General features: G+C 42.9%; 1 protein-coding gene across 4 annotated transcripts; it reads left to right on the plus strand.

Annotated features, from left to right (window-relative positions):
• The first annotated feature begins 30,299 nt into the window (after nt 1–30,299).
• On the plus strand, nt 30,300–91,815 carry RNF44 (ring finger protein 44). Of its 4 annotated transcripts, none has more exons than XM_063292107.1 (11): nt 30,300–30,584; nt 71,714–71,892; nt 73,088–73,316; nt 75,771–75,938; nt 78,217–78,390; nt 80,034–80,198; nt 81,681–81,799; nt 82,020–82,107; nt 82,905–83,026; nt 83,127–83,226; nt 88,121–91,815. In XM_063292107.1, exons 2-11 carry the CDS (start codon nt 71,789–71,791, stop codon nt 88,181–88,183), a joined length of 1,332 nt encoding a protein of 443 aa, XP_063148177.1. In that variant the 5' UTR covers nt 30,300–30,584; nt 71,714–71,788; the 3' UTR covers nt 88,184–91,815. The 4 variants fall into 4 exon arrangements, with proteins under 4 accessions (XP_063148177.1, XP_063148178.1, XP_063148180.1 ...); XM_063292108.1 differs by lacking the exon at nt 30,300–30,584 and adding an exon at nt 56,459–56,753; XM_063292110.1 differs by lacking the exon at nt 30,300–30,584 and having other exon boundaries at nt 71,753–71,892; nt 73,185–73,316.
• The last annotated feature ends 12,362 nt before the right edge of the window (nt 91,816–104,177 follow it).

Below are 104,177 nucleotides of genomic sequence, written 5' to 3' on the forward strand. Positions count from 1 at the left end.
CCAGGGACAGCAGTCTGTCCCTTCCCTCGTGAACTGATGTGTGGGTGTGAGGAGAGAGAGCGAAGGAAAGAAAAGTGAATGCTCCAAAATACAGAGAATATGTGGCTTCACCCTGCCTTGGTTCTGACCTCACCCTTAGCTCCTGCTACCTTCACCACTGTCATGGGATGCAGCTCTCAGGAGATTACTGCTGACAAAAGGCTACTCTCAATGGACTCAAATGTCTACGGTCACCAAGACATTTTTCTGCCCATCACACTTCCCCTCCCTTTCTCCACCTTACACAAGAGCTCCCAAGCAGGAGATGAGTGACCAGCCTGCACGGTCATTTCAGCCATAGGCACCCAAAGTACTATATAGTCCATGGGTTACCTCTCTAGCTGCTTACAAAGTGCAAGTTGCTATTGCTGGGCAACACAACTCAGTCTTCAAACCTCCCCACCCTTTCCTCACGGCCCCTTTGGCATCTGCACCCTTTCCCAGACCGCTATTGTGCTCTCTTCCCCCCATTCCCAAATTATGGCCTGCTCTGCCAGTGCAGCACTTTCACACTTGCTGCCTTTGTCACTTGCTGTCCTTGGCCTCTTCCATCGTTGTGCCCTTAAGCCCTCATCTAAGTTCTGTAATGTGTCTGTAGAAACTAAGGGATGGCCTATAAAACTATCCTGGTTTTCTTTTTCTCCACCTCTGTTATGCTTTTTTTCAGCTGCGTGGCAATAGACTTTCAATAGGTCCTATTTTTCCTGTGGGTGGATCTACAGCATGCACCCACACACAGTACCTCTTGTCACAGCATGGTTCAAAACAAGGCAAGGTGACATCCTAGCTGTGGAACTGGCTGTGGGAAAACTATTACCTTACCCCAGACTCCTGACCGTGTTCCTGCCTAGTGGTTCCTCTCACCTGCTAGGGTGGAACTCTGTGAGCCCAGCATAGGCCAAAAACACCAGCAAACTGGCAAAGCAGGGTGTTAGTCCTTTCCTCCATTGCTGGCTTACTATGCTTTTGACTTCACACACTGCAGTAACTGACAAGCAAGAGGATTTGTCAAGCGGGGTCTTGTCCTGTTGTGTGGCGGAGGGGAGTAGCATAGTCTCCCCAGTGACCTACTTACAGGAACAAATGCAGATTGTACAGTTTCCATTCAGGCAGAAGATGAGTGAGGCCTGAGCAAATGAGGGGATCATTGAATGTATTTTCCTACTTCTAATCACTAGTATTCTAGCATGTTATTAGCTACACATCAAACAAAATAAGACTCCTTTGGAAGTTAACCATCTTATAAAATGTAGGGGTTTCCTTTTGCAAAACCCCAAGTATAAAATCAAGAACGATAAGAATAGAAAAGGCAGATAAGGTGGTTGTTCCCTACAAGTTGCAAACGGTGAAGACATAAATCATAATGAAATCAAAACATGTTAAATTTATAATGGCCAAAGTAAAAATGAGCCTTAGGCTACAATCCTGTGTCTGCTTATGTAGGTGAAAGCTCCGTTGAACATGCCTATTCTTGAGCTGACATGACTACTACATTGCCCTGCTAGTTACTTTAAGATGAGGAGTGAGCAAATGCAGTTTGGCGACTGAGTGTGGTTAACACTATGGGGTGTTTTGTTTTGTTTTGTTTAAATACAAAGGGCTATTCTCTTCGATGCAGTAACTCAGTGGGGAGGACCTTGGGCTTTTCCAGTATGCCTTTTCCTTTCCCTGACCATGAAATATTGGCAGAGGCTAACATCATCTGGAAGGCCTTTGTTGTAATAGCCAAGCTCATCTGACACAATTGCCAACCCGTATGATCTTTGTATCTTTATTATTTCTTTCTGAGCAGTTTTGTGATGTTTCTGTTTCTTATTCTGTCACTGTGGGAAAGAATGTGAGGTGAGAGAGCCATACATTGTTCTTCCTCTTGATTAACCTTTCATTTTCACCTTTGATGGGGTAGCTCACTGGCAGGAAATAGGAAATTGTCCTTCCTATCCTTACTGTTATTGCTCAGGCCTGGAAGATTGGCCATTTATTTATTTCGATACACTTCATGCCCACTTAGGCTGTAGCACAGTTGGGAAGACTGCTCTTTAAAAATCTGCAACCCCCCCCCCCCCCACTAACCACCTGTATTTGCTGTGACAAGTCACAGAGGGTGTTAAATCAGTGTTCTTTCCACTGGAAAGGGAGAATTTCTTTCAATTAAAAGGTGAGAATAGCTTTTAAAAACACCTTTTAAGTATTCATAAGTGTGAGAAAGAAGTCCAAAGCATTTACAAGAGTGAAAGGGCTCCAGAATTCCAGGGGTTGCTGAGAGATCCAAAGGGAAAACATGGCAGCCATGACAAAGCCTCATTAACAAGGGACACCTCTATATAACAGCCTGGCTGCCATCAGATGCAACGGCCATGTTTTGTCTTCCATTATTTCTCTGTTAGGGGACTTTCCTGAGTGTGTCTTTCTGCAGTGCACAGCCCCTTGGAGCAAGTGAAAAATGAAGTGATAAAGTGAAAAACTGCTTTGAAAGTGGGTGAAGTGGGTTAAGCAAGGAGCCTCCAGCAGGGTGAATGGAATTGAAAATAAAAGTGATGAAATGATCTGGGATGTGACTGAAGCTAGGAAATGCTGGAAGGAATGCTTAAACATTTCTATGGGGATATGTCAAGGAATGGAATTAAAACAAATGCCATAAATATTAGTGTCCACAAAAGAAATGATGAAAATAAATTCTTAAATACTATATAAATGTTGGCTGCAGGTGTACTGCAACTGAAGAAATGTTAAAATATGGATATGGTTTGTTAATAGCATATCTAACATGTGTGCGAAGACTACACCTGTGCCTGGTGATTGTTAAGGAAACAATAATGACATTCTTCCAAAGAAGTAAAATAGTAAGAACAAATTCAAAAACTACATGGGAGATTTTGTTAAATGCCTCCAAAAAGTGATAGAAAGAGTACAAGAAATGACAAGGTAGTGCAATGCAGCTGTATGTCAGGCAGGGGGTGTGCAGACCAAATTTTTGTTCTTCCACAGTCATGAGAAATGTTAGAAAAAAGGTGCATTGTATGTTTGTTGATTTATTTATTTATTATTCACATTTCTATCACCGCCCATCTCCCCCTAAAAGGGGGACTCTTTTTTTACAGAAAGAATACGAGAAAGTAAATATAAAGTTGACGGCTGGTTTTTGAATTTGATGAGCAGCCTATGGTGGAAGTAAAACATGCATGAAAATAAATGAAATATTTTGCAAATGACTCAGCACAGAGCAAGACATAAAACAAGAATATGCCATCTTCCTTTGATTGTTCAATGTATTTTGGGATGACTGTATAAAGAAAACATATAGTGATGTTAAAGATATAGCAGTTGGAGACATGCATGGACATGTACTTTTAAATGTAGATGATGCTTTGCCTTTGACTGAGAACCCAAATCATTTGCAGAAAATGTTGGATAGATTGTATTATGCAATGAGGAGTATGGATCTGAAAATAAATATTTCAAAGATGTGGCTGCATTTAATAGGGAAAATGGAGTGAATGATTGCAAGTTATACAGTAAATAAATGGTGAAAAAGTGAGAAAGTACAGGTAGTCCTTGTTTAATGACCACTTGTTCAGCGACAGTTCACACTTGCAGTGGCATTGAACGAGTGGTACTTATGACCAGTCCTCAAAGTTCCAGCTGTCACAGTGCCCCCATGGTCGCATGATCACAATTTGTGACCTTCCCTGCAGTTGGAAATGTTAACAAATCAGCATGCCTCAACTAGCATGTAAATTGTGTTTGTTCCCAGGATGCAACTCTCCATGCTTGTAGAGGAAGCTATTTGTTGCCACTGCCACTTCCTTTCTCTCTCTTCTTCTCCTTCCATTGGGAGCTAAGCATATGGCTGTGCGCTGCTCCATATCTCCGGGCACCATCCGGTGGGCCTGGAATTCCCATTTTCTTCCATGCAGCTCTTAGTAGCTGTAGGGCTAAGAGATCACCAAGTATAGGTAAAGAACAGAAGAAACAACAAACTTCATTTTCCACTGAAGATGAATGTAATTAGACCAAAGAATAAAGGCAGTAAGACTCTTTTTACTTATCTTAAACCTACTTTGTCTAAGCGTGTGATTCTTTATGCTTGGGAGGGCTGGTGTAAGATCAATAACCTGTGTTTCTCTGATGTGCTCATTAAAGCTATTTTAGATAACATTCTTTTTCTGTGCACAGCTTCTCTGCCATAAGAAGCTCTGCTCCATTAGGTGGTTCTAGCAGGCCACTAATGGCTTCACCTGCCAGCATCCCACAAGTAAAGTCAATACAGAAGCCAGCAGGAAGTCGGAAGTTGTGATCATGTGAGATCCTTGCTTAACGACAGCAGTGATTCGCTTAATGATGGTAACTGGGGACTGCTGGAACAACCACTGCTAAGCAGCATGGTCATGTGACATCGCACTTTACAATGGCATCACTTAAAAACGGAAATTCCAGTCCCAATTACCATCATTAAGTGAGGACTACCTGTAGATGAATTTATGTAACTTGGGACAATGTTTACTAAAGATGGGAAAATGAATGGAGAGATTTTAAGGTATGCAAATGCTGATGGAAAGGTAGTAGGTAGTACATGGAGCGACGGAAGGAATACTTACAGAAAGAAGTGAAAATGACTGTGTATAAAAATACTGTATGTTTCTGCCTCCTTTGTTATACAGAAGTGAAAGTCAGAGAAATATAAAAGTTGAATGTAGTGGGAATGGGGGACTTAAGGAGTGTGTGTGGTAAGAAATAGGCTCAAGAATGAATGGGTGCTGAATTAATATGGGTGGAATACAAAAGTGAGGGACTAGCATGAAAAAAATAGGTTGAGGTGGTTTGGTCATATAAAGAGAAGGAACAAGGACTGAATTACAGAACAGATGATGCATTGATTATGTGCTATCAAATTGTTTTTGACTCCTAGTGACCACAAAGATAGATTTTCTCCATGACTATCTATCCCTAACCTGGTCTTTCAGGTCTCCAAATGGTGCACTCATCACCACTGTAACTGAGTCCATCCACCTTACTGCTGGTTGTCCTTGACTTCTCTTTCCTTCCACCTTTCCCAGCATCAGGGTCTTTTCCATGAGCCTAATGTGTCTGAAGTAGGATAATTTGAGCCTGGTCATTTGTGCTTCTACTGTAGTGAGAATTCTGGGTTGATTTGTTTGATGATCCATTGGTTTGTTTCCTTGGCTGTCCACGGTATTCTCAGGAGTCTTCTCCAACACCTTCGTTCAAAAGCATCAATACTTTTCCTATCCTGCTTCTTCAAAGTCCAACTTTAGCTTCCTTGGAGTGTCACAGGGAATACCAATGCTTGCACGATTCTCATTTTTGTAAGTATAGAGATATCATAGCATTTGAATACAGGTCTTGATTTTTTTTGCAATCAATTCAATTGATTTTATTATGGTCACTGACCAGTATAAGATACAATTCTATAAAAATACGCACATTAGCCATTAGCCATAAAATATGAGCCATCTAAATTAAAATAATTTTAAATTTGAGTTTACAAGTTCCAATTAAGTGTTAAAATATGTTTGGATCACAAGTGAGCCCCTTAATCAAGTTTAAAAACAATCTTATTAATTTGCATTATCATGACTAATATTCTATCAGGTATAAGTGTCTATAAAAATATATGTAAAATATTAAAAGGAGTGATAAAAAGAATAAAATATCATATATAAAATGTGTTATATAGACCACAAAGTTATTACATTACATTTTTCCAATCATAATCTGACGTATCTTTATAGCAGCTGCGCAGAATCTGACTACTTGCGCCGTGACAGTTGGATATTCATCTTTAAGTAACATTTGCATACAATCTATATCTTTCCATCTAGGGCATTTACTAATCAAAGGTAATATTTGTTTACCCCTGAGCTCTTTATAAAAAGGACAACGGAGAAGCACATGGTCTGTAATTTCTATCTCTCCATTGTTACAAGGGCACCACCTTGCAGCTATTGGGATTTTTTTGTATCTGCCAAGACTGCAGAAGGGAGTGCATGGCTTCGAGCTAGGGAGAAAGCTTTCCACTGGCTAGGAATTTCAAGTTGAGAAAGGTAGTTAGCAGTATTGACAATATATTTATTATGCCCTGAAGATAGGAAATGAGGGGCCTTCTGTAAGTCCATTTGTCTCTCTATATCCTTTATCCTTTGCTTCAGGGTCAATTTTGCCTGTTCGTAATCCATCCGAAGAATTGAATCTGTAGAAAATCCTAGCTTTGTGAGGTTAAATTCAATGTCCTTTAACCAAGAGGGTTGGAAGTAAACTTGAAAAATGAGTGGTGCTAAACCTTGGGGATAATGCTTGAGTTTTAACCAAAGGTTCAGGGAGGCTAGACGCACTCTTGCCTCGACTTTTATCATGCCGACTTCCACTCGAAGTTGAGTGTTTGTTACACATTTGGGCATTTGGAGTACTGCTCTAATAAATTTGGACTGCACTCTTTCCAGAGGTGTAATGCTTGAAATTGGAGCACCAACGCAGGACCCATAAAGGAGCTGGGCTAATGACTTCGCCTGGAAGAGCTTAAGAGCTGCTGGAATATAGTGCCCGCCTTTGCTTCAGAAAAACTTTAGAATGGCATTGGCTGATCTTTGTCCAGAATCAGCTGCATACTCAAAGTGAGGCTTCCTAGATCCAGTGGCATGCACAACTACCCCTAGGTATTTGAAGCTTGTCACTTGCTCTATTCTGTGCCCATTTATATGCCAGGAGCGAAGTTTCGGCCTTTTAGCAAAGGTCATTATCTTTGTTTTCTGATAATTTATTTCTGATTATTAATACAATATTGGGCCAAGGATGTCAAAGCTCTCTTGAGACCTATAGGAGTCCTAGGTCTGTATGACCGCATCGTCTGCATACAGCAGCAGGGCAATACTTCGGTCCCCTAATTTAGGAGGATGAAAGTCTGGGTGACTTAGGCATCTTACCATATCATTAATGTAAAAGTTAAAAAGTAGGGGAGCCAAAATGCAACCCTGTTTCACCCCCTTTTGTACTTTAATCGGCTTGGACAGTGACCCAGATCTATTACACCTGACCTTCAAGGCCGTATCTGAGTGTAGGGCACATATTAGGTAGACAAGCCTGCTATCTATTGAGGCGGCTTCCAACTTCTCCCACAGCTTAGGCCTAGATATAGAATCAAAAGCTGCCTTTAAGTCTATGTAAGCAGCATACAATGATGTTATCTTGTTGGAACAATATTTTTCAATCAAGTGTTGAAGAATCAGACATTGTTCAATAGTTCCTCTGCCCTCTCTAAAGCCAGCCTGTTCGTCCGCTATAAGATTTCTCTGGTCCAGCCAGTCTTTGAGTTTTCCTTGCAAATGTCTAGCATATAACTTACTAATTATATTCAGTAGACTAAAAGGTTGGTAACTGGCAGGATCATTTGTCTTCCCTTTTTTAAAAATTGGGACTATAATAGCCAGGCCCCAATCCTCTAGGATTCTCCCCGTAGTATCAATATAGGTAAAAAGTGATGCTAAAATTGGGGACCACCATTCAACATTATTCTTTAATACTTCCGCTGAAATAAAATCCATTCCCAGAGCCCTCCCTTTTCTAAGTTGTCCAATCAGAAATTTGATTTCAGCCACCGAGACTGGGGGCCACTCGGTTAGACCTTCGTTCATTTGTGTCAACATTGCATTGTTAGGATCCTCATACATTTTCTGGAAATGGTATTCCCACACCTCTGGTGAAATGTGAGAGTCTAGAATAGTAGATGATCTGACAGTCTGATTGGATAATAGTTGCCAAAAAAGGGAGGCGTTCTTTAGTTTGGCAGCTTCAATAAGACGTTTCCACGTGGTTTTCATATCCTGCTTCTTCTTATCAGCCACCAGTCTCTTATACTGTTTTTTGCTAGCAAGGAGGTGTTCAAGAGATTTTGTATTTGCGCTGTTAATAGACTCTGTCTCGGATTTATATAAGTGATAAGCTGCAGTGAGGGCTTTCTTAGCTTCAATACATTCTTTGTCGAACCATGTCTTAGAGAAAGTCACAATCCTTTTGCTCTCAGGGTTAGTAATGCGAGTCAATACCGATTGTAATTTTTGTATTAAGTTTTTATACAAAATCAATGGGTCTTGTGAGGTATTGGGAGACATAAACAATGATTGAATTGTTTGTAAATCATCCTCTGCCAATGTCTCCTTCACCCTTTGATCAAGTTGTAAGGTCCATCTGGCATGACAACTTATTTGTCCTGCTGGTACAATGACAGGGGTAAAATATGTCTCTGGCCTCAGCTGACTAGTAGGTATCTTCAAATGTAGACATAAAGGAAGATGGTCATTTTCTAGATGTGGAAGCGCCTTAAAGGACTCCACTGAATGTAATGAGTTAATAGAGACTAGCATATAATCAATAGTACTTTTCCTAGTTCCAGCCATAAATGTATATTCTCCTGGGTGATCACTTTTCATGGAGCCATTTAGTATGTATAGATTAAACTTGTTTGCAAACTTGGCCAGACAAATCCCAGCATAATTAGATCTTTTATCTTTGAAGAGGCGTACAAGAGTGGCATCAGGTAAATTAGGAGCATGGGTTGGCGGGTACTGCTGAAATTTGGAGAACAGTGTTTGGTCATCAGGACCTAGCCTGGAGTTAAAATCCCCGAGTAGTACCAAGGCACTAGGATATTCCAAAAGGAGGTTATCCATGTATTGCTCTGGATCTGACCACATTGCCTCTATTTCGGCTCTTCTTTGTATTGGCGGGAAATACACATTAATAATTAATAAGGAAATATTTCCCAGATCTAAGAGTACAGCCATAGTTATTTGATTAAGTGGCTGAATGGATTTATGGCCTACTCTCAGAGCGGTAGAAATAAGAATTCCCAGTCCACCTTTCATCCGCCCTGGCCCTCTGCCAGCGGTTGCCTCCAACTTGTACGAATAATAGTCATTGAATACAAGACCATCGGCTGTCCAAGTTTCCTGAAGCAAAAGGTCATCCATATCTAACAAATGATCTAAATGGTTAAGGCCTTTGTTATGATACCATCCGGCTATATTCCACGAAATAATTTTCAGGGGATTTATCTTACACTGGTCTGCATACCGTCAGGCCATATGCGTTAATATCCTTGATCTAGACAAACCCTCTTTATGACCCAAATGGGTCCCATCCATATCCCCATCTTCTAAAGAGCCAAGGTTGGAAATTTCTAAGGGTTGCTCGTGAACTTGGGCCACTGTAATAATTTTTGCTTTAGTTGTTTCCATTTGCTTCTGTGTGATGTTAATACTTGTAGTGAGAGCAAAATGCTCTATCTCAGATATTACATCTGGATTTTGTAGTTCATGGTTCTCATTGACAGCTTTCTGCCTACAGCTAGTTTGCTCTCTCTTTTCAGTGCATTCATATTGTTGTCCCAAGTGAGGATTTTCTTCTTGCATTGTTTGAGGTGTTAAGTTTAATAGAGGGTTCGCTGTGTGGCAAGTTGCCATTAAAGCTCCTTTTAAGTCATTTAATTTCTTAAGTGTATCAACTTGTCTATTATCTGGTGGAACGCTGGATAAGTTAATTAAGTTCCGTTCTAAAGGAACAGGAGGCAACTGAGTTGTTATTGGGTGGAGAAAATGTTTACTATTATTGTTCCTTGGCATAGTCTCCATTAATGAGGTGTCTTTGGATTTATCTGCAGGAGTATTTCTACTATGAGTTAAATTTCTAACACTCTCTTGATTATGCTGAATTATAAGGGGACTAACTTCCTCTGAATGAAAAACTTGAATTGGGAATATTGAGAAAGTATTCAAAAAAGGTTTCATTTTTAGAAGCATACTTGGAATCACAGAAAGACCAAAAGCCAAGAGAATCCGTCTAAAGCTGCCTCTGGCTGGTAGCCAGTCTATCTTTTGTAAATCCACAAATCGTTTCTCACATCATAGTAACTGACTTACTGATTGCAGTATAGCTCTTTTCGACTCCCATTTGCCTCCATGAATTCTATTAGTTTGTATTTGAAGGGCTATCTTATTGGGTTGTAAGTAACATTTACCTAATACAGGTTTTTTACCCTTTTCACCCATTTCTATACAGATGTTTGTCATTTTCTTATCTTCCCTTTTAGCTCCTAATATAGGGTTAACTTCAGAGGCTGAAACTTCCTTTCCTCCGCAGCCTGACCGAGAGGAGCGGTGCAGGTGTAAGCCCTTAGCTTTATCAGAGGCCTCAGTTTGATTTGCAAGACTCGTGCCAAATTCAACCAGGGAGTCTCTTAAAGAATCAACTTGAGTTTTGATCGTAATCAGTAAATCAAAGATTGAGAGAACTGTCTGTGCTGTCAATAGACTGTGTCCGGTTATAAATTCCAACGAGTTTTGGACTTCCAAGCTTTTATGATCAAGGAGTCCTTCCTTATTTAATTGTTCAGCAGCTGTGCAGACAGCAACAGCCTCTGGGGAAGAAGCATTTTCTATCAATGATGAAGAAAACTCCAACAATTGCTGACTCTCTAAATCAGCCTGGAAGTCCCACTCCAAAGAATCCTTTCTATTCAATATGTAAGTTGGGAAATCATAGTTTACTGATGAGGTTCACTTACTTGTAACAAATCTGTCCACCTTCTGTTGTTTCAGCGGTTTAGAAGAGGGTTGCGTTGCCGAGGGAGTCCTTTGTCTCTTCCTCCTTTTCCCCATATCAAGCGATGTGGTATAAATAAAATATAAATAAGCAAGGGAGGCTCCGTAGTAGGATAAAAAACTATCTGAAGTTGAATGGTGAGTTTAAAATGTGATAAAATAGAAATAAAAGGAACTTGTTAGAGGAGCTCATTACAAGACGTTGCAAGTGGGAGGCCACAGGTCCATCTCAGTCATCAGGTCTTGATTAGTGCAGTTAATTAATCCCATGAAATGGCTGCATTATTCGAATTTGCAATATTCAAAGTGATACTTCTGTGGAAAATATGGTAATTGGTTCCAGCTCAACAGAAATAGGCAATGAAAAATTTTAAACAAACTTTTATACATTTATTAATGAAGCAGTGCAGTAAAGGATAAAAGGAACATACTTTTAATTTAAATTTATGGTTAACAAAGTCAGAGTAGTTATAGAAAGCAAAATAAAAACAAAAAATCTACCATAGATTCAGGCATTGCACACCTTGTGCTATTTTAGTGTTGTTATGACCACGTTCATGTTGTTCAAATACATCAAAATTTTGCTCTAATGTAATAACAGCCTCTCCTTTTTAAAATTTGTACTGTTTTCCTCTGATGGAATGTCAGGGCCAGCCTCGCTTCGCAATAAGACACAGACTCACTTAATGGATATTAAGGATTTCTGGTTTATTGGAATGATAGCTGACAGAACGAAAAACGGGAACGGGGTAGGTAGTGTGGGGGTGCCCCTTTTATACCCTCCTGTATTGCCCCGGGCTTCCCCACCCCTCAATGCCCTGATCCCTCTTGATGGGACCCTTGATGGCTGCTTGGGCGTTTTCCCTGGTGTCCTCTTTGTCTCCCTGCAACGGTTGTGTCCTCCGGGGCTCCATGTGCTCCTTATCTTCACTCCTCTGACGTCTCTCCTTTCAGTTGTTTATGGGATCATGGGTTTGGGTGTCTTTGGGTGCTTGTGTTAATCCCTGGTTTGATTATCTTCTTCCTCCTTTTCCTTAATGATCATGATCCACGTTGTGAGGCTCTTTGTGCCTTGCAACGAGGTCATGACATGCTGCCCCCCCAAAGATGTTCTATGGTGCTGGTTTCTCCGGGTATGCCTCATGGAACTGTCTTGTTAGTTGTCTAGCCATGACGTGTCGTGCCTGGACCCACTCTGGGTGTGAGAAATGTTTCCATCTCACGAGGTATTGTAGTGTTCCTCTTTGCTTTCTTGAGTCCAGTATTTCTTTTACTTCAAAATGTTGTTGGTTGTCTATCATTATGGGTGGGGGTGGAGGTTCTTCCGTATGCCATTTGGATGTGCTCGTTGGCTTCAGTAGTGCACAATGAAACACTGGGTGGACCCGTCTCAAATTGTAAGGCAGTTCCAGTTTGAAAGTAACTGGGTTGATTACCTGTATGATTTTAAAAGGTCCAATGAATTTCGGTGCCAATTTCTTCGAGGGTTGCGAGGTTTTTATGAACTTAGTGGAGAGGTAGACCCTATCTCCCACTTTGTAGTTCGGTGCCTCTGCCCTGTGGTTGTCCGCATATTTTTTGTACGTTGTTTGTGCGTCTGCTAGGGCCATTTGGATGATTGGCCAGGTTGTTGCCAGCTGTGCCGCCCAATCGTCTGGTGAGCAGGGCAGGGTTTCAGGTTGCGGCAATTCTGGTATCGGTACAAAGTCCCTTCCATAGACCACCTTAAAAGGGGTGTGGCCAGTGCTCTGGTGTACCGCGTTATTATAGGCCACCTCTGCAAAAGGTAGTAGGTCTACCCAGTTGTCCTGTTGATAATTTATGAATGCCCTCAGGAACTGTTCAAGTGTTGAGTTTAGGATCTCTGTGGATCCGTCCGTGTTTGGATGCCACGCAGTGGACAGTGCTTGCTTGGTTCCGATTAGTTTTAAAAATTCCCGCCAAAACTTTGACGTGAATTGTGTGCCTCTGTCGGTCACCAACCTGTAGGGGGCACCGTGGATCCTGTATATGTGTGTTAGGAATAAACGTGCCAGCTGTTGTGCGGAGGGGATAGTCGCGCACGGGATGAAGTGTGCTTGTTTCGAGAAATAGTCTTTTACCACCCATATCACAGTTTTTCTTTGGCTGGGTGGGAGGTCCACAATGAAATCCATGGAGATTTCTTCCCATGGCCGGGAGGGGCTGGCTACCGCCTGTAGCAGCCCGTGGGGTTTCCCTCCTTTACGTTTGGTGGTGGCACATATGGGGCAGTTGCCTACGTAGTCTTTTACGTCCTTTCTGAGGTTTGGCCACCAAAATTGCCTCCTCGTTAGGTGGAGGGTTTTTACAAACCCAAAATGCCCTGCAGATTTGTCATCGTGCGCTCTGTGTAAGATTTCCCCCCGCAGTGATTCGGGCACGTACAAGGCTTTCTCTTTCCAGGCGATGTTGTCTTTGAAAGATACATGTTGTTGGTTATTCTGCAACCATGTATCTTGCTGTAGTGCTTGTGTGAGTCTTTGTTGCCAGTTCGGTGAAATTGAGCGTCGACTCCGATCGCTCCCCGCCGTTCGTGCTGGCGTGCGCTGATTCCTTGTCTGGCTCCGCGTGACAGCTGGGCAGCCGAGCTGTTTCTCGGTCCATACTGTTCCTACGATGTCAGAGGCTTGCGTGTCGTCCTGTGGCCGTCGGGAAAGGGCGTCTGCCAAGAAGTTTTTCTTGCCCGGTATGAATTTCAGCGTGAAATTGAACCGGCTGAAAAACTGAGCCCATCGCACCTGCTTCGGGCTGAGTCGTTTTGGTGTGCTGAGTGCCTCCAGGTTCTTGTGGTCCGTCCAGACCTCGAAGGGGCAGGAGGCCCCCTCCAGCAGATGTCGCCACGTTTCCAAGGCTGTCTTCACTGCAAACGCCTCCTTTTCCCATACGTGCCATCTCCGCTCCGTTTCGGAGAATTTGCGGGAAAGGTAGGCGCAGGGCTTTAGGTGGTTGTCGGAGTCCTTTTGGAGCAGGATGGCTCCGACGGAAAAGTCGGAGGCATCTGCCTGCACCACAAAAGGCTTGGTGGGGTCGGGGTGTTGTAACACTGGCTCAGCTGTGAAGAGGGTTTTCAGTCTCTCGAAAGCCGTTTGACAGTCAGCTGTCCAATTCAGTAGCGCCCCCGGGTTCCTCGATTTGCGCGTGTCCCCCAAGCCCTTAGTCTTTAGCAGGTTAGTTAGGGGCAAAATAGTCTCTGCCAGCCTGGGCGTGAACCCCCTGTAGAAATTAGTGAATCCCAGGAGGCTTTGCAGCTGTCTCCTCGTGCGTGGGCGTTCCCACGCCAGGATGGCTTGGACCTTGCTGGGGTCCATTTCTATCCCTTTAGCAGAAATCCTATACCCTAGGTAGTCAATTTGTTTTTTGTGAAACTCGCACTTGGAGAGCTTTACAAACAGCTCTGCCTTGCGAAGTTTCTTGAGCACATCCTTTACCAAGCGTTCGTGCTCACGTTCTGTTTCTGTGTAGATCAATACATCATCCAGGTAAACCAAAACCCCCTTAAAAAGGTGGTCACGCAGGACCTCATTAATTAACTGCATGAATACCCCCGGTGCTCCTGCCAATCCGAATGGGAGTACTTTATATTGAAACGCCCCCAATGGGCAATTGAAAGCAGTCTTCCACTCATCCCCCTCCCGTATCCGTATGCGGTAGTAGGCTTCCCTTATGTCCAGTTTGGAGAATACCTTACCCTTTACCAGGTGGGACAAAATGTCCTTTATTAAGGGTAAGGGGTATTTATTTGAAATGCTTGCTGCGTTTAATCCGCGGTAGTCTGTACAGAGCCGCAATGACCCGTCCTTTTTCTCGCGAAAGAGGACTGGCGCTCCCACTGGAGAGTTTGCTGGCTCGATAAAACCTCTCGCCAGATTTTTGTCTATGAAGTCCCTTAATGCAGCTAGCTCTCGCTGGGTCATAGCATATATTTTTGGTTTGGGTAGGGGTACCCCCGGGACCAGTTCAATGGTGCAGTCCGTCTTTCTGTGGGGGGGGAGTTTGTCCGCCTCTTTCTCACCGAAAACGTCGGCGAAATCCCCGTATTTGGTTGGCAGTCCCTCTGGCAGTGCTGTCTCTCTGTGTTCCGCAGTCATCGTCGCCCCCCCCATGGCTGCTCGGGGAACCCTGTTCCCTGAAGGTGCTTGGTAACGCCCGTCAGCAAACTTAATCTCTCTGGTTCTCCAGTTGATGACTGGGTTTTGCTGCACGAGCCATGGGATCCCCAGTATGAGTCGGGGTTGCCCCACCGGTGCCACGATGAAAGCCAATTTTTCCTCGTGGCTGCCGAGCCGTAGCGCGGTTTCTCCGGTGTATTGGGTGACCGGGCCCCCTCCCGCTGCAGATCCATCGAGCTGCGAGAACACCAGGTGGTGCTGAAGTGGATAGCAGCGGAGGTCGAGTGCGGCTGCCAGGTCAGGGTGCATGAGGCTTTTGGAGCAACCCGAATCAATGAGTGCCCAGACCTTTTCGGTTTTATTTCGATGGGTGAGGGTGACACGGACGTAGAGGGTGGGGCATTCCTCACTCACCCCTTTGTCGAAGCGCCTGTCAGTGTCCTCCACCTGTCCTTCGGCGCCCCTTAGGCCAGGTGGTTGTCGTTTCCCGCCGCCTCATCGGGGTTGCTTTCCTCCTCCTCTGAACTGTAGGGGCCGTGTCTGCGTCGGTACTCCCCCTTTGCTGCTGGTCGCTTTCTTGGCGCTGGGGTTGGTGCTGTTTGTGCCCTCCTTGGGCTCTCTCTGGGCGTCGTTTTGGGGCATGCGGCTGCTTTGTGATCTTCCCTTGCGCTGGTGCGTGGGGGTCTTGCTGTCTCCATCTGTTGCGTTTCCCTCCTTGCGTGGAGGAACGTGTCGTGAGCGTTCTCCGCTTCCGCTGCCAGCTGGATCCACCCCGTGAGGGAGCTGGGGTTGTCGCGGCCAAGCGCCCACCGGAGGACGTTTAAGTTGAGTCCGTGTTTGAACTTCTCAATCAGTGTCGATTGAGACCAAGTGTCCACTTTTCCGGCTAGGACTTGGAACTCCATGGCATACTCAGCCACGGAGCGTGGGCTTTGTCTAATTGTCTCTAGCGCCCTTTTTGCCTTTTCTTGCTCCAGGGGGTCCCTGAAGTGCCTTTCTAGTGCCTGCAGGAATTCAGTGCTGTCCTGCAGCGCCCGGGCGCCTGATTGGCACAATTGGACGTACCAATCGGCGGCCCGCTGTCATGTTCTCATTCTAATGTCTGGTTAACATTGTAACGTTTCACATGTCATTCTCTGTTCCCTATCCCTTCACCCGGGGTTTTTCCATTCTGTTGCCCTCCCTTGTTTTGAGGGCTTGGAATGCATGTTTGGGTTTGCGCTCCTGTTCAAGGTTACTTTCCCAGGCGCGTCTAACGGCATTCAGCACCTGGGAGGGGGAGCGTCCTGACGGGCGACGGGGCGGGACCTGCCCACAAGCAAGGCTTTTAAGTTTGTATTTGGCGCGCTTTTGCTCATTCTCAGCTTTCTTTGTATTTGCATACTATTCCTTTAATAAATCAGTTATCTTTAAGCCCGAGCTTGTGAGACTGAGTATATGGGTTTAGGCAATCATTACATAAAGCTGAGAATCATTTTATCCATTTTCCGCTAGCCCCATCCAATCATTGGATAAGAGGGAACGCTAGCGATGACAGAACCTCAACTTCGCGCGAGTGAGGGAAGCGAAGAAGAGCGGGAGGCGGTCAAAAGCCGGCCAGTGCTAACTTCGAGAGCGCAAAGAGCAGCCCGTCGGCAGTTGCGAGATATCCAATTGGACGAGCTGCTGATATCCATGCAGGAGAGTCTCAGGAGTGAACATAGAACTGTCATGGAAAGAGCACAGGGGAGGGGGTCTCCACAATTGACCTGGGAGCACGAAGTCCCCTTGTCACCGAAGGTGGTGGTAACCAACCAACCCTCGGAGGAGCCGGTCACTCCGGCCCGTATGAGGGCATTAGAAGATAAAATGGATTTAATAGTGACGATCCTCAAGGATCTACCCAAAGAGGATCTACCCGAAGAGGCAGAGCCCACCCTGGAGGATTGGGAGGAAGAGCCGTCACGGTACCCCAGGCATAGTACCATGGTGACCCGGGGGAGAAGCAAGACTCGATCAGCCCGTCAAGGGGGGGAGCGAGAGGCAAGACCTCCTAGGGATCGACCACCCATGGGGGCTCGGCGCACGCTGACATTAGCGGCACCGCCACAGCCAGCTGAGCCGGCAAGATCCTTCCCACCATTTGGAGTGAAGTTCGATGGGGATCCCACCACGCTCTCCTTCTTTATTACTAATGCCAAGCACTACATAGAAGATTGGGGTCGAAATTTTCGGTCTGAACATGGCAAGGTCAATTTCATTGCCAACAAGCTGAGAGGAAAGGCAGCGGATTGGTATGTGCAACTATGCCAAGCTGAGGCCACTGAGTTAGAGGACTTCGATGAATTCTTGTGGGCACTTAAAGAGCATTTCGAAGACCCCCTAGCTCAAGAAACGGCCAAAAATGACCTGCGGAAACTTTACCAAGGGTCCCTCTCAGTTGCCAAATATGCGTTGGAGTTTAAAGCTTTGGCAGGAAAAGTGGAAGACTGGTCTGAGCCAACAATCATCGAATTGTTCAAGCAGGGGCTTGAACCCGAAATCCTTCGATGGGCTCTGGGCAGAGATGATCCCAAAACGCTATATGGGTGGATTCAGTTGGCGGGAAGCGCAGAAAATGCCCTACGAACCTATGCCCATACCAAAGAGCTTAGACAAACCCGTCTCGCTAGAGGAGCGCGCACATCTGGACTTGCCAGCCGCCCCAAACCGAAACCCTGGGAAGAAGAGAGGGAGCAACGGTTCTCCAAGGGTCAGTGCCTCCGATGTGGGAAAGAAGGGCATCGAGCCACGTCGTGCCCGAGACGCCGTCCAGAGGAACGACAGACGAAACCCGCGATAAAGACGCCTGCTCCTGCTCCACCGCGAAAACTGAAGGCAGCCCTCGCGGAACTGGACCCCCCAGACCTACCCTTCGGAGAAGAGGAGGAAGAGTTGCAATTCGAGCAACCGGCGGGAAAAGCCTACCACCTGCCCTGAAGGGCGCCCTAGGGCAGGTGGAAGAAACCGGGCGTAACCATGATTCGGTGAGTGGAAACTTTCCCACACTGACTGTTAAAGTTAAACTGGGCTCACAAACCAAAACGGTGGAAGTGTGGGCCATGCTAGACTCGGGTTGCTCCCGTTCCCTAATGCACCCTGATGTCGTAGCGGCTCTAGAACTGCCCACGTTCCCTTTGCCAAGACCCATGATTTTCACCCAGTTGGATGGAACTATGGCGGGAGGGAAAGCAGTCAATCTTTCCACGGGACTGGTCGCCTTGCAGATGGGCTCCCATCAGGAAAAGCTGCCATTTGTGGTAGCTCCAGTGGGGGGTCCTCTGGTAATCTTGGGGATGCCTTGGTTTGTGCAACAAAACCCTTTCATCAACTGGCTGCATAGAACTGTGACGTTTGCAGATGGATTTTACAAAGTACCCGAAAAGGACCTATTGGAGGACATGGAGGGTGGAGGGGTAGCGTATACCACTGTGCAAACGCTTCAACCTCTTGAGGGGCTACCCAATCAGTACCAAGATTTTGCTGAAGTATTTGGGGAAAAGGAAGCAGATCGCTTGCCACCCCACCGAAAAACGGACTGTGCCATTGAGTTTTTACCAAATGTAAAATTGCCTCACCCAAAAATATACCCCATGTCTCCCAAAGAGCTTACCACGCTAAGGGAGTTCATTGACAAAAATCTGGCTAGGGGTTTCATTGAGCCGGCTAATTCCCCGGTAGGAGCTCCTGTCCTATTCAGGCCAAAAAAGGATGGGTCATTAAGGCTTTGTACCGATTTCCGCGGGCTCAATGCGGTCTCAATATTAAATAAATATCCTTTGCCCCTGATCAAAGATATGTTATCACATCTGGCCAGAGGCAAAATTTTCTCAAAACTGGATTTGAGAGAAGCTTACTTTCGCATTCGCATAAGAGAGGGGGATGAGTGGAAAACGGCGTTCAACTGTCCTCTTGGGGCTTTCCAATATAAAGTCTTACCATTCGGTTTATCTGGGGCACCCGGGGTTTTTATGCAGTTAATCAATGAGGTCTTGCATGACCACCTATTTAAGGGGGTACTGGTATATTTGGATGATGTATTGATTTATACTGAAACCATGTCAGAACATATCCACTTGGTGCGTCAGGTATTGACTAAATTGAAAAAAGCAGAGTTGTACGCAAAACTGTCAAAATGTGCGTTTCATCAGTCGCAAATTGATTACCTAGGCTACCGAATTTCAGCTCAGGGCATTGAAATGGACCCTGCAAAAGTAGAAGCTATTGTGGCATGGGAGCCTCCCCGTACCAGGAGACAATTACAAAGTTTCCTTGGATTCTCTAATTTCTATCGGGCATTCGCCCAAAATTTTGCAGAAATCGCCCTCCCCCTTACTGAACTGTTAAAAACCAAAGGACAGGGGGATACGCGACGTTCGAAGAACCCAGGCGCGCTCCTTAAATGGACTCCAGCCTGTCAGCAAGCATTCGAAACGCTCAAACAACTTTTTACCACAGAACCGATTTTACAGCATCCAAACCCCTCTAAACCCTTCGTTGTACAAGTCGATGCTTCTGATTTTTCCATAGGCGCAATTTTGTTACAATCTGACCAATCTGCCGCTTTAAAACCCTGTGCCTACCTCTCTCGCAAATTCACTGAAACAGAGAGACGATGGCACGTTTGGGAAAAGGAGGCTTTTGCTGTAAAAACGGCTTTAGAGACATGGCGACACCTATTGGAAGGTACTTCCAACCCTTTTGAGGTCTGGACTGATCATAAAAACCTGGAAGCTCTAAGCACCAGCCGAAAACTCAGTCCCAAACAGCTGCGCTGGGCTGAGTTCTTCAGCCGCTTTGACTTCACTCTTAAATTTATACCAGGAAAGAAAAACTTTTTGGCTGATGCACTCTCGCGCAGACCCCAAGATGCTGGCCCAGGGCCAACGGTCCAAGGCACCGTCTGGACCGACAAACAATTAAGTCTGGCAGCAGTGACTCGCAGCCAGACCCAAGCACAATCGACTCCGCCTCCAGCTGCTCAGCCTTCCAGCAGCCCGCCTCCCTTGTCAATTCCCTCCGATTTGCAACAACAGTTGCTCTCCCACCTTAAAACAGATACTTGGTTGCAAGCCAACAGACACATGTTAACTTTCACCGGTGATCTTGCCTGGCGCAACGATCGTCTCTATGTACCCGAAGCAATGCGAAAAACCATCCTCCAGCGCTGCCACGATGACAAGCTAGCGGGGCATTTCGGCTACGTAAAAACTTTGCACCTCGTTCGCCGCCAATTCTGGTGGCCAACTTTACTCAAAGACTTAAAGGAATATGTCACTGCGTGCCCTGTATGTGCGGCGATAAAGCGCAAACCAGGCAAGCCCCAGGGTCTCCTTCAACCCGTGGCCATGCCGTCTGTCCCTTGGCAGGATATCTCCATGGATTTTATCGTTGATCTACCCCCTAGTCAACGCAAAACTGTCATTTGGGTCGTCAAAGACTTTTTCTCCAAACAAGCCCACTTTATCCCATGCGCATCTATCCCCACCGCACAACAGCTGGCACGCCTCTTCCTCATCCACGTGTACCGCCTCCACGGTATCCCCGCCCGTTTGATGAGTGACAGAGGCACACAATTTACGTCACAATTTTGGCGGGCATTTTTGAAGCTTTTGGGTACGAAACAATCACTTTCTACTGCTTGGCATCCGGAGACGGACGGATCTACAGAGGCGGTTAATTCTACATTAGAACAATACCTCAGAGCTTTTGTTAACTACCAGCAAGACAACTGGGTCGACCTACTCCCATTTGCTGAGGTCGCTTACAACAATTCCATTCATCAAACCACTGGTCAAGTTCCCTTTAAAACAGTTTTTGGACGTGAATTCGTTCCGATTCCTGAACTTCCTCATCCTCAACCACTCCCAGCCACCCTCGCTGGCTGGGCAGACTCTCTCAAAGACTCATGGTCTAATATTCTACTCGCTCTCCACCATGCCCAAGCTACCTATAAACGCCATGCTGATGCGAAGCGTTCCCCAGAACCATCTTTTGCAGTTGGGGATAAAGTCTACTTATCAACTAAGTTTATCAAGTCCCCCCAACCCTCTAAAAAACTTGGTCCTAAATTTGTCGGTCCTTTTTCAATTGTTGCTCAGCTCAACCCTGTTACGTTTAAACTTGATTTACCTCACAACCTTAAACGTTTACATCCTGTTTTCCATTGTAGCTTACTCAAACCCTGCCTGTCATCGGACCGTTGGCATCCGCAACCCACCCCTCCACCTCCCCTCATGATTGACAACCAGCAGCACTTCGAGGTGGCATCTATTCTCGATTCCAGACGCCAGCGCTCTACTCTCCAATACCTCGTTCGCTGGAAACATTTCCCTCATCCTGAATGGGTTGCTGCTCCAGACGTGCATTCTCCTCGTCTCGTAGCCCAATTTCACTCTGCCTATCCTGACAAACCGGCTCCCTGATTTCTTTTGGGGGGGCAATATGTCATGTTCTCATTCTAATGTCTGGTTAACATTGTAACGTTTCACATGTCATTCTCTGTTCCCTATCCCTTCACCCGGGGTTTTTCCATTCTGTTGCCCTCCCTTGTTTTGAGGGCTTGGAATGCATGTTTGGGTTTGCGCTCCTGTTCAAGGTTACTTTCCCAGGCGCGTCTAACGGCATTCAGCACCTGGGAGGGGGAGCGTCCTGACGGGCGACGGGGCGGGACCTGCCCACAAGCAAGGCTTTTAAGTTTGTATTTGGCGCGCTTTTGCTCATTCTCAGCTTTCTTTGTATTTGCATACTATTCCTTTAATAAATCAGTTATCTTTAAGCCCGAGCTTGTGAGACTGAGTATATGGGTTTAGGCAATCATTACACCCGCCCTTTTAATTTTATGGCCAGGGCATTGATTTTTCCCCGCTCAGTTCTGAAGCAGGGACCCCATTCTTCGAGGTAGTACCTCGCGTTAGTCAAAAAAAAGGAAAGTTTCGAGGGGTCCCCATCGAACTTTATGCCAAAGTCTTTGGCGGGTGTCCTGGTCTGGCTCCTGGCCCCCTCTGCGTCGTGCCTCGGGCTCTGCGGGAGCTGCTGCGGGTCGGGGTGTCTCCGGTTCTCTTGCGGCATTGGTGCCTCTCTCTGGGTCTCCTCGCAAAGTCGTCGTCCCGTCGCTCGGGGGGGAGGGCGGGGTGTTCTCCCTCGGTCGGGCTCCTGGATCCAGGCTCCACCGTCGCCGTTGCCGCCCGCCGGGTCGTCCCTCCGCCTCTCAGCCTGGCGCATCTCCCGTCGTGGGGTGGGCTCCTGGGGCCGGACGCCGCCGCCGCCGAGGTTGTCCCGCCGTCTCACGTCCGGGCGCGCCTCCGCTCGTTGGGTGGCCTCCTGGGGTCGGGTCCCGCCGTGGTCGCCGCCGTCCGCTGGGTCTCCACCCCGTCTCGCCTCCCGGTGCGCCTCCGGTCGTCGGTTGGGCTCCTTGGGTCGGGTTCCGCCGTCACCGCCGCCCCGCTCGCCCTGCCGCCTTTCGTCCGGGGGTGCCTCTGCGCCGCCTCCGTCGCAGAGTCCCTGCGCCGCCGTCAGCTGTTGGAGCATCTGCCGCACCGCCTGCATCCCTTCCTCCAATGCGTCGAGCCTCTCCGCCGTCCCCGGCTTCCCGCCGAGGTTTTCGCCGCTCCGCTCGCCCTCGCCGTTGGCCGTGGTAGAGGACGGATCGTCCCTCGTTCCCGCCGCGGTGCCAGGCGCGCCCTCGCCTTCGAGCGCCCAAGGTGGCGGTTCGTCTCGCGCTTCCTCCGGGGTTGCCTGCGGGCTTGGAGAGGGTCCCCTCGTCTCGCCCCCGGTGCCTCGCGGGCTCCGGGGCGCCGGGGTGGGTCCCTCCCCCGCTGCTTCCCCCCAGCTGGGTCCCATACTTACCGGGGCGTTGCATCGCCCGGACCTCAGCTGCATCCCGCCCTGCGAGAGCGGGGCTTCGTCGCCGGGCGCCGAAGGGTTGCGCCTCCTCGGTTCCTGGTTCTCCATGCCTGGCTGGGTCCCTCACAAACTTGTTGGATAGGTACCAGGTGGAAAAAAAATTTTTGGGGGGTTCCCGTTTTTATGTCAGGGCCAGCCTCGCTTCGCAATAAGACACAGACTCACTTAATGGATATTAAGGATTTCTGGTTTATTGGAATGATAGCTGACAGAACGAAAAACGGGAACGGGGTAGGTAGTGTGGGGGTGCCCCTTTTATACCCTCCTGTATTGCCCCGGGCTTCCCCACCCCTCAATGCCCCGATCCCTCTTGATGGGACCCTTGATGGCTGCTTGGGCGTTTTCCCTGGTGTCCTCTTTGTCTCCCTGCAACGGTTGTGTCCTCCGGGGCTCCATGTGCTCCTTATCTTCACTCCTCTGACGTCTCTCCTTTCAGTTGTTTATGGGATCATGGGTGTGGGTGTCTTTGGGTGCTTGTGTTAATCCCTGGTTTGATTATCTTCTTCCTCCTTTTCCTTAATGATCATGATCCACGTTGTGAGGCTCTTTGTGCCTTGCAACGAGGTCATGACATGGAATCTTCCTTTTCTCCATTTTGCACACATGAAGATTAGCAGTGTCTAAAACCCCAACTGCAGCTGTGCATGCACGAGCTTCAATTGTGCATGAGCTAGCCTCACATTAACTGAATTTTGGGTCACATAAAATGCAATCTGGTATCAATTTACAATTCACACTAAATCAAACATCACATTATTTGAATTCACACTAATTGCAACCTACCTGCATCTTTTCCAAGGCCTTCATGGCTACTCTACCAAGTGCTAATCTGCAGCATATTTCTTCACTGCTTGTTCCTTTACTGCTGGTGGCTGATCCCAAAAGACAGAAGAACAGATACATAAAAGAATAATGAATGAGTCAAGGAGAAGAAGATTGAAAAGCCATGGTGGCCTAAAGTTGATTTGTTCCTCAAAAAGGGAGTGGTGAGAAGTTTAAAGAACAAAAGGCAATGTATGATTTAACGTGTGGATATTTTGAAAGCAAGGATGGTTAGAAAGGTACTGTATGGAGAAGTACAGTCAATAATGTTAAACTATTTGTTTTCCCTCTATCTATTGCTTATCTCAGAACGTACATCAGAATTAAAATACATTCTAATAAATTACAACAGAGAGCCAGTTTGGTGCAGTAGTGAAGGCACAGGGCTAGAAACCAGGAGACCGTGAGTTCTAGTCCCACCTTAGGCATGAAAGCCGGCTGGGTGACCTTGGGCCAGTCACACACTCTCAGCCCTGGGAAGCAGGCAATGGCAAACCACTTCCAAAAAACCTTGCCCAGAAAACTGCCGGGACTAGTTCAGGCAGTTGCCAGGAGTCAAAAACTGACTCAAAAAAACAAACAAGACTGTAAAGGGCAGTCACACAGCAAAATTCAATGAAAATCTTTTATAATAAATCCTCCTTTTGCAGGAGGGTGTGAATAGTCTCTAAGCATTTAAATAAAAACTGGCTTTAGGAGGCTGGCAAATGCTAATTCAAAGTATTTGTTAGTAAAGGCTGATTTTGCAGGGGATGACTATTGGAAGAAAAATACAGAGAACCGAGATTTTCCTAAATGAAGGGGTGATAAAGACAACAGGTAGGAGTTCTAAGCCAAGGTTTGCCCGGCTTTGGGGAGAGGAGATGTTGGGAAAAGGGTTAGCCTAAAAGAACTGAGAATGATTTTAAGGATGGGAGAGGAAGAAAAATGTTTGGGAATAAGCTGCAGAGGAGAGTTTGTGAATGGGGAGGATTTAAGAGAGACTCAGATCCAACTGACTTATTAGAAGAATTAGAAGGAGGAGGAGTTACTGCAAAAGTAAACCTATTCACTGGCTTAGGTGTGATGGAAATTGCCATATTTTCTTCTGAAGCAGAAAAAAAAAAAGACAAAGTGAGATTTTCACAGCTGAGCGGCAAAGATGAGGTCCTCCTTGGATTAAAAGAATTACTATTGACTTCCTTTCCTTCCTCCTGAGGATATAGTTAATTAAAATAAAAGAAAACCAAGTTTTCACTTCAGGATGGTCAGTCCAATTGTGGAAATCATTTTTAAGGTACCAGTTGGAAAGAAGGAAAAAATGGCTTTTACTTCTCCTGGGCTGGGGAAGGGAGAAGAATGAGGAGGTATATGCGGCAATTTCTGTGGCCAGAGGTCTTCAGTCTTACACAGGATTTACTTTCAGTCACTGAGATTTCAGGGATGTATTTATCTGGTTTACATTTTATCTTTCCTTCAAGAAGTGTATGTATAACTCCTGCCCCCATTTTTCCTCACAACACAACCCAGTGGGTAGGCTGGGCTGAATTGGCACTAGTGAGGTTCCATGGCTAAGGGTGGACTTGATTTCTCCCAGGTCCCAGTTCAACAGTTTAACCATTATTACATTGGTTTATTGTTGGCGATCCTCAACCAAAATTCTTAAAAGATTAGGTAGCATCAGTGATGTCCTTGATCCTGGTGTGACAGAACTTTTCTGATACCAGTTTTTATTTCTCCCCAACATTCAGGTTGGCATAATCTTGAGATAAGACATTTCTGCCAAAGGCAGCACTGTGGATGGCAAAACTTTCCTAATAATTAGGCTGGCTGGGACTCAAGCAGCTGATGCACATCTGGAGTTCAACCTTAACATAAAGCAAACCTTATACCAGCTTTTAGAAATCATTAAGTCCCAAAGAAATCTAAAAAAGGTCATACATACATACATACAAATAAGGATACCTTATAACACCACTATATAGGATATGCGTAACAGCCAAATTAGTTATGTACCGTACTATGAAAACAGTGGTAAGATTCACCCAACACATTTAACCAGATCTGTTAAAGACCCACAGCTGCATTTGCCACACATGCTAACCTTGGTTAGTGCTGATCTTGTCCAGTTTTCTGTGGCTTAATGGGTTCAATGTGTTGGAATTATTAGAGATCAACTCAACATTGTCTCATTAGCATAATGGAGTTGCTCTAGCAAATCGCATCTCTATTGTGCTTGTGGGATGTCACGTGGGTCACCTGATTTCCTCTTCCTCCTCCTCCTTGGGGATTAACAGTCTCCATTACCCTCGTGGGCAGACATGCAAGCATGAAGAGCTGCAAAATGCAGCTCTCCCCTTTTTTCACCATCCAGTGATGATTAAGTGCTTTCTGCTATGAACCTACCTGTATCTAGATCTACTGAATGGAAGTAAGCTATCTCTATTTTTCTTCATCTAACTACTATGGGAAGACTGAATTTATTTCTGAACATAATTAAGCTTAATGTGTAAGTTCTCTTTTGGTTCACACTTCTACTCTGCAAGATTGCTGTTAGCTGCTTGGAGTTATTTTATTAACGTTTAAAAACTCCATCACAATGAACCCAGTTAATTTTATGACTTACTACATTGTGCAAATCCCTAAAATGTGTTAATTCAGTAATCAGGTTCAGCATCTTCTGTAAGTACATAGTGCTGAGGAAACAGCTTCTTTCTCTTCATATTTCCTGGCTTTTATTATTCTGAAGATCAGTGCCTTAAATAATCATACATTATTTATGATTTTCTATAATCATACATTGAACAGCTTGAAAAGTTAGCAACTAGCAAACCAAATCAACTGTTCAGGGAAAGTCTTATACGTAACAGCCTTCTCAGAATGAAAATCCACATTTCTAAGAATTCTCATCCAAATCTGATTTTTTTTAAAGGTTGTATGCCACTTAAGACAGAATTCTGCTCTTTTTTGTGCACTGAGAGCACTATAGTCTAAGTAGAGACAGAACTGTAATTCAGAATTAATTTTTCCATTATCCCATGCTGCTGCATACTTTATCTGATTAAAATCGCTTATTCATATGGAAGAGATATCCCTAGCATCTTGCACTTCTAGATTTGGTGATTTTTCTAGCATACACTTGACAAGTCTTTCTTTCGATTTCCAAAGAGCTCAGTTTCTTCCTGGGATTATTTCTTTAAGGTCTGAGATCTAAAGCTTTATCCAAGATGTATAGTCTGAAGTAGTTATATACTGTAGATAGTTCAGATAACTTCCACAGGTATTAAACTCATAGAGTAGGACAGCCAGCATGCTGACTGGGGAATTCTGGGAGTTGAAGTCCACACTTCTTAAAGTTGCCAAATTTGAAAAACACTGCACTAAGGCTTCTGTACAGTTCCTCCATGCAGACAAGAAGACAGAGTCATTTGCTGAGTGGGCAGCTATAGAAATCAAATAAATAAATAAATGCAAATATATGTACTGTGTGTAAAAGATCTACTATACATGTGTGGCTGGGTTCATACTAAGTCACTGTTTCCTTAAACTGTAGTGCTGAACACATTATAGTGGCCTGGTTCACATGAAGTACTAAGCCACATCCATGATTTACAAATCAAAGTGGTTGGATTTATACATTGTGCAAAGCTAAAATTAAACAAATTAGATTATAGCTGGGTTCATGTTTTGGCTTACTATTGTAGCTTATTCCTGATTAGGCAAAACATAGCTAAACATGATAAATGAACCTATCCAGACCCTGTTGGAACTTAGGAATCACACATTTGAGTGGATGCCCCACTATAGCACAGGTTTATTGTACGTTTGATTACCAACTGGAAAGCATTAAAATCACAGGAGCCCTTCCAGAAAAAAATGTGGCAACTCTTGCATATAGCATGTGGATATGAGCTTATTATTCCATTCTTTCTTACTCTGAGAGCCAGTTTGGTGCAGTGGTTAAGGCATCAGGCTAGAAACTGGGAGACCATGGGTTCTAGTCCTGCCTTAAGCACAAAGCCAGCTGGGTGACCTTGGGCCAGCCACTTTCTCTCAGCCCTAGGAAAAAGGCAATAACAACCTACCTCTGAAAAATACTGCCAACAAAACTTCATGGACTTGTCTAGGCAATTGCCAGGAGTCAAAACTGACTCAAAAGCACAAAACAAAAACACCTCAATCTGTGCCCTCAGGTGCGCTGGGAATATGTTGCAAACTCGTTCATGTGTAACTTGAACCAAATACATATCTGATCGAATTACATTTCCTGGACAGAAGAAAAAGAATGGTGAGATGAACAGATACAGGAGATTGTCAAATACAGCTTTACCTCGGAGAAGTACAATTGGACAGTGGAGAAATGTAGGGCTGCTGTGCCTTGGATTTTACCCCTCTCTTGTTCCTTATGAGAATGTATTTTCTACCCTCCTTAAAGCCCTTATGCCTTACACAGATATTAGTACCAGTTTCACCAACATAATACAGGAGTTAAAGGCTTAGAAAGGTACGATCTATACCTCTGTCTTCTCTCTCTCTTCTATGCAGCATGGTCAATGTTGGTAGTAGGACAGCCAAATAGGACTAATCATGATAAGTTAACTAGTAGAGACTGACTACAAATAATGGTATGCACAAGTTATGGGACAAGCTATCATGATCACAAGTAGATTTTCACTGCAATCTCCAAGAGCCTATTGCTAAATTTCCACCATATGTTCACTATACTAGTCACCCAGAAGATGTGAACCTCTGCATGGGATAGCTGCAGTTCATGGAGTCTTATTAGTCCTCAAAAGTGTAATGGAAACAACAGGGATATATTCATATGACCTCATTTCTAGTACCTGAGAGGTTTTAGGGATGTCAACACTTACTTGGAGTTCAGTTTGGTCAGAATAGCTTTTCTGTTATTAAGTTTATTTATATACAAGTTTAGACTAGATTAGCATTAACTTTAATATCATGCTGTATCATGATTTATTAAATCAATAAAACATGATTGACCGGATTCACATAACACACAAAGCTAGGAACCTTAATTTACAAGACACAATAGCTGAGCCTAGAGTGAGCAACATTGTGTGGAGCAGGGGAGTAAGAAATATTAAGCCAAGAAAATTAAAGATATATAAATATAGCTCACTATAACCTGACAAGACTATAATCTAGTCCAGGCAGGAAGCAATGTGGGAGCTAAGCGGGCCTGATGGAAGGATCAGCTTCACAATCACTGACAATTACTCCCAGGAGCCTCATAAAGATGCTAAGCAGCACAGGGGACAGAATCTAACCCTGCAGCACCTCACAGCCTAAAGATCACAAAGTGGAGCAAAAATGCCCCAAGAGTACTGTATGAAACCCAACCTCCAGGTAAAAGTGCAAGCATGACAAATCTATGTCCTCAACCCTGACGGGTGGCAAAATCCCAGTCAGTTTCTACATAGGACATGTTTTGACAACTATTCTGTTGACAAGACAGTGAGATGACTCAGAGGGGTTGGAAACAGTCTAGCACTACCGGGCCACTTCAGGAAGGCACAGGTATGTCCCCCCCCCAGTCTAAATAATCTCTCTCTTTCTCTCAGGTGGGAAGAGCTGGCCACAGCAGAGGCCAGCTGCCAGTACCTGGAAGCTCCCCCACCAATCAGTTGCATGGCCAGACCTCTCAAAAAATATTCACCAAACAGCTTGGGGAGCTGCACATTAAAGCAGGAGAGTTGCCAGGCTTGAGAGAGCCAACAGCTGTTTGGCAGGCAGAGAGAAGGGGGGCGGCCAAGATTTTGAGACAGTGGACTCGCCCGCCTTATCACTCAGCTCCTTGTTTCGATGGGTGCATTCTCCTGTCTAATGTGCCCAGTACAGTGGGCCAGATGACCCGTCTGTCAAAACTGACCACTTCCCCAAGCCCCTTTCCTGTACTTACATCGCTTTTCTAATTGGTGGCAGATGGTTTCCGGCTGGCTGGTGACATTCATAACCAGGGAGGACAGCAAAACCAACAGCATTGCTTGTCACAGTCCTTCACATATAAAATCAGGACACCACTATTTGGTGGCAAGCCAAAACAGACACAATGGGGACAGCAAATTTTATGCAGTAGTTTTTTCCCAAGTCAAGAACAGGTTTGCATTTTCACTCAGCAGCAGAAATAGGTAAGCCCTTGGAGTCTGCCATGTGTCTGGGTCAGTGTTTCTCAATCTTGGCAGATTTAAGATGTGTGGACTTCAGTTCCCAGAATTCCCCAGCCAGCATGCCAAGACTGAGAAACACTGGTCTGGCTGTACTGGAGGGAGGGAGGCAGGGTTTTCATAATTAGCTTGGAGCTCTAAGATTTCTTGCTCCTTCTGGAGAACAATTATTACCATCTTCACCACCACACACCCATTCTTCCACCTGTAGATCATCATTCTGTGAAAAGCCTGAAAAATTACTGCTAGGAACACTGCTGTTAAAAACCAGATGGAGGATCCCACTAGAATCTTTGGACTGGAGGATGTAAAAGTGACACAAGCATATTTAATTGAGAGCAATTTCACAAGCCTGTCATCCTCTTTCTCCTCGGTTTATAAGCGCCACATGAAGTGTCTTTTTATAAACATTGCTGGCTTGGCTGCCTGGCTGAGTTCTCCCTCTTAGACGCATGATGCCCAGTCTGGAACCAGCGAAAAATCAATGCCAATTTCGAGTTCGAGAGGCGCGTGCTTTTGGCGCATTACGGGCGCTACCGCGTGAAGCTCTTCATAGGGCCCAAAGGACCCAAACCTTCGGAGCAATACGGTCTTTCGCCCGAGTCTCGCTCCCTCTGCCTGCCGTAGGTGCAGATGGACTGGAGCCTGCTGCGGACGGACCCACTTCCTCGGCAGGGAGAGGCTGCTCCTGCTCTTCCGTGAGCAGAGAAGAACGGCCGGTTCCATCAGGGAGTTAGCCGGGGGGAAGGGGCTGGAAAAGAAGCTGCGGTGGAGGATAGGAGGCGGATCCAGGACGGGCCCGAACCGGGACCTCCGAGGAGGACTTGAGCCCGCGGGGCTCATAGCGCTGGGCTATGCGAGGTGGCTGAATCGGGGGACGTGGGAGGCAGGTAAGGCGACCATTTGCGCCTGGATTGGCATAATTTGCAGGCTTCTAAAACATTCGTAGCCAGCAAAGGCGACCGGGGTGAGGCAGCTCATCGCTCATAGCGGAAGAACCAGGGACGGTCGCAGGACCCTTTGCGCTGGCGGGGGGAAGTTGCAGCGGGTGAGCGCGCCCACCGCAAGGGTAAGAGGAGTGAGCGGGATGGGGAGCCGAGGCGGGCTTTGGCCGGACTTTGTGGGGCGGAAGGGGCTTGGAGGACGGCTGTCGCCTGCAGGTTTGTAGGGTAAGCATCCGATTTTCTCGTGCCTCCGCCTTCCTCCTCGAGAAAAGAGGGCGTTCCCCTTCTCGCTTCCTACCTCTAGCGCGTCTGTGTTTTGCAGCGGTAACGTAACTGAGGTGCACCCGGGGCTGGCTCTTTTGTTCTGCAGGGAGGGGTTGGGGCTCCAAGAGAGATGGTTATGTTCAGTCCAGGCTCTTTTCCTTCCCTTACATTCCCCACCCTCTACGACCCGATCGCTTTAATGTTGGTTTACTGCTTAAAACGCCCTAGGTAAAACAAGATCTGCTTTGCAGAGCGGTTGCTCTAGGAAGGCCGCCCGCCTAGCTTAGGCCGTCGAGTATCATTCGCGCCACGACTACCCGGCTCTTCCTGGCCTCAGGAGGAGAAGCTGCTGCCTTTGCTGTTTGCGTGCGGGCACGTAGGCAACGGTAGAAAGCAACTGGCTGTGCCTGCTAGACTGGGGTATCCCTACTCTATTGTGTTCCGCGCACCTCTGTAACAACAATTGCGAAACGGGGGCCTGCTTGTGTGGGGCGTGGCTTGGGCCGCTAGTGTGAAATGCCCGGTTTTATCCAACTGATTCTCGGTGCCTTAGAGGTCCTTTGTTAGAAAAATACATCTTGGGTGGGATCACGTGGTGTTTTTTTTTTTAAATAAAGGGTTTTTCGACGAGTGAATGGGTTGGCTAGCTGAGAAAGGGTCGACGGATGGCCAGCAAAGTTTTTGCACACCAGTATCTTTTGCAGAGACTGAAGGGGTTTGATAGGTGCTCTGAGTGTTGGAGTGACTTAAGAATTGTGTGCTTTGGGGAGCCCTTTTGGAATTTGGAAAACATTTGGCTTTCCCCTGTCTTGCCTGGTATCGGAGGTGGGATGAATGCTGACAGAACAAAGGCTTTGATGCTTTCTGTTAGGGCTGCTTTACAGAGATGTAGCCTCCGAATAGGCTCAGCTGGGGACCCTGCATTCCTCCTTGTGTCAAAAGGAGAGTAGAATTGTATGATGGAATCTTTGACTTGGTCAGTTGAGTGGCACGGGATATAAATCCCTTGATCTATATGTAATTTGTCAGTGGGGGCACGTTTCCAACAGCATGAGGGCTGAAGGGCCAGCAATGTTAGCTGTGCACATCTGTTGGCTGCTAATGCAGATGCTGATGGTCTCCCTGACTGTCCTGTTTCTCCCATGTAGGCTCTACAGAGTTCTCTTTTTAAGCAGTGCATCTGCTCACTCCCCTGCAGAAGCTAAGAAGAGAAGAGCAAAATGGTAGAGAACAGCTGAGGTCAAAAGGCTTCACTAAATGGGCTGGTGAATTTTCTTGCGATCCCTTTTTGGATTGTCACTGCAGACTTATTTGTCTGTAAATAGTACACATCAAAAAGAGAGCAGCTGGAATCTCTACAGTGTCCTGTGTCTTTTTTTTTTTAAATGCTGTTCTCTGTGAAACATAAATTCAAGTATTTTTCTTGAATCAGTCACCATGGGGTTAGCTGTTTTCAAGACAGTTTTACATATCATTACTGATTTTGGGGAGGGGTTTTTTTTTTGTCTATGCCCACTCACCCACCCACCTTTATTCTGTATTTTGCTTAGCTCCGTACCTTGTGTGTGCATTCTTTTTTAGTATGGCCTGCCTCACATTCTGAGAAATAAGGCATATCCAAAAGTAGGGAGTATGTAATGAGTTTTGAGATAACACAAGATGAGTGACTATTTATGGATGAGGTAATATATTCTGTGCCTAGATGAATTAGATTGAAATTTGAAGATCTTTTGAATACCCGTAAGCTTCATGATGGAGTCATTATTCAAGATTTTCCCAACTTTGACTAGGCAGCAGTTAGACTGTGTCCCATTAATATGGCTGCATCTATGAGATTTCTGGAAAATATTTTGCAGCAAAAATGTGTATGTGTGTATATAATATATAAGTTTGTCATATCTTAAAGAACTAATATTAAAAAATCCTCATTAGGTTCACTGAAATTTAATTTCATGTCAGTGTATGTTATATAATTATATCTTTCCATCTATGAAGTGATTGGAAGCTAATAATAGGTATTTAACTTCTAGGAATACCTTACTACAGACCAACAACTTCTTTAGATGTGATCTTGTTTTGGCAACACTCACTTCCTCTTTGGGTTGTAACCATTTTTTCCCTTGGCTGTGCCCATTCAGAATAAAAATGATAACTGAAAAGCTGGTGAACCAGATGCTCCACCTGATTCAGAATACTGGCCTACATGATTTTACTATAACAAAGTTAGGTGATGAGAGCATGGAGAGCCAGTTTGGTGTAGAAGTTAAGGCACAAGGCTAGAAACTGGGAGACCAGGAGTTCTAGTCCCGCCTTAGGCACAAAGCCAGCTGGGTGACTTTAGGCCAGTCACTTTCTCTCAGCCCTAGGAAGCTGGCAGTGGCAAACCACTTCTGAAAACCTTGCCAAGAAAATTGCAGGGACTAGTCCAGGCAGTTGCTACAAGTCAAGACTGACTTGAAGGTGCACATGCACAAAAAACCCTAGAGTAAACCTTTGTAATGTATTTGACCTCAAAGAGTTGTAACTATGAACTAATTAAATAAAATGTGGAGGAGAGATGCATGCAAACTGAAGATTACCTGACAATCCAGGTGGGCTTTGCACACATGAACACTCCCCCACTTGCTGAACGAGTGCCTTCTTTTCACCATACCATTGTCAAAGGCTTTTCTCTGATGTTATCCTAACAAAGATAAGATAGAGAAATGTTTCCACCTGAGGCTGAATCCTATTACTTCATTGTAGGACCCAGTAGAAGTCTCTTGCCCCTAGGCACTTGGTAGCTGCTTTTAAACTAAATAAGAAGCACATTTTCCCAGTTACCAATGAAATGGACTGTGAGCATAGTAATGCTACTGTTCCTTGTGATGGAGCAGAAGTCATCAACCTGGTGCCCTCTAGCTGGTGCTAGGATTGCTACCCCCAAATTCCCAGCCAGCATGTCCAATGGTTGCATTGGCTGGGATTGCTAGGAATTGAAATTTCAATGTAACTGGAGGGCATCAAGGTGGGTAATTTATTTTGATTCTTTACAAAACAAATGTTTGTATCTTATATTCATCTAGACTGACTTGTCTCAGCAAGAATTATATTGTAGCACAAGAATTATGTTGTAGCAATCAATTTAATACTTGCTATGTGGACAGTAACAGGGAGATGATGGAACCGTTGAGGTCCTTGTTTGCATAGTACTTTTAACAGTTACGTTATTTAATGGTTTTCGTTATCCTTTGTCCTGTTCCCACCTGCTGGTCAAGTAAAGAATGAAAGCAGCTGCAACCTCCTTTGCCACCTCTACTCAGAGGGCAGATGTCTTTGTAGTATTGTGTCAGTAATTACAAAAATATTTTACTTTCATAATTTCAAGAGCCTATTTTTGAGCTTTTCTGTATCATTTTTGGCCATTGCTTTCAAAATGATCTCTGTAAATGCAAAATATTTGGGTTTTCAATACCGAAGCCATGGATTTGGGCTTTTGGTTTGAGAAACAAGACATTTTATCTGGCTTGGTGCATACAACCCAATGTCATAATGTGATTTGCTTGGTTTATGGCTTAGTGTGTTGTGTTAACTCAGCTAATGTGATTTATTCAGTAAATTGTGCAAATGTAGAGTGTGAACATGGCCTTTGGTTTTTTTCTTCATGTAGCTTTGATCATGGTTTTAATTCATAATTCATATGAGTTTATTCTGTAATAAAATTGTCTTTTAAGTGCTATCTGACTTACTTTTGTTTATGTACATTTGAATGTTACTGCTTTAAAGCATTACAGACAGGTGTTCTGTTCACACCCTTACACACTTCAAAAGACCTTTTCAGAATTGAATTCAAAGTAATGCATTGATCTATGGTGGAACTATTAGTTTCAACCCAATTTAAGGAAGTTGATTATATGCAGCAGTTTCTATGTCTTTTCTAAAATAAGATCTAGCTAAGTAGAGATATACAGATACAGATATAGATATATATGATTGTGGGCCAGGTGTGCAGAGGAAGTGGCTGGCTACTGGCTACTTTTCTAGTTCCTCTGGGAGAGGTCGTTAGAAAATTATAGAACCTAATATGAGACCTTTCAGGACAAATGGCAAATGAAACTGAATTTAGAGTTTCATTTACTGTTCATGTTCTGACTCCATAAGAGATATTTTGGAAACATCTCTTAGCGATTAATTTATCTTTTAGGCAAACAGCATCCTTTCCTGTCTGCAGCTATAATAAGCCTTTGCATAAATCTCTTTCTCAACACACAGTGGGAATGAGCTTAATACCTGGTGGCTGTGGTGTTCCTTAAAAAAACAAAAAAACAGCACCACTCAAATCAAGCACAATACATGTGGTATTCTGTACTGTACTCTATTTTAAAAGCAGTGTGTGCAAATGCACACTGTATTTTCCTAGGCATGTCTAGATGCTGGCTTTGAACTGGCCTCTGGGTTCCCTAGCAGTTTGCAAGCATGCAGAAATAGCTATGGTCTTTGTGCCTTTGTCTTCTGTATCACCTCTATAAACATCTAGTGGTGTAACCAATGTCCTTCCTTCTGGGGAGGGATAGCTAATAGTGAGGGAAGTTTGGTGTTTGGTGGAAGATGGGCTGAAGGGCATTAGGGGAAAGTAGTGTTCCTCAATCTAGTCCAGTGTTTCTCAACCTTGGCAACTTTCAGATGTGTGGACTTCAACTCCCAGAATTCCCCAGCCAGCATGGGGAATGGCTGGCTGGGGAATTCTGGGGGTTGAAATCCACACATCTGAAAGTTGCCAAAGTTGAGAAACACTGATCTAGTCTCTTCCATCTGTCTTAGATGGCAGCTCTTGGTATCCCTAGGCAATGTGCTTTTGCCAGCTGAGGATGGACTTGCAGTTCAGCACATGTGGAGGACATCAAGAAGTCTGCCCTACTGAGTAGTGACTGGATAACATTACATTTGGGTTAAATTGGTAACCCACCTTTTCAAAAGGAACTTAGCATTGCATGGTATCCCTTTAACAATCCCATGTAGAAATTTGGACCAGGTTAGAAACACCCCATATATGAAAATTAGACATGAAGCTTGCTATAACCCTGAAGTTCGGGGTTGTCCACAACCCCATTCTGTATAAATCCTGCAGTGTGAACTGGGACTGAGGAGGGCAGATTAGACCGTAAAGGTAGATTTATAGACAGTAGTTCAGGAAAGGGTTCCAACCCCCAGTTGTCTTAACAATAACAAGAGTTAAAATACTTCTGCCTCTCCTACTTCATTGATTAGATTGCTGGGGAAAAACAGTCACCAACAGTGGGGAAAAGAACAGGAAAGGAGGTTTTTTTATGAAACAACTTGTAAACACATTTCATTATGATACTTACCTAGTCTGGTCTGAGTAATTCTTACTGCATGTCCAGTGGTTATGCTGCTTGGAATTTTGGGAGATGTAGATAATCTACTGAGGAAGCTAGGACTAGGTTGCGGTCAGTTTTGAACTTAGTCATATAGCAAGGGCATCAATAACATTTTCCTTGCTAGTTTTTATGAACTAATTGTGTCATGAGTAAGGATGGCGAGCAGGGGGCTCCCACCCAGACTGTCAAGCGCATGCGTAGCACTGAGGAACTGTTCAGCCATTCAAAGAGACACAGATCGGGACCGCCTTAACCTTTGGGGGTTATATGGCTGGGTTTTCCCACGCTTCCTCAGTTTGTTAGGATTCTTGTTAAGTACTACTAATAAATATTAGAGACCAAGTCGTTGTCTCAGTGTGTTTCCTGGTAATCAGGACAAATTGGATGGAGAGGGTATCTCTTATTTCAGATAGTCCATTGAATCAGGTAAATCATTGCAGGGATGCAGATGATGCAAATCACATAATTTGTAATGCATGATGTCATGTAAATTATGTATGACATAAAAGATGTAAATCTGTGATGACATCAGTATGCAGATTGCAACAGAATGTCATTCCCTGCACACAGAGTCCAGAAAACCAAGGTTTTAGTACACACACACACACACACAGTCATGTGAAAAAGAAAGTACACCCTCTTTGAGTACTATGGTTCTACATATCAGGACATAATAAAAATCATCTGGTTCTTAGCAGGTCTTAAAATTAGGTAAATACAACCTGAGATGAACAACAGCATATGACATACTACACTGTGTCATTATTTTACAAAAATAAAGCCAAAATGGAGAAGCCATGTGTGAAAAAGTAAGTAGACCCTATGATTCAATAGCTTGTAGAACTACCTTTAGCAGCAATAACTTGAAGTAATTGTTTTCTGTATGACTTTATCAGTCTCTCACATAATTGTTGAGGAATTTTGGCCCACTCTTCTTTACAACATTGCTTCAGTTCATTGAGGTTTGTGGGCATTTGTTAATACACAGCTCCCTTAAGGGCCCACCGCAGCATTTCAGTTGGGTTGAGGTCTGGACTTTGACTGGATCATTGCAACACCTTCTTTTCTTTTTCAGCCATTCTGTTGTAGATTTGCTGGTGTGCTTGGGATCGTTGTCCTGTTGCATGACCCAATTTCGGCCAAACTTTAGCTGTGGGACAGATGGCTTCACATTTGACTCTAGAATACTTTGGTATACAGAGGAGTTCATGGTCGACTCAATGACTGCAAGGTGCTCAGTTCCTGTGACTGCAAAACAAGCCCAAATCATCATCCCTCTGCCACGGTGCTTGACAGTTGATATGAGATCTTTGTGCTGATATGCTGTGTTTGGTTTTTGCCAAATGTGGCACTGTGCATTATGGCCAAACATCTCCACTTTGCTCTTGTCTGTCTGAAGGACATTTTTCCAGAAGTCTTGTGATTTGTTCACATGCAACTTTGCAAACTTTAGCCATGCTGCCAAGTTATTTTTAGAGAGAAGAGGCTTTCTGTAAGAACTGATGCAATTAGTTCCAATAATGACCTGACTCATTCACAAATGGAATATGCAGAATTCAGATTTATTGAGTTCCAGTGTACAGAACAAAAGAAAAGCTGCGATTGGGAGATTCCTGCCTAAATTAGCTCATTAAAACTTCCCAGCAATCCATTTCCCCCCTCCTATCTATTTCCCACCTAACTTCTAACGGTCAGCCATACCAGGCACAGATGTCTCTGGCAGGATGGCCTTGACTCCCACCCTACCAACCCAAACAACAGAAATTCACACTCTGTGCAATCCCCCTCCCATCTTGTTCTTGACACGCGTTGAGTTATCATGGCAAGAGAACACGATCAGACAATTCAGCAATCATTTGATTGTGGAGTCTGACACTTTCTCCTGGCAACCCTTCCAAAAAAACCATACTTGTTCAGTCTTTTTCTAATTGTACTGTCATGAACTTTAATATTTAACATGCTAACTGAGGCCTGTACAGTCTGAGATGTAACTCTTGGATTTTTTGCAATTTCTCTGAGCATTGCACAGTCTGACCTTGGGATGAATTTGCTGGGGCATCCACTCCTGGGAAGATTGGCAACTGTCTTAAATGTTTCTCACTTGTGAATAATCTTCCTCACTGTAGAATGATGGACTTTAAATTGTTTGGAAATGGCCTTATAACCCTTCCCAGATTGATGGGCAGCAACAATTGCTTCTCTAAGATCATTGCTGATGTGTTTACTCTTTGGCATTGTGTTAACACACACCTGAATGCTCGAGACCAGCAAACTCCTAAAACTTTGGCTTTTATAGAGGTGGTCACACTTGCTGATGACCAATTAATCAAGGGCATTTGATTAGCAGCACCTGGCTGCTACTTAGCCTCTTAATACCTCTGGAAGCAGTGAGGGTGTACTTAGTTTTTCACACATGGCTTCTCCATTCTGGCTTTATGAAATGAATAATGACACGTCATTTGTTGTTGTTCATCTGAGGTTGTATTTACCTAATTTTAAGACCTGCTAAGGACCAGATGATTTTTATTATGTCTGATACATAAAACCATAGAACTCAAAGAGGGTGTACTTTTTTTCACACGACTGTATATATAGTAATATATTGTTTATATTTTTATTATTTCAAAAATGTTCAAAGAATCTCATTAATAAGAGTATTTAGTAAAATCCATGAATAAGAGCAACAAAAAGGCATCATTCAGTTAAAAGTGTTTTATAAATGGCTCTTAAACTTGCAAATATATTTGTGCCTTATAAAATGTTCTAAAAAGAATAGTTGAGTTGTGCTACCAATGAAAACTTCAAAATGTGGCACATGATATCACTTATATGCATACACTTGTGCAAAATTTAAAAATAGTGGATGGGGGAGAGAAAAATGTTAGGTTTGGACCTTGACATTAACCATTTCCTCCTAATAACAGTCAGAATCAGTCCACCTGTTTGCCATGGAATAAAAATTCTCATTTTCTCTCTTTTCAAGTAGTAGGTTAGGGAACTGATTAGAACTTTAGCAAAACCATACTTATATTTCTGAACCAGCTCAGAAACTTTGTGCCAGGCAGGGATTTCTAGAATCTGAGGGAGGCTGAGGCAGAATGTTTATTTCAACCCTGGCTTTCTTACTCCTATGACATTTGCTTAAGGGCTACATTCAGAAATCCTCTTCCCCCCGCCCCCAGCCCCATTCTTTCATCTCTGTGTTGTTCAAGCATGGGAAAATAGGAGGAAGGAATATTAGGTATGTTCATTGCTTTGAGTTATTTATAAAAAATAATTAAGGCGGGATAAAAAATAAATAAGTAAAATATGATAGGATATATTTGTGAGTCACTGAATAAGCTTTCTGACTTAAGCAGCAATGGGTGTGTGAATAACGAATCCTCAAGTCTTATAAGCTCCTTTGAAGGCAAGAAGGTGTTTTGGCGTGCACATGGGCATTTGTATGGACCGCCTGCCTGCAGTTCCTTTAACAAAGCACATCCTGAAGTGCCTTTTTGGTTTCAAAACTGAGATGCTGCATAGACCTATTGCCTGTTCCAGCCAAGGGGAGTCCTGAATACAGAGTTACTGTAAGATGCTGCTTCCTATTTTCCCCTTCAGTGCAGAAGTCTGATTATCTCTCTCTGCACTGGACACTGAATGTGGCTTATAAAATGGTGGTAGAAGGAATGTTTCCTTCAGCAGCAGTAGCTGCTGATTAACTTTTTTGTGGTTCCTATTTACAGATAAGTACAATAACAACTAAGAACAGAGGAAAGGGTAAAATACTTAAAAATGTATTTGTAGCTTGTGGGGAGGGTAGTACTTTTTGGTCTGTGTCAGATGCAGGGAATTGATTGGGCATCAAAGCCCTGATTAATTAGGGAGAAGGGTTGTGGTAAGGACTATGGATTTCTTGGTAGAAGTGAATGGGAGTTTAAAAAAAGGTTTAATTAGTCCAATTTATGAGTGTTGGAAGAATAATATAAAAAGTATGACTAGGAGGGTTAAAGGAGCTAGGAAACTTGAGATACTCATAAGATACGTGTTTGGCCAGTAGCATCAGCAGATGCAGTTTTGCTTGCTCAGGCCATTGACTGATGAAACCAGGTTGATAATTTCCCTAGTTATTCTGGCACATCATAGTTTTGCTGTGAAAGGGGCTAGTTGGGATTAACAAGATCCCTTATTAAATAAGTTACTATAAAATTCCTTTTTCTGAACTACAGGTTATTTTGGATTAATGTTCATACTTGTGTAAACGTTTGTGATTTAAAAACCTAAAATTCTTCAGCAGTGTAACTTAATTTCTACTAGACAAAGAAAGCCTAAATTCTACAATTACCTAAGTATTACAAAGGCAGAAAATTGACAGGATGGGTTGCAAAACTTACTGCTGCTTCTGGTTGTGGAGATGGTGAAAGAGGTATGCAGGACAGGCTGTGATTCTGCGCATGGCAAGTCTTACTTTGGTTTTTCATGTCTTCACATATGTCATTGTAGCCATCAATGACTGCAACTTGGGCTTATCATTTTTATCGTGCGTGTGTGTTTTAAAGTTGGAATTCTTGAGAGAGACTAGTCTGTACTCTGTCTCCTTTGCCCCATGTAAAGGTTTCCTTCTGCATTGCTCTGAAAACTATGTTTCTTTGAGAGCACTGAAATTGGCTAAATCAGGGAGTCCTAACTAAAACCCTGAGGACTTGCTTTCTTTTAATTATTTTCATATTGCACAAAAACTTCCCAAAACTTTAAGCAGGAAAACACTGAGGGAATGTCATCTTGCATCAGGCTCAACCCAAAGAAGATTTTCAAAACCTCTAAGACTGGAATCTTTTTATTGGACCCAGAGACTCTTTATGAATTTAGATTGGGCACCAAGATTTTAAAAATATTTATTTATTTAACAGATTTGTATCTCCCAATTTCATTCTGAGTCACGTAGGTCTACCGTACAAACAGGAGTATAAAACAATAAAACATTTATGGTAAATATAAACATTAGAACATCCATAGTAAATAAACTATCTATACTATTTTATGTAAATAAAATATCCACAATATTTTATGTAAAATATCGACAGTGTATACATGAGTATTTTCATTTTTTCCTGCTAGCTATGGGACAAAATGGAGTTGAAAATCTTCCCTGCAGACTGAGTTAAGCCAGGGGATTTTTAACAAGTGATAATGGAATTCACCCTTCTAAATTCTTGTACTGAACTGGCAAATCTAGGTTATGGGAAGTCATGTATGTCTGCAGCAGCCGATGCTCTCCCCAGGAGTCTGCATTCAGGGAAGAATGGAACTGAAATAACCTGTATTTTGAACTACCAAGGAGAGAGGGATTTAAAAACATCCAATAAATGTCTGTAAAGTCACTTTGAAAAGTGTTAGTTTGGGCAGCAACTGTTGCTAAGACTGAATTCCTGAAAGTTGCTGCTGCTGAGAGGAGTGGGTGATAGGTGTCCTTTGTCCTGTATGGTGCTTACCTGATGGTTTCAGGGGTGGGGGTTAGGAATGTTGGTGCAGTTAGATCTTGATTTGATTGAATAAAGCACTCCTTAGGATATTAATTAAAAGGGAGACATTAAAATCATTGGATGCAGAACACTTATGCTTGTGTATAAATATATACTCAAGCTTTTGAAATGGAAAACACCTTGCCAGGTTTTGAGAATTCTAACTAAAAATACAGATCATGATCTCTATGATGGGAGGCTTTGAGTGATTGTATTATACCCTCATCTACCTATAGTGATTCTGGGAAAACAAAGCTGTCTGCTGCTAATGAGTTTTGAACCACCCTGAAACCTACATATTATTTGGGGGCATTGGGTTCTCCCCTCCTGATGGATCAGCACAACTATAGCTGCTTTTCGTTTTGTTGAATCTTTGGTTTGGTTTTAAAAATATGATGGGTGGTGATGGAAATTTGAAATATAAAATAAATAAAAATAAATGTCAAGTGTTTTGTCTTATCCTTTGTTATTTATGTATTTAATTTTTAAGCCATTTAATGTTAATGTTTTGCCTATGAATTTGCTTTTATTTTTGAGTTCTAAGCCACATTCGCTAGTGTCAGTACTCAATGGTGGCAAAGTAGTTTAGTGATTACCCCCGCCCAAGCTTCATTTATATGCATTTGTATGCTACATATTTGCAGGATTGTAGGTGGTTTATAAAACATCGTAAACCAACTATAAAATATTCAGAAAACAAACCACTATAACTGGTAAATATATTAATAGAACTATTAATAAGAATTGCTGTTACCAGTTGAAGAGTACTGTTTTTATGATTTTGCAGAATGCCGTCACGATGGGGGCACATCTGACCTTGGGGGGAAGCTGTTCCAAACGGACTGCTGCTTTATATCCAGTCTTTTACTCAGGTGCCTAATTAAATACACACACAAACATGATTATGATTTCATTTTGACCTGTGGTGGTGTACTTCAGATGGACAACCCATTTCATAGCAACTGCAGTTCATAGTACGAATAACAGTAATAACCAATTTTACATATTAGTGGTGCCTTCATTCAAGTGTGTTTCTTATGTAGCCAAAACTGCACATAAGCAGGACGAACAAAACATGGTGGGGTGGGGGCATACCTAGTTTGCCGGTTTTCTACCTAGCTATTTGAAACTGAATCTTCGTTGTAGGTTCTACTTGTGGAAGAAAGTAGTGTTTACTGCTTGTAGACAAGTGCAGTTTATGATTGCTAGGTATTTATCAAGCATTTCGGGGTCTTCAAACAGATGTTTGTGACATTTTAATCCATACAACCTTACACAACCTGTGGGTGGCTTTGCACACCACATTAACCCACAATATACTTTATTTGGTTTTGAATTAATGTGCTCCGTGATCTCAAGTCATTGTGGTTTGTGAACCAGAAGTTTTTGGCGTAGCATGATGTGTGAATCAGACCATTATAACTTGTCCAGTAAGCATGATGAGAAGGAACAATGGTTTAGTATGCTGTTTGTTTTAAAAGTGACACAAACATTTTTGCTGCAACAGAATTGCAGTCTTATCTCCCTGCAGAAGGGGTGGATCACACATGGCCCTTTATGGAACTTTGATAATGCCTACTCACCATGACAAGTGGTGATGAATTTTTGGTGCTGGGCCACAGGTTGCCTGCCCTACCTTATTCTAGAGCTTCAGGTTATGTCATATATCTTGACAGCATTCATACAACATGGATAAGGAATTTACCCCATGAACATCTATCATTCCTTTTTTTTTTTTTTTTGATAGTATGCTTGGTATCTTTGTGGGGAGTGGTTGGGCACCATTTCCTCTTTTTAGAAATAACCAAAAAGACTAATGGTAGCCAATATGTACAAGGTAGGAGATGCTAAAGGATATTCTGTCTCTATCCTAGGAGTGAACAGGAGAAATTAACTTGTTTGGGAATGGATGATACACCAGACTGTGAACTGAAACAAGTTAGTCTGCAACAAGCCATTGTTAAGGTAGAGCCTCTTAATACAATCTGGAGTCAAGTCTGGGTCTGGATTATATACTAAGCCAAACCATAATACTGTATAACTATTCTCAGTGCACAGTGTCAATGCTGTTGTTACTTTAATTATCTTTCTAACAACTTCATCCAGTTGCTCAGTGTGCTCTTTGCAAATACAACCATTTAGGTTGAAAGGCACCAGATTTTGGACTGTGAGATAACGTCTGTGCAATCTGATGCTATTTATGGGAGGAAGCTCTGTTGCATTCCATGAGTCTTACTTCTAAGTTAATATGCATCAGAATGTATTACTATTGAAATTGCCACTGCCTGAATTTCCAGATTAACATTCATATCCATTACACTATGCTAAATATAATCTTAAAAGAGTGATAAAGTTCTCCACTAAAAACTCTGAGAACAGTGCAAAAACTAGAAACTCTGTCCCTTGCCAAGTAGGAGGTATCTTAATACTGTAATCTGTATGCTTCCATTGAGCGTATTTACCAATGTTTTCCAGTATCTAGGAATGCACAGTCCTGGTCCATAAGTGTTTGTATACTGCACAGTTAGCACTTCTTCTGCAGCTTTAAGCAGTTCAGTGACTACTTTATCTGCACGTGGTCCTTTTCTATTCATCTAGTGACTCTCATACCTCACTTTCTAATGGAGTCAGCTCCTGAACGTATTGTAAGAACTGACACCATTAGTCCCAATAATAACCTAACTCATGCACAATTGGGATATGCAGAATTCAGATTTATTAAGAACAAGTGTACAGAAGAAAGCTGCAATTGGAAAAAACGCACCAAAGGTAGCTCATAAAAACATTCCAGTACCCAGCACACCCCCCATGTATCTTTCTCACCCTCCTTCTAATGGCCATCCATACCAGCCGCAGATGTCTCTGCTAGTATGACCTTGACTTTTCCCTTGCTAACCCAAACAGTAGTAATTCACACTCCTTGCAATTCCCTCCTCCCATCTTCCTGCTTGACATGTGTTGATTCAATCATGGCAGACGAACACAATCAGACAATTCAGCAATCCTTTGACTGTGGAGTCTGACAGACTGCCCCTCCTGAAAAAGAAACTCAGTATACATGAAAACATTGTTAAGCAAAGCATTGACTTAACAACTCAGGTAGGAAAGAAATAAAGCAACTGAAGAATGGGGAAAAGCTAGTCTCTGGGTTTATCAGGATACTTGGTATAAAATTTCTTTAACAGGTCTGGAGCACGAACATGTCTGCTAGCCACCCATTAATGATCAGGGAAATGTTTCCAGTGGATTAGGTATTGGAGTTCTCCCTTATATCTCCGAGCATCCAAAATTTCTTTTAACTTCAAAGTGTTGTTCTCTTTTGATCGTTGTGGGCACAGGAGGAGGCTGCTCTGGATGCCAGTGAGACAATTCTCGCATCGGTTTTAACAGGCTGCAATGGAATACAGGATGGATTTGTTTCATGTTCTTTGGTAGTTTTAACTGTATGGTTACAGGGTTTATTATTTTCTCAATGACAAAAGGTCCCACAAACTTTGGTCCTAGTTTCTTTGATGGCTGCAACGATTTAAGGAACTTGGTAGACAAATACACTTTTTCTCCCACTTTGAACTCCCATTCAGGGGCTTTTTTACAGTTGGCATGTTTTTTGTAACTTTCTCTGGCTTCGATTAAAACTGTCTGAATTACTGGCCAGGTAGCACTGATCTGTTTAATCCACTCGTCTACAGAGTGATTGTCAGAAGCCCCTTGTCCCAGTTCCAGAATCGGCACAAACTCCTGACCACTTACTATGTGGAAAGGGGGAAATCCCATGCTCTGATAAACAGAATTGTTGTATGCTATTTCGGCAAACGGCAACAGGTCTACCCGGTCTTCCTCTTGGTAATTAATATAACATCTTAGGAATTGTTCTAGGGTGGCATTCAATCATTCTGTCACTCTGTCCATTTGGGCGTGGTGACTTGAACTCAGAGCCTGAGATTCTCCAATTAACTTTAAAAACAAATTCCAGAACTTAGAAGTGAAATGGACGCTGTAATCACTGATCACCCTATCAGGGACCCATGTAATTGATAGATGTGTTGAATAAACAGCTTTGCTAGCTGGCTAGCGGTTGGAATTGTGGCACACGGGATAAAATGGGCTTGCTTGGAGAATAAGTCAGTGAGAACCCAAATAACAGTTTTCTTTTTACTTTCAGGCAACTCTACTATGAAGTCCATAGCAATCTGCTTCCAAGGCTGGCTGAGGTTAGCTACCAGTTGAAGCAAACCTTGGGGGGGGGGGGTTCTTTGCCATGGCACAAACAGGACAACTAGCCACATAGGCCTTCACATCCTGTCTAAGCTCGGCTACCAAAACTGCCTGCGTAACAAATGCAAAGTCTTTACAAAACCAAAATGGCCAGCCGATTTTGCATCATGGCCCCGTTCCAAGATTTCTTTGTGTAAAGCCTCTGGGATATAAAGTTTCCCCTTTAGCAACCATAGTCCATCATTCTCAGTTAAAGAATCTTTGTTCTTTTGTAGCCAACAGTCAGTCTGCAATTCCTGCCTCAGTGCTTGCTTCAGATCGTCTGGGGCTTCTGCCTTTTCCAAATTTTTCTGGCTGCATGTTACCACCACCAACCCTAATTGTTGTTTGGGAATTACTGTATCCACTATCTCCTCTTTTTGGCTATTGTGTTGTGGTAAATGAGAAAGCATCAGCTGGAAAATTCTTTCCCCCAGGCGGGTACTTCAAAGTGAAACTGAAATGGCTGAAGAATTGAGCCCAGCAAACCTGCTTAGCATTCAATTTCCTCAGGGTTTTCAGAGCCTCCCAAGTTTTTATGATCAGTCCAGACCTCGAAAGGTTTTTGACCCCCTTCCAGCAAATGTCTCCACGTTAGCAATGCCCAACTCACTGCAAATGTCTCCTTTTCCCACACATTCCATCTTCGATCGATCTCAGTAAACTTGCGTGACAGGTATATGGATGCAGTTTGCCATTTTGACTTTTTCACAACAGTACGGTCCCAGTTGCCACATCCGAGGCATCTGCTTGGATAATGAGGGGCTCGGCAGGGCCAGGATGTTTTAAAATAGGCTCTGCCATGAAAAGCCGCTTTAAGTTATCAAAAGCCATCTGGCAATCTGCAGTCCAATTTAACACTGCCCCGGGGCTCTGGCTTTCTTCAACTCCCCCTTCCCTTTTGGTTTTAACAAGTCTGTTAGAGGAAGGGCAAGTTGAGCAAAATTTGGGATGAACTACCTATAGAAATTTGCAAACCCCAGAAAACTTTGTAACTGCCTTCTAGTCCTAGGAGGCTCCCACACCACCACACCTTGCGCTTTTCCTGGATCCATTTCAATGCCACTACTTGACACTCTGTAGCCTAAGTCCAATTGCTCTTTGTGAAACTCACACTTAGACAATTTAGCATACAGTTTGGCTGCTCAGAGTTTGGTTAACACTTTCTGCACCAAGTGCACATGCTCTTTCTCATTTTCTGAGTAGATTAAAATATCAAGATAGACGACTCCTTTGTACAGATGTTCATGTAAAACTTCATTAATCGACTGGATAAACACTCCAGGACCGCCTTTCAACCCAAAAGGTAAAACCAGGTACTCATAACTCCCAAGAGGGCAACTGAAAGCAGTTTTTCACTCATCCCCCTCGTGAATGCGAAAGTAAGCTGCTCTCAAGTCCAGCTTTGTAAAAATTTTCCCTTTTGACAGGTGAGCCAATATGTCTTTCATCAAAGGAAGGGGATACTGGTTAACTGTGCAGATAGTATTCAAAACCCTGATAGTCAGTGCACAACCTCAGTGAGCCATCCTTTTTTGTTCTAAACAGTAGCAAAGCAGCCATTGGGGAGTTGGGTCAAATAAAACCCCGTGCCAAGTTCTTGTCTATAAACTCCCTTAGCACTTCCTGTTCCTTCAATGACATAGAATACAGTTTTGGTTTAGGAAGCTTCGCCCCTGGTTTGATTTCAATAACACAGTCTGTTTTACAGTGGGGTGGTAATTGATCACATTCCACTTCCCCAAACACCTCCCTCAGGTCTCAGCATGGCTCTGGAATCAAATCCTCCTCAGAGGCTCCATCCACCCCATCTTCTGTAGTCACAGCCGCCAAAGCTTTAACTTCTGGGGTTGCCCTGACTTTCTTAGTTCCTAAATACAGCCCATCTTTAAATTGTATCTGCCTGGTTACCCATTCGATTTGGGGATTGTTAGCTCATAACCAAGGCAGTCCCAAAATTAATGAATGGTTGGCTGTGGAGGCCATTATGAATTTCAAAGTCTCTTTGTGGTTGCCCACCTGCATATTTACTGCCTCAGTGCAAAACACTGCTGGGCCACCTGTGGCTTCTGACCTATCTAGCTGGGTGAAAACAATGGGTTCCTTTAGTCTTTTACTTTCCGCCCCAGTCCATTCACTATAGCTAGGTGAATTAAACATTTAGCACACCCAGAGTCTAATAGAGCAGCCAGATCTGCTCTTTTCCCTTGTCCCAAAGTCTGCAACTGCACCCCCACCATCATCATGGGGCCATCTCCACTCACAGTTGGATCCTTGCACCCTTGCTGTTCAGCCTGCCTGTTGGCATCCTTCAAGGCAGGTTCTGCCTGTTTCCCACCAACAATTGGGATTCATCTGAGGAGTCCCCCTCTGAGGTGTTATTGCTCCTCTTCCAGCTATGCACGCCCGCTGCCCACAGTTATCTTGCTTTTGTAGATGGGGACTTGCTAGATTTGGACTTCGACTTGGGGGATGGAGCCATTGTACTACGTGGACAATCGATTGCCCGATGGCCATCCTTGCCAAATTTGAAGCATAATCCCTCTCTCATGCGACGATCTTTCTTCTCTTCCCAAGACTTCTGCAAAGTGGATTTCGTTCCAGTGCTCCTGTGCTGGGTTGGCTTCTTGACAACCTGTTGCAATTGACACTATTTTTTCAGACGAATCTTGGCGTTTTTCACCATGCCTGCTAGGCAGACCCACTCCTTCAGGGTTTCTGGGTCACCCCTTGCCAAGCATTGGTCTAAAATATCGGGTTGTAATCCCATCTGGAAAAACTCCACCTTGAGTGACTCAGGCCAGTCGATCAAACTTCCCGCTAGGCTTTTAAACTCCATGGCATACTCGGACACTGACTGGTTCCCTTGCCTGATATATTGGAGACTAGTCTTGGCTTTCATCTTGGCCAATGGATCTTTAAAACTCTTTCTCAATGCCATCAAGAAGTCATCAAAATCTCAGAGCTCTGGAGCCCTAGCTTCATGCAGCCCCACCATCCACTTGGAGGCTTCTGCTACCAGGTGAGTTGACACATATCTCACCTTGGCTTCATCATTAGGAAAGGAATCTCTGAACTCTTCCATAAAGCCACTTATATGTTAGGAAACAGGCCGGTTCATTTGGGTCCCCTCCAAATTTCACCTTCAGGTCATAGAACCCATGCGGGCTCCCACTTGCTTTGGGTTGTCTTGGGGCAGGCTGGATGCGAACCCGTCTCAGTGGGTTGGTGTTTTGCTGCACCCACATCGTCATCCTCAATCGTTCTGGTCTGGTCTTGAGGCCCCAGCGTCTTCCTCCGACACTGATTGAGCACTCTCGGACATAGGTACTTGATCTTTTCAAACTAGGTGACTAATCAATCCATCCACTGCTTCTTTAAGACTTGGCACTGTATCTGCCACCACCTGCATCTCCCGTTCTAGTCAGGTCATGTATCAGCTCCCGGCTTTTGGCTTCCTGCTGAAAGGTGCGCCATCTCACCAGAGTTCTCTCCGTTCCGTCTCCAACACCAAACATCCAGGCAGGTTTCGGTTTCCGAGTTAGCTCTTTCTCTAAAAGGTCATCTGATTCTGGGGAAGGGGGTCGACTCACTTGCTGCTTTTTGGCTTTCACCTTTCTTCCTTTGCCTTTCCCCCTTGGACCTTCACCCCTTCTTGTGATCACTGCAAATTACATGGAGGGGCCTGGAACCTCTCCATTGTCCACTGCCACTTCTGGATTGGGTTGAGCAGCACCCTCCATTCTGTCAGAGTATGACTTGGAGAGCTCAGGAAGTAACTTGCCTCAGAGAATGCAACTTCTCCTAGTAAAGTTAAAAATTTGGTACAACCGCAGCTTTTTGTAAGAACTGACACCATTTGTCCCAATAATAACCTGACTCATGCACAATTGGGATATGCAGAATTCAGATTTATTGAGAACAAGTGAACAGAAGAAAGCTGCAATTGGAAAAAGCGCACCAAAGGTAGCTCATAAAAACATTCCAGTACCCAGCCCCCCCATGTATCTTTCTCACCCTCCTTCTAATGGCCAACCATACCAGCCGCAGATGTCTCTGCTAGTATGACCTTGACTTTTCCCTTGCTAGCCCAAACAGTAGTAATTCACACTCCTTGCAATTCCCTCCTCCCATCTTCCTGCTTGACACGCATTGATTCAATCATGGCAGATGAACACAATCAGACAGTTCAGCAATCCTTTGATTGTGGAGTCTGACACACATTCTTGCTATAAACGTTTTTGTCCTACAAATCACATTTGTAAAGGGATTAAGTAGTGTCTTTCATCTTCCTTTAACCTCATTTGCCTCTAGGAGATCTCTTCCATCCTTGCACTTGTATATTCCTATTTTAACTGTAAATTTTCCTGTGACTTACCTGATCTTTTAAAGGCATCTTTCCTCTTTTTCCTCTGTGTGATTACATTCTTGAATGGAATATTTCTTGGTTAATAGTTTGGCTGTCATATGTCCTTGTCCATGATTTTTTATCCTGTTACTTTTCCTGCCTATCATGATGGCTTCTTCTGAAAGCCACTTAGAATTTGTCATTTTTGATGTTTTTGGATTATTTTTTTGCTTCAGTTTTCATAACATCTTCTCAGGTTCTCTTTCACCTATGTTAAATTTACTGAAACTGTTCTTTACAGTGATCTTAAATTCTGTCTGCATGATAAAACTTCATTGTCAAATCTTTCTAACACACCAACTTCCTTTAATTTTGTAAGATTAACCATTTGTGATACTAAAACATTTATCTGTTCCATAATTGCAACCTGAAAGTGTCATACCTGACTGAACTTCATTCCTCCTTTTTCTAATTCCTATCATGTAGTTAGATTTCATCTGCCCAGTGATGTTTGCCTGTGGAATTTGTGAAAATTTGCTGGAAAGAAATAAACAGTTCTTCCTGCAAAACTGTACCAACTAATCATTGCATTTACCCAGTCCAAATTGTCTGGTAATTCCAGAAACTTAGGTTTTAACACATATTCAGGGTTCATTGCAGAGGATGATTGAAGAGTGATCACTTGGCCCTCCTGTGTGGATACTGGTAGGCAGCCACCCCCCTCCCTCCCTCCCTCCCTCCCTCCCTCCCAGTATTACCTTAAATTTTATAGAATACAGAAGGCAAATGCCAACCTCTTTGGAATGTAAACTGTCACTTTACCCCATCAAGCAAATGCTACATCTTTGATGTCCTAGCTGTAGCCAGCAAATCGAAAAACTATTTAGCTGCTGAATCCAACTTCCCTAAGGACTTTGACTGAATGATAAAGTTTTCATTCATTGTATGTAAAATATTATGTGGAAGACGTTTTGCTTCTGGGAAAACATCTAATCAGGCCCCTCAGCAAGGAGTCAATTTACCAGATGCTTTAGGTGGCTCTGTTGTGCCATGCAAAAAGCCTAGAGCTTTGTCACAGATTCTTTGAGCAGCTCACAAATCAACAAGTTAAAATTGTAATAAAAACATTGAATGAATCCTCTTGAATGAAGAGGAATGATGATTCTATAGGGAGATGACAAAGCGGTGTTCAGGTAGAGAAGATAATCCACAAGACATGTAAGCTTTAAAATAAACAAACGATTTGGCAGGCACAGAAAAAAGTATTCACTAAAATCCTATGAAAATGACAGCATCCGTATCCAAAATGAATAAATTATTTAATCTTAACAGCAATATTTAGAATGAAAGTTCTCTCTGGATTGCAACCAATCATTTAAAAATTACAGACACCCTCCAGAAATAAAATCAAGTCTGCAGAATATAATCCAGAGTTCTCCCTCAGGTGGTGGGTCCATCTACCATTGCATTTCAAAAGTTTTTCTCCTGAAGGAAAAAGAGCATTGCCTGCCTTTGTTAATCCAAAGTGCTGCCATAATACTTTATAAAAGCAGAGCCTTAATTGAGACCCTTTACATGGAGGGATATCTTTTTGCTTTGATCTCCTCGTTTTCATTAGATGGGTATTCAAAAATTGAAAATTTACAGTGAGGCTCCTCTCAGAAGCAATCATGGTTCTGGATATAAAAAAACTAGAACCTTGCAACACAAATGAATTAAAACACTTAAAAAAAAAAGAGAGCAGCCATCTATTAAAAGTAAGAGCTTCAGAGGCCACTGGTTAGTATTACCAGAAATTTAACTTTTTTAATAGTATCTCAGTGTGATTGCACATTGTTTTGGAGACAGGTTTCTATCGTAGGATGGGATAACTGAGCACAGTGCTACAAGAATTATTTAAAATAACAGAACACAATTTAAGTCACTGAGAAAAGTTCTATCTGTCTAAAAAAAATATTATAGGGCTGTGCACATCCACTGCCTTGCTCCAGTTACTACTTGCAGCAATTCCAGATATATACATACCTTCTCCAGCTCCTGGAGCCACTAGTCAAGGCTAGTAAAGGTCTCACTGAAGAAACTATTACCTCTTCACTTCAAAGAGGAGAATCACTTCATCTCTACCTGCAAAGTGCCTTGTTAAAACAAAGCAAAGGTATAGTTTCATTGGATGCCAGAGCATGGTTCCTTCTTACCTTCTGGCTAAAGTTAATTCTGTTGCCTATAGGTTTAGCCCCATTAGTATTTAGAGATCATGTTAAGTCATTGTGGCTCAAAAAAGCCTTAGACAAAATTAAATTGCTAGGCTTCTCTATGGAAAGTCTGTGCTCATTAGGATTTGATAATGCTAGAACCACCCTGACACAATCTGGGATATAGATCTCCAAACAAATTTAAGTAAGGTGCTATACCCCAATATCTGTCATTTTCTTCCAGAAGGGTTCATTCCAGCTTATTTATCATCCGTCACAATTTTGAAATTTCGTAAAGCTTTCACTTTAGCCAGGCTGGACGCACTGCCCTCAGAAGTCCTTTTTGGATGTTTTAAGGGTATTCCTACGCACCTTCAGTTATGTCCATGTGGTGATGGCTCAATAGAAACCCTAAGCCATATGTTGTTATACTGTTCCCTATATAAGGACTCTAGACACTTCCTTTTATATCCGTTATTGAAGAAATTACCAGGCAGGGAGTGTGATTTCTATGTAATGCTGCTACTTTTGGACAAGGACCCGAAAATACCCTCCCAGGTTGCCCAGTTCTGTGCTACCATCTGCACAATACGCTGCACCATCACTTAGATTTAGAATTTCTTAATACAGTATTTCAATTTATTTTAGTATTCTCATTTTTAATTTTAGATTGTATTATACTATTTTTTGTTTCATTTACAAAATAAATAAACCCTAACCCTTATATATAAATGTAAGTTTGTTGCTGTTATATAATTTATTGTATCTGGCCTTAGGGCTTTAATAAACATGGTGGTGTTACTTAAAAAGCAAAGCTACTTCCCAGAGCCCAAGTAAATTTTCAGAAGTAACAACTGTGTCCTCTTTTCAAAGCTCTCAGATTAATCAACATCACATACAATCCTAGGACTTCTTCTCATTTCCTCTTCTCCAAATCAGGTAGAAAGGGTTGACTGTAGCATGGTGGAATCACCATTAAAAAAATCTCTTGCATTTGCAACTATATATTCCTTTGAAATAAGAGATTTCACTAATGCAGTGAATCTGAAGGTGCTCAGTTGTTCTCATGTGTATATGTTGTTGCATTTAGACCAGTGGACAGCGTGATAAATGTTTTTATGCAAGGCGTATAACAATTCTGGTTAGTTCTTGACATGAAATACATGGTAAGGAGTCCTTGCTCATCTGAAAAATGGTTTTGGATGGTAAATTATCAGGTGTCCTTAAGGAAGTCATATAGTGGAGATGTTACTAGAAGTTCCATTTAAATCCTTGTGTAGACAGCATTTAGGGAGGTGGCAAATATATCTGATCAGTACTACAGATGAATGCTCTATTAAAAACTAGATGTCACAAAAACATCATTCTTATTCAGACATAGAAAATCATTCAACTAACAGAGGATGTTGTGAAGTATGGACTGGCTGTTCCCTCTACCCCTAATCGCCCCATATCAATGGGGAAGGTCTTCAGCAAAGCTCAGTGGTGCTACAGTACTTTGTATGACCTTGTGCAGTTGGAGTTTCCAGTTCTTGCGAAGTTTTTGACATTTCTATAAAGCAGATCTGTATCTGTAATATGAAATAGTACAGCCAACAGAATTTGGCCAGGGTTTGCCTTTTTGCTTCCTTAGCTGTGAAGAATAGTTTTCCCGTAGTTGCACTTACAACGAACGTTTTTATGACGTGCTTGATTCTTGTGACAGAGACATCAGCTTCACCTCTTCTTCCAGAGGGGCAATCCAAGGCTGCTGGCATCCTTTGGTGCTAGTTCAGCAAGCCCAGACTTACTCTAAACTTGCAAGAGACGGTGATGTAGTTCCTGGCCCTTGGGCCAAAGAGAGGATCATCAAAGATAAGTCTAACTTGTTATTTTTGTCCTCTACATAGTCTGTTTCTCTGTGTGTGTGTGTGTGTGTGTGTGTGTCTGGAAAGTTGCTAGAGTGGAAGCACTATTTATGACTGTTGCTAAGTGCCACAGCTGGAGGCAACCAAACCCCTTTTGATACATGAGACAGAAAATCAAAATGGTATTTCTCTTGCTGGAGAGAATATATAATATATAATAATTATATAATAAAGTAATAGGCAGCTTTTGCTCCCCCATCTGTTTGGTAAGGAAGAGGTAGTTCTCAGAGCTGTAGGCTGATTTACCCTGGATAATAGTAGGGATGGCTCTGGTCAATCTTTTTCTTCCTCTTTTCTTACAAATTTGGGAGAACACATAATAAAAGGGAGTAGTCCAGATACACAGATGAATAGGCCTAGCTCTGTTGCAGTAGATTATATGTTAATTTGAAAATTCTGGAGAACACAGAGTCCTCTTAAAGGCTTATTTAATTATAAATTTTATAAATTTATATATTTAATTATATATTTATTTTATACATTTATATGTTTATTTTATATATATATATTAAATAAAGAAATAATTTCCTTATTTAATTATACAGAAATAAATAAGGGAAAATTATACTACACACCATAATTCTTGGGCTGTTCTTATCTTTAAAGTGAAAAGACATACAGTATTAATACCTGGAATTTTTATTGTAAGCTGCCCAGAGTCCCCCTGTTGGGGAGAGATGGGCAGTGAATAAATTTATAAATAAATAAATAAATAAAAATTTTCTCAAAAAGTGCAAACTGGCTTTAGCAATGTCCAAATGCTCTGCTGTTTGAGGTTTCATTAGGTAGCAGCAGCTCAGTATCTAGCAGATCTGCTGTTTATTAAGTGGCAGCTGAAGTTGCCCCAATTATTTGGACAAGAGGACTAACAAAAAGGGGTCTCGACTGGCTTTTTTCCTCCTCTTTCAGTGTGTGCCATGCTTCTAAAGAGTGGGCTTTTGTAGTACAGGTATTTGCAAGCTTCTCCAAGAGGTTTTTTGGTTGAAGAGATGGTAAAAATTGCTTTAAATAAACAGCAGCTGCACAGAGGCATGCCTTTCTGTGAGACTGCAACTTACAGCCCCCATGTGCAATGGTCCTTAGTCGGAGTCCCCTCTTTTCCCATGAATATTATTTGAAGAATAACCACCAGGTCTGCCCGCATTTACTGCCATGTCTGGTTTGCCCTGATGGATGTCTATTATTGTTTGAAATAACGTAAGTTAGAAAACGTACTTTATTTTAGTTAGTGAAGTTTCAGAAAGGCACTGTCCTGGAGAGAAGAGCTGTGAATGAAGGCATCTTCTCCACGAGATTAGACTTTCTAAAAAAATAAGCTTTATTGACATTTCTTTAAACGTCTTCCTGTATTTGGCCATTTACAATGTGTATCTTCTCAGGCTAAAGCAAGACGGAATGATAGTCTTAGGTTTCGATCGTGTCCAAGGCGAGGAAGAAAGTGAGAAATGTATGAACGACGTAATTTACCTCAGCGAGCTGCACCGCACCAATCAGCTGCACTTATATACAGTTATTCATCATGCAGTACGATTTCACGTTGTAGCATGCTAGAACAGCAGAGGGGGACAAACAACTTTTTCGCCCAGGGAGGAAAAAAAAAGTTCATGCCTGAGATAGATGAACCTTTCTAGGTCGTTTTCCCGCCCTCCCCTTTAATAAGGTTACACAGTACATTTACTTGCTGGGTTCCTCTTGCGTAGGTACATTGTATCCCCGTGTTACAGATTCTCCGAGGATCATCCTGCTGACCGCACCTCGGTTATAGTTACCATGACGTCGCGTTGCTAACACCCCCTCTATAGGCTTTGGCTTCGCTGCTGCCGCGTGCGGCTTGTTCAGATGCGCCCAAACACGACTGCGCAGGAGGGCTGTGGGCTCTGGCTAATTGTAGCGCCGGACCCGGTCACGTGTTAGCGCTCGGGGCCGCGCCTCCACCCTCCTCCCCTGCTTGCCCTAGCCACGCTCGGGCGCGCGCGCTCTCAGGTCCGAATGTTGTGAATAAAATGCGCCGTTTATTACACCCCGGCGGCGCGGGCGGTTCTTAAAGGGCCAGAGACCTGGGGTCGTAGGCATCTCCTTTACCTTGCCCAGCTCTGTTGGCAACCCAGAGAAGGTTGGAGCTTTCTGCAAGCATTGAGGAAAACAAAGAAGCAACCGGAAACAGCCGTGGGGGGCGCGGGCACAGGGCCCAGAGCCGGCGCCCAGGAACAAGGAAAAAAGGAATGCTTATGTAGGGTGCAATTGCACCCAGAGAAGCGGAGCAGACAGGTAGGTAGATTGGGGGGAAGGGGGTGTTACTGTATGCATTCAGCTGCGAGCTGGAGATGCACGGGAGGGAGGGGCGCGCAGCTTAGACTGTGAAGCTACGAACGTCCGGATGGATAAGGCCCTTTGAAACCATGTTTTAAAAATCCAATTTGGGTGGAGTTCAGTTTTGCTAACGATGGTTAGGGGTGATGCTGCCGGGGGAGGGTCAAATGAGCCGGCGCTGCAAACTGCGGCTTCCCAACAATAAAAATACAGTCCGGGGTATTTCCTCCTCCGCGACTCTCGGCTGCACCTGCAGCATGAGGGTGTGCAGTTGATCATGTCTTCTCCTTTCTGTTGCAAAATGCGAAAGGCCGCTTCTTGGTTTTTCTTCCCTAGAAACCCACTGGTAGAACCCTCGTCTCCTCCCTCTTCTTTCTAGCCAAGGATGGGGTGGCTGTAGCCCCTGAAAGGGAATGAGAAAGGAAAAAACGGCGGAGTTGGGGGACAGTAGGTTTGCTGAGCGCGCGGTCAGGGAAGGGACGGGGGCAGCTTCCTGCTTCACTGACACGTGCTGCTCCGTTCTGCTGCTGTTGACGCCTTTGTCTTGGAGCGCGAAGAAGACTTGTGCCTCGAGCCCCGCACGAAGGGATGTCAGGCTCCGCTAACGAGGGCTGGGTGCGGGCCGCCCTCATCTGCTTTCTCTGGCTCGCGTTTCCGTTTTGGCTAGGGCAGGCCGGAGGACGAGGCAGCCTCCGCTCTTTGTTATTGCTTTTGTTTCGCGCGGAGCACGTGGCCTGTGATCTCGCGGTTCTTAAAGTTACAGATCCTTAACCTTGGCGCGATCGATCGATTTTTGGTGCCTTGGGTCCCGTCTCCAGGGCTTTGGGAGCAAAAAGGCCAAGAGAAATCTCCAGAAAACTACTTTCTGCTCTTAGAGCGGAGGTGCGATGGGGAAAGAAACTGCGGTCAGCCCCTGCGTGAAGATGAACTGTCGTTGCCTGATCCAAATTAGGTCCGGCGGTTTGCAGCAAGCGCGGACCAGCTGTGTGGCAATCAAAATGCGGATTTATTCCGATTGGGATTGGCAGGAAATGACAGATTTCGAGACTGAAAAATGGTTGATGAGGATCGCCGGTTTGTGTTCTGAGAACAGATTTCTGAAGGTGAATCGTGAACGGAAAGGACTAGTGGAGGCAACGGGAACTAGAATGGTAGTTCTTGGGGGTCTTGGTTGGAGGTAGCTTTTAGGCATTTTCCGCTCTTTACACAGGGGTGTTTCCTCTTTGAGCATTTGTGGCCCGCTGGTGGTTTCCTGTCTGTCATGAATCTCTCAAAAACCGTTGCTGCTACAGCTTTTCTCCCGCTGCTGCTGTCCAGATGTCTTTGACTTGAATTCCCATGAAGTCTGGTCAGTATAGCCTGCGGGAACTGGGGTAGGGCGATTGTGGGAGGTATATTTTAAATGAGGGAGCATGCTGGGGGGGGGGGGGGAGATGCACCTCTACAGGGTGTTTTGTTTCAAGATGCCACTTCCATGAGAACCACCTCTTGAAAAGGGCAGTCTCCTTTTTGATTCTCCCAAACTTTGTGAGCCTCTGCTGTTATCGCAAACACTGGAAAGGTATTGTAGGCTGTTCCACAAGAGGGGAAAGCTTTCCTTCCTTGGCTTCCTCAAATGGAAACAGAACTAAATGGTTTGAATTGAAAACAAGGAAGGGCATAGGAAGTGTAAGCAAAGTTATTTGTTATTAGATTTGGTTTTAGAAATTAGAGCAAATAAAATGGGAAACCTCTACAAGAGTAGAAAAATCTTAATATTGTTGGGAAGAGTTTGTTGGCCCTGTTACTGTGTAAAATTGAAGGAGAATATGAGGGGAAGTCAAAATTGCTCTATAATTTTGACACATAGGAGCAAAGATTCTACTGTGAGGAAGTCAGAAAATTTATCCCTGGATAAATTATTCATTTGTCTTGGATTTTGCATATATTGACATATCTAGGGAACCCTTGTCTTCCTTCCTCTCTGCCTTCTTTGTTTCTCTCTTTTAACTTGGAATGTTCGCATGAGATTTGAAGCATGTGCTAGTGACATCCTTCACAAGCAATATGAAAAGATAGGGCATTCTTTTTCCAGTTTGCTGGCACATTCTGAGATTTCCCCAAATATTATCTGTACAGCCATGATGTTTTGATACATTTTTCCTTTTAAAACTAACATTTTACAGGGACCACATGGTCTTTTCTGTGGCATACCTACTGAGGCCTGAAGGCAAATATATGTTAGCTGATTGCCAGTCTGAACAGCCAGAGGTCAAGGGAACTCATGAGAATTAACATGATGGAACAGCTAGAGGGCTTGGATAATGTCAGAGAAGATATCCAGTTTAGGTGGAGGAAGCTTTCCCCAACCTAATGTCTGCTAGATGTGTTGGGACTGCAGTTCCCACAATTCCCAGCCAGCTTTCCTTTGAGAATTGTAGTCCCGGTACACCTGGAGGGTAACAGGTTGAAGAAAGCTGTTACACTGTAATGTCCCATGATGTTATTCTGAAGATTTTTGCTAGTTGATACAGTGGTGCTGATCAGTGAAAATAATTGCTTTATTGTGTCAGTTAACTCCATTTGAAATGGAAAGCTTTTATAGCAATGGCTAGCCAGGGAATGTTTAGATGAATTGACACATTGTTAGTTGCCAGACAGTTTTGAACAATGGAGTCAAGGATTTTTATTTGCCATTAGTAGATGCAGTAGAGTTGATAGTTATGATAAAAGTGCCTTTTGCCAACATCTGGGTCTCCTGTTGAATGTCAACTGATAAAATTATTTGAGGTGTCCTTGGTGCTCTCTGAGCCTTGTTGTTTTCTTGCAGATGTTTCATTGCCAGACTAGGCAACATCTTTAGTGCAAAGAGGGAGTGGGCCTTGCTCTCAGTTTATATACCATGGCTTGCCCTGCTTGAGTTGGTAGGTGTTGTTCTTTTCTTGGGAGTTCCTCGATTGGGCTGTTGTTTGCTGCTTGGTTGATTGACTGAGTTAATAGTTCTTTGATTAGGGTGTATTGTGCTGTTTGTTCATCTGGTGTTAATCTTTGCATATCTGGGTGTTGATTGCTGGCGAGGAGGTGTTCTGGTCTTTTGGCTTTTCTATTGTCTCTTTTGAATGGTATGTAAATGTTGTTTACCTCTATGTGTCTGTTGATGGCTGCTTTGTCTGAGTGCCAAGCTTCCAGGAATTCTCTGGTGTTTTGGGATTTGGCTTGGTTTAGGATGCTCACAGTTTCCCAGTTGAAAGTATGGTTAAGTCTGTCCATGTGTTGTGAGACCTAAAAATAGAAGAAGATTAAATTATGGTGTCATTCGATGTCACAGCACTCTTTACATCCATAGACCCGGCACTAGTGAAAGAATCCATGGTAGCAGTTCTATGCAACACACCCGACCTAGTCAAATATATCAAGATAGAAATATCCAGAATTATGGACCTCATCGACCTCTACCTCACTACCTACTTTCAGTTTGATGGACGAATATACCAATAAATCAAAGGAACACCCATGGGATCACCAATCTCAGAACTCATAGCAGAGATAGTAATGCAGCATCTAGAAAGGATAGCACTCCCACACATACAACCAAAGTATGGATCCGGTACATAGATGACACTTTCATCATAATAAAAAAGGAACAACTGGAGGAAAACACATGAAACCATCAACAATATCTTCAGCGGAATAAAATTCACAAGGGAAGAACTAAAAAACAACACACTACCCTTCTTGGACATCCTCATCAGCAGAGGAAATGATGGCAAGTTAGAAACACAAGTCTACTGGAAAGCCACCCACACTAACCAAGTGCTCCATTACCAAAGCAACAATCCAACCTCCCACAAGAGGAGCTGTGTAAGAACAATATTCAGACGAGCACTAACGCACTACAGCAACCCAGAACACCAGAAAAAGGAAACATCATCTATATAGCATCTTCCAGCAAAATGGATACCCACTCAACTTTATCAGAAAGTGCCTGACCACTCAACCCACTACAACCCAACCAACAGAAGCTATGAAAAGGATAATACTGCCATGCATCAGAAACATCTCAGAAACCAACAGACTGTTACAACCACATGGCATCACCGTAGCACACAAACCAACTAAAACTCTTCAAAGCATCCTAAGTAACCCAAAAGACCAAGTAGCCCAAGAAGAAAAACCAGGAGGCATCTACAACATACAGTGTAAGGACTGTAGCAGCCACTATATAGGACAGACAGGCAGAGGACTAGCAGAGCGCATCCACGAACACCAACTGGCAGTCAGAAGACACGATGAAAACTCCTTAATCTCCTTAAACACATGGAAAGACTCAACCATACTTTCAACGGGGAAACTATGAGCATCCTAAACCAAGCCAAATCCAAAAACACTAGAGAATTCCTGGAAGCTTGGCACTCAGACAAAGCAGCCATCAACAGACACATAGAGGTAAACAACATTTACATACCATTCAAAAGAGACAATAGAAAAGCCAAAAGACCAGAACACCTCCTCGCCAGCAATCAACACCCAGATATGCAAAGATTAACACCAGATGAACAAACAGCACAATACACCCTAATCAAAGAACTATTAACTCAGTCAATCAACCAAGCAGCAAACAACAGCCCAATCGAGGAACTCCCAAGAAGAGAACAACACCTCCACCAACACAAACTGGACAAACCACAGTATATAAACAGAGAGCACGGCCCACTCCCTCTTTGCACTGAAGATGTTGCCTAGTCTGGCAATGAAACGTCTGCAAGAAACCAACAAGGCTCAGAGAGCACCAAGGACTCCACAGTTCAACCCTGACCTACAAATACTCGCTTCAAAAATTATTTGAGTCAGGCGCAGTGCGACTTCCATTCTGCTGTGAATGGAAAAGTACCTTGGACATGTGCACATATTTTCCTTTGCATCTATATGTTTAAAATAGCCCTTTAAATTGTGGAAATTCCAAAGAGAATTTTACTTTGTGAAAGTTTAGTTGGTGATGCATTTGCTGTCCTTAGGATGACACAGTTATCACAGAACCTAGCCAATCTTAGCTGATTTCAGAAAATCCAAGCAGAGTTGAATTTCATTAGTTGTTAGATGGGGGACCTCCATGGAATCTCAGGGCTGTAGGCTGATTAGAAAGCCAAAAAACATCTGGGCAGTAGTCAGTGGCAAACTACTTCTGGGCCCTTGCCAAGAAAACTGCATGAATGTCTCCAGAAGCCACTAGCAGCTGAGCTGCATTTGAGTTTTACTTGTTACTTTTAAGGCGCCACAAGAGTCTTTTTTAAAAAAAATTGTGAAAGGATTCATCTGGTTTCTTGTAAAATAGTTTGCTGAATATCCCACTGAACAAGAAACAGTAACTTAAGGTGAAGAATGGACATTTGAAAGTGCAGATAGTTAGAAGTGATGGCAAATAACAAATGCAATGGTTAATCAAAAGATACATTGTCCATCACTTGAAGTGTTTACATAAACTTTGAAAAATATTATTCAATCCATTGACCTACCTTCATTTTATTAGCGCTAGTAAATCAGTATTCTTTTTTTCTGAGTTTTCAGAAATTGAAGCAATTAGTTCTGAGTGTAGATCCTTACTGCTTAGAAAAAGTTGTGCTCCAAAGCAGGAGGGATAATTTTTGAAGTTTTGTTCACACATTTACATTGGTTAGCGTTGACATTTCTCAATAAGAGTTATATAGGTTATAGCCTATAGGCAGAGCCAAAGCCGTTTGTATCCACCCAATGAACAAGTTCCTCTCTGTTTACAGAACTCTGTCTGCACGCACATGTTAATACACTGGACTCATTCTTTATTATAAGGTGCTGAGACATGATGTGTTTCTCTGTGCATCTCCCACCACATGTAGCAAGAGACCCAACGAGATAGAGAGCAGTCTTCTGAATGATATAACTACCAGGATTTTTCTTACATTACAACTTCTAATCACATTTTTTCCACATAGATAAAAGCTGTTATTTCCTCTTGCTGCAACTTGTTGGCCATCCTTGAGATTGGAGAGTGGAAACTCAGAATGCTATTAAGACATTTTATTTATATATGCATTCGAAGCTACTTTCTGAACATGAGTTTCCAGAGCAATGTGCAGTTAACAATTACAACTGATTAATCAGTTTTGCAGGGGTAAAGTATAGCATACAAAGGCAGATGTTTTAGGTGTTGAATTTTTTATTATTATTTTTAAACTGTCTTGAAATGAATCTTGATTAAGTGGAAGAGAAAAGTGGTGTTAAATAAAACCTCAACAACAATTGAGACTCTTTACAATAGTGACAAAGCGGGAGATGCCTTCCTCAGCTCAGGGCCTATAACAGAGAAAGGTTGCTTTTTCTAGACATAACACCTAGTATTGATGGCTTCCAAATGAAAGGTAAAATCTCCTTCAAGTTGCGCTAGGGTCATGATAACTTAATGGCTACATCTTTATTTAATTTAATTATTATTTAATTTTTATCCTGCCTTTATTATTTTTACAAATAACTCAAGGCAGCAAACGTACCTAATACTCTTTCCTCCTCCTATTTTCCCCACAACAACAACCCTGTGAGGTGAGTTGGGCTGAGAGAGAGTGACTGGCCCAAGGTCACCCAACTGGCTTTCATGCCTAAGGTGGGACTAGAATTCACAATCTCCTGGTTTCTAGCCCAGCACCTTAACCACAAGACCAAACTGGCTCTCTCTGTAGTTTTCTGGCAACAATATGGAGGCAAATACCATTATACCAGTACAAAGTAGAGTAGAATTTGTTTGGAGGTGACTGGGAGTTTTTCTTTTTGAGGTATACAACTCCTTGTATCCTTGTATATTGCAATTCTACATCCCAGCTCACTCAGCATTGGCTTGGGCTGGCTCAGTTGGGCAAGTGCGGCAGCTAATTGCCTTGTGTTTGTGCAAGAGCATTTATAGGTAATTCTAGCCATTTTGCGATTTTAGTTGTTGACTGTTCCTGTTGTCCCAAAGGTAGCTGTGTAGGATGGTGCTCTCTGAAATAATTTTTTCTTCAACAAGCCAAACAAATGACTGTGGAGAAATGAATATTGCAAAGGAACAGGAGGACAATTCTGGTCAGTAGGACAGCAGTCATCTCCATATAACAAAAGCCTTGATGTTCTGCTCTTGCTGAGCCAGAAGGTAAATTAGAGAAAAGTTGACTGGGGGAAGATGATTCTTTTTTTTTTTTTAATCAATTGCCTTGACCTTTCTTGAGTTTAATATTTGATTATGGGTTTTCATTTAGGACATCAGAATCTCCCATTTGGAATAATGTGGCATGTTCTAGATAACTATTGGAAAGGGTGGTTTATTAATTTGCATCGTGTTGCCTGTTTGTAATGTTAATACAGTTGCAATATTTGGGCATAGTTCTGCTTTTGTAAAGTTAAACAGGGTCATTCCAAGCTTGCTGTTGCTTGTCCATTTTTTCTTCCAGCAGTAAACATAGAGGAGTTTCTAACACCAAACACCAAAGAAAAAAGTTGAGTTTAATTCATAGAGAGCAACTGGGGATCAGTTGTCCTTTGAAATACAAAGTCACATTGCCAACAAGATTGTATATATTTGTGTATTAGAAGGGAGGTAGGCTTGTTGGCTGCCTTTTTTGTGCTAATATATGTGTTTAATTACAAACTACAGTATAAGTTGTCTTAAAAAAGGCTATAGTATTAAGAGGAGAATTTGTTTAGGAAAACATGGGGAAGTGTGTTAATTATGAATAAGATTAATGAATTGGTGGAAAATCATGTATCCTTCAATATGTAAGGGATTTAGTAACTGCTTTTAAGATGATGAAATGTAGGCAAATTACAAAAGTAATGATAAGTATTCATAGCTGAGAAGATTTGAGAAATATTACCATTTGTCCATCCTTAAAAATAAATTTGCAACTAATGATGATACAGTAAATGGGCTTAGGGGGTGATCTAGGCTGGGGGATGTTAACATCAGTCCCTTGTCATGGACTGATTGCGTCCTCTTGGCTCTGGAGTTCTCTGCATCTGCCCCTACTGTAGGGAGATGGGGCCTGTTCAGTCAACCCACCCTAGATGACTGACCTAATTGGGTTTTGGAAGAACTTGGGGTTTTTCCAGAAGTTCTGCAGTGTGCAACAAGGATCAGATTGCCTGTGCAGACTTTCTGTGATTGCAGATCCCATAGAGTTGCTTTACTGAGGAGCTGTGTGTTAGGAAATGACACAAGAGAAGCCTAGAGTGTTGCTGACAAAAGATAAGCAAAGCCAACCAAGCAGAGATGAGAACCTTTATATGGAGTTATATTGTGGCAATAAAAGCAGTGAAGAGAGCTCACTTCTATGCTCTTACTGTGTCTGCAGATGGCCAGCCAGTGGCCCTGTTTAGAGTGACAAGCTCCCTTTGAGGTAAAGGAGGGACCAGGGGAGCCCTTGCAGGGCCACTGTGAGGGATATTCTTGGATAGTCACTTGATTTCAGTTGGAATTGGACGCCAGTTGGGCTGATCCAGTGGAGGTGACCAGGAAATGTCTGAGCTTGGTTATCTGGGAGAAATTTGAGCCAGCTGCTCCCAAGGAAGTGGACAGAATCCTCAGGGCTGTGAGTTCTGCCACCTGAGTTCTGAATCTGTGTACCCTGCCTGGTTGCTTAAGACTTCCCAGGAGGTGGCATGTGGTTGGCTCTAAGCAGTGATTAACGCCTCATTGCAGGAGAGGATGGAGCTGCCTGCCTTGAAGGAGGCTGTAGTATGACCTCTCACAAGAGGCCATCCTTGGACCTGTGTTGGACAACTTTCATTTCATCTCCAGCCTTCCCTTTTTAGGGAAGGTTGTTGATAGGGTGGTAGGCACCCAGCCTCAAAGGGTCCTATATGAAGCAGATTATCTGGAACCTTTTCAGTCAGGGTTCAGGTCAGATTACAGTGCTGAGAAAGTATTTGTTGTGTTTGTGGATGTCCTCTGGAAAGCTTGGGATGAGAATGACACATCCTTCCCAGCCCTCCTCTCTCAGTCGCATTTGATACCTTCAGCCATGGAATCCTTCTAGACCACTTCTGGGGGTTAGGAGTCGGGGGGGGGCACTGTTTTGAGTGGTTCTCCTCATCCCTCTGTAGCTGGTTCTAGTCAGGATTGGGTATGGGAGGAGAGGTCAAGCCTTAGGACCCTGCAATGTGGGGTGTCTTAGGGCTCCCTCCTCTTTAATATCTACATGAGGCTGCTGGAGGTGGCCATCTGGTGGTATGGGATGCAGTATCATTATGCTGATGATACCCAGTCATACATCTCCACTGCTGGCCAACTAAGCAGTGCTGTTCCAGTTTTGGTCGAGTGCCTGGAGGCTGTAAGGGTCTGGATGGGAAGGAACTGGCTCCAACTCAAGATGGTTCTGGATTTTTGGTTCTCCTGGATCCAGTGAGGTGTCATATTTCACTCTTGCTGGGTAGCACTCCCCGAGCAGAGCTCGTGCACAGTTTGGGAATCCCACTGGACCTTTAACTACTGCTTAAAGAGCAGGTGACAGCCATGGTGCAGGAGCGGGGCTTTGCACAGATTCATGTTGCATGCCAGTTGCACCCATTCCTGGACTGGGAGGCCTGTTCTTAGTCACTCGTGCTCTAGTCACTTTCTGGTTGAATTACTGCAGTGTGTTCTACTTGGGGCTGCCCTTGAAGACCATCTGGAAATTACAACAGGTCCACAGTGCAGCACTGCATGGAGTTTGGGGTGCTCTGTGATTTGCCCGTATTATACCACTGCAGCATGAGTTGCACTGGCTTCCACTTACTTTCCAGGTGCAATTCAAAGTGCTGATAATTGATTGATCAAATTTATATGCTACGCATCTCACTGTGCCGGTGATTCTGAGTGGCTTACCAATAAAAAATTATCACTTTTTAAGCCCTGGATGGCACAGGGCCAGGTTACTTGTGGGACCACTACTCCCTGAGGCTATATGCCTGTTTCACTGGGTCTGATAGGGTGGGTGTGTTCCAGGTCCCTTTCCTTAAATATAATCTGGTTGGAAGTGCACCTTTTCCATAGTGGCTCCAGCCCAGTGGAACACCCTTTTTCCTGAGATCTGGCAGGCCCCCACCTTCCTAGCCTTCTGGATAGCCTTGAAGAGCTGGCTCTTCCCACAAGCATTGGGGTAGGGTCTGCCTGGAGCCCAGTAAAGTGGAATGTTGACGTGTGGAACAGTTGCCTTTTGGGCACCAGGCATTTTATAGTGTTTTGCTGTTTTTATTGCAGTTTTGGGAGCCTCCCAGGGATATGGTACATAAGATGGGTGGTCATATAATTCTTTTCAATAAATCAATCAGTGGGATCATAAATGAAAATTGGCCATCTAAGTCAGAATTCTGGGTTGCGTACTCTATATATTCTGTGAATTTTTTATATTCTCTGCATGCTTATCAAACCTTGGCTATAGAGATTTCCATTATTTTTAGAGCTGAAACTAATATACTCTGTATGTACATAATTAATGGGTGTGATGATCCTAATATGGACATGACACTCTGAATTTCAGAACATGGGGTCATGCCTGTACTCATTAAAGACAATATAAATTGCAGAACTTAAACTGCAAGAAGATTAGAGAACATTGGAAGATTGAGGGCACTGAGAACAACATATATTAAGTTGTAGTAAGAAATGCACTTGCATTGTGTTATTCATTGAGGAAGATTCACTTATATCTAGAAGAAAGTGGAGATATGGAGATTATATTTTAAAGGAAAGAGAACCATTTTGTCTGGGTCAGGAAATGAGAGTACAGTAATCAGCAGCAATAATGGGACTGAGGCTGAATTTTAAGACTGAGCGGGTCTTGGAATTTAGTTTTCCCAGCTCTAATCCTAATTGGACACTTAACTATTACATCACAATAGCTTTTCTTCTAGATTTGTTCACTGGTACGTTCAGACCTAAAACCCCTTTTCCTGATAATTTCACTCCTCCCATTTGTTCATTTTAGGTTGTATGTTATTTATTACAATCAGTACTGAATCAAAATGGCAAAAAAAAAAAAGATACTGAAACACGTCAAATGAATATGTGTGTGAGAGAGAATGGAAAGGAACTGTTTTGCTGGTGAAGATAGATAATGTCAGTTTGGAGCCCAGAGACTTCAGGTTCAGTTTGAAGTGACCAAGCTTTCTCTCATTTTGCTAACCGGTTCTGTATTTCTCCATCTCTTTTTCTCAAGGAGCTGCATAAAACATCAGCTTTCTACTAGATGAGGAATTAATGAGCAGGCTCTCCATTCAAGCATGTCATATGAGTCAGTACTTATAAAAGAATTTAAAACTTGAAGTCCGTTGCCATTTGGCACTTGAAAAGTAGGTGATGCCCCCCACAATCCAACACATTACATTTGATTTCAGAAGGGCAAACTTCCAAAAATGGGGATTGGTAGAGATTAAGCTGAAAGGGACAGTCAAGAGGATTATTTTTTTCCACAATGCTTAGAAATTATTCAAAATTACAAAAATAAACTCACAGTTAGAATGTATACATTAGATCAGGAAAGATTCCATAAAGTCCAAGCAAACACCAGAGTGGCTAATGAACATGGTCAATGCTATTGAAAGAACATAAATTCCCTTCAAAAAATTGAAGTGTTGCTCAAATGAGAATAAGAAGAAATATAAATTTTGCCAAAAGCCAAAGGAGCAGTTGATATAAGTTTCAAAAGACAGACTTTTAAGAACATATGGCAAACAGCATTAAACCAGACAATTTTTTAAAAAAATAATTCCAAACAGGAAACTGAGCTGGGAGGTTGTTGGACAATGGGCATGTTAAAGATGGGCTAAAGGACAGTAGGGAAATACTAGCAAAACCAAATAAATTGTTTCGATCTTCAGTGTTCAGAATATAGGACAGATATTTGTGCTCAACTGGGCTTTTTTATTAGAAAAATCAGATGGACTGAGACAAATAGAGGTAACAAGATGAAGTTTTAAGCCAAACTAAAATAAATTCCCAAGTCCAGACAGTATCCACCAAAGACTTCTCAAAGAAATTAAATTTGAATGCTGAACTTTTCATTCAAAAAACCAACTTCTCTTTGACATCAGCATCTATTCCTGAGGCCTAAAAAATTATCTCTGTTTTAAAAAGAAGAGGAGCAATAAAACTATAGGCAAGTTAGATTAACATCTGTGTGTTTGTGCCTTCAAGTCAATGTTGACTCCTGGTGACTGCCTGGACAAGTCCCTGCAGTTTTCTTGGCAAGGTTTTTCAGAAGTGATTTGCCCTTGCCTCCTTCCTAGGACTGAGGGACAATGACTGGCTCAAGGTCACCCAGCTGGCTTTGTGCCTACAGGACTAGAACTCACAGTCTCCCGGTTTCTAGGCTGGTGCCTTAATGACTACACCAGATTTGCTCTCTAGATTAACATTTAATCTGTGAGAAATGGTTGATAATGCTTGAGAAAATAAGCAAATACATAGCATTGCTGAAAATGGCTTGGCTTCTGCAAAGGTCTTTTCTTATGAACATTCTACACTTTTGGAGAGTATCAGAAAGCATATCAGCTTTGTAGTATTAATAGATACTGCATACTTGGATTTTCAGAAATCCAAAGATGAACAAAAATTCCCTCACCAACGCTCCTGGGGCAATTTAGCTGTCACAAAATGATAGATGTTCTCATAGATTGGGAACTGGCTACAAAAAAAGGAAACAGAATAAAGATAATTCTCAGACTGGCATGATGTGCAAAGTGGGATTCGTGTTGGGACCTGTTTTTTTTTTTACGTTGTATCTAAAAGATATAGACAGGGGATTAAATTATGAACTCACCAGCTTTGCTTATGATAACCCCCCCAAAAAAGGGATTGAGAAGAGTTCTAAAAGCCTTCTTCAAACTGTGTGAATGGGCTTCAAAATAGCAAATGGGGTTCAGGATGAACAAATGCAAAGTGGTGCATGCTGACATAAAAGATCCAAGCTTCACCTGTACCTTAACAGGATCTGAACAGGTAGTAACTGACTAGGAAAGAAATTTTGGAGTCATGAGGAACACCTTGAGGAAAATACTAATGCTCTGTGCAGGTGCTGTAAAAAAAGGCAAATTTTATGCTTGGAATCATTAGGAAGGAAATCTATATACTACTAAAATGCTCATTGTGTTTGTCTGTACCCTCAAGTTAGCCCAAACAGTGCATTATAACACAACAATTGTGGAACTGAAATTTCCACAATGTTCAGACCAGTTTTATTCACAAAGTTGTGGCCATTGCAGTGACCCCGTGGTCACGTGATTGTGATTTCCGACGCTCCCTGCCAGCTTCCCACAAGCAAAGTCAATGGGGAAGCTGGCAGGAAGTTGGAAGTAGTTCCTGTTCCCACTGCTTTTTTGCCTGCCCATGGTCATTCTGTTTATCTGTTTAGGTAAGTAAATATTGACTTTGTTTGCCACTACAATGATTTTACTATTTATGATATATACTCTTCATAGATGATCATGGCACCGTTCAGCATTGGGGTAAAAAAAAACAACATGGTCAGCTTAAAATTTAATGTTCATTCGGGCCACATCAGACTGCACTACCTTTCTCTCAAAGGATGACCCAGCGGGTCACAGGGTTGTCTGGTTGAAAATAAAATCGCCAATATAATAATGTTCTTATACAAATCTTAAGTGAGACCACACTTGAAGTACTGTGTATGGTTCTGGTGACCACACTTTAAGAAAAGGTACAAAAAAGGGCAAATAAAGCCCTTCTCCTCTGAGGAAAGACTATAGCAACTCAGTCCCAGTTTTTTGATCACAGTGTTAGAACATGAGGTCATCCAATGAAAAAATGCAGGGTGGTTCAGGACTAACAGAATGAAATGGTGCTTTTTTTACACAGTGCGTGGTTAAACTGTAGAATTCACTGCCAGCAGTCGTAACGGTATCTAATTTGAGTGGTTTTAGAAAGAGTCTGGAGAGGTTTGTGGAGGATTGGGCTACAACTGTCTCCTAGTATTAATGACTGTTTTCCACCTCCTGAATCAAAGGTAGCCTACTCTAAAAGCTGATTGCTGGGTAGTGACATTAGAATATTTGTATATTCTTATGTTTTTAAAATGAGACTGTGGATGTAGCTTACTAGCATCTGATGCTTAATCCAGATGGTGCTGGAATTAATAACAGGCATGGATCAAATTATGGCTGTCATTGCAGAACTTCGAGGATTTGCTTTGCTAGTATTATGTAACAATTTCATTGTATGGTCAGACTTGACCTATGAGTTGTTCTGTTGGGTCCCGTCTCCAAAACAGTCACTCCAAATGACAATTCCACTTGGTCAACTTGGTAATTGTATATGAAATATACAATAGGAAATACCAAGTAAAACTGTATAATGAATTACATAATCTAGAACTCAACCTATCCTCTGTCCTGTTGCTATAGAGTTTGTCTCTCTCTCTTAGGATATGGCTTCTATAATCTTCCCTCCTGAGTGAAAAATGTTGGACTTCAGCTGGGAAGTTCCAAACTTAAATCTCCTCAGCCACGGATTTTCTTGGTAGCCTTGGCCCATTTGCTGTCTTTATTTTAGGTTAAGTTTCTTGGTTGTCCTGGGGATTAAGTGGGAGTACTCTAAGCTTCTTAAAAGAAAGGAATGGATAAAATTGGATTTACAACTAGATTTAATTAAAAGTGGTAGAAGAGAATGATAGGGAGCAGAAAAGGCAGAGAAAAGGGCAACAAATCAAAATTATTAGGAGCTAGATATTCAGGGAGAATTTTAAAATTGAGATCATGTAATATGAAGAGAGGCTTGGTCTAGCACTGAATATGTGGAGATTTTTTCACCATCTGCTGCTGTGTTGCAGCCTGCCAGTGATGTCCTCCTAGCATAACTGTTCCAGAGGTGGTTCTGATTTGAAACTTAAAACTCTTTTTGTTACAGAGGTTGTGTTCAATCGCTGTTTCATCACTTTTTGCAGATCCCAAAGAACCAGTGTGGAACTGTGTTTGGAGTGTGAGATCCAGCATCACCTTTTGCCTTGTGAACATCCCCAATGCGACCATGGGAACTGGCAGTGAATAGGCGGCCTCCTGTCCCATTTGACCAGCAACGATTCCCAGGGGAGAGCTGTGGCAGTCCAGCATACCTCAGGAGAAGGTACATGCTTCATCTTTTAACTATGTTGATCATCAGTGCAAACCAGCATTCTCCTTATGGGCTTCAGGAAATTCAGAGGCCTGGTGTGCCTCCTTAAAACGTACCACAGAGATTCAGTTCTGCATGACTGCAGGTGACACCTCTAGTTTTTAAAGAGTTAGAAACCAGGAGTCTGTGAGTTCTAGTCCTGCCTTAGGCATGAAAGCCAGCTGGGTGACCATGGGCCAGGAACTCTCTCTCAGCCCAACTCACCTCACAGGGTTGCTGTTGTGGGGAAAATAGGAGGAGGAAGGAGTATTAGGTATGTCTGCCACCTTGAGTTATTTATAAAAATAATAAAGGCGGGATAGAAAATAAATAAAAATTGCCTCAATTCTTGATGACTATGTGTCTGTGTTAGCTTCTTAGCAACTTAATGGAAGTGATTTTTCACTGCCTTCTTCTGGGATGTTTTTGGACTTTTCATTCTAGTCAGTGCCTCTTGGATTTCCTTGCGGTCACTCATCTCAGTATTAAACAAGTCCACCTCTACAGCCCTCCAGCTGTTTCGAAATCATCCAGGGTCAGCTAGGTACTGTCACCTGCTGTGACTGCCTTCCATAACAAAACCAATATGGCAGCTGTTCAGTTTCTGGGTGAAAAGCTTTACAGATCTTCAACAAGAAATCTGTTATAAACCTACTGACAAATTGTTACAGTCACATTACTATTGATATGGGACAGCCAGCAGAGATGGTTGGAAACATTCACTCAGTGGATAAACCATCCATAGTAAGCTTTTGTTTGATGACCATATCTACGTCTAGATAATGAGGTGGTTTTGCACAGTTGCTTGGAATCTTGTCCCGTCAAGAAGGCTATCTGTGGAATTATATCTTAGAAACTGAGTGAGGTTCCAGAGCTCTGTGCATTTCTTCCCCTGGCATTTACTCACCGCAGATTGAAGGAATGACACATAGCAGAATCCTGGCAGTGGTGCGATAGAATTAGTATATTCAGATGCAGGGAGAACATTTGTGCCCTAATTTTGCTGCATCTGCAGCTGATCCTGCCTCCACCCCACCCTAATGTTACTATGTTGGCCTAGCCTTAACATTAAAAATTGGTGTATTCATAGCTAAGAGGTCAGCACAGAGAAGTGGCCAGCCCCTAGGGTCACCCCTCTATATTTCTCTCCCCACAACTGGCTCCACAGCCCTCCTTTCTGGCACCACTGGGGCCGACGTGAGCAACCTCTACAAACTCTCCTAGCCCAGGATGAGAACTACTTGCACCCGGCTTTTTTCCAGCAGCAGCAGCCACAGCTACAAGTCTCTGTAGATGAGCACCCAGCGTATGTTCTGGCCACCACGCCACCACGAATGCTTCACCCAGCGGCACACACATCCCACCAGCATCCATTCATGGTGGATCTCCATGAGCAGGTAAGGTGGCTGTTGTGTCAAGAATATATTTAGAAATCGTATGGCTGAAATATTGTCCCATCTACCAAGAAACATTGGCTGACATTTGGAAGGGTCTGAGTTGGCCAAGGGTAGTAAAACCAGGCAGGATAAACAGTTCCCCTTCTTATACACTGAAAAGGCAAAGGGTGTTGTTGGATGTACCCAGGACTGAGCATTCTTTGAAAGCTTTTGCCTGGGAAAGCCAAAAGTGTGAATCATTCTTTAAATCCTGTCTTTATGATATAGCAGTTAGTGGATCCCACTGTTGACTAAAAGAATGGCAATTCAGAACCATCTGGGGGACATAAAACTGCTCATAAGTGTAGAAGTTCGTGCTGTTTAGTTGCCTGGCTGTTTTGCTTGCAGGTGATGAGAAGGCCTAGAGCTTAATAGGAAAGAGTGCTTTTGCATGGATAACAGTCTAGACTGTTTAATATCTTCAGCTGAAAGATTCACATCTTTTGGTTGGGAAGCACTTCTGCTTGAAACCCTGAGGTAAATTTTCCTCATTTCATTCACAGAATTTCCCCTTTTTGCTTCTAGTGATGGAATGCAAAAAGCAATGGAAGTTTGATTTGGCTATTAGGACCATTGTGAAGTCAAACTTACCCAGCTTTTGAGATTGAATTTTTCTTCGCACGCTCTAAAAGAGGAATATAAAAAACATGTTACAATTCTTTGGATGTTTGCCAGGTATCATACAATGGTATCTTAAAACAATATATGTAAAGGTGATTAAATACTTCAGTTCCTCTCATTTTTATTACGTGGTTTCATGTACTATTGTAGGGATTTAAAATTTGATCCCTGAAATCCATTTCAGCATGAAGACATTGTTTACGCATTTTAAAAAGTATGCATCAAAATCCAGCATATTTTTGATAAAAGCTGAGGAAACCAGAGTGGTAGTGGTGAAATCATAATCAGTGTAACGTGCAATCACTACTTTAGGTATGCAAACCTTATGGGAACAACCCATCCAGGCCCTTTAAATTCTTTATTCTTTGAGCAGTGAATCCTTCAGCATCTGTCTGAATACTGTAACTGTGGGAATCTTGTTCCTATGGCAACATGCACAAAGCTGCTCCTGGAGTTCTGAAGGATAACTTCCATCAGGTCCAAGCACTTGGCCTTTGACTTCCCAGTTTGGTTTCTGTCCTGTTAATCTTGCTTGTCCTTCTCGTGGTAAGATGGTTCCTTCAGTGTCAGATAGTCCTTGCAGATGGCTTGAAGGCAGGCCTCTTAAGAATCCACTGGTTTGCAGATACTGCTGGGCTGTTCTCAGACACATCCATGGTAGTCAACAATTATGGGAGCTGTAATCCAGCAGCTGCATGTGATGAACTTTGTGCTTGCCATCCCTGCTCCAGTACCCTGAAATATAGACTAAATTTATTTCACACAAATACATTTCTGGCCTTGCTACCAGAAATGCCTTGACTGATACCGATTAGTCTCTTCACTGGTTGGCATCATTTCTCAGCAAGTTGGCGACATACAGTTGCTGTGCACTGGATTATGAATGTGTGTTGGTTTAGCTGCATTAAATTCCCAGCAACATCAAACAAAAGTAAAAAAAAAAAAAAAAAGGCAGAAATTGTACCTGTAGCAGCCTGAATCTAGGCTAGTAGCATGCCTGACAGGAGTTCGTGTTCCAACAACACACAGGAAAAGATTAACACTTTTTAGGCTAAGCAGTTAATGCTCCAGCATAAAAGCTTGTTAGACTAATGGAACAATATGGGAAAATGTTTCCAAGGAAAAGAAAAGAATGGTTCCAGGTTGTACTGCTGTTTGCTTTTGAGCCTAGTATGTTTGAAATATAAATCTTTCCTGGACATTGTACATGCACAATAGGAAACCATGTAATAATCAATGTATATGAAATAAAGTTAAAAAGTAGCACTTTCTGGAAAAGCAATAAAGCGCACTGGAGATGTGATTGTTACTAGGACACTCATAGCGTCCTTTGGTAAGCTTGTTAAAGAACAGTGAAAATGCAGGATATACATTTTATAAATAGAGAAAAAATTGAACTGTTGATTCATAGAGAAAGCTGAGGGCCGTAGTTTAGTGTCAGAAACATGTATGACAATCTGGGAATAGAGTATTTTTCAAGAGAGTTTTTCCCATTATGATCTCAGTTTTTGGATGAGAACTTGAATTGTTTTTGATTCTATGTTGTGGATATCTGAAACTTGTATCACCAAGTTTATATGTCTTTGATTTGTTAACCCTAATGCTTCATCTTTAGTCTCTGGTGTTTGTGCTGGTTTGAAATCACTCTCTTTTATGGTTTGCATCTGACTAGCACCTCCTTTTTTTAATACTGCTTAGTTTCCAATTTGCGCTGTCTTATTTAGGAGAAGAGGGGGGAATTATAAAATACTTTGGATAAGATTTGATTCAGCTTTATCTCCCTTTCCCCTCCAGGTGCATCAGGGGGCGGTCCCTCTCTCCTACACGGTGACCACAGTAACAACACAAGGCTTCCCCATTCACACTGGCCAGCACATCCCTGGTTGCAGTGCGCAGCAGCTCCCAGCATGCTCAGTGATGTTCAGCGGACAGCACTATCCACTCTGCTGCCTCCCACCCCCTGTGAGTCCTTTGGCTTATGGATGGGAGGGCTGACCTGGCATGTATTACCAGTACCTGGTTGGGCACGGGATGGGGGTTCATGGCAGCCGTGGGCCTGACCCAAGATATAGAGCAAAGTTACATGCTTGGTCTGGTTTTCATCTCAGGACAGTGGCAAGATGATCTGGGTGTTCACATCAAATCCCTGCCATAGTCTGATCACACTCTGGTTGCTTTGGAGTTTTCCACGGCTGCTCCCTGCTGCAAAGGGAGCTTGGGGTTGTTCCTGAGGCTCTGTGATGCACAGTTTGAGTCAGGCCTTGGTCACTGCTTGGAACAAGAGCACAACAGTGACCATAGATTGAATTGCACCTACACATCCTCTCACTGCTTGTGGATCTTATGGTGCCCCCTGATTTTCAAAGGAGTTGTGGGAGATGAAATGGCAGAACAGGTCCCTAGAACACATCTGAGAAAAAACAAAAACAGAGGATGAATCTGACAGAAGATGGATAAGAGACTTTATGAAGGATTACCTTGTGTCAGTAGGAGCAGCAAAATGTAATTATTTTTCTGCTCTTATTATGTCTGCAGATAGCTGTCTGATGGCCCTGTTCAACATGGCCCAGACCCTCCTGGGAGGCAGGTCTACTGTGAGGGATACTGAAGGCATCTGACAGATTAAGTTGCTCAGATCTATCCTGAGCTAAGCTTGGTTGTGCAGATCCTGTGGAGTTAACTGAGACATGATCTGACTGGGTTACCTGGGAAGATGGTGAGCCTGTTGATCCTGAAGAAGTGTACAGAGTCCTCGGAATTGTAAACTTGGTCACCTGTGTATTATATCCATGTCCTTTTGGCTGGTTATGGCTGCCCAGAAGGCAATGGTTAATTCATCTTTGAGTGAAGGGGTGGTCCTGTCTGCACTTAAGGAAGTGGTGGTCCCCCCGCCCCCAGCCACTCAAGAATTATTACCAGACCCAACAATACTGAATAATTTATGCTGAGTTTCCAACCTCTCCTTTAGGAGGAAGGTTGTGAAAAAGGTGGCTGGGGTGGCAGCCATGGCCAGGAGAGGTTTTGCTCAAATTCATCTTGTGCACCAATTGTGCCTTTTCCTGGAATGTGAGGTTCGGCTTACAGTTGGGCCTTAGTAACTTCCCATTGGATAATTATAACACGCTCTACATGGAGCCCTTGAAGAACACATGGAAGTTGCAACTGGCCCAGAATTTGGCATTGCAAATAGTTATGGGCATGCCTTGGTGCCCCCTTGATACACCACTACTTCATCACTGCTTTGTGAGCTGTACTGGCTTCTAGGTGCAATTCAAGGTCCTGGTCATCACCTATAAAGCCCTTCATGGACAGGGCAGGATTTTGAGGATGCATGTTCCCAATTTTCTCTGCTTATCCTGTGATATCCAGCTAAACTAACTAAAGCCCTCCAAAACATCTTAAGTAAACCAAAAGACCCAGTAGCACAAGAAGAAAAAACGAGTCATCTACAACATAAAGTGTAAGGACTGTAACAGCCACTATGTAGGACAGACAGGCAGAAGACTAGCAAAGTGCATCAGTGAATACCAACTAGCAGTCAGAAGACACAATGAAAACTCAAGACTCAACCGCAGTTTCAACTGGGAAATTGTGAGCATCCTAGACCAAGCTAAATCCAAAAATGCTAGGGAATTCCTAGAAGCTTGGCATTCAGACAAATCAGCCATCAAAAGACACCTAGAGATAAACCACATTACACACCATTCAAAAGAGGCAGTAAAAAAGCTAAGAAGGAAACAAAAAGACCAGAATACATCCTCTCCAGCAGCCAACACCCAGATAAGCAGGGATTAACACCAGGCAAACAATCAAGCAGCAAACAATACCCTAATCTAGGAACTACCAAGGAGAAAACCATACCCCCATCAACACTGGCAGGGCAAGCTACTGTGCATAAACAGGGAGCAAACCCCACACTTGCTCACTCTGATGATGTTATCTACTTGAGTAATGAAATGTCTGCAAGCAAACAACCAAGCTCAGAGAGCACCAAGGATGCACATTTTAACTTTTAGCTGCATATATTTTCTGTTGGAGGGTAGGAGTAACTTGGTGTTCCATTTAAAAGACCCTTAGGTCCTTGCTAGTCCTTGGAGACTGCATCTTGCTGCCAAATGGATTCTTCCCTTTTTATTGCCAGACTTGAGGTCAGTTGTTTTTCAGCTAGACATGCTGATGCTAAATACACTGGAGGTAGCTTTTTTTTTGAGGACACTGTCTTTCTGTCTTCGTCTTATAGCTGATCCAGGCCTGTGCCATGCAGCAACTCCATGTCTCTTATCAAACATTCCCACCACTCATTTCCAGTGATCATTATATCCTGCACCCTCCACCACCTGTGCCACCACACCAGCCTCCACATATGGCAGCCCTCGGCCAGTTTGTCCCACTCCAGCCACAGCATCCTCGCATGGTAAGTTTCTTGGGATGGCATAGTTTTGATCAGAAGGTAGAAATATCTGTGCTCTGTTTCCCCACACCTGTATCTACTATTGTGCGGAAGTTTGTAGCATATCATCTACTAATTCCTTAAAATCTTGGGGTGAGTCTTCAAAGAAAGTATCTTGTAATTTTAAGCATAGAGAAGAGCTTGCACATGGTCACTCATGCCGTAGTCATTTCCTGTCTAAACGACTGAAGTGCACTCCACATGGGGCTACTCTTGAAAGCCACCCAAAAGCTGCAATTAGTCCAGAACGCATAGCACAAATAATTATGGAAGTACCTCAATGCACCCACACCACGCTGTGCTTTGCAAGCTGCACCGATTCCCTAAAAGCTTCTGGATGCAATTCAAAGTGTTGGTTATCATCTGTAAAGCTCTTTATGATACAGGGCAGGGTTACTTGGGGGACTGCCTGTTTCCAATTGTCTTTGCTTATCCTGTGAGATCCAGCAGAATGGGAATGCTTTGGGTCCCTTCCACAAAATAATGTCACCTAGCGGGACCTAGTGGTGTGCCACCTTTGTTACACTTCTGGATCATCATTTCCCTTGAGGTTCAGATGGCCTCAGCCTTTCTGTCCTCCCACAAGACCCTAAAAACTTGTTTCTTCCCCCAAGCATTGGGCCACTCATAGAATAAGCCCATGTTTATTATTGTTGTTTCTGTTACTCCATTATCCTGTTATTTTATGTTCCAATTGTTTATTATTTTATTTCATATTGTATCTTATATTTAATTCCTTTGTATTGTAAGTTGCCGAGAATCCTTCTTGTGAACTGGGTGGCCATATAAATCTAATAAATAGATATAAAGAAGCAGACTTGGAGCAAGGCTTGAAGAGAATGTCAGATGATTGAAGCAGTGAGTAGCCATGCTTTGGTTAATGAGAGAAGATGAAAAAGGCCCTAGAATAGAAGCTCACAGAGTAAGCCTTTTTCTCTAAGGAAGATAATCAAAGGAGTAAGCCAAGAGGGAAAAGCAGACTTAGAAGATACTTTTCATCCCTGCAATTCAGAAGCAGCTTTCAGATCTCACAGCAGAAAGAAGCTGTGAGCCTTCAGGGAAGAAAGCATGTCCTGTGGAACACAGAGGTCAATCTTTGAAGGACAGAGAAGATGCAGTTGGTCCTTCCAGGAAATATGACCTTGCTGATAATTTTTTCCTCCAGATAATGGAGGAAGGCACAAGAGAATCACTTGTTTTTGACGTGATGTTACTGACCACTGGATAAAACTTAGCTGAGGAAGGGGAGGTAGCAGGAACCTTGAGGGGGAGGTCAAGACCTGTTCCCTATCATTCCAGAGTACAGCACATGGAATAAAAGACTTACGTTACAAGAAAACCCATTCCAGCTGAATGTTGGGAAAAACTTCCTAAGTAGAGAGTTGGACTTGATGGCTTAAATGGCTTCTTCCATGATTTTATCTATTAGTTCAACAAGTTAATCTTAATGGAGGGAGGTACATGGCAAAAAACCTTATTGATGGTATGCAAGAGTTAGCACCAGTGCCAGCCTTTGGTTCCCGTTGGTTCACTAGCATTTCTCACCCTTTATGCACATTTGGGAGCAGCTGCCAATGAAAAATGCATACTGTCTTCTTTTCCCACAGCCACTTCAGAGGATAGAAAATGAGGTGGAGCTTCGGGGTGAACAGCACTCAATGGGAGGCTTCTCGTATTCTCCTTCCCACCATACTCCTGCCTTGTCCCCCTCTGTACCATTGTATCTTCCACACACACATGACCCACTTCACCAAGAACTGCCGTTTGGAGTGGTGAGTGCCGTGTTAAAGGAAGAGCTGTTCTCTGTAGCCTCTGAACCAGATAGAAGACGGTGTCTGAAAGAACCTTTTGCCTGAGCACAGGGGCCATCACACCCCAGGAGGACTGAGGACTTGGATTATTTGAACAAGGCCAAACAGAGTGACCACAGACCTTACCAGGACACTTTCCAGAGCTAAATTTTTTTGGAGGGGTGGAGTGGTGGCAATAATGTTAGGGTTAGGGAAGGTCATTGATGGGATAGAGATAATTTATAGAAATAGGTGAACCCGTTCAGAACCTTTGTTAGATATTCAGTAAAAGTCAATTTGTTCCTGTGTTAACCAAGCACCTCTGCTATCCTCTATCTTCCTCATGTTCCATCTGTTATACTACCTTAAAAGAATTTTTAAACTGTCAAAGGGGCTTAGTGGTGGCAGAAAGACAAAAGGATAATAAAGGAAAAGACACTCCCCCCCACCATCAAACAAGCAGTCTCAGTGGATGGGCCTGTAACCTTCGTCACAGGTAGTCCTCAGGTTACAAAGGCAATTGGGACTAGGATTGCCATCGCTAAGCGATGCAGTCATAAAGCACAATGTCACATGACCACATCGCTTAGCGACAATCCCAGCAGTCCCAGCTGCCGTCGCAACCCTAAGACATGCAGGTCATTAAGAGGGAAGCAGCAGGAATCCCAGGTAAGGAGTGTGGGGATGCTGCAGGGGAACAGGGGAGACCTGGTACAAGTTGCACATGAATGCAGGAAGGCCGAGGGATGGAGCGCGTGGTGTGGCGTGAGCGCAGGAAGGCCGGGGTGGACTTACAGTGACTTGTGGCCTTCCCTGCCAGCTTCCCCATTGATTTTGCTTGTGGGTAGCCATCAGGGATGGTTGTAAATGGTGGTCATGTGACTGAAGGGGCACTGCAGCGACCAGAACTTCGAGGACCAGTCATAATGTACCACTCGTTCAGCACTGTTGCAACTTCAAACGGTTGCTGAACGAGTGGTTGGTAAGCGAGGACTACCTGTACTGCTATAGATAGTCACTCTGAAAAATACAGAACTTTCCTTTATATGTCTGTGCCATATTTCCACCTGCGCTGGGTACCTTGATCTTTGTCATCTTTTCCCCTCTCCTTTTAGCTTGCAATTTTCTAAGATTGAATAGATTTATAATATTGTAATATTTTAGATGCGAGAGAGGTAGCCGACTAAGATTCCAGTGACAGAGAATGTGGTTTCTAGTGCTTTGCATAGCATTTTTCTGTTCTCTGTTACTAGGACAACAGGAATAAATGTTGCAACATAGTAAAAAGCAGAATATGTTCTTCTTTGATTTGCATAACAGATCATGCTAAAGGACCCAGCTTTTCGTAGTGCAAACTTTTATTTGCTTGGATAGAAAATGTTAATTCTTTTTTTCACATAGCATGGAATGTATGCATAGCTTACAAATTAGGCAACGCTGACGTAGCTTGTAATGTTCCCACAGCCATATCCACATATGATGCCCCGGCGGCTGAATTCCCAGCGCTACAGATTGCAGCAACCACTGCCTCCCCCACCACCTCCTCCACCTCCATACTACCCAAGCTTCCTGCCATACTTCCTGTGAGTATCTGTGGTCGCAATGAAGAGAACCTGAGTCAGATATTCTCCCTTCATTGGAATAAGCACGTAGAATTAAAAGCTTGGTTTTCCATAAAACCAGCCTGGGGGCCACCATCTTTTCCCAGCAGTGTCCTCCCTCAAAACATAGGCTTTGCCTCTGCCCTGGGTGCATATGTTATTTCTGCTTCTGTTCACTGCTACCTATTTTTTAAAATTGCAGTTCAATGCTTCCTGTATCACCAACAGCTGTGGGGCCCACAATCAGTTTGGACTTGGATGTGGATGATGTAGAGATGGAAAACTATGAGGTAGGTTTGCTTCCCTCTGTTGGCCCATTAGAATGGAGAAGGGCTCTTGGGCAGAAAGCCAGAAAGTAGACTTGGATTGCGGGGAATTTGCAACAGACTGAAAAGGATGTTACCTCCCAACTGCTCAGGATTAGGAGGGATGAAATGCTTTTCCACCAGGAGTAGAATTATGAGCTCCCATCTGTTCTGATGCTCAGAGTTCTTTAATTGTAACTTTTAGGGCTTGCTGCTGGCGGTGAGATATGTGTGCAACAAGTTCTGGCTGGTGGATCTTGTACTAATAGAATAGATCCAGGAAACCTCACATCTCTCAACTCTGCCCTAGAGCCCACAGCTGAGAGATGGAAGACAGCTGAGAAGATGGTATTTGAGGGGTGAGCGGCAATAGTTGGAGGAGGCAAAGGTGCAGCACACACTGCTCCTCCTTTCTGGGGCCATTTCTTATGGCAGAGATGTACAATCCAGACTGAAGGTCCATTTAATGTTTATCTGGCATACCAAGCGTGACATTCAAAAGAAGTGGGCAAGGCCAGACAGATGCAAAAGATAAAGCTAATTAAAGTGGATGGATAATCGGAACAAAAATGACTTAATAGGGAAAGATTAATGCTTTCACGGTGTTAATCTTCAGTAAAAGACACTTCACTTTTCTTCCTTCAAAGTTTCTATAGGGAAAGATTCACCTCTCTGTCTTTTGTGAAGTCACAGACCGCATTGTTTATAAAGGATTAAAGGGGTATTCTCAGCAGCAGGATCATTTGTTTTGTATCCCTTTCTTTCCTTTTGTTTTCTATCAGGCATTACTGAATTTAGCTGAAAGACTAGGGGAAGCCAAGCCACGGGGACTCACCAAAGCAGATATTGAGCACCTTCCATCCTACCGCTTCAACCCAGAGAGCCATCAGTCCGAGCAAACCTTGTAAGTTCTTGAAGAAGATGCTTTACTGTGATGTATCTCTGAATGCCATACCATCCTGCTGTCCTGCAACCTTACTGGCTGGATTTTTCACCCTTCCCAGGTGTGTGGTGTGCTTCAGTGACTTTGAAATCAGGCAGCTGCTGCGAGTTCTGCCCTGCAACCACGAGTTCCATGCTAAGTGCATTGACAAATGGTTAAAGGTAACACTCACTGCTTTGACTGAGACTGCTCTAATCAGTCTCCATTAAGGAGTATTCAGGGACTACCTCTGAATGTATAGAAATCATTTGAATTGTCTTCTTCAATGGGTCCAGTTGCTTTTTAATGTTATTGAAAAGGAAAAGGCTTCCTTGGTTCAAGCTTAGTTCCCAGTGATTACATGGATACATCCATGTAGTTTTCCTGGCGACCATATGTAGCTACTTCCACTTTCTAGAATATCAACATCTAAGCCACTGATTATATCCGTTTGTAAGACATTGTATATTAGCAGTCTTTAGCTAATCTTTGCTGGTCTATAAAGGGGGGCGGGGGGAGAAGCAAAGCTGGGTCAGACTTGCTAGTACTTAGGTGGGAGACCACTAATAAATATGAAAAACTGTCCAGGATGAAGACCGTGTTAGAAACTTCTGGTATTATTGCCGGTAAAACTACACAGGCATATCCATGCAGTCAACAGAAGAACTCTAATGCTAATTTTGCATTTGAACAAAGAGGAGACAGCTGGGGAGAGCTTTTGAAGCAATTGGTGACCCTTGTAAAAGACACAACTGCTTTAACTGTTCCAAGACAGGTAATTATTCTCATTCCAATGTGTTGCAAAGCACCTCTTTTGAATGCTTTGCACAGCCCGATTACACATTATTTGACAAAGTATTTTCTTCTGACTGACCTATTCCATTCCTAGCTTCATTACATGACCATGACTTCTAGGATTATATGAAAAGGAGAAATATTCTGTCAACTGTTTTAACATCATGCATAACTTCTTAAATCTCTATAGAGTTTACCACCTCCATTGTCATTTTTCCTTCATCAATAAAAATTCCAAATCCTTTCACCTTTCTTGCTCTCATTTTTATTTTAATTCTCCATGATTCCTTTTTAGAGAGAAGGTGACCAAAACTGTGCAGACTGCTCCAAATGCAATAATTTAAGAACTTTAGTTGGACAATTTTAATTATGTTTCCTAATTGTTTCGGAGCTTGTCTTTTTCACTGCAGTTATATACTGAGGATATGACTGAGTTCAGAGTAATCCATAATGAGTCTTAGGTCATGGTTTATAGCTTAGCTAAAGATGGACAATACATGGTCTGTAGGCCAGATCCCATACGCTGCCAGATTGTGCTAATGGAATTAATTAGTATTTGATCATATGATACATTGGAGAGAAGTTGGTAGAAATAACAAACAAAATAGATGCTTAAGTCTTTGATAAGTATAATAAACAATTTAACTTTTAAAAAAAAGGCCCAGACCCTTCTCCAAAGGAAAAACTTTAGTCCTACCATATCTAGTGATGTTGGCAGGTTGTATGATGCCAGCCACGGTGGTTTATTAACCATAATTAATATGTTGCCATGTTGTGTGATGCCAGCCAAAGGCGTTTGATTAAATAAAAAATGGTTAAACAAACCATGAAATAGTATGATCCATGACCCACACTATCTTGTGCATTTGCAGTTTTTGTGCACTTATTCCTTTATATTGAATAAATAAATTTTAATGAATTCATTAAAATATATTTTCACAATCAACTCTCCCATCTCAGCATAATCTATTAAGTAACTTTCAGTAATTTTCATCCAGTAGAACTTCTTGAAGGACCAATCTGCATTCCTCTCTATTTTTTTTTTCAAAATGGTCTTGCCTATTCTTATATTCTCTTTGCTATGTATTTGTGTGCTTTAACCTAATTTCGATTCAGAGGAAAATTTTTGAGGATATCTGGATCAGGATTTTCATTCCTGATTAACTTGTTTCCAGTTTCCTGTGATACTATAGAATCCCCACTCTTCTGTCTTTTTATGAGTTGTCTCTTTCTCTTAATACATTTATAAAGGTACAGATAGTCCTCTGGTTATGTCCATTTGTTCAGCGACTGTTCAAAGTTATGACAGCACTGAAGAAATGGACTTATGACAGGTCTTCAAAATTGTGGCCATCACAGCGTTCCCACAGTCATGTGATCAAAATTTGGGTGCTTGGTAACTGGCCTGCGTTTACGACCATTGCAGCGTCCCATGGTCATGTTCTGCCTTGCGTAAACTGCCCGTTTCAACTTTTCCCACCTACCTATCACCCTCCCATCTCTGCTCTTTTGGCCACCCTGCACAGCATGGCCAAGATGAAAAGGCCGCTGTATTCTGTCCCCAGCTGGCCTTCATCACTGTCTTCAACTTGCCTCCCCTTCGCTGGACTTCTCCCCTCTGCTGGACTTGCCTCTGCTGCTGCCTCCCTGGCTACCACCACGGCCAGGGGTCATGCTGACGTCCCTGCCCCATGGGGAGGGGTTTGCGCCAGCCCACCCTGGATCCACCCAACACCCAAGTGTAAAATTCCCAATACAACCTGCCACCTGCAACAACTTCTCCCTGCGAAGAGCCACCACCAGCATGTGAGTCCCTCCACTGGGGCCTGCTGCTGCTTTTGGGGCAGCTCTTTGGCCTTTGCGCTGCAGAGGCAAGGCAGAAGTGAGTGGTAACTGGGCAGCCCTGGGGTGTGTGTGGAGACTTTTGGAGCAGATGTGGCTGCAGCTCCACCTGTAATGGTATGTGGGAATGACCTTGGGAGACAGAACAAACAGACACAACCAAGGGAATAGTCAGATAAGAGGCAGCTGAGCCCACAGCAGGAATGTGGGTGGGGCAAGAGGCTTAGAAGAGACCTTCCCTAGTTTGGGGGCTGTAAAGGGGACGGGGGGAGAGAAGTACTGTCAGACTTGCATGATTCTGTTAATGTAGCTTTACAATAAAGTAGAATTAGCTCATCTGATCGTGTTTCCTGTCTGGTCTACCTAGTAAGGGTGACACTGCTGCGACCCGCTGCTCCCTGCTCTGGTCCTGGGGTGCGCTGTGCACTTTGCTTGGGGTGTTCCTGCCTGCAAAGGCACCATGTGGTCTGGCCCTGTCCGGGGGAAGGCACCACTGCTCGCGATCCCCATGGCAAAGTTTGGCTGAGGTGGCCGGGGCTTGGGCAGGAGAGGCTTTGCAGGGTCTTGGCCGTAGGAGAGGCCAGGTCTCCCAGACTGGGCTGGGACTGAGCTGGGTGAAGAGGGAAAGGGACGGAGGTGAAGACAACAATGGTGAGCTGGGGGCAATGCTGGGGGCAGCAGAATACAGTGTCCTCTTCACCTTGGCCATGCTGTGCAGGGCAGCCAAAAGGGCAGAGATTGGGGGGAGATATGTGGGTGGAAGGAGTTGAAGCAGAGGCATTTTGCACCAGGCAGGAGAAGTGTGAGGTCCTGGCCTAACAACCACAACCTAGACTGCTGGATCTGCCATCATTAAGCAATGTGGTCAAGTGATGTTTTGCTTAACAGTTGCTTCACTTAGCAGCGGAAATTCCACTCCCAATTAGGGTCACAATCCTAGGACTACTTGTAGTCTTCATTTATTATATTCCTTAGCATTCATATATATTCAGTCCCCCATGTGGGGGAGATGGGCAGTGATAAAAATCTGATAAATAAATATTCATTAGCAACTGCTCAAACAGCAACCTTTTGCAGTTACGAAGGTGATGAAAACTTTGTGACCAGTAACTTTGTGGCCAGTCCTTGGATTTACAATCTTTGCAGATCTGTAAAGCAAAGGAAAGCTCAAGTAAGATCATAAGCACAGTTGTGGTTTCACTTAGCAATCGCTTCACTTAATGACTGGGTTGCTGGTCCCAGTTGTTGCCACTAAACAAGGACTACCTGTACTTGTTTCTTGCCAGTTGTAAATGAATTCATTTAAGCTGAAGAAATGGATTGCAGACCTATGTAATACATTGGTTTTAAAAGAGCCATATGTTAAATAATTGCTTTCTGTTTTAGTGGCCATGTAACCAGGAAAGAATTGAGCTCATTTGTTAAAAGTACAGGTAGTCCTCGTTTAACAACCATTCGTTCAGCGACCATTCAAAGTTATGATGATGCTGAACAAATGGTAGTTACGGCCGGTCCTTGAAGTTATGGCCATTGCAGTGCCCCCATGGTCATATGATCAAAATTCAGGTGCTTGGCAGCCTGCCTGCATTGCGTCATGCATTTCCCCTCCCCCCACCCACCTATCTTCCCCCATCTCTGCCCTTTTGGCTGTCCTGCACTCTGCCACTGCTGCCTACCCCTGCCTCCCCCAGCTGACCTTTGCCACCTTTTTCCTCCTGCTGTTGATGAGACGTGCCTGATTCAGGCAGCTGCTGGCCCTTTGCAAGGGAGGAAGTAGATGATGAGGGTCAATGGGGAGGCAGCAGGGGTAGGCAATGGTGGAGTACAGGGCAGCCAAAAGGCCAGAGATGGAGAAGAGATAGGCAGGTGGGGGAGTTGGAGGAAGCATGGTAGGGTGGAAGAGCCTTGACTGCTGAAGGGAGCTTGCCAGGCCCAGCTGGGGAGGACGCAGCTGGATGGAGCCAGCAGTTTGTGCAGGCCAGCAGAAGCATGAGGTCCTTGCCTAACGACCACAACTGGAAGTACCAGAACTGCTGTCACTAAATGGTGCAGTCACGTGATGTTTCGCCTTATAACCTCTTTGCTTAGCGACAGAAGTTCCAGTCCCAATTAGGGTTGTTAAGCAAGGACTGCCTGTACATACAATACATACTTTTTTGAGTACTAGTATCTGCACCAGTTGGATGAAGGAATGCATTTAGACTGAATGTTTTGACAAACAATATTGGTTTTCAGATTGAATTGATTGGACTTGTCTTATGTCCTTCCGTTCAGAAGGGATGAGACTGTATTTCAACCTAGTAATTCTGAAATAGGCAGCCCTCAAAGCAGAGAAGTTGCCTATGCTGTCTCTTTAGTGGACTGCTTGGAGATTTTCCAGCAGGTGAGGTTGGCCAAAAGACCACATTCGAAGTTTCGTTCTTCCATTGATCATTGCAGGCAAACCGCACATGCCCCATCTGCCGAGCAGATGCTTCAGAAGTGCATCGGGAGGCCGAATGAGGTTCATCAATGCACTGCTGCACAAATTTACTCCAGGATACGGACCTTGGACCAGAGGCATGGGCCAGCCTGTATGCTTAGCCTCTGAGGCCTCTCCTGGGATGCGGTGAGAACATAAGCAATGTATGACACTCCCTCCCCCTCACCCCATGGCATGGACTGGGCCTGGTGGTTGAGCCAGCTCTGCGGTGTCATGCTTTGTAGGGGGAGGTATCCCCACCTGCTCTGCACTCCAAAGACTCTCCATCCTTGCACCATTATTTTCCAGGTGTTTGCATTCCTTCTTGGTTTGGGGTTTTCCTTTCCTATTTGGTTTTGTGGCTGTGTGACCCAGATTTTTATCCAAATTCATTCCTTTCTGGCAGAGCCAGATTTGGGGGCCTTGAAAGCAGAACAGCTCCAGGGGAGAGGGGAAGAAGTGCCTGCTTCAACCCCACCACCTGCTTGCCTAGAGTACAGTGTTGCAAGGTAGTCAGTAGCGGGGAGGACGTTGGTTGCAACACTGATGTAAGCCACTTGAGGCCTTGCCAAAAACATCTGTGGCTGTCTCCACACAAATCACAGCCCAGGACCACCCTGTGTTTTTCCCTACACATGCACAGAATTGTCCCACCAGCATCTCGGACTCTCCCTTCCCTTGCATGCCTGCAGTCTTGGGTGGAGTTCAGGGTTGTTCTCACAAGTTGCACAGTGAGGTAAAGAAAAATGGGCCTAAACTAAGTCCAGCAATATTCTGCTGCAAGGCAGTTTTGGGGGAAAGACCCATTTCCCCCCAGGAAGCTCAGAGGAGAGGAGGAGTATACAAGTGAAAATCCCTGCAATAAAACAGCCGGCTCTGTTTATTACATACTTAATGAGATGGAGGCTTGTGGCTTGTGTTCTGAGACATAGAATCATGTAATAATTGATATGTCTTCCTTTTATTTTCCCTTTGCACACTCAGACCCCAGGTAATTGTCCTAGAACCCTTATTTGGGTTCCTATTCATTCTTGGAACCCATCTCCAGAAACCATCTCTCCTCCCTCCAGTTTTGAGTATCCCCAGGAGACTGCTTGCATGTGCTCTCCCCTCATGTAGGGGAGGGAGAGATGCTCAGCAGACTGAGGCAGAAGCCTTCAGCCACCCCTTCATCAGTTCTCTGTCCTGACTCCAGGCTAAGCCCTGAGAGTTGTTGGGCAGCTGCAGAGCGCTCAGTGGTAGGATCCTGGGCAGAGAGCAGATGGGAATTATTTATCTTACTGTTTACCCTTGCACTAGCTGTCATGGAGAAGGCCTTTCTGGTGATCACTCCTCCCTCCATGAGGCTGTATGCAGTGCTGCATCAGCTTTCGAAGGACCAGGCATGACTTTTCATCCTACCTTTTTCTCTCACCCTTTCAGTTTTTTCCCCTCAACAACCCCCTCCCTTTCCCTTTTACATTTGGCCTACTGATGCTCATCTTGATGAGTTTTTCTGTATGGCCTGATGCTTGCGTGCTTGGTCAGGAACCATGGGCAATTTGGCCATGACAAGCTGTGTGCCTTCCTGTGTCTGCACACACACACACACCTACCTAAAGTACCTGCTGATTTGAAGCAAGAAAGCAACCAACCTGCTGCCCTGTTACAGAAACCTGTTATCATAAAAATAATTTAAAAAGTTGTTTTGCATGATTATACCATGGAATAAGAGAGAAGCCCTCGCCGTTTAGTTGGTTTGTGTCTGAAGCCTGGAAGAATCAGAGAAGACGATAAAAATCTAATGTAAATGTTCACAAATTATGCATGCATGTTATGACCAGCTTGGAACTTGGTATTGGCTATCTCTCTAGCCAGCTGTGGGGTGATGGGGTGGGTGGGAATGAGGGGGTTCTTTGTGCTCAGCTGATTACTGCCATGCACTGTACTGCACATGTCCGCAATGCCTCACAAGGACCGTTAACGCTTTTCAGGGCATTTCTCCCCTCCCTCCCCTCCAAATTAGAGATTGGTTTGAAACCAGGTTGGTTTAGGAGGCAGCATGATTTTAGTAGAGAGCCAGTTAGCTGTAGTGGTTAATGCATGAGGCTAGAAACCAGAAGACCATGAGTTCTAGTCCTGCCTTGGGTGCAAAGCCAGCTGGGTGATCTTGGGCCAGTCCCTCTCTCTGAACCCCAGGAAGGAGGCCATGGCAAACCACTTCTGAAATCTTGCCAAGAAAACTGCAGGGACTTGTCAGGTAGTCGCCAGGAGTCAACACTGACTCGAAGGTGCACACCCACACATGGTTTTAGTATACTTAATTTGAGGTAGGGTTGCAGGGTGGTAGAGGCAGAACTCCTGTGCATTAATAGCGGCCTTGGAAGGAGGACTCTGGCAGGATCACTTTCTCCTTCATGGTGCTGCAGAAGTAGGAGAAAAGGGGCCTGCTGACCATTCCTTCCTCCTCCTCCTCCTCCCTGCCTGCCTGCCTTGTCTGGTTTGTCTTGTCCTGTGTCAACTAGTAATGCTCCAGGGCAAGTCTGGCAGTGTGTGGCTCTTAGTCAGAATCTGGTCTCTGCCTACCCACGGTGGTGGAGTTTGTGCTTTCCTTCAGTTTGATTGGCAGCTTCTGCCCTCCTTCGGTGACACACCTCCAAGTGGCAGACTCAGACTGATAGTTAAATCTCAGCTCTTTCCCCTTCAAAATGGGTGGCAGCAGATAGGAGCACGGATTGCAAGGGAGCCTAAGGCTGGGCCCTGCTCCCCAAGGCCAGGATGCATTCCCTGAGCCTTTCTGGAGAAGTGGGCCGTTTTCCTTGTGCTCTGACATCCAACTGTTCTTGGCAAGGTGGCCTGATGAATTTATGGAACAGCTAAGCAGGGCTCCACTCAGGGCCCATGAAGGAGTAGTTACGAATGGATTAGGCAGTGTGATATCCCCCAAGTCTAAGAGAGCTTGACCAGCCAAGAGGAGGGAAGGGCTGGTAATGGGAAGAGCAGATTCTGTGTCCACTTTTTCCTGTGGAGTGCTCTGAACTTGGATGGTGACTGGGGGGAAGTGGCTCTGGTGCAGTGTAGTCGTCAGTGTTTTTCTGAACATGCCAGCTCTCAGCAATATTTACGTCTAAAGCAGGGGAGAATCTTTGGGGTGAGGCTGGGGCCAGCTGGCCTTTTGCCACCGGTGCTGATAGTCTGGTGAGGTCAGCTTCTTCCCCAGCAGTTACTGAGATTCTTGACCCAGGTGAGGTGAGGCAATCCTCAGAGTGTGAGGAGGAGGAGGAGAGGGAGGCTTGCAAAGTTCATTCTGGCCTCTTCTGTCATAAGCGACAATAATAGTGCTTAATAATAAAGGTCCTCAAACCTTTAGTTCCTGCAAAGACACAACAAGGCAGGATGGATAGACTGGCAGCCCTTTATCTGAGAGAAGCAGCCGGCCTGCAGATTGATCAGCAAATTAGAAGCTCTGGGCAGGTCCCAGCTTACTTTCTTGAATAATCAATTGTTTCTGTTTGCCAAGATGAAGATCAATGCTACTTTTTAGGAGTCTTTCTCCTCCTCCTCCACTCACCCCGCTTGTGTTTGGGGGATGTGAGTTACCGGCATCTGCCCTTGGATAACTCCAAATAATGAATTTCCTCCTTCCCCTCCTCCTCCTCAGAGGGGGAGACTAGCTGCAGTGTGACATTGGAGCCAGGTCCTGGCCGGGCACACGCACACCCCGAGCAGCAACGGCCCGTTTGCCATCCTCAGCCTGCACAGACACCAGCAGCTCCTCCTCCCCAGCCACGCTCCCTCCCCCCTGCCATGTCAAGCCAGTGCCTTGTGTCGGACCCACCTCTTCCCCAGCCTTTCCCCTTGTTTCCCAGCTTTGGAAAGGAGAGAGGGAAAAAAACAACCACCCCTTATTCCACATGATACAAATAACCAAAGGTCTTTACTGTATATATTAAAAGAAAAAGAAAAACAAAACACAGGAGGTGTTTCTATATTTATAGCCAATCAGAACAGTGCCGATGCCCATCTGTTTCCACGTCTCTTCTCCCTCCCCCGCCATCTTTTCAGAAAGGTCATTTGGGGGTGGGGTGGGGAGGGAAGGAAAGCCTTACGGTTCTTCTGACGGTGACTCGAAAGCTCACAGCTCGTGTGCTGCAGAATTTATTCCAAGGAGCAGCTAAAAGTTATCATAAAAAAACAAAAAAAATATTACTAAAACATTTATTTAGGATGTTTGTGATTGCTGATTGCGCTGTAGATGCCACTGTTTACCAATGATTTCCTGTGGTGGGATAGTGGGCTGTTTACTGTTCTTTTATACCAGTCCCGGGCCCTCCAGAAGGATAGCTCAGCTTCACCCTACAAGGAGAGGGGCCTCCCTGTAGGGCACCAGGGCATTTGTTCTGTGTTAGAAAGTTTATATATATATATATATTATATATATTATATATATTATAAATATATATATATAATTTTTTTTGCTCTGTTACTTGCACATTTACAGTTACCTCATTTTTCCCATGTATGTATTTGGAAAAAAAAAAGGCTAATATATAGAGAAGAAAAAAAATATCTTAAATCTCTAAAGTGTTGGTTTTGTTTTATTCCATTCCATTGGAATCATATTGGTTTGTAGCATTTAACATAACTAGTATGTTGTATTATATATGTGTATTATACTGATTGAAATTTTTAACAGATTTGTACTTTTTTTAAAATGAAAGTTGCTAGTTCTGCTTGACCAAGTAGTGCAATCATTATTTTTTTTAATGTTGTGGCTGATTTTGAGAGGGATATTCACTAATAAATGTATGATGTATACCAAAGAGGGCAGGGTAGTCTCTTCTTTTGGTGAAGACAGCACTCTCAGTAAGGCATATTTTTCTCCCCCCTACACACACACTTCATAAAATATTGTTAGATACCTTCTGCTCATCCAAAGAGCTAAGAATGAATTACCTTAAGATTATCTGAACATGAAGTTCATATAGCTGAGGAAGTTTTTTAATAGTCACTGTGGATGCGGTAATGCCCAGTGATACAGATTACAGGATTACAGCGGAGTCACAAAGATGACCAAGTTCTTAAAACTGACGATTAAAAATTAATTCCATGTTAAAAGGCCAGGGTCTTTTGGGGGGCGGGGTTGTAAAATAATCTGCTCTTGAAACTAATTGGGATCCAGACATTAAATCAGTAAAATTAGAGCATGTCCAACATCTCTATAGTTTTAAAAAACCATCCAGCATACAATGTGTGAGGAATGAAGTTCCAGCAGCCATTTCCAGGGCAGAGGAAATAAAGTGCAACTGAAGATTTGTGACAATAGTATACCTTATGTAAAGCTTTTGGATACTGTTTTCAGCACTGTTTGAAGCAATTCATTCTCTAAAAATGAACAAAATAAATATTACTTTCATAGCTCAAACAAAAGTTTGTATTTATGGGATTTCTTTGAACTGTTAAACATCAGGATTAGATTTTGGAAAGTAACATACATGGTAACAAGAATAAAACAGTGCCTAAAGCAGCATCTTTGAACACATTCATGGAGGATTAGGTGACCAGTGCCAGATGAAAAGTGTTTAACACTTGTTTTCAGAGCAATGGTGAGACACTGGTTTACATTTTCTGCTTGTAAGCTTTCCAGAAAAATTGTGATGAGAAATGGGAAGCTGGAGTGGATAGGCTATCAGCCTGATGTAGCAGGTGGCTCTTATAATGTCTCATTTGCGTAGAGAATTGAGGTGCACCTCATCCTATATCCAACAGTCCTTAGGCTTACTCTGTAGGCATCAGGCTTTTGGCTCATTCTTCCTGGACACATTCCTCCCTGTCATTCTAGAAGTACCTCTCCCCCCACCCCCCCTTGGTTGTTTCTATCAGTAATGGTTGAACTTGACTCCTTGAGATGAGATTCTGTCTCCAGCCCTGCCCTCCCACCCCAAATCTTGAAAATATTTTTGAGGCTACAGGTATCTATATAAATAGGCTGCTTGCATCAGTTTTTAATGCTGCATAGTACATATACAAAACATGTATTTTTACTCCTGTGCAAAAAAAATACTGTAATAGACAGGTAGATTCTTGCTCCTTTGTGTCTTTTCATAACTCACTAACACAATAGCAGCTGAGACAATACATTCAAAGTAGCCAAATTGAAGTTTTCACTATGAACACACACATGCAGAGTTTTCAAAAAGAGTCACATGTCAAAGCCCAGGATAATACATGGATTTAAGTTAACAGGAAGGCCGATTTCAAATATTAGAAAAAACTTAGTGCTGCTAAGAGCAGCTCAGTGATGGAGCCAACTGCCCAGGGGAGAGGGGGACTCTCCTTAATTGGATATATTCAATGGAAGATTGACCATCTATTAGGGATGCTTTAATTTGGGTTCCTGCACTGAGCAGGAGGTTGGATTCATTGGCCCCTTACAGCTCTTAGCTTGATGCTTTTTAAAAGAGAAACAGCTGTGTCTTGTGAAATGGCTTTACAAGGATAGGCAGCTACAAAAGCCAGGAAAGATTCCTGATATAGTGGACATCACGTAGTGTGGTGGATTTCGGTAATGCCACTGGTTCTCAGGAAGGAGGGAGCACATTCCAAGAAGAGGGACAAGATAAGAGGAGAGACAATCCAGAAAGCAAATGTGAGAAAACTAAGAGATTCAGAATAGCCCCGCTCTAGATCTTTTCCAGGTTATTTCCCCTTAGGTTAGGTACAGCTGGTTTAGTCTGGCAAGATTCCTCTATATGGTGTTAACAAATAAAAAACTGAAGTTTGGCTGGACTGATTCTTTGTCATTCTTGGGCTGGGCCTGACACACAGCTCCTGAAGGTTAGGTGACCTACGTTACTTGTTCGAATGCTGCATGCCTATAACAGACTGTATTGTCCCTACAACCATCCTTGATTCCAGGACACAGAGCCAGGACACCATAGCAGTTACTGGCCAACTAAGATGGCCAGTAACTAAAAGACCCAGATTAAGTCTTCATTTGCTGCAATGCTTGCTTTTCACCCTGGGCCAATCACTTTCAATGCAACCTGCTTTGCAAGGTTATTGTAGGGGTGAAATGAGAGGAGACCTATGTAGACTGCTCTGAACTTCAGAGTAAAGGTGGAAAACAGTATTACTATTTACTATATTAAAAATATCAAAATAGGGTTTGATTTTCCTGTATTTCCCTGGGTTCCTGGAACGGAAGAGCATTAGTAATCTGCCTTTTAGAGTTTAATGGTACAGAATGAATATATTTATACATTGTGTGTGTGTGTGTGTGTGTGTACGTACACACACGCACACACCAGGTGCCGGTAGCTGAACTCTTCTCAGTCAGAATTTGGTTCCTAGTATTGACATATAGTAAGAGCTGTGCCATATCAAAATAAAACTTAGCCTAGTGCTATGTTCCCATACTGGACAGTCAGAGATCTATGGACTACTTACAACACAACAGAAATGGCAACAGTACACCCCTAGCTGTGCCCTTCAGCAATTTGTTTCAGTGGCTTTTCATCTGGAGGGAAAAATAAGTCTTATCCCTAGTCTACAAATTTGATCAACGTCCTTTCACAAACCATACAAATTACTGGTAACCCTCTTATAGGAATTTAAATCATAGAATGATGACATTAGAAAGGATTAAATGGATCATCAAGTTTAACCCTCCATAGTGTACCAGAAAACCAATCAAATTATTCTTGAGTGGTGGCTGTTCAGCCTCTTGGAACTCTCCAGAGATGGAGAACCCACAACTATCTATAGGTAGATTCTTCTATATTATTATTAAAATGAAATCTAGACATCTGCAACTTTATGCTTGTTTCTTATCCTGGTTTATATCAAAGAAAAATAGTTCCTGACCATCTTCCTTACAACACCTTTTTATGTAATGGAGCATCATCCTTTTTCCAGACTGAGCATCCCAGCCTGTCCTCACAGGGCATGTCCTCAGGTTCCTGTATCATTTTTGCTGCCCTCCTCTGAATCTATTCTAACCTATCAATACTCTTCTGAAATGTGCATTTCAGTATTCCAGGTGTGGTCTCAACAGTACAGAATTGAGAATATTGTAAGAACATCATGTGTCTGCAGCTGGAGAAATGGTTAGCTCTTCTAGCAAATGTCCTACACAGCTGGCTTATGTTCAGCTTGTCAGTGAGCACACCCTTCTCTATTAGTATGCTTCCGAGCCATGTATCCCCCCAGTGTTTATATGTGCTCTGTTCCTCCCTAAATGTAATCCCTTAAGTTTCTCCCTCTTGAAGGATAACTTTATTCTTGTTTAAAATTTGAGATTTTAAAATAATTATTGATGGATCTTCTCTTTAGCCAAGATATTTCTACATATGTACATACCCACCACATTAGTCCCTTTTGGGGTAAATAGCATTATGCAGAACACAGAAAAGGAGTAAGAAATAGCAAGTCAAAGAAATTAAAGGCATGAGGTAAGAAAAAGAATACTAAAAGCAAAATGGTTGACTAAACCTCTCCATGTCTGTCTTCATACTTCCTTCCACTATACCCCTACACCATTTCATATATAGCCTTTTTTCTTTCTCATCTCCTGATATTCTCATCAATTTCCTCCAACCATGACTTCTTGGTCTTCACCTCTTCTCAGTCCATTTGTTCTTCCTTCATGTAGTAGTTCTGTTATTTGATCCTTACTCATTCCCTCTGCATGATCAAACTACTACTACATACCCTGGTATTCAGCAAATTAATTCATCATTAATTTATTATTTCAGCATCCATTCATCTTGAGCCTACAGGTTCACACAAAAGTTTAGGCATCCCTGGTCAAATTACATCTCAATGAATGAATTCCAAGATGAAGAAATGGCTTATGCATTAACTTTGTATCACTTCATTCAACTTACGTTTCTCCCAAGATGCCCAACTCTCACTTCAGTGTATCAAAGTGGAGAGTAGCATGCTCTAATACATTGCTATTTTTGCTTCTTTCAACTAAGGTTTATTCCTCACCACAGACCACACAGGTACCCACTATGAGCATTTACACATCTTAAAATTTCTCCAGATATTTCCCAATCTTTAGTAAACATTCTAATAAATTAATTTATGCCCTATAATATTCGTCATTTATGTATACGTAGCTATCTTTCACTCCATTTCCTCTGTCAAACATAACTGTCTTGGGTTTTGATACACTTAAGTTTTCAAATCCATGTTCTTCCTTGCATCATACTATCAATCTAACATTCACTGCAAATCATTCAGGTTCTCGGTCAACAACATGGCACCATCTGCATACAAAAGTACACATACATTCACATTCCCAAAGAGCACACCTCCAAAATCATCACAACATTATGCACGTATATACAGTGGTGCTTAAAAGTTTGTGAGCCCTTTTGAATTTTCAGTTTCTGCATAAATATGACCTAAAATGTAATCTGTTCTCCACACAAGTCCTAAGGCTAGATAAAGAGAACCCAATTAAACAAATGAGCCAAAAACATATTTATGCAGAAATATTGAAAATTCAAAAGGGTTCACACACGTTTAAGCACCACTGTATAAATATATTGAACAATCAAGGGTACATCACTATCCTTGGCTTCCTGCTCAGTGCTGAACCATTCCCTTTATTCTCACACATTTTACTTCCATCATGTACCATTCATCAAATTTAGCAACCAACCTTCATATTGGTGCAAAACCTGCATAATTCAGGCCAATTCATTTTTTCATACACTCTCTCTACATCAATAACCATACAAACTTCTTCACATTCAAAAATTTCACAATAACTTGCTCATTGTTATTTCTCGCTCCTTTTTTGATCAGAATTCTATTGAACACATTCCCAGGCACACTTCAACTAACCCTGCTGTGGTTTTGCATTCAGTCTTGCTACATTTCCCTCTGTATGGGGGAACAATATCATTATTCCAAGCAGCAGACATAAATGATTCACACACACACAATCAGACACAGATGCAGCTTCAAGCCTCATAAGCATTCCACATTGATAGTTTAACATATCTCTAACTACATGATCTGTCTTACCACTTTCCAACGATCTCACAGCATTCCACTTCATTTTCATCACTTTTTACTTGGACTTTGTTTCAATTTGTTTCAATTCCAAATTTCAATGTACCACTGTCACTCCAATACAGATCTTTAAAATGCCCCTAGCCTTTCTTCATTTCAGCTATTTTTACCCACTTCCAAAACAAATTTTAATTTCCAATTATTTGTTTTTGCATTTTCTTTGCTTCCTTTAATCCTAATCTGCAATTGCGGTTACCTTTTTCCTCTCTGTACACATTATTCAGTATCTTTCATCCCTGTCAATTTTTCATTTATTCTGTTGGGAGAATAACCTGTATTTTAATAGTTTTCCGTACAGGACTCGTTTCTCGTTTTGCAGTCTTTCTGTTATTTCTTTCGTGTTTCCTTCTCCTTCATTTTCTTGCCAAGATCCAGTCTTGGACATAACCTAAACACGGTTTCTCATTCAGAACCTCTTGTCACTCTTGTAACCTTAATCAATTCTCTCAGTTACTCATCATAGACAAATCAATGTGCCTTTAGAAATAAATTTATTCTTTTGCCATGTGTATGTATGAATAGCCTTAAACTGCTTACTCAAAACAACAGATTTTATAAACAGCTACCCACCAGCTACCATTCTCATTCATTCCTGGGTCTCTGAATGGTCCATTTTTCTGTATTCCCTCATCTTGCTTCTACCCATCCATTCAAGATACCTAGCAATTCTCCCCGCCAACCCTCATCACATTCTTTCATAACGTTGCACCATTTTTCTCAAATCTCATTTCTGGTTTTCCTGTATCACCATTCACAGTAGTTTAACATGGAACTACCACCAACCTGGAGAAATATTTTGACATATTTTAGTTGTTTTGTTCATTGTTAAACCTAGACTTTCACTTTCCTGGATATATTCAAGATCAGACCACTTTATTCAGATTTATTATACCCATCCCCTTTCTTCAGAGTTTCACAGACACACAACGTGCATGTTTTTCTTTCGTTAATTCATACAGTTTATGATTTACCTCTTATATTGTCACTATACTGCAGGTGTCACCGGATAGGCCCATGGATATTGACCTCTACTATTCTTCATGGCTTTTGTTAACTGAGATGCTCACACAATAATGCTTTTTAACAAGGTAGAGTTACCAGTCCTAGTCATACCTGTGTCACATGCATCATTCTCTGCTAGAAATAAGGATGATACCAGCCAGTTTGGATACAATTTGGCCAGTATGCCACAAGTTCAGCCAAAGCTGTTTTACAGCTAGCATGGTCACAATATTCTGTGCAAGCTAGGAAACTGAATCTCAAGAGACTACCTTGCAAGCCAAAATACTGTTGCTTCTATCCCACCAACATGCAGGCTACTGACACACACTCAGAATACAAATTTATTGGTTTTCAAATTTTCAGTGAGTTATAGAACTTCACTTATGTAACCATTATTTGCCTAAACTCCTTCCTGAAAATATAAACTATCACAGATAATTTCCTTAAATATTCTGTAGTAAAGGTGGAAATATTAGAAAATCATTCAGGTTCTCTGGAATCGTAGCTTCCTTTAATATTCCTTTTCATCCAGCCCATATGCCTCTAGGAATTTGGTAACTTCCAATGTACACAAATATTTTTTTCCACACTTGAAGATCTTTCACTGTGCATTTGCATTAATTTTATGCAATTTAATGTCTTCTGTCTTTATTTGAGCAATTTTTCCATCATCTAAAAGCAGCTTTTTCTCCAGTAGTTGCTTGTCACTGCTCATTATCTATGTTGGTGAGTTTATTTTTGAGAAAACACATCCCCCTTAATTCTATAGCATATTAATGTCAAGATGTATGAAGTACAAGGGATTTCTAAGCACTATTCTTAATAGATGTATTTACAAAACTGCCAACCCATGGATCCCTCCAAAAAGCCCTGTATGTGGTAAATAATGATGTGCACATGGATAGTGTCAAGGAAAATGGTGGCTAGAACTAGTGGCTGAACCCCAATTGCTTTGACATTCAAACCTGAAGATTGATGAAGTTTGCTTTGCTTTAATATTCTTTTTCCTACCCAAGCACAGCTAGCTCTTAAGCAGTGGAACAGCCTGCCTCCTCAAGTTGGGGGTGCTCCATCACTGGAGGTTTTCAAGAAAAGACGACTGCCATTTGTCCAGAATTGCATGTGGATTCCTGCACTGGATGGGAGTTGGACCTTCCAATCCTATAATTCTGTGAACCTGGTTTCTCAGCCCTTGAATTAAACTTTTTTTTCCCAGACCAGAATATTGGGACAGGTATTGTGAATGCTCATAGTGCGACCATGCTAAAGGATGCTTTTTAAAGGCTGCTACTTTAGCTGCTCAGTGGTCCATTTCTCAAATCTCACTGGCAGATTTTCAGTCAGCAATATTGTTAACATAAAATATGATCCAGTCAATACAGACAAGCATTTGAGGCAGGCACATACTAACAGACAGCTTATCAGTGTACTAGCAGATGATTAATATGATGAATGATCCCAGGCATTTTGTCGTTGATCTAACCAGGACAACACTGCTGATAAATGGAAATCGGCCAGGAAATTTCTTTAGCGCTATGATGAAAACCTTTGTGTAAATCTTATGCTCATTTATACTTTTTAGTCATAAGGAGAAAGGATCATGGCTTCTTTAGAGGAAAAGTCCACAAGTGGAATTTTGTTTTGTTTTTTCTTTCTTTCCTGGCTAGGAAAGTATTAGTACATCCTTTTCACGTGGGTAGAAACTCTCCATAGATGGTGGGCCTTTGAAAAGGAACCCAATTAAGGCTTACAACAGTTTTGTTGACAAATGTTTAAACAAAAGCACAGCCATTTACTTGCTTTTGTCCTGTCAGAATTACTAGAAGGCTGGAAATTACAGCTAGATTCAAGTAAATTTAAGACTAAGGTCTACTGACTACTGACTCTACTGCACACATGCTGCCAACAAAAAACAGAGATTATATCCTGATGCTTCTTTTCATGTACTTGTTTTAAGTTCTCAATGCTATTTTAATGTTTTGGGGAGGGTTGGGGGTTGGCCTTAAGTACTGAACAAGTACAGCTATCCTCCTTTTGCTCAAGGTAGAAAAAGCTCTGCTGTTACAGTTCTTGTTGGGCTTCCTTTCTAATTAGCTCCTAAAACAGGTCAGTTTTAGAAAAACATACAGGTAGCTTCTAAGAAGCATACTGCCTGGCTTTTCCTGTAGTGTGATGGTGGCCCACACAGTGAAACGTGGAAGGCCACACTAGTCAACATCAATAAGACTTTTCTGCAGAAAATACTGTTAGAACACGCTAGGACTGCAGGGTAGGGATCCTACTCTTCCCACATCTACTTTTTCAAATTAGCAGTAAAATGCTTCATTTCAAATGGTGAAGCCAACCCAAGGGGAATACTGGAAGAATGTGGAAGGTACCCATGCAACCTGGTGAAGCAGAATTGAAAGTAAATAGCAAAGTATTATTTTAGACAAAAAACCCTAAGCTTTATTAAGCACTGGTAAAATACTCACTTTTGCAAGGTGCTGATTATAACTGTATATGCTTTTAAAATATTTTAACGGAAATGCTATAAACCTCACACAAATATCACACCCGTCTGCTAGTCATTAAAGCAGCCCTTTTTTGTAGGCTTCCATGTGAAAAAACATAGCTACTTTAAGCAGTCAGTTCACAACTTTCAGAGCAGTCACACCTTTTCTCAGGATCACACAGAAGCCAGAAAAGAGAGGAGATCCAATGTACTTCTTCCAAATCATTTTTTAAGTGTTCACAGTCCTAATGTTGATCCTGTATTCCTCCGCTGTGCCCTTTGCTAACAAACTAACCTTCAAGGATAGCTTTCAAAGAAAGATTAGTCATTTAGTTCCAAGATGCTGGCCGTAGTCCTTTCGTTTCACATGCCTCCCGTGAAAGCCTCTACAAAAATAAATATGAGCTTGAAAAGCAATTAAACCTTTCATAGAGTTAACCATATCCTTTAATATCACCTAATACTACTGGATCTGATCTGCCAAATCCAGAGGACCACTAGGTGACAGTAAAGCAGACACTCTGCTGCCATCTAGCGGTCATCCAGATTCCTGCAGTACAGATTTGGTAGTCCTAACGCTAGCATTACCCTTAAGTACAAATGGGGACACATAGGAGCTGATTTTTTTTGTTCCTAAACCATTTTTGCTCATGTTTAGGAGGCAATATTAGTAACAAATACAACAGACCACACTGTAGGTAATTGCAAGGTGCAGTTTACCGACATTTTCGCTTTCTAAAAAGACTGCATTCTTTCTTTCTCAGATAGCCTAGGATGTCATGCAACAACCCTTTTTCTATGTGTGATGTAGTATACAAAGTACTGACTAGAGCCTTGTTTTACTTTAATTAGGTTAGTATAGATAAGAAAAGTGATCCTTTGTATTCTCATCTCCCAACCCAACCCTTTCACAAACTAAACTGGAAGTTACGTGCCTACAGTCACAGGATGAGGAGGCAAGAGGACGGGACAGTTTCATTCAGCTGCCTGTCCCTTGTGATATATAAAAACATCAGAATATATTTGTGTGAAAACAATGACAGAAAAGTAAACAAACTTGGCTACTTCTACTACATCTATTTTGAAATTGTGATTATCCCATTAAATAATGCTACTTTGGTCACCTGAATGCTTGTTTTTCATCATGAAATATGAAATAATTCTCAAAATGTTGTTCTATGAAAAAAAAAATATACCAATACACACATCTATTTTTCTGATAAATGCCGACAGACTAAAATCACAAATAGACAAGACTCTACAGGAAAGGGCTCACCAAGAGGATAAAATATAAATATACTTATAACTGCTGTTAAGAAGATTAGAAGCCACTTCTTTATTTTTTTCTTTTTCTTTCTTTTCTATTTCTTTTATTTCTTTTTCACTTTCTTATTTTCCTTATTCTTTTTCTCAATTCAAAATTTGTATTGTTTTTATTTTGTTGAAAAATGATAGATAGATAGATAGATAGATAGATAGATAGATAGATAGATAGATAGATAGATAGCCTAGTGGTTAAGGCAACAGGCTAGAAACCAGGAGTCTGTGAGTTCTAGTCCGGTCTTAGGCATGAAAGCTGAATGGGTGACCTTGGGCCAGTCACTCTCTCTCAGCCCAACTCCTTCAAACTCCCAGGCCTCTGGTAGAGGACCTGAGGTTGAGGAAGACACATACCACCCATAGGGGTGAGAAAATCCTTTGTGTGTGTGTGGGGGGGGTGTATATGTGTGTGTGTGTATGGCTCACCAATGCTGTGCTTCACTGGTGTTCTATCCAAACACTCAGCATGCCCATCTCGCTTTTACACCACCATCAAAAAGGGGAAAAAATAAAGCATAAAATCCCCAGCTAAGAACGTGATGCTTTCAATCTTTAGCTGTAGCTTGATCACCATTTAGTCTGTGACTATCATCAGATCTTTTAATGCAAATGGAAGAAAATGTATATAAGATATGTTTTAGTACATGTACACATATACCATCATTAAGGTCACCCAGACTCACTACACACATGCATACACATCCAGAAAGCAAGTCCCTTCCTCATAGTTTTCCTTTTAACTCAGTTATTTAACTGCTTTTTCTCCTGCATTGTTGGTGAGACATAGGGGAAAACTTGTGTACTTCTGCTTCTGTTCAAGTCAAACAGAACACAGGAGGACAGTCAAGTATAGCAAATTAGAAGTAATACTGTACCGCATGAGTTCATGCCAGATTTCAATGCTACCACCTGCAAGAAGCAATATTATTTGGAAGTACACAGAAGCAAGAGGGCTGAAGGTTTCTCAATCTCAAGAAGGGATACGAGAACCTAGTGGGTTTTATGTGGAAGGTTTGTGCTTTCAATTTTTAGAACCCTAAAAAGATTCTCATTTATATAAATTGCATTGTTAGCTGAAAAACAAAGAGAAAATGGTTTTCTGATCACATGAACCCAAATTGTAAGAAGGAATAGACTTAATCTCCCTCCTC

Source organism: Candoia aspera, chromosome 2, assembly GCF_035149785.1.
Source record: "Candoia aspera isolate rCanAsp1 chromosome 2, rCanAsp1.hap2, whole genome shotgun sequence".
In the NCBI taxonomy this organism is placed as follows: domain Eukaryota; kingdom Metazoa; phylum Chordata; class Lepidosauria; order Squamata; family Boidae; genus Candoia; species Candoia aspera.

Coding starts and splice junctions, on each gene's coding strand:
- RNF44 (XM_063292107.1), top strand. CDS start 71,789: ATGCGACCATGGGAACTGGCAGTGAATAGGCGGCCTCCTGTCCCATTT. Junction 78,391..80,033: donor AGCCACAGCATCCTCGCATG/GTAAGTTTCTTG, acceptor CTTTTCCCACAG/CCACTTCAGAGGATAGAAAA. Junction 80,199..81,680: donor AAGAACTGCCGTTTGGAGTG/GTGAGTGCCGTG, acceptor ATGTTCCCACAG/CCATATCCACATATGATGCC.